This window comes from Rhea pennata, chromosome 17 (genome assembly GCF_028389875.1).
Source record: "Rhea pennata isolate bPtePen1 chromosome 17, bPtePen1.pri, whole genome shotgun sequence".
Classification (NCBI taxonomy): Eukaryota; Metazoa; Chordata; class Aves; order Rheiformes; family Rheidae; genus Rhea; species Rhea pennata.
In genome coordinates, this window is record NC_084679.1 from 14,839,653 (window position 1) to 14,952,710 (window position 113,058).

The 113,058-nt window shown below is 62.9% G+C and overlaps 5 protein-coding genes across 6 annotated transcripts; 2 read left to right on the forward strand and 3 right to left on the reverse strand.

Annotated features, from left to right (window-relative positions):
• Positions 1-7,956: 7,956 nt before the first annotated feature.
• KSR2 (kinase suppressor of ras 2) lies at positions 7,957-73,780 on the reverse strand. The gene is made up of 19 exons (XM_062589824.1): positions 73,604-73,780; positions 68,614-68,754; positions 68,170-68,320; positions 64,068-64,572; positions 52,380-52,561; positions 44,028-44,097; positions 43,602-43,685; positions 43,076-43,143; positions 41,830-41,948; positions 39,327-39,495; positions 35,167-35,208; positions 34,690-34,756; positions 32,712-32,760; positions 31,374-31,741; positions 19,586-19,682; positions 15,932-16,065; positions 10,724-10,855; positions 8,496-8,625; positions 7,957-8,094 (listed from the first exon to the last, which is right to left on the reverse strand). The coding sequence occupies exons 1-19, from the start codon at positions 73,778-73,780 to the stop codon at positions 7,957-7,959; spliced, it is 2,823 nt and encodes a 940-aa protein (XP_062445808.1).
• A 5,779-nt stretch (positions 73,781-79,559) lies between these two features.
• RFC5 (replication factor C subunit 5) lies at positions 79,560-83,053 on the forward strand. The gene is made up of 11 exons (XM_062589825.1): positions 79,560-79,640; positions 79,714-79,778; positions 79,872-80,008; positions 80,133-80,212; positions 80,544-80,617; positions 80,812-80,971; positions 81,528-81,609; positions 81,778-81,907; positions 82,248-82,325; positions 82,606-82,660; positions 82,780-83,053. Exons 1-11 carry the CDS (start codon positions 79,594-79,596, stop codon positions 82,874-82,876), a joined length of 1,005 nt encoding a protein of 334 aa, XP_062445809.1. The 5' UTR covers positions 79,560-79,593; the 3' UTR covers positions 82,877-83,053.
• A 1,079-nt stretch (positions 83,054-84,132) lies between these two features.
• On the reverse strand, positions 84,133-88,675 carry WSB2 (WD repeat and SOCS box containing 2). Of its 2 annotated transcripts, none has more exons than XM_062589977.1 (9): positions 88,597-88,675; positions 87,821-87,992; positions 87,432-87,664; positions 87,036-87,167; positions 86,578-86,678; positions 85,847-86,019; positions 85,541-85,654; positions 85,057-85,164; positions 84,133-84,871 (listed from the first exon to the last, which is right to left on the reverse strand). In XM_062589977.1, the coding sequence occupies exons 1-9, from the start codon at positions 88,610-88,612 to the stop codon at positions 84,709-84,711; spliced, it is 1,212 nt and encodes a 403-aa protein (XP_062445961.1). In that variant the 5' UTR covers positions 88,613-88,675; the 3' UTR covers positions 84,133-84,708. The 2 variants fall into 2 exon arrangements, with proteins under 2 accessions (XP_062445961.1, XP_062445960.1); XM_062589976.1 differs by having other exon boundaries at positions 87,432-87,667.
• A 2,622-nt stretch (positions 88,676-91,297) lies between these two features.
• Positions 91,298-100,484, forward strand: RASAL1 (RAS protein activator like 1). Its single transcript, XM_062590389.1, has 21 exons — positions 91,298-91,362; positions 92,192-92,248; positions 92,773-92,886; positions 93,300-93,361; positions 93,461-93,590; positions 94,619-94,700; positions 94,813-94,950; positions 95,337-95,425; positions 95,628-95,745; positions 95,843-95,996; positions 96,117-96,181; positions 96,454-96,566; positions 96,716-96,908; positions 97,031-97,168; positions 97,681-97,825; positions 97,920-98,095; positions 98,190-98,327; positions 98,985-99,120; positions 99,218-99,338; positions 99,414-99,472; positions 100,378-100,484. The coding sequence occupies exons 1-21, from the start codon at positions 91,298-91,300 to the stop codon at positions 100,482-100,484; spliced, it is 2,400 nt and encodes a 799-aa protein (XP_062446373.1).
• A 603-nt stretch (positions 100,485-101,087) lies between these two features.
• On the reverse strand, positions 101,088-108,025 carry DTX1 (deltex E3 ubiquitin ligase 1). The gene is made up of 9 exons (XM_062590110.1): positions 107,898-108,025; positions 104,554-105,166; positions 103,326-103,387; positions 103,067-103,228; positions 102,765-102,826; positions 102,493-102,651; positions 101,572-101,733; positions 101,400-101,489; positions 101,088-101,312 (listed from the first exon to the last, which is right to left on the reverse strand). Exons 1-9 carry the CDS (start codon positions 107,920-107,922, stop codon positions 101,088-101,090), a joined length of 1,560 nt encoding a protein of 519 aa, XP_062446094.1. The 5' UTR covers positions 107,923-108,025.
• Between the last annotated feature and the right edge of the window lie 5,033 nt (positions 108,026-113,058).

Below are 113,058 nucleotides of genomic sequence, written 5' to 3' on the forward strand. Positions count from 1 at the left end.
CGTCCTGAACAGACCGCAGCACTCCCATCGGCAGGCCTGGAAACCTCCCAGCTAGGTCAGGGCTGAAGACACTTGCTCCACCCTCGCCACGTAGAGAGGACAGGGAGCCCGAGAGCCTCCCACCGGCATGGCGAACCCTTTCCAGCCCGGTGGCCGGCGCACGTGGCCGAGAGCGCCCTGCCGCCGCGGCGTGCCCCGAGCGGCCACGCGCCGACTTCCCGCGAGCCGGCAGCGTCGCCTCCCCCGGCCCGGCGCCCCCCGGCCTTACTTGTGTCCCCGCGTCCGGAGAGGGGAGGGTTCCCCAGGGCGACGCCGCGGGACCACGCCGCGGGCGCCGGCACGGACGGCCGCCCGCTCGGCCCCGCGCCGCGGCCGGCGCTCACTCGCTCGCTCGCTCGCTTGGCGAAGGGCGCCGCGGGCACCGCTCCTCCCTCCCTCCCCCCCCCCCCCCGGGGCCGCGGGATTTCAGCCCGGACGGGAACAGCAGAGCAAAGCCACGGACGGACGCCGTCAGTCTGCGGGGGCAGCGGGGCTCTCCGGAGCGGAGAGGTAAACGGCGGATCTTCACGGCTGAGCTTGTCCTTAAAAAACCTGGGGGTGGTGGTGGAGGGGGGCGGTGAGCTCTGGGGAGGTTCCCCACGAGCTGACAGGTGCTGGCAGCAGTCGCCCCCCCCCCCAACCCCGGTCCCCTCATGCCCCCCGGCTGGCGTCCCGCACTCAAGATTTGCAAAAAAAAAAAAAAAAAAAAAAAAAAAAAAATTCCAGGCTGCAGCTTGTCCCCTGCCTGCTCCCCGGGGCGGGGGGGGGGGGGGGTTCAGATCCCACAGGGGTCCCTTCAGCACCCTCCCGCCCTTCCCGGGCTGCCGGGGCCTGCGGGAAAGTTCGGGATGGCCACATGGCTCCTGCCAAGGTCACCTGCCACCGGCGGCTGGGAAGCAGCGGAGGAAAAAAGTAAAAATTTTTTTTAAAAAATCCAATTTATCACTTGAGCAGTAGTCAAAGGACCGCAGCCGGGCGCCCGGCCGGCGCGACAGCCGGCGATGCTGCGGGCGCCAGGATGCAACCACCTCCCCAGCGCGGGCGCCGGGCGAGCGCGGCGGAGCAAGCGGCAGCGCCGGAGGGGACGCCGGAGGGGCTCGCTGCACGGGCTGCGCCCGGGGGGCTGCGGCTCGCCGGACCCCCCCCTCCCTGCTCCCCGCTGCCCCTGCGTGTTTCCTCAGGCTGGTTGGGGACTTGGGGACTCACTCTCTGCACAGCCACCGGCAGGACACGGCCTTCACAGCCGCGAAGCCAAGGAGTGCTCCATCGAGGCTGGAGTTTTGTGACTTTTGGCCTTAAAATAAAGGAATCCTGTCTGCTAGAAGGCAGTTTTGTTTTCTTTAATTAATCCTAGTCCAGAGAGCTACCCGCTGAAGCGCACCCAAGGAGCTCTCGCGTCCTTCACGCGGCGGTGGGGCTTCATTGGACCTTTATCTCCCCGGCTCCATCAGGAGATAACGGCCTCTCCGGGCATCTCCAAGTGCTTTGCATTGATTTTTCTCACCTACGAGGCGAGGGAGAACAGAAGGGAGCGGGCGGTTTCCTCGCCACGGCCTCCGCGCCCGCCTGCCCAGCGGTTAAGCAGCGTTCAGGCTGGAGCCTCGCAAGCGAAACCACCCCCACCGCCCCGAGCGGCCGAGGAAGGACGCGTTGCTGCTAGCACGAGGCGGCCTGCAAACCCGGCCGCAAAATGTTATTACCCTGCGGATTTGCAGCCCTGAAAATAGAAGCCGGCAAGTGAAACGCAACCCGCCGCCACCACGGCCCCGCTCTAATCCCGCGGTCGTGCCGGGAGCATGCAGGGCCGGGCGGCACAGGGCGTGCTGGCACGGCACGGCCCGGCACGGCTCGGCACGGCACAGCCCGCGGCAGCCTGGCGGGGCGCGGGCGAGCGGAGGCTGCGGGGGCGCGCGGGGCTCCTCCCGGCCGTGGAGCGGGCACCCCAGGGTGCCGCCGCCCGCGGCGCCGTGAAAATAGAAGCGAGGGGAAAGCGAGCAAGGGGAGCGCCGAGCGCCCGCGCCGGGCTGCGGAGGAAGCCCGGCACTTCAGCTCGTGCTGCGCTCCGCGCGGTTCTTCTTCGCCGGCGCCCGGCCCCGAGCTCGGCGGGTGCCGGGAGCTGCTGCTACGGCTTCGATTAGTGCCTCCGTCCCTGGCGCGCCAGGGCCGTTGCTGCCCAGTTACACACCAGTGCCGACCAGCAGCAAATCCAGGCTGCTCCTGGTTTACACTCGTGGCACCATTTATTGCAAAGGCACAAGATACGGTGACACCTCGGTGCAGCAGGCAGGACCGTGGTGCCACCAGAGCCACGCAGCGAAGCCGCCGGGAGCCGGGCAGGGTGTCAGCGCCGGGCGGGCTGCCGCTGGCCGGCGGCTGCAGCCCGCTCCTTGCTCCCAAACCCTCTGTTTTGGGGACAGGCTTGGTTGCTTCTCCCATGCAAACAGCCTGGAGAGAGGAAAAAGAGGGGTGGGAAGGGGCTGGGCAGCCAGAGCTGCGAAGGAGTGCAGCCCCCCCCCCCCATTTTGAGATGCTCGGGTGGCCCGAAAAAAAGTAGCCGGTCCCCCCTGCCCGTCCCCGGCGTCTCGCAGCGCCGGTTCGGCCAAGCTCCGTCTTCCTCCTTGCAGAACCCGGAGCGGCGTCCCGAGGGAAAAGAGCCCGAGGCTGGTCCCAGCCCCCCCCCGGGAGAGGCAGAGCAGCACGAGCCCCGGTGCAATCGTTTGCAAAGTTTTTATTGGCATAAATAATTCATACACCGTCACCTCACCAAACACTGCACACGAAAAGAAAGAGAAAGAGAAAGAAAAAGGAAGGAAGGAAGGAAGAGAGAAAAAAAGAAAAACCACGGGAACACATGGCTAACCGTTTTGGCAGGTCACAGCGCTTCGCACTCAGTCAGACAGCGGAAATTATAAATACTTTCTTAAAGTGTAGAAAACGTTATAAATGTTACTGTACAAATTTACATCGGGGAGATCCATCATGCCTTTCTCAGGGTTTTTTTTTGTTGTTTTTTTTTGTTTGTGTGTGTGTGTGTGTGTGTGGTTCTTTCTTTTTTTGCACCAGAATCAACCGTTCTTTTCCAGTGACAAGAATTTTGCAACAACCACAACAAAAAAAAATATATATATATATTTATGTATATATTTATAAAAAGAAAACAGAAAGAGGAAAACAGAAATTAAAAGCAGCTCATTCTGCAGCGGTCAGAACTAACACGGAGAAAACAAAGCAGGCCATCGAGTTTAGTTTGAAACTGTACAGGATTTAGAGCTCGTTATATATGTATATATCTATATACATACATATAGAGATATGTATATATATTTATATATACCTTATGTACAAGAAAATGTAACAGCATACTTTACAGGGACTGGAAACTCAAAAGGCTTTTGCAGCGCACAAAGCTTCCCAAGAATCACCATTGGCAAATAAAGAAATAAATAAATAGAAATAAATAAGAATAAATAACCAGCGAGGAGGAGGAGGAGGAGGAGGAGGAGGAGGAGGAGGAGGAGGCCGCGGCTCGGACGGCGGCTGGGCGCCGACGCGCTCCCCCGGCAGTGCCGGCCCCGGCGCAGCGGCTGCCGAGGCGCTGCGCGGCTCCTCTGAAGCGCGGACACCGCTTCCCGGGTGCCGTACGTCTCAAATCCAGTGTGTAGCTACTTTGCTTCATCGGGGCTCCTGCTGCGGTCGAGGGAGCGTTGGATGGAAACAGCTGGGGCCGGACGTAGCCCGCGACGCCCCGTTAAATTCTGTGGTTGCCCCAGGCTTAGCTAGAACTGGGGAAGGGAGATTCACGCGGGATCGCGGCCCCGTGCAGCCGAAACCGCTCGGAAGGTGCTCAGAAGAGCAGGGGAAAGGTGGGTACGGAAAGAAACGGGATTGCAAGATAGGAGCGAGCAGCCAAAGGGGGCTACAGTGCTTTGGGGCCACAAAACACACTTCTCCTCACCGGAGAGAGGTGATGACCCCTCCGCGCTGGAATCTGTTGCTCGGTCCCTGCCGCGGGGTTACTAGTGAGCAAGGAGACCTCGGAAAACCTCCAGCGGCAGCAAGGGCGGGATGGGGAGACCTCGGGGAAGAGCCTCAGCGGGCAACCATAGCAACCGAGCAGCCACCAGCTCGAGGACGGGACCAGGAGAGCATCGCTGGCGCCGTGCTAGAGGCCTCCAGGTCCTGCTGACTCTCAAAATCCCTCTCTGAAGAGTGTCCTGGTCTTATAAGCATCCTCTGCTCGGAAACACCGGCGCCCTACAAAAGCTCGTCGCAGCGTGGGACCACCGCCCCGCATCTCCACTCCAATAACGTTCAGAGTTCCCATGCAATATCCACGGGCCCCAGGTCAAGGCGGACTAAGCTCTCAACCCCGCTAGCGGCCAGGAGAACGGCTAGGGCGGATCCACCTCTAAACCAGCGACGGCCCCTGCGAGGGCAATTTGGGCCCGTCCCCTGCGAAAGAAGCTGCGGCTTGAAACACCTCTGCTCGGAGACGGCCTCCGCTCGCGCAATAACCCACGTCTCTCCTGCAGCTCACGCAGCTGAACGGAGCAACCGGCTGAACCTTCCTGCTCCGCCGGATCTCCGGTTAGAGCGCATTGCGGAGAGCGGTTTTTTCCCCGCGTTCTCTCCGGGCTGGAGGACCGGATATTTTTAAACCGGGAAAAGAGCATGCACAAAGCTGGAGTTAGAAAAACAAAGAATGAAAAAAAAAAGACTTTTTTTTTTTTTTAAAAAAATAATTAAGACTTTCAAAAATAAGAAAGTTTGATGCGAATAGCACGGCTGCGCGGTCGCTGCTGCGCTGAACGGAAGGGAAGGAGCCGCTCTTCGAGCTACTAACCGGGCATCAGCACAGGGCAGCTATTTTCCCAGCCGCGCCGTCGGGCCACGGCTTCCTCCGCTCGCGGTCCGGGCGGGACGCTGCCGCGGCCGTTCGCAAGGGCGGGCCGAGGCGAGGGGATAAAGCCCGGCGCCCGCTGAGCCGCGGCACGGAGAAATTTGCCGCGAAGCGCTGCTTAATTCCCAGCTCCGGGCAGGACCCGTGGCAGCTTCCGGAGCCGCCAGGGGAAAAGCGGCCCAGGGCGGCGGGGACCCGCCAGCCCCGGCAGCGGCTGGGACCGGCGCGGCGACGGCGGCCGGCTCCTGCCTATCGCCGCCTGGGGCATCTCGCGCCTGCGGATACGGGCTCGAGCCCTGCGCCGTGGAGCCGGCACAGACGGAGAGGAGGAGGGGGGGGGGAAAGAGAGAGAAAGGGCATCCCACCGCTTCCCCGCGCGCCCTCGCGATTAAAGCGACGTCCCTTCCGAAACGCGGCGCGGAGCCGAGCTTTCGGCCCCCGGCGCGCTCAGGCTAAAGCAGCCGCAGCGTCCGCGGACGCGCGAAGTTGCAACCCCGTGGCAAGCGAAGCGGGAGCGGCTCGCCCGCAGAGCCGCGACGCCTCCGAAGGAAAGGCAAGGTCACGCTGCGGCGGCGCCGGCCGCGCGCCCGCAGCCCGGGCTCCCTCTCCGCGGAGAGGGGCGAAGGAAAGAGCGGAGCGGGGAAGGGCGGCGGGCGGCTCCGCCGACGAGCCGGGGCCCGCGGCTGGGAGGGAGAGGCCGCGGGGCCGAGCGCACACGGGCGCGGAGCGAGGCTTGCGGAAGCTCGCGGCTGCCCGTTGCCCTCCCCCCCTCTTTTTTTTCCCCCCCTTAACAGTAACAAAAAAGCAATTAAATAAAAGAAAAAAAAAAACGCCGAGGAAGAAGCGAGTCCCCCCCGGTGAGCAGCATTAGCCGGGACCACGCGGACGGGCAGCGGAGAAGCCCCGGGGTCGAACCGAAGCCGTTCGCCCGGCCGCCCCCCTCGCCCCCCGGCTTCGCTCCGCGGGGGACCGGCGGGCACGTAGCGCCGGAGCGGCCCCCGTCCCCGCGGCCCCGGGCTCCGCAGGACGGGGCGACGAAGGGAAGAGGAGGCCTCCGTGTCACGCCGGCGGTCCGCGGCGCCCTCGGCTCTTCGGGAGGAAGAGGAGAGCTGACGGGGCGCGGGGAGGAAGGCACCGTCCCTTACGTCCTTCTGTCACAGCCTGGAGGCAAAACACAACGCGGAGCGCAGTCAGCGCGGCCGGAGGGGCCGGTCGGGCGCCTCGGCCCGCGGCGCTGCCGACGGGCACCGGCAGCCCCACGGGCGCCTCGGCCCGCGGGCGAGCGCCGAGCCGAAACGCCTCCTCGGCCGGAGCAAGCAAGCGGAGGAGGAGGGGGGGGCCGGTAATTAAGGAGAAGCGAAAGCCCACGGCAGCCGCATCGCGGCTCCGGGGTTGCAGGAGCCTTGGCGAGCGCGACCAAGCGATGACACAGGCTGCGGCGCCGGGGGGCAGCCAGCCCCCGCTCCCCGCGACCCGCTGCCGGCGCCGCTCGGCGGCCTCCCCCGAGCACGCGCTGGCAATCCGCTTCCCTCCTGTTTCACGGCTCGCGTCCCGGCCGAGCGCCGGCCTTGCGTCGTTCCCGGGCGTGCTGGAGCCCGGCCCGAGCACGGATGCTCCCGGGGATGGGATGGAGAGGAGGCCGCTCCGAAAGGGAGGGCAAGGGTGGCCTGGGCGGACCGCGTCCAGCCCTCGCTGCACCCGCAACCCTGGGGCTCCAGGAGAGGCGCGGGACGCCCGCCGCAGACCGCCGGGCAGAGCTAGCCGAGCGAGAAGGGTTGATCAGCAGATGCAGGAGGAGACACCCGCATCTCAAAGCCCTCGGGCAGCCCCAAGAAGGATGCGTGCATCAGTCTGGAGCACCCTCAGGAAAGCTGCCTCTGGTTCAGCTTTGCGCCCGACCATCTCTCCCTTAGCTTTCAGAGGTTGTTTCCTCTCTTCCAGGGTGTGGGAATGCCCCCCGGCACAAAGGGAAACCAGGAACGTAGGGAAGGGTGGGAAACCTCTGCGTGGGGCCTCACTAGGCTTTTGGTTGCTGCCTTGATAAACACGGGAGTCTAAGGCAAACGTTTCCACTCACAGCAGCTTACAAAGAAAATGAGTTTCTAAGTGATTCCTCTGCATTTTTCCTTCCCTTACCAAGAGGCCAGATCCTGAAAGCCTTACTCAGGACCTGTCCACACTGCAGGCCGAAAACCTGCCTTCGCAACCCGCGAAACTGGGGGGCAACCCCACCATGCAAGGGCAGGCACCCTGACTGCCCTGACTCGGCACCAACCCCAAAACATCTCTCCAAGACATCTCCAGGTCAAGGCCCACCTCTGACTCTGTGACTGCCTACATGGACCCATGAACACCAGGAAGTGGCAGAAGAAGCCCCTCTAGCAGATGTAGCCTCATAACCTTCATCCTCTGCTGGATCAAACATCGGGTCCCACCAATCTAATGACATTTGTAGCAATGCAGGGACACCGAGAAGTGACAACTGCATGCTCTAGCAATGAGCATGCTGCAGTGGGGATGCCTTCTTCAGGGTCATCCTCTTCCTCCTGTCTGCTTCACTCTAGCTCCTTCCCTCCCACCCTCATCACCCCTTAATTTCTCCCCAAAGATCCCGGTTCTAGTTTGCCCTTGCACATTTTCTGCATGTTCCTGCACGTGCCTCATTCTTTTCAGCACTGGATCCTCCAGGGTAAGCAAATCACCAGGCTCCTTCTGATCGTCTCCAATTTTCACAAGCTCTTTTACCCAGAAGATAGCACGCAACAAGGACAGCCAGCATTGCAATGACAATTTGCATGAGCTGCAAATGTCACTCTGTGACCACTCTTCCCAACCCAACCTCACCTACTCCTTGAGGCAGCACGAACACGTGGTGCTGAATATATCCACAGCTCATCCGCATGTTCATCCAGCCCCTTTACCCGGCACCAGCCCCAACCCCTCAGCAGCATGAGCAGGATCTCAGGGGTTGCAGAATGAGCTCCTGGCTGGTTCAGGAGGAAGGTGAAGACAGAGACTTACTCTGCTGACTTCCAGAAGTGCCCGGGGTGGGAAAGGCGACGGTTCCGCTTTGGCAGTTTCTCCAGCATGTCCATGAGCTTGGTGAAGGTGGGTCTCTCCTCTTGCTCGTAGGCCCAGCAGAAGAGGAGGATGTCCTGTAGCCACACAGGGTCAGGGCATGAGAAACGATGGCTCTCTAGCCACGGCCCACAAACCGAGCATGTGCCCCACACCCTAGCCCTGCAGCCCAGCGTCCCCCCTCAGCTCCTGCAGGGAAATCTGTTGCTTTCCCCAGCTCCATCACCACCTCTTTGAGAAGAGCTGGGGTGAGCAGGGGATGTACAAGCCTTACTAATATTTGGGTAACAGCAGCAGGAGCTGGGTCCTTGCCTTGCAGGCTGGGGAAGAAGGCCTTGCTCTTCTGCTGGCAGACCACTGTCACGGCAGAGCATTGGCTGAAGTGAAGAACATTTGCTAGCGCTGTGTCCATGCACGGTCCCCCTCCATGCATGCACCCACGCACGCGTGGCTCCACCATCTACCCCACGCCACCTACCGAGATCTCCTTGCCCATTCCGATCTGGCTGAGGTTGGGCTTCATCCCTCTTCCCACCTGCCATATTATTGCCTCTGCCGGCTGCGTCTTGAAGGGCCATTCCCGTGCGTGCAGCTCATACCAGATAGTGCTGTAGGAGAGAGCGTCACTGCAAATTAGGGGAGGTAAAGAGCTCAAAGGCCTCTCAAGGGGGTTGCAATATTGCACTTGCCTCCACACTCTCTTTCTGCTTAAATATCATCAAAAAAAATGCCGCCTAGTACCCATCTCCAGAAGAGGTTTCTCAGAAAGCTCTTCACAAAGATGTTACTGCTCCTATCTAACAGATGCAGAAACTGAAGCTGCTGACTTGGCTGTGAGCAAGCCACCGGGTCGCTGGCACCCTCAAAACAGCCTCACCTCTCCCCTAGCAGGATCCAAAACACAAAGACACCTCGAGCTAGATGGTAAAGCCCCACGCCACGACCGCTACACGCAGCTGCTCAGCACCGCGCCGCGGCGAGGGCAACGCCGCAGCGGCGAAGCTGCCCGGCGGGCGGAGGACGGGCTCGGTGGGCAGACACGGGAGTAAACCTGTTACATCAAGTGGGAATCTCCCGCCGCGCTGCAATAGCGCTTCGACCCGCTGCATGTGGAGCAGCTTAATAGATAATGCAGGGGGTAAAGACGCCTCGCAGCTGCCGGGCTACCTTCCACATCCCACCACCTGCTCCAGCTGCAAGGGAGGGAGCGTAGTGCCCCGAAGAGCCTGAGAATTTGCTCTTGCTCATTTTTGCCCCCGCTTTGAGAAGAGCACTGTCAAAGCCCTGGCGCGCGCTGCCCCGGCCGCTGCCGGCTCCCAGCGGGGCTTCACGCTGCGCCGCGGGACCAGCCTTCGCTGAGTGCCTCGGTCCCGATTTCCGCGTCAGTCCGCAGCTCTTTCGTTCCCGAATTCAGCCAAAATGAAGAATTCAGCCGGGCAAGTTACCTCTGGCTGCAAATCCCGCTTCCAAGCCTACAAAACACCAGCGGGCCGGTGATGCGGGGACACGGCAGCAGGGACGCGCGCCGCTTCCCGGCGAGGGTCACGGCCGTCGCCTCCCGCGCAGGGAGGACGCGGCTTCCCGGAGATTTTAGAAGTCTGTCGTCTAAGGAGTCTTTAAAAGAGCTTTTCCCTTTGTAGTCGCTGAGCCCCAAATCAACCCCGGGGGAAACTACGCGCAAAGTAGTCGCTCCGCTGCCGCACCGGCAACGGCCCTGGGAATCAGCCGTCACCTTCCCGGGCTTAGTGAACGCCGGGAGGAGGAAAGAGCAAAAACGGGGGGAAACTGTCTAAAGAAATTGCCTGCAACTTTGCCTAAGTGCAGAACTCTCAAAAAACAAAAAAACCCCCTCAACTTCAAGTCTAAATAACTGACTTTCACTTAGTTTGATAAGATCCCTTAATTACTTCTCTCTCTCTTTTTTTTTCTTTTTTTTTTGTGCTAAAGTTATACCTCGGGGAAGAAAAAACTCCAAACTCTTACAGCTTTAATTACTGCATTTTTGATGGAAATATCACATCAGATAACAGCTCCCCATAAACTAATCACTGCAGCCTGCAGTCTTTATGGTGTCCATCGGCACAGCGCGCGAGAAAATTAATCCACCGGAGAAAACCTATAGCCCCGCGTCCGCCCCGAGAAAGATTTTATCGGCGGAATGATTGGGCTCCTGTCATAAAGGATGTTTTCTTTTCGATAAATAGCGCGAATGATTAACTGGCTCGCTGAGCGCTCTCACCGAAGGAGATTCATCAATTATCGTACTGGCGGGCGGCTGGCGTCTCCTCCCCCTGCGCGCCTCGGTTTTACAGCAGCGCTCCAGCTCTGCTTGGCCCATTTGCAGGCAGCCAGCAGGGAGAAGGGCTGGGGGGTGGCAGGGAGGATTTGAGCATTGCTGCGCCCTCGTCCCGCTTGCAAACTGATTTCTTGGCACTATTCGTGCTAGGGATGTTAAAGGACGGCACAGCGAGCACAAATCCCCAGGAAGGGCTGGCTCTCGTTTCCCGAAGTCTAGAGCTGAAACGTGGGGAGTTGGTGATTCGGGGGGTCTTAACTGGAGTTTTCCCAAAGCTGAAGATGCTCCGACCCCAGCAACGGGAGCTACCGCTCTGCTTCCCGTGCCCGTCCCGCTGCTCGGAGCAGGTCGCACCCGACACGAGCACGCCGGCCCTCTGCCCCACGCGTGGGCCCGCCGCGGGCACTCACCCGAGCGCAAAGACATCCGAGTGCTTGGAGAAGGGCAGCTTGTCCTCCTCGGTGTCGGGCGAGAGCTGGCGGATGATCTCCGGGGCGAGGTGGCACAGCCAGCCGTTCTGGATCCGCAGCTTGTTCTCCCGCCTGAGGAAAGACAGAGCCGGGAGCTGGGGGCGCCGCGGCGTGCCCGTCCCGCCGCGCTGCCGGCACACCGCCCCACGGCACCCTCGTGAGCCCTAGGTCTGAACCGCGCTGCGATAAACGGAGAGCAGAAACGGTGGCGGCGCTTCCGCCTCGATGAGGCACGGGGCCGGCGCGGGACCATGCTGAGGAGCAGCAATGCGGAGGGCTGCTACCGCCGGGGGCCGCGTCCTCGCGCCGCTGCGGAGTCCTCGCTGCCACAATTGCAGTAACAGTCCTTAAAAGAGCACGGGCAAAATGTGACCTGGGGTTAACACCATCGGTATTAACAGCTGGTTCAGTTTTTCTCACAGCAGTTGGGCAAAGCCAGGGATGAGCAGGAGTTAGCAGGCAAGGCCAGACCTGCTCTAGTGAGCCCGAAGGATTTCCTCCCTCTTTGCACCTAAATGACACCGAACATTGCCCAGAAAACGTGAGAAACACCTGGGGAAAAAGGGCACGCTGGCACCACAGGCACCATAGGGCTCCACTAGCACGTGGAGGGGACGAGGCAGGGACAAGTGGGAGAGAAAGGCTGATAAATGACATCTCTACTTGACCCTGAGCCACCTGGCAAAGAAGGATGTCGAGCACACAACCCTATCAAAAAAAAAGAAAAAAACAACACCCCCCCCCCCCAGAAAACTCTTCCATGTTATTTGCTGTATGACACTATTATATGCAGGATTCTCCCTGCCTTCCCGCTGCCACCCAGGATGCTGAGAAGCTGTTTGGTCTCCTAGACCGAAAGACAGTCCATGTTCCTGATGGAGCAACAGCACATTCCTTGGGATGTTGTGGTGAGCCAGGGCTCCTTGGCGTAGATCTAGCTTTTACCTCTGAGCAGAAAACATGAAGCCTGGACGAATGAAAACGGATCAGCGAAACCCTGTGAACAGTGAAGGCTTTATTTCTTGATAGCAGCACTCTGATGACCCTCGGCTCAGTCCCTTCCCTCCTGTTCCTGGCGTACCAACGGACGCAAGGCAAAGTGCAGCAAAACAGCAGAAACAGTAATTCCCTCCTCCATTCACTCCCGTCCTCTGCAGAAGGAGCATGAGCTGTCAGAACAAGTTCATGTTTCTGCTTGAGTCACTGCTTTGCTAGAGAGTCCAGCAAAGGCCACCGGGATGATTGGGGTCAGAACATGGGACATACAAGGACAGGCTGAGAGAACTGAGGTTGTTCAGTCTAAAGAATAGACAGCAAAGGGGAGACCCTCCTGCTTTCCAACTACCTAATGGGACATGGTAGAGAAGATGAAGTCAGATCTTCTCAGGGATGACCAAGGACAGCAAAAGAGGTAATGGTACAACTTGAAGAGGGGAAAAAAAAGTTTCACTCAGGGAAAACCCACTGACCTGACAAGGCTCTGAGCAACCTGATCTAAGCTGGCCCTACTTTGAGCAGAAGGTTGGACTGGGGACTTCCAGAGGTCCCTGCTGACCTAAATTATCCTATGATAATGGTCTGGAAGACTGTCTTTTCCCCTCAGATCAACCGTTTAAGCCACTTTCCACCTGGCTTAGTCATCTTTCTAGTGTTGTTCTAATCCATTACCCCCAAACAGTCTGTCCAGCAGGTTGCCCAAGACCCCATCCAGATGGCTTTTGAATAGCTCCAAGGATAGAGACTCCACAGCCTCTCTGGACAGAGTGCTCTGTTACTCTCAGGTAGGTTGCTTCCTCGCCCCTTCACCTTCCAGCAGCCACTTACGATGTACCACTGGCATAAAAGAAAAGTCCTCCAGGCAACTTGTATGGCACTCTCCTTGCCCTGCTCCACAAGGAGCTGTTCTACAAAATCAATGCTCTTCCCTCACTAGCAGAAAGTAGGTGTCCCCTGGAGGGACAAGCCACACTGGATGAGACTGTGGGACACAGATGGTCCCACATTCCATTGGGCCCCACATTCCTTTGTGTTTATAGTGAGCCAAGAGCAGGTAAACGGTCAGGTACCACAGTGCAGCTATAGATGGTGACTTGTTAAGTAGCTCGACTATGTGTCCGAGCCAGATTTGGCAGGGTAAATTCATAGAAGATAACAGAATCTGCACGATGTTGTCTCAGGGCAGAAAGTGAAGAGCCTGCCTTTTCACAGTGATGATTTTTGCCTGTTGCATGCCTTGATTCCCTCCATAGGATACCAATCCCCACAAGATGAAGGACAGGCTTTGGAGTCACCTGTCTTTCTGAACTTCAGTCTGGGACCAAAATCTCAGAGCCTGGGTCTGCCTCGCTCTGCACAGCAGCCCTTGCTCTGGGGGCCAGAGGGACACCTCTGTCATCCTGCAGCTCTGATCCCACCTGCATCAAGAGGTGAATCCCTCTTCCCTAGTGTGCTCCTGGTCCTGCTTTCCTCAAGCTTTCTCAGGCAGACCACGAGCAAGCCACGTTGCTCATTAGAAACACGGCCACCATGGTGTTGCATGAAGGGACAGCGCTGGAGGCTCAGGACAGCATGAGGAACTGGCTCAGCTCATTATGTCTCCGTCATCACTCCAGGAATTTGACAGCTCCTCTTCATCTTGACCGCGTAGGAGGGCGTCTCGGCAATCAAGAGCATCGGTGATGCTCAGGCGCCTCTGTTCTCCAGGAGGCAGAGGCAAGAGCACTCCAGCACAGGAGGGAAGCTTTCAGCTCCCACTGGCGAGCTCCAATTTCCACCCTTGATCCATGCACAGTGCTCTTAATTACAAGCTGCCGTTAAGCACTGGGGTCAATTAAGGAAGGCACAAAGGTACTTTCTCTCCCTTCCCCACCAGCGCTCTTGACGTCTATGCTCATGACTCTTCTCTGTGGGTGGGCAAGGTGGAGAGAGACAACAAGGTAGGTCCAGATGTGCTCCACGGTCCTCAGCTAGGCCAGGCTTTGGGTTTGTGACCTTTTTTTTTTTGCAGTCCCCCCTCTGCTCTTTCCCAGCCTGTGGCAGGTCTGAGATGATTTGAGGTAGCCCCTTGCCAAGGTCCTTGCATGCTCAGGCCATCCAATCCAGCAGCACCCCAGGACTGGGATCCCCCTCTCACTCCAGGAGCCTCTGGCAGTGGGATCAATCTCTGAGCTCCAGTGTGAGTCCACCCCAGCTCTCTCCAGTGCTCACAGACACCCAAGTATGCAGTCTGAGGGCTGCCGAGCTTCCAGCAACAAGGGCTGAGCTGTAACAAAACCCCAGATCTGGTTAAATTAAGACAATTGGGGGTTTCATAATAAAAGTTGGGCTGATTTCATACACGGCATGGGCACTTTGACTAATAGAAAGGAACAGAATCAAGTGAGTGCCTTGCAAAGCCCAGCGAACGAAAAGCAAGTTTGCAGTTAAAAGCGAGAGCAGAAGAGCTCTTCAGACCACTCAAAATCCACCTCATGCTCTTCTTAATTACGGAACAGCCCTATCAAGTCCAATAATGTTTTATATAAAGGAAAGATAAATACGATTTTATCAGGGTAAGATGCTTGCTTATGAAGTCTGTTGAATGCTGTTATGATAGCCTGCCTTATTTTTAAGGAGAGCAACTGCATTATTGCACAGATTGCAAAAAACAGCTCGAGGCAAGTCTTCGCTGGGGGAAGAGGAGGGTTTTCAAATCGTGGCAGGCAGCACGCTTCAGTCACCACAATGCAAGCCCTGGTGAGGACAGCCCGGTGCGTGGGTCTCATCCCCGTCCGCAAGCTGAGGCAGGAGCACAGCCCTTCCCGTGACCTGCAACAAGCTCCCTTCTCCACGCTGCTGCTCGCCCAAAGGCCACGCAGGCCTCAAAGGTCCCCAAACTGGACCGTCCTTGCAATTGTAGGAGAAACCGTAACAAGCAAAGGAAAGTCCTGCAGGAAAGCAGAAAACCCTATTTGACTCAGAGAGGACAACCGACGCAGCGACGAAAGGGAAATCAGATCACCAGACACTTTCTGCTTCAAGAACTGTAGCAGTTGGTAAGTGCGGACCCCCAGAACTGGAAACCTTCCCCCAGATCTCTGGCAGCAGATTCATACCGAAATCCATGTGTTTTAGAGGAGCGAGCAGTTAGCATAAGCCACACCGAAAGCTCCTTTTCTGCAGCGTTTCTCCGCTGCAGGCCTGCCAGGGAAAGCAGCAGGCCTGCTGTATTTCTTGGGCTCTCAAAGCTTCTAGCTAAGTTTGTGCAAAAAAAAATAAATAAATAGAAATAGAAAGGAAGACGATAATTATACAAGCAGTAAGAAAAGGCCGGCAGCGCAGTGAACCGCTTCGTGCAACAGCCAGCCGCCAGCAAGAGGCGCGGGGAGAGAAAGATGTGACTCCTCGAATCCTTTCGCCTTGCCACACCGTAACTACAAAACCACCTAAATCCAAACACACCCTTTATCTCACGAGCATCTTTGCGCTCCGAGAGGGAACAGCCCAGGGCTGCCGGTGCAGATAACACCGCGTTTGCTTGTATAACTTTTAGCACAAAGTTTTCGCTGAAAAACCTCTCTCATGCTGGGAAATATCAGCAACATCACCAAGGGGTTTTTTTTTTTGGTTTGTTTTAGCAAAACTGAACCAGAATCTCCACTTGTTTTTCTCTCCTCCTTTTCCTTCCTCCCCACCCTGCTTATGCTTTCCTTCCCTTCCCTTCCAAGGCTGTTCAAATCCTGTGCTCTTTGCCCTGTCATTTCTACAGTTTGAAAATTTCCCAAACTGCTGGAAAAGCAGGGAATAACAGGAAACATTTACCAGATGTGGTTCATTTCAAACCCAAAGAGACCAAACTGCGTTTCAGCCCTGCAGATGCCTGTCTGAGCCTGGCATCAGGCTGCTCCCGCAGCGGCTCGTCTCGGACCCCGCGAGCAGGCGCTTGCAGCAGCGAAACGTCCCCGGAGCGGCTGCGGCACTCGGCAGCCAGCGGGCACGAGATCAAACCGATGCCAGGGGATTAGAGAGGCTGCGCCGGGGAAAGGGCAGAGTACGAGCTGGCTTTCCCGATCCCGGTGAAACGGATCCCGCGCAACGCCGCGCGGGGGGGGGGGGGGGGGTCCGGGCACGGAAGCGGGTCCGCTGCTTCGGCCCGCGGAGGCGTCCTACCTGCCCGCCTGCAGCACTCCCGAGATGCTGAAGAGGCCGAAGTCCGTGATCACCACCTTGCCGTTATCGTAGAAAACGTTTTTCGACTTGAGGTCTTTGTGAAGGATCCCCTTGGCGTGCAGGTAGCCCATTCCCTAGGGGCGAAAAAGAAGCGGGGGGATTGGGGGGAAGAGAGCTGAAAGAGGCAGGAACGCCCCCGAGGCGCGCTAAGGAGCGAGGGCGACCGGCGGGCCGCCGGGCTGGTGCTCCGGGGGCTCGGAGAGGAGCCCGAGCCGCGGCGCTCTCGGCCGCGCCGGTCCCTGCGCGTCTTCCCGAGCCGCTTCCCGCTCGCCAAAAGCGACGGCCTGCGACGTCGCGCGGCCGCTCTCCCGAAAGCCCCCGCCGGGAAGCTGATGGAGCCGATTCGGCCCTCCTCCTCTTTTGGGTTCGGGAGCTGAGGGGCGATAAGTCAGAGCCCTCCATCACCACTGCTGCACGCCCGGCCCGAGTCGTTAACGCCTCCCAGCTGCGCACCGACACCGTTAGCCTGGAAACAAGAGCCTCGGAGGAGTCCCGGCTTAATGCTTTCTCCCTAGGAAAAGCTACTCGGCGGTTAATTAAAATTATTGCTAATGATGCAAAAAAAAGGCCGTGGGTGGGAAATCCAAACTCGCCGGCACAGGGCTTGTTTAGCCGGCTGCAGAGAGCCCCACGCGGCGTGGCGGGCGCTTGGCTCCGTAGGATGAGCAGCCTCGTGCGCGGGGAGGGCGGCACACGCCGTTTACCCCCGCTTTAGCAAGGCTCCGGGGCCACTCGCGTGACGTGCTCACAAACAGCGCCACGGACTTGTTCCAGATGAAACCACCTCCAGAAAAATGCAAAACTGGACCAAAACCCATTAATCGGGAGCAATTATCAATTGTTCATCAGCAGCGCGGAAGGATTTATGGAGTGGATTTCCACAGGGGCCCATCGTCCTGCTGGTATTTTCATTAACCACGCAGGCAGCGGAACAGGAGCATGGTTTTAAATCTGCAGATGACACGGAGACGGGGGGGGGGCACAGTCTGCGCGAGGACACAAACTACAACGCAAAACGATCCTGACAAACTGGAAAAGCAATCCGGGGAAAAAAAAAAAAAAAAAAATGAGCAAACACAGCTGGGACACAGCAAAGTCCCAAACGGATCAAGGAAGAACCAGCAGCACCAGCGGGGAGGGAACAGCCCCAGAGCTGCCATGCGCCCGGGACGCCGGGACGCCACCAGCCGCGTATCTCCCATCCCGTGCCTGCTTCAAGCCCCCTGTGGATGGGGAGCAACCAGTGGGCATCAACCAGGAACTGGAGGTGGCTTTGCCAAACCAGGCGCTACATGCAGCCTCCATAGCGGCTACGAGGTGCATTTGCCCATGGGGATTTCTTTACTTTGGCAAGCGGGGCAGGCGCAGCCCCGGGCTGCGTTTGGGGAAACGGAGCCGAGCCTTCGCTGGAGGCGTTTCCCGAGGCGCTCTCGGCCTGGCAGTCGGCCCCGCCGACAGCCCCCCGGCTCCGCGCCCGGCTCCGCGGGGCACGGCGCGGACCCCGCCGCAAGCTCCGCGCCCATCGGTTTCGCCGCGCGGATGGGCTGCGAGGAAACAGCCCGCGCGCAGTAACAACGCCTTCGTCGGCGCAGACGCCCTGCGCGCGCGAAAAGCCAGCTCCCTCTGCCGGCTTAGCTCCCCGCACGAATTAACCCCCGCCTCCGGAGCAGCCCCGCGTAACGAGAACCCTTGCACCCAGCGATCCAATGAGCTTGGAAGATCGACTCGCTCGGACAGAGCCTCAAAGGATGAAATCACGCGACTGCCGTGACGGTGGTGGCACCACCCAGACATCCTCCATGCTCTTACGTCCACCTCCTCTGGGGACGCTGCCCAAGCCCTTCCCTAAGGCAGGCCAGCAGGAGGTCTTTTAACAAGGTGCCAAAGACGCAGATGGACGTCACGGAAAGAAACAGCAGGCAGGAACGACTGGGTGATGCAACGGATGACTCCCACGGGGAATGAGCCCTTGCTTGCGCAGAAACACATCCTCTTCGCAAAGCACCAGACCGTAACCCATGGCTCTGTCAGGAAGCACCTCGGCAAACTCGGTGGTGGCTCCACAAGTGTCCAGTGAAGAGTTAGGGAGATGGAGAGAAAGAGCAAGCACATGGCTGTGCCACCCCTCTTCCCACTGGCACTCAGTTATGGATGGAGCTACCACAGACAAGGATGTTCCCATCTTTTGAGGTCTTTGGTTGAGGCTGAAATCAAGATGTCTGGGTTCCTCTTTGCTTGGCACCACCAGCCACCTCCAGGTCCACCAGAACATCTGCTGCTACACAACACTGAGATGCAGGACAGCAAAGAAACTCCAAGAAGCCCTCCTGCCACGCAGGCGGTGCAGGCGCCCGCACCGGGTCTGCCCGGCAGGCAAGCACGGAGGCTGCTGCGATAGAGGTGCAAAGCGCCTCTCCCGCAAGCGGAAATTGCTCTCTTTAAACTCCTGCCATGCATGTGGCGTGCCAGACCTCGGCACCCAGCACCGGCTTTGCCCCCCTGCGACGACGGCGACAGCCAGGTCACACCCAAAGGCCTCTTGGTCCCAAAGTGGGTTGCGGTGGGAGCAGCCCCCCGATACCCCAGAAGAGGAAAGGAAGCAGGAAAACAGGTGTGCTGGTGCTGGGGAGAGAAGCAGGTCTGAACACATTAAAGGCAGTAAGAAAGATTGCTTTCATGCTCCAGTGCCTCTCATGGGTAATACTTTTTCCCCGTGGCTCTTCCTTCGCGTAGACCCAGCACCAGCGACTTCCCTAATGCCGGCAATTCCTTGCAGCACCACCGAGAGATTTCACCTGCATCTCAAATAGGTGCTTCAGTCCCCGGTTTGGACAGCTTTCAGACCCGTTCTTAACGCAACGGCAGCTGCAGGAGCACAGCAGACTGCTAGGCTAGTCCTCAGGACTGTTGCCTCCCGGCCGTAACGTGGCTCTTGCCCACGTCTCCTGCAACACGGGCAACGGGGTTACTGCGGGCCCCCAAATTCAGCAGTGCACTCGAGTCGGCAAAGCAGTTAAGCTTATGCTTCACCGTCAGCTCCCGCTTAGAGCCTAGTGACTTCCGTGGAAATGAAGGCAGGGCTTGAAAAACCGTATGCGCTTGGGAGCTTTGCTAATGCTGGGTCTAAACAAATGCAAAACAGGCAATTGGAGAAGAAGAGATGGTCCGAGGGCAGCCAGCTAGGGCAAGGGCACCGTTCAGGATACACTGAAAACATATATATATCTCTGCTAGAAAAACAATCTTTTTTAATGGCTACATGTTAAATAGGAACCTACCCCCAGACGATTCGGTCTTGCTGGGTGCCGACCGACCTAGAGCTGGGTGCAAGGGTAGCGTCGGGGCTGCTGCGGCAGGACGCGTGCCAAATGCTTTTGGTACTGTTTGGTAGTAAAGACGGTTGGAAAGACAGAGGGACGCCGCGTCGGTACCAATGGACGCACTCGATCGGGAGGATGCCCCACGGCGCCGAGCCCCGGCACCACCCTCGCCGGCCCTTTGCTGCGGGGACGCTTCTTTACAGGCGCCACGGCCAACGTCGACTCGCGGCGGGCTTCTCCCCCCGCCGGCGCCGGCCCTGCTCCATACCGTTACCTTCACGATTTCTTGAGCTATCTGCCTCGTCTTGTTGACGTCCAGGACGATTTTGGCGTCTCTCACCACCGAGTAGAGAGTCCGTCCTTTACACAGGCTGGAAGAACGAGAGAAACGCAGAGGAGAAGAAGGCGGTTTAGAAAGCCCAGCTGAGAAACATCACCGATTTATAAAGACAGAAACCGCGACAGGGAACTAAGCACAGCCGCGGGGCGTTTGGCAGCGTCTCGAGGCGGCGGGGGGGTCCGGCAGCGAAACTCGGGTGGGTCTCTCCCGCCTCGGCGCCCCGGCGGGGGGCTCGCTCTGCTCCCCGGCGCCTCCTGCCACCGCGTCCCGCAGCCCCCGAGCCCGGCCTCGCGTCTGGGCCTTTTCCCCGCTCCCCCGCCACGGAGCGACCGCCTGGCCTGCTCGCTTCGGGCTCGGGCGCAAAAACCGTCCGCGTCTCTCCGCCTCTTCCCCTCTGGGCTGCAATACCCGCAGATGTAACGCGAGCCGAAAGAGCAAAGGGAGGAGGAAAAAAAAATAGAAAAAGCCCAATGCACTGTACAATGTCCTCCAATTTTCCTTCTCATACCAATTACAGTAAAATCTATTTACAGAGCCTTAATTACCAAAGGCAGCTGTAGGGGGAGGGGGGCATATAAACCAATTAAAAATATATTGGCATTTGACTATCATAATGGAGGACGTGGGTGGATGCTGCCTCGACGGTCGCCCACGAACGAGGGCTTTTTTGCTTTTCTGTATCCACCTACGCTCGTCACAGGCAACTCTACAAAGATGCGACCGGATACCCGGGCCCGGCAAATAAACCGTCAGGTGCGCGCACGTCTCGATACGCAGGGATCGCGGCCGCTGATTTGATCTCCTCCTCGTTAACGGAGGAAAAGTTACAGGTTTTAATTACTGGGTCTGCCCCGGGGCGCCGCAGCCTCCTTTGCTCTCCGTCGTCTCCCCGTCTCGCTCCTCCGGCCTTGCCGGCAAAAACCGCGGCGCCTCTGCGCGCAGAAGCGCCCGCGAGCCACCAAGGTTTTGCGATCGGGATGAAAACGGGGAAACCGGGGGAGCATTAAGATTGCTGGTTGGTAAATTAAAAAAATCAGAAAGAAAGAAAGAAAGAAGGATTTTATCGTCACGGCACGGGGAACGTGCACCGAAACCTGGAGTAAGCGTCCGGATGCGAGAGCCTGCCCCTGTTCCTAGGCAGAAAGCTTCGACATCCCTCCCGTGCCGGAGAACGCGATTTTCGGGGCGAACAGGACCGATGTAATATCGCGCGAGTTTTGGAGCGAAGCGGGCCAGTAATAACAGCAGCTTAGACATTGCTGCAAAAATTATTTCACTGCTCCCGAGGGAAAAAAAAAAAAAAAAAAAAAAAGTTCTCTGAATGCTTTTCTGTGCTGAAAACTGTTCCTGAACGATGCTGACATACTGCAAGTGGCAAAAAAACTCTGCTTTGAATGTGGTCAAATTACTAGGAAGGTTGCTTAAACTGGCTTCACTTTTCCTCGTAGGAAGAGCAGTAATTCATACTGCTGCAGGGCATCTTTACATCCCGGCAACTGCCTCCTCGCAAGTGCTTTTCCATGTTCGGATGTCTTGGAAACAGCAGGAGAGCACACTGGAAACCACCCTAGCTTTACTGGTAAATGGAGGCTTGCACGATCACAAAAAGGATCTTCTCCTAACTAAACCAAGCACTAATCTTCTGAAACAGCCTGGCTGCAGTGAGCAGGGGGTCTGCAGAAGATTAGAGTCCAAACAATCGAAATATTACTTGCAAATAAATGCTAAGGGAGAACCGAGCCCTCGGTTTTCTGCAACGGAAAGGGTGCAAAACAACACCACACCTGAATTCCCTTCCCACTACCCTTCGACCAGGAAACCTTTTGCATTAATTTCTTAAATAAATTTGCAAAGCTTAAGGTCTGTGGCGCAACAGCCTTCCTGCCCCCTTCCTTTACCTGAAGGCAAATAAAATAAGCTAGGGCAGCTTTCCCCTCTCCGACCCCTCCCGAGCCAAGATTTCTCCCCCCCCCCCCCAAAGAAAAGCCCTGTAGAAAGTTGCCTGTGCACTGAGCTAGGCAGGGACCATCCCTACAGAGGAAACAAGACTAAGCAGCGCTGCCAGGGGGCTCGATTTCAAGCCCTAAAGTCAATCAGGCTCAGCTGTTTTCCTGCAAGAGGGCTGCAAATCCCGATTTTCTGCCTTTCCGGAGCTGCAGAGATAACCCGGGGCACCACGCTGCCGCCCCGGCGCGGCCGCCCCCCTCCCCGGCGCGGGGTGGATCGCGGGCTCCGAGGGGACCAGCAGGTGAAGGTGAAACGACCAGAAGGACGCGTGAAACGGGGCAGCGCGGGCGCTTTCGGCCGCCAGCCCCGGTGACTCATCCCTCCGCCGCTGAATAGCTCCTGCGAGCGAATTCAGCTGGCAAACGCGGCGGCGGCGTTCGCTGGAGCTGTCGAGCTGGATGCGGAGCTGTCAACGGCGGCACAAAGCCCCGCTCGTACCTATTATGCAGCACCTGAGCCTATTCAGCAGCCACCTGCGCGGCCTTTTCGCGGCGGCCCTCCGCGATCCGGGCTCCCCCCGTCCCTCGGCGCTCGAGCGGCGGCCCCGGCGAAGCGCGGCGCCCGCCCCGGGGTGGTGGCGGGGCGCCGCGGGCGCTGCCGATCCGCCGCCGCAGGCAGCTGCCGGCCCATTCACTGCTCGAGCACCTTTTCGCAAGCGAAGACTCGTCTGCTCGGCGTAAAACGCCCTCGTTTTACGAGGCACGGCCCCGCCGCGGCACCTCACCGCGCCGGATAAGGGCACCGCGCGGCCGCCCGCTCCCTGCCCCTCGCCCAGGCGCCGGGGAGGCGCCCGGCGCCTCGGCCCCGTCCCGCCGTGCACGCGCTCTCTATTCAAAATGAGTTTCTGAAGTGCTCAGCCAAGCAAGCCAAATCCCAAATTGCTTTATAAACACTCTGCATTTCGCCAGCGTGGGCTGAAGACATCAGCAACGGGAGAAAAGCCAAAGTGACTTGCGGAGGAACGATTTGGAGTAGAGGAGTTAGGACTAGCTGGAGCGCTGCCTCTCAATATTTTTTCCATTTGAGGTGAAAGCAGGCTCGTTTATCCCTCACCTTTGCAATATTGATGGGCTTCATCTCTACAGCACTTAGGATCTTTGCCTGACTCCTGCTCGCTCACGCTGGAGCAAATTCAGAGTCAAGGCACTTTCAGAGGGGGGGGCTGCTGTAAGACAGGGGCGCCGGCTGTGCCCGGTGGGCACCTAGGAGCTGGGTGACTTCTCAGCCAACGCAGCTCTGCCCCCGCTGCCATCAGCATGGGTGGAAAGTCTCTTGGCACAGCCGGACAAACCAGATCTTTTCAGGTGGACGGTTGCTTGCATCAGGTTGCAATTTTGTTGCTTCGCAGTATTCTGTATCTTGCCCAAGCATCCACCCATCCCGACATGGTGGTCCAAAGCCACGGCTAGCGGCAGGGTTCCCTCCGGATTTCAAATCCTGGGTTGGGATTATGCAGGTTGTGACTATCTCTGAGCACACAGAGACAGCTGAACAACAAGTTGAAGACCAGCATAATCACAGAGTGGGTGAGGTTGGAAGGGACCTCTGGAGATCATCCAGTCCAACCTCCCTGCTCAGCAGGGTCACCTAGAGCACGTTAGAAGGGTTGCATCCAGGCAGGCCTTGAAGATCTCCAGAGAAGGAGACTCCACAACCTCTCTGGGCAACCTGATAACCAAAGATTATTTTCCCAAGGCCGAATACGGGCACACGGAGATTGCTCTGACCACTACGGTGGGGTGAGATCTCCTGCAGGACCTCACCGCAGGGCCTCGCACATCCTCGCCGCGCTCTCTGCCCCCGATGCCGGACCCAGCGCCCTCCTCCTTGCCCGCGCGCGGCAGAGCCGTGCCTCTTCGAAACGGCCGTCCACCGAAGGATGCTACTGCTCCCCCCATCCCAACCGCTCCAAAGCAACGCGGCGAAACAACGAGCCGGATAAAAAGCAGGGAAAAAAAATCCATCATTTTGATGCCCCAAACTGATAAATGCCAAACCCCAAGAAGCTCACGCTGTATTGATTTATGGGGAAACCGCTCGGATGCCATGGTGATAGACGGCAGGGGAGAGACAGGAGGAGAGAGTGGGAATTAATAATATGTATTTTGATATAAAAATACCTCTGCTAGCGGGGTGCATCTGCGCTGGAGGAGAGGAAGCCGCAGAGCAAGGGGCAGGTTTGCAGAGGGGGCTTCTGCGCTCGCTGTCGCTTATGGATTTTTAGTATCGCGCAGAAAAAGAGCGGTAAGATTCGCCCCCACGCACCAGAGCCGCGGCGGCGGGGGGGCTTGTCAAGCGATTTCAGCCGAACGGCGCTTGCAGCGACGGGGAAAAGGTGCAAAAGCCCCGTGAGTTACTCTGAGAGTTTTCAAGCAAATATAGACGATCCGGCAACGCGGCCTCGCAGCACCCCGATTTTTCTCTTTTACCGATGTTTGGCCACGATGCCGTTGGATGGTGCCATATCAGAAAGACAGCAAGGAAGGTTTTCCCTAAAATGGGAATTTATGGAGCTGGAAGACCAGCAGAGGCAATGGGACAGGTCCAGGTGAATTTGTGTTCCTAGCATCTGTTTTACCCCAAAGCAATAGGAAAAAAAAATCATGGCCCGACGCTCGCTTGCCTGGGGATGGCGGCCTGGCCGCTCCGGACCCCCAGGCCCGGGACCGTCTGGGAAATAGGGTCTGGAGCGTGCAGGCTGCCCGCAGAGCACCGGCACTTGGCGCTTTGCCCCTATTTTCACGGCGAACTGCGGCTCCCGAGCGACCCCGCCGGTCGGGGCAGCTCAGCAGCCTCCCTGTCCTCCGGGAGCCCGCGGCTTCATCGGCCGGGAAACGCTCGCTGCCCCGCCGAATCCGAGCAGCTCCCGGAGCCCGGGGAGTCGACTGACCGCCAAGAGCAACGGGAGCAGCTGCAGCGAGGGCAACCCCGCGCGGCCCCGGGGCAGGGGCCAGCTCAGCCGCCCCCGAAAAATCGCTGCAATCCCATCACGGCTTTACAAGAAACGAGTTGTTTGGGAGGGGCGGGGGGGGAAGAGCAATCCCAACGCATTTTCATTGCGCGGAGCCGTTCCTGGCCGGAGATACCGTCGGGGCAGACGAGCCAGTCTGCAGCTACCGGGAAAACAGCCGCGATAGAGGCGAGCGCAAAGCAGCGCCGGCCCCGGACGGCTTATCTAAATGCCGGGCTGCAAACAACTCAAGCGAGAACGCGCGCCGCTCCGGGTTGCGCTCGCCGCCTGCTGAAACGAGGGGCTCCCGACGGGCTCGGAGAGGCCTGGGGGGCGCGGGAAGGTGATCTGACCCCTCCTCGCCTTTGAAGGAGCCTAACGCGTTCCCTGCTCCGGGCTCCTCTTGCTATTTTAAACTGCGGGAAGAAGAAGAAGAAGAAGAAGAAGAAGAAGAAGAAGAGGAAGAAGAAGAAGAAGAAGAGGAGGAAGAAGAAGAGGAGGAGGAAGAAAGCTTTCTTTTGAAGAGAAAGAAGCAGCAAATCCTTTGACTGAAAGTGCACCAAAACTCACCACCGCCTTGGAGCAGTAATAATTAGTAGCAGTATTCCTGTTATTAAAATAGTGGAAGAAGTTGCAGCCAAAATGCAACTATCCCTCGGCGGGAAGATAAATGCCCCTGTAATGTGTATATTAATACCCATATTGACTTCCCTGGTGTCAGTCGTTATCAAGATTTATCCAGCCTGATGGCCTCCTATCGATCGAGGAGAAGTGTATTCCCACGGGTCAATCCATTCTGATCCAGCCCGTGGCAAGAAGTCAATATCTATTTATTATATGATGTACGAGCTTCATTATTTTAAATGTTGTGAAAGGGGAGACACAGCAGAAAGGAAGAGGAGAAAAACAGCCGCGAGGCAGGGAAGGCGGCGATCCTTGGACTCCTGAGAAGGGTTTCGGAGGTCTCTGCGCACGCCTCGCCGCTCCTGCTCCCCGCCGCCAAAAATACATCGACGGGCTTCACCTGTCCCCACCTGCCCACAAAAACCGAGGGTGGGGGAGGCTTCGTGCCTCAGTTTCCCTGCCCGTCAACTCAACTTTTCAGCAGCAAAAGAGGATGGTAGGAGGTATGTGAGCTCGCTGGGTGGCAGCGAGGAGGAGAAGCCAAAAGGAGGTGCCACGCTGGCCCGGCAGAGTAGGCAAGGAGTGCCACGTGGCCTGAATCCTAGGACTCGGCAGCGAAAAGCCCCAAACTGGAAGGACCGAGGCCAATCACCCGGGTAAAAAGCTCCACCACGGCAAAGACTGTAGCAACGGCAATCCAGCGTGGGGTATCGCCAAAGGATAGCATAGAAATAAATAACGTAGACCTCACTGACATTGGCCCAAGCGGTGCAAGAAAGCTACCTGAGACGCTATGGACGTATCTTACGGGACGTTCTTTCCATCGCTTGTTCCCCCACCTTGCATTTATTAGTGATAAATCATGTTTTGCCTGTTATTAAAACATGTTTGCTTTGCCACGAAGGAGGAAAGAACAGACTCTCTTTTCATCTTTGGTGCCGTATTTGAGCGGGCGGCCCGGGTGTGCCGGCGCGCTTGCGAGACGCCCCGAGGTAATTGGGACGCGGGTACGACCGACGCAAGCCAGACTTCTAATCACGAGCGGCTCCTCGGAGCTGGCTGCCGTCGCGCTACAAAGAGAGCCCACGCTGCCGGCCGCAAAGCACCCAAAGCCCGTGGGAACGTGAAGCAGCCTCTTTGCCCTGCCCCGGTTTAACGAGCTGGAGGAAAACACTTGTGTTTAATATTGCATCAAAACGTGCAACGTGGAAGCGCTCCGCTCGCCTTGGCGGCGAGTCAATCAGCCTTCCTCCAGGGACGGGAGCAGCGCGTGTTTACGGGCTCCTGGGTGAGCTCCCCAGCCCGTGCCGGGCCTTGGCGTGCAGGTTTCGATCTAGATACCTAATTTGGTTGCCTTTGAAACCTCAGGTCTGAGAAGGAGGGTGCCTTAGCGAGCTGGGAACCTTCTCCCTGCTTCGCGGCCGCCCTCGGCGCTCGGCTCTAACGTGGCGCAACAGCAGCTCTAGGCCGGGCGGTTACTCCTGGTTCCTCTGCTGAAAGGCACCTTTGACAAATTAATTCCTTGTACGGCGTTCTGGTGTTTTCGAGCTTGATTTCTAACGTTCTTCAGAGTTCTCCTTGGTCTCCCCAACGTATTATGCCAGGGATATAAATCAGAGCGTGCTCCCTTCAGCTCCTTCGGCGCTGCGGCCCTTGGGAGAAGCCCTGGGAGCTCACCCTCGTCCTCGTTACATCCCGTAAATCTGGCGTCGCGCTGGCGTGACATCGCTGCGGATCGGTGTAAAGCCCTTGGGTACAAACCCCAGGGGCTTGCCTTGGGCTCCTAAAGCCACATTTTCACTTTTAACTATAAAAACCCCCCTGGATCTTCCTCTCAGAAATGCTGCACCCACATCTCCTATGCGAGCCAGCGGGAGCTCAGAGCTCGGGCAAACTCTGGCTCAGATCTCAGCTTCTTGGCATGCAAGATCTGCTAAGCTCGTTCCCTCTTCAAAATAACTTTTCACCTAACAGTCTCCGGTGCCCTCGGAAAGCTTCCGCGCACCGAACATTTCAATTCCCTCCTGTGCTTTCATTTAGTGCTCGATGAGATCTAGGAGCCTTCAAAAGGATCAAGAAGCGTGAAAAATCCCTTCCCGCTCGTGGAGGAGCACGCAAAGCCCCGCGGCTGCCTGCCCCTCGCGAGCGGGCCAAACCCTCCCGTCGCCCCCAGGCCGAGGGCTTTACCGCGGCTTCTCTCCGGCGGGCTCGTGCTCTCCGGCACGCAGCCCCGGAGGCGCTGAGGCTCGAGACTAATTAAGATGAATGTTAACTGTCCTCGCTGCTCATTACCCCCGAGAAAGCGCATTAGCAGCTCTGACGGAAGCTCTCTTTGGAGCTGCCCCCACGCATCCTCAAACCCAACTGCCCCCCCGCCACGTTTCCCCAAAGACGCCCCGCGTCTCCCTTCGCTTCGTCACCCGTGCCGAACGGCGGCACCTCGAGCAGCGCCCGCCCGGGACGGGCGCCGGCGGGCGGGCAGCAAACCGGAGCGGTTGGCAAACCCGACACGTCTCCGGCGAGCGGCTGCGCCGGCGCTTGCAGCGTCCCGAGATTTTCCGACTGGGAAGGGAGGCAGCCCGCGGGCTGGGGCGGGGGGGGGGGCTCGGAGAGGGACAGGAGGTTTCTTCCTGCTACCGAGCCCCGACCATCAGGAGCGGGCAGGAAGGAAAACGCAGAGGCACGAGAAAGTAAAAATAAAACCGTCTAAAAATAGCCCCCTCCGAGCAGCCCGGGGCCGCACCGTGCGGCAAAGCCCCTTCCAGGGAAAAGACAGCTGGCAGGAGAAGGGCGATCTCCTCCGCGGCTCCCAGAAACGTTCCTCTCCTCGCTGAGAAACTCGGCCGCCTCCGCAGCCCCGGGGCAGAAAGGGGCATTTCCACCCGGCGGGGAGGGAGGGGGGGCAGCCGGAGCGGGGGCAACCGCTGGCCCGGCCGGAGGCACCGCCGGCGCGGGGACGTCCCGGCGGCCGCCGCCGCGACGCTCGCCAGGGGCGTTCAGATACGGTGGGTTGTCCTCTTTAATTAACCCCACCAGGGAGCCGGCGGCGATTTCCGGGGCGAAGCTGCCGCCTGCCGTCCCGGCTATGGCAAGCGGTGCCCTTGCGAGCCGAGCACCGATTTCCCATCACGGTTAGACACCTATCGAGCGAGGCTGATCCAGCCTCCGAAGAACACGGACGAAGGTTGCTTCCCAGTCGCAGCAGGCTGGGAGCAGGCAGCACTCGGAGACCGTGTGGGCACAGGTTACATCTAGGGCAATCCAATAAAGCTGTACTCTGACCTTAAAAAGACTGGGTGCAGCTGGGGAAAGGGACAAACTAGCGCCGAACACCACGCTTTGCAGACCTAATAGTAATGCATCAAGCTGCGGCAGCGCACGTATTTATTTTGTCAAACTGTCAAAAAGTGGCACCTGAGTGGTTTTATATAAAGAAGCATTAGAATCAAAAGCGCTTTGTAGCTAAAAAAAAATATATATATATTTATATATATTACCCAAAGCTCTGATATTGAATAGGATTCAAAGGCTGTGCAAATATGCACTGCAAAGGTTTCTCCACACCAAGCTTGCTTCCTAGGAGCAGGATGGAAAAGCTCCATTTTCCACTAAGTAGAAAAACGCATACTCCACGATGCAACACATTGACATGGCTTCTGATGCTACCTGCATAGAGCAATGGGGGTGGCGGCATAGTTTTCAAAATATGTAAATGTCTTCTGGCCTGAAACCAGCTAATAGGTAGAGAGCTAAAAGCCTACTTCACAGCAGGGCCAAATTTCCCAGATGCCTATTGTGTATTTAAAAAGAAAAGATTAATTTTTCGAATCCCACAGAAAACTTTTGCAGAAGAAATCATGCCCCCCCGATCCCCTCCCTTGCCACTGAGGAAAGGCAATGACCTCAAGTGATCTAAAAGGGACACTTGAAGCCTGGCCAGATCCTATTCTGGAGGAGCAAAACAGCACAGAATCGTCGTAAAGGCCCTGGGAGCCCGCACAGCCGCGAAGCCCCAGCTGGGGAGACCTTGCCCCAGTTTGGCACCTCTGAGGTCTTCGAAAAACGCAATTCCCGAGTGAAGAGCAGCACGCAAACCCGACAGAGCTGACAGCAACAAGACAGCACGAGCAAGGATATATTCGGGGTGCAGCCCTCTGCTCCCGCAGCCGAGCGCCTCGGGCAAGCCTGCAAACCCACCCGCCTGGTGTCCTCAGAGCTGAGACCAGCTGCGTGGGGAGTTATTTTTCTGAAGGGGAGAGTGCAAAAGGATGACCTAATATTTCACCATTAATGGCTTTATGAAGCTTTTCCATTCCAGCCCGTAACTAGTCTTTTTGAAAACCTGCCAAGAGGAGGCTGGAAATTTGACCTCACCTTGCAGAAACTTCTCAAAGAGAATTAACCCCTGGCGAGAGATGAAGGGGCCCCGCAGAGCGCTAGCGCTGAGCCCTGTAACTGTATACAGATAGTCTGGAGGAGAGGGAAATACATGAATACAAAAATACTCAGAAAAAAAAAAGAGTATTTTACATGAAAACAGATCACAAGGAAACGTCTTCTCCGCGCTACGTGTCAGAGAGGTGGCTGGCTACGGCCTCACCTTCTGCTAAGCCAGAGAAGCAAAGCTGGGCTGTCGTTAAGCTGCAGGGCAGCAATAATTTTGTGATTGCCCACCCATGCAACGATTAGCCCCAAAGCTTTCCGCCGGTTGAGAAGGGCCGCTGGGGAGTTATTTGTTCTGGGCTGCATTTCCCACCAGGAGAGCCAGCGCAGCGCGGTGGGTGACGGCAGGTACAGAGCGCTCATTAGCTTCATTGTAATTACCCGAGACCACGGCAGGGTTTGAAGCCATTTGATCCGGTTCAGTGGCCCCAGCTGTTAAAATCTCAGCCTGTTCCCCGCCTGACTGCGAAAAGCTCCCTCTAGCAATGTCTCCTGCAGACCCCTGCTGGCCCACAAGCTCCACCAGCAGCCTTGGCCCAGCGAGCAGCTCCATCCTCCCTGGGCCAGCCTGGCCAGGCTCAGATTCAAGCATCCACCCTAGTCTTCCAGCCTCGTCCCAGACTCACTGTTATAAGCCCCACAGCGGACTTCTGCGGGTAGAACGGAGAATCCTGTGGGGCAAAGCCTTCAGGAAAGGGAAGCAATGCACCTTACTCATTTTGCAAGGAGGTCTCCTACCCCCTCAGGAGCAAGGGTAACCCGTGGGCAAACTCTTAGGATACCCACGAAGAACAGATGCCAATGCTTGGAGCCCTCCATACAAGCGCCTGGCTTTCCTTACCCCAGCTGACTTCCTTGCCATTTCACAGACGATTTGACATAACACTTGCATCTAAGCCTTCAGATGCTCGAGCATTTTTCACAGCACCAGCTAAACACCACACTATTTGTGAAACCTGTAGGCAGTCTGGTGGCCTTCCACGGGAGCAAACGGCCTCGTATCCCGCTGGCGTACGTCATCGGACATGTTTGCAGGACTGTGGCACCACTCGTGTGGGCTCCAGGCCCTATCATACACCAGACCACGGGACCAGGCAGCAACGCCATCAGTTATACCTTTGCCATGCAGGACCAGGGCAGAACCTGCTGATCCCACCCCAGAGATAACCGGGAAGGATGTAGTATGGTGTTTATTAAAAGCAGCGATCAGCGTTTCAGTGTCAAGCTCAGACACTTTTCCAAGAGGCGTTCTCCCAACTTCACACCAGTGAAGGAGAATACTCATTTGTCAGGGCAGCAAGGAAGGCATGGCTAGCAATACCTTCTAGCACCTTGGCAAGAGGTAGCAACTGACTGCAGAAACACACTTTGGAATGAGAAGAAGGAAATCACTCAGAATAATGCTGTTCCTAGCTCTGTGGTAGAAAGGACAGAGAACTATATGCACCAGCAGACATGCAGAGCTGTAGAGCCCGTAATGATTTCTGATCCTAGCATAATACCAGTCAACTGCCACCTACTCAGTGGGCTGAAGGACCTTTCCCCACTGCCTTGCTCAGAAGAAAGCCTTGCACTGCAGGGAGCAGCAGTGCACAGCAGCCAGCAAAGTGGGCACTCACACTGGGTCCTGCAAGTCCCACACGCTGAACCCGGCACGGCTCACAGCTCGGCGGCACGTGAGGAGGCGCTAGGGCTTACCTGGTGATGATGGCAAGGTGGGGAGGGCTCATGCAGGCTCCCATGAAGAGCACCACGTTCTCGTGGCGGGTCTGCCGGTAAGCCATTACCTCCCGCTTGAAGGCCTTCAGTTGGTCCTCGTTGTCCCGCTCGATGTCGATGAGGCGGATGGCCACCTCGCCATGCCAGCGCCCGTGAAACACCTGGCCAAAGCGCCCCTTGCCAATGAGCTCCCCGATCTCCAGCTGTTCGAAGGGGATGTCCCACTCCTGGAGGAAGATGCTGGTTTGGCTGGCCTTGCGGGGGAAGTTGCGAGCTGAGAGGAGGGAGAGGTTCATCTCTTCAAAGTCATCCTCCGACTCCTGAGCCTCCTCGTTCCCCTCCTCATTCTGCGGGGAGACAGACAGAGCTGAGCGCTTGCTCAGAGAAAGCAGGTAGGTATCTCCCAGAAGCAACTGAGAGGAGGTGACCGACTGGTTCCAAATATGTTTTGGGCAAAGCCACAGGAAGACAGCTGCTAACATATCTAGATTTTGCAGGGAGATGCCATGGGAGCTTGCAAATCCAGGGTTAAATACAGGGGAGTGACACACCAGAGCATTTTATTAATTCACCTGAAAGCAGTATCTCATCCCACCCCTTCCTAGCAGTGCTCCACTAACACCAACAGCTCCCACCGCAGTGGCTCCAGGTCTGCAGCCTCGAGAACCCGGGATAAGGCTGAGCTTGCCTTTCCTGAGCTGTGCATTTCTTATAAGACCTACAGCGTGCATAAAAAGCTGCATCGCCCGTCCTGGCCTTCCAAGCCTTCCTCCACACTGCATTTTTAACGAATCTCATAAAATCTCACTGAACTATAAACTTGAGGAGAGGTGCGAAGCCCACAAGGGACCTTGCTGCCGCCGTCTGCTCCGGTGGCACGGCGAGTCGGACGTGTGGGTGTCACGTGGGCACAGGACTCAACCGAAGGCTGCAAATCCCCTCCGAGGAAAGGCTTCGCGATCCCCACTAACGCGTTTTCGGGAGCCTCAGGCAAGCGGATAAACGCGGCTCGCGCAGACGGCCGCTCCCTGGCCGGGTCCGGCTGTTAATTCAATTGCCAGCAACTTCGCTGCGCAGATGCAAGCTTTACGCCCGTTTCTGCGGAAAGTGCCCTGCGGTGTATATAACGTAAAGGCCCACCGAGCACCGTACGGAGCCCGTCGGCTCGGCATAATTGTATCCGCGCCGATGTATCGAGCACAAAGGCGGAAAACGTCCCAGCACCAACCCCTGGTCCCGCAAACTTCGCCTTCCTGAGTTTTCCTTTTGTTCTAGAAATAAAATAAAGAGCTTGAGCTGCTGCTGGTGGCATCTTACCTCCGACGTTGGCTCCACTTCAATTTGAAGTAATGGATTTCCTTCCAGGCTGTTAAAAAAATTACCACAGTGTGAAAACAGAGCGGCCCGGGGAGCGCGTGACAGAGCGCGGAGTGGCACCGTGACGCGGGTGTCAAGTCCTGCTTCCCTCGGCATCAGTCTCCATCAGGACACAAGGCAACGGCGATGGGGAAGGGCAGGCTCGCGCGGCGGGCTGGGGGCACGCTCGCTCGGGAGCGCGGCCCGGGAGGAACGTCCGCAGGGGCGGATTTACACCCGGGCGTAACGTCCGCAGGGGCGGATTTACGCCCTCGCGGCTCCGGGTTGAAGCACCCAAGCAAGGCTGGGGCACACGCTTGTGGCGCTTTCGGCTGGTTTCCAGGTTTGCTTTCTCAACGAATGCCAGCCGAAGCCACACGCGGGTCCGACTAGTTGCCAGAAGAGAAAAAAAAAAATCAGATTTTGCAATAATTTTCAAAAAGCGGAGATTACGAAGACCCGCTGCACAGCAACAGCTCCAGAACGTGCCCCAGCAGCAGGAGTGGTTTACCCTGCCGACTCCTTGGGTCAAAGAGCTTTCTTGCTCCCTGCTTATGCAGCGCCTGCCAGCACCGGCTCCGCGACCAGGTCCCGAGGCGCTCGCGCGCGGCGCCTAGCAGGGAGCGCACACAGCGGAGGGGTTCGGGGGACGAGCAGCGGGAGCATCTCGGGAGGTTCGGAGTTACAACAGAGCGCCCTCCCCGCGGGAGCGGGGGCTACCGGGGAGAGCCAGGGCTCGTCCGGCACCGCCTGCACCCTCGAAGGCGCTCGGCGCCGAGGTCCTGCGTCTGCTCTTCCGCCGAATTCCCACTCAAGCGCTACGGGCGGCAGGATGGTTTCTTTCCGCCAACCCTCCCGGGCACGTGCAGGTTGCCGGAAAAGCGGGCTCTTTCGGCTGATCTTTAACACAGACGCTAATACCTGTCTCCAGAGTATCTCAGGGGATAAAGCAGAACCTGCTTTTCAGTCCAGCCACGTCTGGAGTAAGGTCAGTAATTTCAGAGGGTTACTTTCAGCAGGGTAAGCTGCTGAGAATCACAGATTTTGCATATTCAGAACCTTATTTTCCCCACAAATCTGTCCAGCCCTAGTTCTGACACTGTATTTTAAATATTAGGATCTGGCAGAGTTAACTCAAATCTCCTCTCACAGGCAGGACTACCTATGCCAGAGGAGAGCCAGGAGAAGTGCAGTGTACAAAATCTCCCCTTACGATTGCATTTGGTTCCTGTGTGCATTTTGGTCTCTTCTTTGGCTTAGGAAAAAAAAAAAAGGCTTTAACTTAACCACTTTGCCATTAATTTCCATGCTGCCAGCACCCAATGGGCAGAGCCGCTCTGTCTCCAGCCGCCTCTCCTAGACAGAGATGAGATTCTTCAGACCCCCCTGACAGGTTGCCAATTCAGTGAGAGGCGTGTGGGCGATCTGGAGAGAAACTACGTCTCTGTCTGGCCCCAGATCTTATCTGTTAAATTTCCAGCTTATATAATCCTTCAAAAGTGGCATTCATAAAAAGGAACAGCAACCATCCCTGAAATGCAACATCGCTGCTGGATGCTGCCGGAACGACACGGATGACAGTGGTCATGGAGAACCTTAGCAAACACTGGGTGAAACAGAGAAGCTCTGGCTCAAACTGCTGGGAGAGCTATTCCTAGGTGCCAATCATATACTGAATTGTCAAGCTAACCCCAATGCTAAGTGCAAAGCTTATAACTTGAAAATGCTACAGCTGGGCTGGGAGAACTAACTTTACTGAGATTATATGAAATGTCCCACTCCAAGACCTTGTTTTTCTGCTTCTAATAAAAGATCAATCACTTGAGCTTTGGCTGGCACAACACCTCCGTTAATGCTTCCCCAAGGAGCTCAGGCTCCCATCAGAGGCTGTAGCACGAGGGGCAAACGGAGAGAGATGAGAGGAGGGGGAGCCACTTACATCGGGTTGGAGTTGACTGGATGGAGGACCACCTGCGGGGCTCGAGTTGGCGTCTCGGGCACTACATCTGAAAACCAGAGAGCTCAGTGAGAGCAGGGCAAGACATGCTGCGAGGAGCCTTTTCAGGTCAGTGGCCAGAGAGTTGGCCAAGGGTGTCCAGGGAAATGCACCCAACATTTCCAGCCAGGCTGAAAACCTAGGTTCACACCCAGGTAAAACTCAGTAACGCATGGGTGTAGCTTAGGGTCACCCAGTCTTGGTCTGCAGCGTGTTAGACACCGTCCTGCAGCAATACAGTGTTCAAATGGCCATCCTGTGGTCACGCTGGGGGAGAAAACCCCGTTATGCACCCATTACCCTCCACGAAGCAGGGGTTAAGAGAGCCCACCCATATCCCCCGCCAGGCAGCGCCAGCTCCCCGGGGCGCATCTCAGCGCACCACTTCACTGGCCTGTCGAGCCGTTCGGAGACACTTACCAGGGAAAATGAACTGCTGCTTGTACTTGTAGTAATGGGAAGCTAGAAAACAGAAAGGGGAGGTTAAAAAAAGAAGAAAAGTTTCAGAGCCCAGTGCTGAAGAGGATCTAACCCAAGGGACCTCAAGCCCAGCACCACGAAGTGCGTGACCAGAATCTGGTCCCTCCTGCCTCCATCCCCCAGGCACAGCCTCTCCTCACCTACATCTCTCAGAAAATACCTTTATTATTCCACCAAAAGCCAAGCACATTTGGTGGCCAGCCCCCCCCCAAAAAAAAAAAAAGACTCTCAACCCTCCAATAATGAGGACGTATCGTAACGCAAGGAGCCAGCAGTGCAACGCAGTCCCTCACGCAGGCACTCACTGCCTCTCCAACCATACTCAACGCGTGCAGAGGTTTATTTTCCCTCCTGTGTTTCGTCTTTACGCTGTTCTTTGCACTGTAAGCTCTTCAGGGTCGGGAGCAAGAGGCTTGTGCCTACGCGGACGCCGAGCTGCCAGCAGCACTCGAGCGACGAGAGCCGCTCCGCACCGGTGAGCTGCCCAGCCCGCTGCTGCTCTAAGTGCTGGAGACTGCTGCGGAGAACGCTTGTTGTCTATTAAAACTTACCTCTTCTTTTTGCCAGCCTCAGCTACTACTTTATACTCGTGATTTACATTTGGAGAGCGCTGACGCGGTCTGCAAAGCCACCCAAGGGGTTTGGCCGCTCGATGCTTATCGAAAGCCCGTGGGGTTTCAGCTCCTGATTGCCCCTAGAGAAACACGGCTTGTGTCTGCGGTGTCGGAAAAACGCCACGCGATGCGCTCGCAGATGGTGCACGCTGTGGTTCAGCCGGTGGCAAGCCCACCCTGAGGGCAGCAGGAACCCCAGGCAGATAGGCAGCACCCTCCCTCCCCTAAATAATGCCCTGAGCTGCAGGGCCCCTCGGCGCCTCCCCATGTCTGCTCCAAGAGTCACCGTCCACACCGCAGGACTGACAGACGTGTATCCCTTTCCTGTGCAGAGGGACACGGCGCATCTGCAGCGCTGGATCACATCTGTCTGAGCCAGGAGGGTCCCCATAGGTAGCTGCTGTCGGAGTGGAGGAGAAGTGCCGGGGTCTTGGTGGACCTCTTCCCAGGAGAGAGAGGATGCAAGGTGTTAACAGCTCCCAAATCTGCACCTCGAGGGCTGATTTGCCTTGCGTGGGCAGGCAGGTAGTGGGCATGGATCAGCACAGAGCTGCTGCGGCCAGTGCGGCTCTGCAGATTGGCACTGGTGGAGAAGGCACTATCCCCTCGCAAGCTCTGAGGGCCCAGAAGACTGCCCATCAGCTTTACAGCACTATCTGTGCTTCTCTGAGCTGAGATCAAAGGAGATTCAAAGGTAATTCCAGGGGAAAAAGTCACTGTACCAGTTTCCAAGCTCAAATCCTAATCCCCAAGATGATCATCTTGATGAGGCTGCTCTGAAACACCAAGGTCCTCCCGCGCATGAAGATGAAAGCTGGCCAAGTCCTGCTCTGGATCAAACTGGCTCCCACCACAGGTTTCATGTCCAGCAGAAGAATATTAGGCTAGGTTCCAAATGTTTCTTTTTTACATTTATTTTCTGCATTTCATTTGCTTGCCTGAGTGCACATATTCCAGGGAAACAGCTCTCCACACCCTTGCAGAGCTCCTCAGACATCCACTATCTACCATCAGCGACCGAACTCGGCATTAGGTTGACTGTGGTTTGACCAATACCAATGTTCTGATATAGGCATAGAAACACATTTCGTGCTTTTGTTTCTGCAGTTTGCAGATTCTACTCCGAGGTCTTGGAGCCCACTAGTGGTTTGCGGACCGTGGCTCGGGAGATCCTGCTCTGCTGGACCGACCCTGGGAGCAGGAGCAGCTCTGCTGCCGCGACTGCCCTGGTCGGCTGGGGTGACGAGGGAAGCACACTGCCTAGGCCAGCAGCTGGGAGATTTGCTAGTTAAGTGCTACATATATGCAAAGGCTTTCTAAAAAACATGGAACTACCATTCCACATCAGGCAGGGGGAAAAGCCCAGTGGGATCTGCAGACTGTGCAGAAGCTCAGGTTTATTCGTTGCAGAGCGGGCAAGCTCGTTGTTGATGCTGCATATTTACTTCTCAGCGGACAGCCCACACTGCCCATTGGTGTACCAAACTCTTCCTCACTGTGCCTCCATCGTCTTCCTCTCTCCCCTTCATCATGCTGTCTGAATCCCCAGCGTACTCCAGTGAGCAGGAATTTTCTGAAAGGCCACAGACAGCTTGAGGTACTGGGCACAAGCCTGGAGACCCAAAGAGCTGCACTGATTTTTCCCAGCTTTAGGAAATGTTTGTTACCATGGCGACAGATCCCGCCAGTCAAATCCCCCCTCTTCGGCCTCCCTCCTCCTCCTCCGTGTCTAAAGGCTTGTCAAGATGGAAGAGGAGGAATCAAGAGGAGCACAGCAGAATTAACAGAGCACAAAGGCACCGTCTGGCTCCCTCGGAGAAGTGATCCGGCCCTCCTCCATCCCAGACTTGTTATCGCATCAATCCCAGGTTTTGTAGCCGGGAAAGAAAGCAGAGGGATCCCAACCTTGTGGCTGCTGTCCCATCAGAGAGAGGCAGCACCAAGGCTCAGAAACCACGGTCACCCTGAGGATTACCGGGTCCAGCCAGCGCCGCAGTGCCGGTCCTTGGAGCTGTGGGGAACCAGCGTGCTGGGCACAAGCCGTGCAAGCAGGAACGTAAGCCCTTCTGGGGGTGCAGCCGCAGGGAACTGCTGCCTTCCAGTGTCGGAGGCACAACCCAGAGAAGCAATTGCCCCAAATCTCAGCTTCTTCGCTCCAGCCTAGAGAGACCTCATCATGCGTGGGATGTTTCAGCATCTCAGACACAGGTCGGGGCCACAGCTTCTCCTCTTGCTCCTGCCCCCAGTCCATTTCTGGAGGGACGCTGACATGTTCAGGGAGAGAGGGTGATAGCTGAGGAAGCCTGAAGCCCTTCCGAACCCCCTCAGTGCTTCCAGGAGCCAAGTTTGGCCATCACCTCCAGGCAAGTGACCTTTCCTGGAACAGCAACACTGCCCCAGGGACATTCTCAAACGGCAGCAGCACTGGGGCAGTGGATCGATAGATTTGTATGCCAGAAGGGGCTCTTCTGGCCATGTAACATAACTCCTACATATCTGCTGCCTCACCTGGCCAGTCCTGCCCTCAGCCCCTTATCTGGGAGCGATTTACAGGGCTTCTTTCACAGAGGCACCACCATGCTGACACCAAGACTGCAAAGTACAAAGAACATGCCACCTCCCTCGACAACATCTTCCCACAACTAATGACCTTCCATGAAATTCTTCCGCCGCCTCTTAGCCTGAAGTCATCTGGCTGCAGCTGCCAGCCACTGGCCCTCACCATCCTCTAGCACTAGAGTCCTCACTTCACCAGGAACCAGCAAGCTGCAAACAAATTACCTCTTCCATTTTCTCTGAAAAAACTGAGGTCTAGAAGCCTCTCCTTGGCAAATGGGTCTCTCCAGACCTTGGGACACGGGTAGACAGAGAAGATTCACTGGGACAAGCTAGATCAGAAACTCTCCAGTATCAGCTTCTCCCATCTATCACTCCATGTGCATTGTGACCCTGTGCTGAAAACAAGCTTTTTGGAGGTACATTACCCCAAAGATGCTGTGAAGGCATCTCAGGTTACCCTTGAAGAGCGGTAAGAACTTGCTTCCCATTTGCCATTGAGGCAACAATACACCAAGGCACATGTCATGGACAATTCATGTCCAGAAACTCTTCGGTAGCCACAAGCGGGACAGGTTGTCCACAGAGGTTGTGCAGGCTTTGACCCTGGAGTCTTTCAAGCTCTGCTTGCATAAAGCCCTGAGCAACCTGCTCTGGCCTGACAGCTGACCCTGCTCTGAGCAAGAGGCTAGACCAGAGACTCCTGGAGGTCCGTTCCAACCCTAGTTATGCTATAGTCCCGAGTTTGGTTCTGCTGCTCTTTTTTGTCTCCAGTTTTCCCTATCCTAGCAGAAGTACAGCAGGCAAACGGATCTAGTGGATCCTCACAGTGAGGACACCTGGCAGGCACAAGCCCAAGTCTCCCTCCCCAGCGCAGCTCACACGGTGCACCTCTCATCACGGCCGGACATACACCAGCTCGCACGTTACCTGGCAAGTTGAACTGCTTCTGCTGCCGCGTGCACTGTGGTGAGGGGTGGAGGGGGGATGGTGGAGTCGCACTGGGTGGCAGCGGTGGGGCAGGCGAGGAAGGCGTGGAAGAGGTTGTGGAGGAGGGGTTGCTGCTGGAATCTGGCTGGTAGGGCACCGGGATGTGGTCCTGCAGGAAGACGGCAAGCACAGGGAAGGAAACAGAAAAGAGAAGAGCGGGTGAGAACGACACCTGCCAGTTCGTCCCATCACTAGTCTCTCCAGGCTCCTAGGTTGGCAAGCAATGCTCCTGCAAGAGCTACATCTCCGTCCAAGTTGGGAGCTGCACCTCCCGTGGCTTGGTCACTGCCTGGCGTAGGACGGAGGTGCGCAGGAGGTACAGTAGAAGGTCCCTACCGAAAGGCTGCAATGAGGAGAGCGAGCCAGCGTTGTCTCCATTGCTCTGAGCCCCTCTTAGCCCACCAACCATGACACGTTGGCTGGGCACATCCCGTGAAGAGCTGGCATTTCACACTTCACGGAGAACGATCAGAGCCCAGCACTAGCATTTTCTAAAGCCATTTGCGTTCACCAGTTTGCAGCAAGGCCATTCCGCACCAGAAAAGGGGCTTCGTTGTCAGCCCCTCTGTGCTGCACACCCACAGCTGAGGGCCTCCCAAAGCCTGCTTATGTCACCAAGTCATGGCTGCGGAGACTGATGGGAGGGCTCCACGTCCCTGGGGCTTCATCCTTAGAGACACTAGGGCCCTGGCAGCTTCTGCTGACCTCAGATCAAGCCAGAAACCCAGCACCTTGCTTGGAGGAGGGCTGGGGGCTCAGTTCGGACAGATTTGAAAGGATCACCAATGTCCTCAGAGCATTGCTGGATCATCCAGCGACCTCGCTCATGGTCTTGCTGCCCTGCTCGGAGACAGAGCAGGGTCTGGTTTTGTAAGTGTTGAGCCCTTCACTCTCCAAAGATAGGCACTGCCACCACGAGAGCCCAAGAAAGTGAGAAAATCTGTACGCCCCTCCCCCAGCAGGTAATCAAGTTGGCCAAAATTAGTTTTTAAATGAGCTGGGCTTTCGGAAAAACCCATGTACATTTTGCACATTCCATCCCGACGCGCACAACAACGTTGGCCAGGTAAATTATTTTTTGAATCGACATCAGAGGCCACTAGGAGTAAAAGTTCAATGCTATTTACAGAGCACCGGATACAGGATATGTCCGAAGAAATGCTTTCAGAAAGAGCAAAGTAAGAAGGAGCCTCTGTTTCACAAAGCACATTTATACAGGAAACATTAGCCAGAATGGGAGTGCTCTGGTCGAAGCCTGGGCAGAGGCAAGAGGACTATTTCTAAGCTGTTGCCAGTGCAGCTGCTATTACTGATCCTCCTGAGAAATAGCCTGTTGCATCCTACAATCTCGTACCCAGCTGCATACAGCGCCTCAGATTTGCAAGTACAGTCACATATATACTCACACACACATAGGTACATACAGACACATATGTGTGTATTAACACATATCTATATATACTGGGTCATACATGAGTTTCCTCTGCAGCCTTCAAAGTGTAATTATATATATGCATATAGCTATTTATCTCTCTCTGTATATACACATATATAATTAGCATCGTTACGCTACGGTTAGGGAAAGGTTAAGGCAGATCCAGTGACTGATGTCTTTCGAGCCCAACGCCTTCAGCAGCGGACTCGATAAATTCCCCAGCGGCCTCTAATAAAAATACCTGCGTGAAACAACTCCCCGAGAGGAACCCCGCTAGAATAAATCAAAAACCCACGTGTTTCCCCCCCAGGAGCTGGAGCACCTCAACCCTCCTGCCAAACTCCGCCTCGCATTGACGGGAGCCCGCCGGTTTGACGACCTGCTCCCCCAGTCCCCCCTCGTCTCCTCTGGCACCGAGGATTTGGCCGTCGGAAATGCTCTCTGCGGAAGGCAAGGCTATAAAACCGCATCTAAAATAAATCCGCGGACTGCAGTTGCAGCGCGGAAGAGCGAGCTCGCCAGGCGCGCTGCGGGGCCCGGCTTGATCGGCTTTGCCAGGGACGCGACCAGATCCCGCGCCGCTGTACGTTTGCTTTGCAACCTTCCTTTTTTCTTCTTTTTTTTTAATCAAGTCTCAGGTGGTAGCAGAGAGCACAAAACCCCCCAGGGATCCCGGGTGGATCTGTCGCCTCCCGAGGCTCGGCAGCGGGAAGGGAGCCGCGCTGAAGCTAGCGCGAAAGCCCCGATCCCGCGTTATTTCCAAGTCGGTGAAGGCAACGACCTCGGCGGATGCCAAACCCCGCGGGAGCGTCAGCCGGCGGCGTTACTGCGTTTGCCGTGCGCCAGCACGCGGCCGGATTTTGGATTTCGGGCGGTTTCCTCCCCAGGGCGAAGGGCCGGGAGGCCGCGCGCGGAGTCGAGCCGAGCCGAGCCGAGCCGAGCCGAGCCGCCGGGGGCTTCGCCGAGCTGCACCGCGGGCCCGAGGGTCTACGGGGGACGGCGTCTCACCTTGTTGATTTTGTTGGTTTTGGGGAGCGTCTGGCTCACGTGCAGGTCCGAATACCGGGGCGGCTTCCGTAGGGGGTTGTTGATGTCGCAGGGCACGGATTCGGTCCGGACTAACCTCGCTGCGTTAAGACGGGAGAGGGGGAAAAGGGGTTGAGAGAGGGAAAGAGAGAGAGAAAGAGAGAGATCAAGGCCGCAGAAGAGCGCTCGGCATCGGAGCGCGGCTCCCCCCGCGCGCGAGCCCGGCGCTCGGAAGCCGGCCTGGCGTCGCTGAGCGTTTTCCGAGCAGTGCCCCGCTCCGGAAGGTCTTCGCTGCGCGGCCGCGCGCCGGGCCGCCGGCTCCGCGCGTGCAAAACGCCGGCTGGAGCTCGGCGCCGCCCGCGCTTGCTCCCGCGCGCCGGCTGCGGCCCCCGCCGCCCTGGCCGCCCCCGAGCGCGGGCCGCGAGAGCCCCCGCGGCCCGGCCGCCCCCGGAGCCGGGCGACGGCCCCGCGCCGCGGCCGCCGCTCGGCGGGACGGGCTGCCGCCGGGAAGCAGCCGGCCCCCCCCGCGCCAGCTAATCCTCGCCAAGGGGGACGGCCGCGATGTATCTTCCCGTGATATATTAACACGAGGAATGCGCCGTTAGCCAGCGAGCGCTATTTAACCTACAGGATCGAAAGCAAAGGCGCGGGGTTTTTTTTTTTCTTTTTTTTTTTTTTGCCCCCCGCCGAGGCAACGGGGGCGGCGCTCGCCCTCCTGCGCCGGCAGCGCCCGGCCACGCTCTGCAAGGAAAGAGGTGGGGAAGCGACGGCCCGTCCTCCTGGCGCGGCGTCTCCGTCCTGGGTCGCGGGCTCCGGCGCCGGGGAAGCGTGCGAACGGCAACAAGACGGGACCCGCATGCATCGCCGGAGGCAGGGCCGCTCGCGGCGGGGGCCACGCTTCCGCCCAGGCCGGCTCTCACCGTTAGCGAAAGGCGAAAACCTGTTGCACTTACCGCGTGCTGTGGGGAATCTGAAAAGGAAAGGTGGCAGGGGGAGGGTGGGTGGAAGTGGTTTGGGATGCAAATCTGCCTCGCACCGTACGGCTCGTCTCCCTACAAGCGGAAAAGACGGTGGGTAACAAATTTCCACAAAGCGCCCAAGCGGTTCGGGAGCCTAAGTCCCGTTGGCTGCCAACAGGCTTTGGGCTCCCGAGTCCCTCGGGTGCTTTCGCAGAAGGTTCCCTGGCAAAAAGCTCCTGCAAGGCAGAACCGGAGGAAAAGGTCCTTACCTCCGCGGTGGATGATGAGCAGGTGACACGGCGGGGCCTCTTTGGTGCATTTGTTGTGGCACTTGAGCCTGGCAAGGGGGAAAACGGGGGGGAAAAAAAGAAAAGAGAAGCAAGCAGTGAGAAAAGGGAGGGGAGGCGAGCGGCAGCGCGGCAGCAGGCTGCAGCCGCCGGCGCCTCTCGCGAGCGGGGCGCCGGCTCCATCTCACACGGCTCTTCTGCAAAGCCCCGGCTTGGACCCGTCGCATTTTGGGCGCTTCCACGGGGAAAAAAAAAAAAAAAAAAAAAAAAAAAAAAAAAGGCGCGCTTCCCGCCAGGGAGGCCGCGGCTCGAGGCGAGACCCGGCCCCGGCCGCGAGCGCGGACCTCGGAGGTGGCCGTCGCCCGCGGCGGGTCCCGCCTGCCTCCCCTTCGGCAGGGCACCGCGCCGTATTCGGCCTCGGCCTCGCGCCAGCCGTTTAAACCCGCCCTCCGCGGCGTTTCCCACCGCGCCGGGGCGGCCCCCCTCCCCGCGGCGCGCGCCGACGTACTTGCAGTTTTTGCACTTCAGGCCGAAGAGCATTCCCTTCCCGCAGACGGTGCAGGTCTGGGACATCCAGTACTTGGTGGAAAACCTGCGGGGAGAAACGGCGGCGGAGCGGGGGGGGGAGCGCTAAGGGCGTTCCCGCGCCCTGCCCCGGCTCCCGCGGCCGCTTCCCGCGCTCTTCCTCGGCGCCGAGGACGGGGAAGGGTTGGGAGCTCGGGAGAGGAACCCGCTGAAGGTCGGCGGGGCCGCCGACATCGCGGCTCGCTATCGATGGCGCCTCGAGGCTTGTCTAAAGCGCGGCCGAGCGGAGATGGAATTTAAACGGGCTTCGAGGCCGGGGAGGAGAGGGAGCCGCGGCGAGGCCGGGACGGACGCCGGGGCGGGGGCACGGGGCGCCGGGAGCCCCGGCGCTGCCGCGGGGGCGCCGTACCTGTGTTTTATGGAGTTCCCGAGGTCGCGGCGGGGGATCTGCGGGGACCAGCGAGGCACTGACAGCGTATCTGCGGGGAGACGGCGGCGGGGGAGAGCGAGGCGGGGACTCGCCCTCCCCGGCGCGAGCGAAGGGCGCGCGAGGAGAGGCTTCGGCAAGCGCTTTCCCGCGGGGCGAAGCCCGCGCCGGCGTCGGGAGGCACCGCGCTCCCACGTCCCCGACACCCGGCTCGGCCCCGGGCTCCCTGCTGCCCCGAGGGGGCCGCGTGCACGCACACGCGCACGTGCCTGCACACCCGGGCACGTGCACGCACACGCACACCCATGCATGTGTGCACATGTGCATGCACACCCGTGCACACGCATGCACACCTATGCACACACGTGGGGGTCTCCAGCCAGCGGCAAGTGCAAATCTCTCCGAGCCCCTCAACGGCTTCCAAAGAGGAAGGGGCAGCGAAGCCCGAACGGGTCGGGCGGCCGCGCTTGCGGCAGAGCCAAGCGCCCCGCGCCGGCCTCCGGGAGCCGGTGTAACTCCCGCTCCCGGCCCCGGGCGTGGGTCCGAAGCGGGCCGCGCCGTCCGCTCGCGCGGCTGCCCTCGCCAAGTTTGCTCTGGCGATTAGCCCCGCGCGCGGGGAGCCACGCTGTTTGCTTTAATATCCAAGGCAATATCGGGGCCGCAGCACGCTTTCGTTGCCCTCTCTTTCTGAAGGTCACATTTGCATGGCGCCGGCGCCCTTGGCGCGCTCGCGCCCGCGCCCTCTCCGCCGTGCCGCGCCGGGGCCGCCAGCGAACGCGCCCCGGAGGCATCGCCGCAGCTCCGGCTCCTGCTGCTCGCCCGTACGGGACGGGCTTGGGGCTGGAGAGGAGCCTCCCCGCGGGGCAGCGGGGCTGGGAGGAGGCGCGGGGCGAAGCCCCCGGGGCTCCGGCGCCCGCCGGCGCTCGCCCGGCGCCCCCGAGCCGGGCTGCGGGCCCCGCTCCTCCGCCAACCCCCGCAGCCCTTCGGAGGCGCGCTGAGTGGTACCCGCCGTGGCTGCGTCCCGGCACGCCGTCTGCCCGCCCTCGCTCCGCTGGCACCTTGCTGGGTGCCCAGGGAAGTTGGAGGAATTAGCTATCGGTCACGGTGACGGCCAGATGAACAAGCCCTCCTCGTCCTCCTCGTCCTCCTCCTCCGATAAACAACGCCAGCCTGTTTTAGCATTCCGAACGGGAAGGAAACTCGGAAAGTCCCCCCGGCGTGACTCACGCGAAGCCAAGGAGCGGCGGCGGGGCTCCGCGCTTCGGCAGCGCCCTGCGAGCGTGCGAGGCTGCTCCCGCGAGGGGCTCTTCGTTCAGGACCGCTCGGCAGCCAACCAGCCTGGCAGCACGCTCGGCTCCGGGCTGGCGGTCGCTGTCCTCGCTCGCCCGTGGCCAGACCGTGTCACCCCTGGGCTCATGCACTTGCCAGCAAAACCCCAAACTGCCTCTAAGTAGTGCAGCCCACACGCCAGCCAGCTCGTCTCCGTGACAGCTCTTCATCCACGGCCCAGCTGCTTCGGGGGCCAGCTGCCAACCACTGGCTCTGGGCTGTGCTGCAGGTCTCGACCGTGACCACCAAGGGCAGTCCTCCTGGAGACTGCCTTCTTGACCTCCCCGCAAATACAGAGCTCTGCCCAGCCCAGGGAGGAAGGACCATCCCCAAGGAAAGCTCTGCAGGACAGAGGAAAGGCCACCACTTAGAGTTCTGCCACATCATCCCAGCAACCTCCATCCTCAGAAATGCAGCCTGCACAGACATTGGCCCTCAGGAGCTGACACACTTAGTGCCACGGGCAGCTCATCACCTCGTTGCCCATCGCTGGGCCTCAGTGGCCCTGCCTGGCCAAGGAGGCTCCTCCACATCCAGCCCCCACAACACAGCCCATAGGCAGGGACCCGCAGGGAGGATAACGGGAGAGCCAGCTCCGTCCCCCCCAGGAAGACATTTCTACCTTGGCTCAGGGTCCCCACCTAGTGCTGGCATAAGTGAGGCCAGATCCTGCTCTGCAGGGAGTAAAATCCTGGCTCTGAGCACTCTGCTAGCAACAGATGTGCGATCCGCGAGCTGGGACAGGACTGCTCCTGTGATTTTTGTTACTACTGAAATAACCTTTTGCTCTCCTGGTGGGAGGGATGGAGGTTTCCTTCTCCTCCACAGCAGTGAACCCACCTGCGGCCACCAGGCCGTGACACCAGACTGACGTGTTATAAACCAGATGCCACGTTCGACTCCCTGAACAAAAACTGCGCTAGAGCAAGAAAATGTTGGTAAGTAGAACCAAGGCACTAGCCATACCTCGAACTGTACCAGCACCAGCACCCACGGTCCAGAGCCACACCACGTGTGGTGAGGAAACCACATGCCCAAGACAGGATCCTTCTCTCTGCAGCAGTGGTCATCAGAGATGCTGACAGACCTTCATGCCCAGGGAGGCACCCGAGGGCGCAGGCGCCTTCCGCGAGACGTTTCGGTCCACGCTCCGGCCAAGGAGCGCGGCCCGCGTTCGGGAAGCGCCGGGCCTCGGGCCAAAAGCAGCCACGGCCTGGACGTTTCCAAACAACAGGAAGAGAAGCAGCTACAGTCCCGCTTAGAGCAGCAGCGCTGGCTTTCGTCTCGTCCGCGGCAGGGGCAGGGGGAAGCCTGCCGGCGCGGCGGGCTGCAACGAAGGCGCAGCCTTTGCCTGTCGTCCCACGAGGAGCGACCGAGGCAGAGCTGTTCTCTCGCCAAATCTCTCCTCAGCGAGAAAACAGAAGTCGCTTGATAATAAGGGCAGTTCATCTTCGCAGCGTGACAGTCCTATTTATATAGCTGGAACGTCACGGTCAGTCACTTCGCCGGCTTAAATGCTCGCATTGTGGTTTTTTTCCCCCCCTGTTTGGAGCCTCGCAGGGTCAATTAGGCTTAAGCAGACAGAGCCGTACTCTTCCTGCTCGGCACATCGCCGGAACAGGCTCCTCCAAGTCCTCCAGGCTTGGGAGACGGCGTGGCAGCGTCCTTCCGCTGCAACAGCGGGCCCGTCACTGCAGGTACCGAACGGCTGCGAACCCACGCGGGCCCGGGGCTGCGGCTTGCCCCGGGGCGGCCCGCCGCCTCCGCCGCGCTCGGCCGGGGACGCCAAATCGAAGCCGGCAGCGGAGGAGGTCCGAGCGCGACTCGCCGTCGGGCGCGAAGCCGGCTGCGCAGGCGCTTGCGCGGGGTGTCCCGGGCGCCCTTCCTCGGCGCAAGGGGGAACGGGACAGGCTCAGGGGCAGGAAAGCCGCAGATGGTCGCCAGATACAAAACAACTACACCTGCCTTGGCGAGCCCCCCGCCGCCAGCCGCTCGGGCTGGGGCGGCGTTAGAGGGAAGGCTCACGCAGGTTTGGCCCGTCCCCGCTCTTCCCCAGGGCGCTTCCCCTGAGACGCTTTACTCGCCTCCCGTGCTCCTCGCGCCAGCATCGGCTCTTGCACTACACAGAGGAGCAACAGATACCAGAGATGTTTACCGGATACGGAATCAGAGCCCTGAACTGCAGATGCTGCTTGGTCACTAAGCCAGTAGGTAGAGCCAGAAACAGGATCCAAGAGAAGTGGTCCAGCCACCAGTTGGGTTGTGTTATGACTGCTCTTTTCCTTCTGCAGCGTCAGACATTGGCTACAGTGGGAGGAAGGGCATGTGGTGGGAGCTGAGATTCATGGTGACCACCATGCTGGGGTGGGGAGGGAGCCTTCTCCCAGGGCATGAGCTGAGACCCCTTCCAGCTCTGTCTCTACTCCTGCAGCAAGGGCATCACCAGCAAGGGGCCACCATCCAATCAGTTCTCTGCTCTGTGGGGTCTCAGACCTGTCACGGCCCACTCTCCTCTGCTCTACCTTCAGGACCACATCAGCATTTCCTACTGACCCTGGAAATATTAAGACTAATCGGATCTGCAAATGACATTCACAAGTAGAAGCCTGCGGAGAAACCAGCTCCCTGAAAACTGTCTCCAGAGTCACGAGGGCTAAAGCTGGGCCAGGCACAGAAGGCACAAGGAGACAGCCAACTTTCGACTCCTGGGAGGCAGGCCTCCAGGAAGGTCTCCACACTGCAGACCCAAGGGTGAAACAACTCAGTCAACTAGAGAAACAGTTCCTTTTTCTGTCCTAGCACAGCAAAGGGACATGCAACATTTTTTGCTCCCCTCCTCTGCCTCCATTTTTGTTTTTTAAATGGTTTTGGAAAGAAACTACGATGTTGGCCCATCCTGGAGAATGTCAGGCAAACAGCCTGATCCACCACAGTGAAAGGGCTCTGGCTGGGCTCACAGCAGGGAAGAGGACAGGCAAAAGGTGCAGGCATGGGAGCAATGCCAACCAGCTCCAGGTCATCCAGATAAAGAGATGTGAAGCAGCACAGGACATCCTGGACATAGATTATTACAACAAAAAGTAGAAGATCTGACCTGGTTTCTGGGTACTTCTAGCAAAGTCATGGACTGTTGACTCCTAAATGCTATCTCTAAATAACAGTGACATACAGTTCTGCCTGTTGCTTGGTCACAGGGAGTGACAAGATACACCAAGAGGTGGTCCTTGGATCCAGCCAGGACAAACTGCCTTCTCTCCTGCATCTTCACGAGCCGGGTCCTCCTACCTAGCGAACAGGGATGCTAGGATCCATAAGCTATGTTACAAGCAGCATGACTTGCAAATATAAACTGTATCAGCGGTGGGAAAGTTCCTCAGGATCACCAGATGCCACCACCTGTTTCTGGGACCAAATCCTGTGAGGCAACCGCAGAGCCGGTCAAAGGAAACGGAAGAGACCCCACAGCCGATGGGGAGGGGGGAAAGAGAGGAAAAAGATTCAGCTCTACCATGGCCTGATGGAGAAAGAGCTTCGGGGAGAATATGTCCTGAAGGGAGAGGGAGCTTCTGGCTCCTCAACAGAAATACAATTGCCCCAGAAAAGACAGCACTTGCACCCCCTGGCTCCGCAAAAGCAAACCCCTGAAAAGCCACAGGACTGGGCTATTTCAGGGCTAAGTTACAACCCCAAAGGCATTACTTATCAGCCCTCGAAAGGAAAGCAGAAAGGGGAAAAGTACAAAAATCAAGTCAAATTCAAAGGGGTGCCGTTGCAAGCCAGAGCTCCCGGGACTCCTGGCCCTGCGGCAGGATCCGGGCTGCCTGGGAAAGAAGGAGCCTTTCTGCAGCCCTCTGCCCGGTGCTCGCCTCTCTGGAAACGCATCCTGCCCAGGGCAAATCTGCCGTTAAAAATAAAACGGAGCATCCGTGACCACATCACGGAGATCTGATAAGGACCAGAGACAATTCAGATGGGAGCACGCTCCTGCCACAAGCCGTGAGACAAGCCAGGCGTTGAAAAGAAATCATCGAGAGACAGTATCCTTCAGCCTGAGAGATAGGGGTCTCGGAGAGGGCTCGCGAGGCTGTTTGCCCGCATCTTAATACGACAGGAACAGGATTTTTTGTTTCGCCAACTTAGACAAGTAATTCCACGTCAGCTCAGGCGGAACAAGTGCCAATGGGCTGATCCTACAATGCGATGAGAAAAAGGGACGAGGACTTTTCCAGCTGGATTTTTAAAGGCAAGGGCTTGGGGTGCAAGTGCCCGAGGGAAAGCAAAAGGCGGTGTGCCGGAGAGGGGGGACAGCACAACGGGGGCGGTGGGGTGAAGCCACCTAATTCCCATTTTGGCAACACAATCTAGCAAAGCCTCCGTAGCCTGCCACGCGCTGCAGAGATGTTCGCTCCTCCCCACAAATAAATTTGCTCCGGCACCGCTTGGCATAACTCATCTTCTCCCTGCAATGTAATGAACCCTGGCTTCAAGCTCCATTAAGCCCATCGCATAACCACCTCTCCCCGGCGCGCCTCGGGAGCCATCCTTGCCCACACCTCCGCTGTCCGCTGGCGTCAGAGGACAGCGGACTGGCAGCCGGCTGCGGGACGTGCCTGTTTTTCCTATAGGGTCACAACCCTCCAGGGAGGCAGGCAGGGCTGCGTCAGGCCCAGGGGCTCAGCCGTGGCATGAAGCGCTTCCCCTCGCTGCGGAGGATGGCCCGGCACGACCTGCTCCAAGGTTTTGTCTACCGAGCTACCCGTGTGCCTGTTGCTAAAACCCATCGACGGGGACCCACTGACCGGTGCGACCAATCTGCTCTCCTGATGGCTCCCGTCTATCTCCGAATACGAACGTTTTCAGCAGCCATCAGAGCTAGAGGACGCAGAGGAGAGCAGTGGAAAAAGCCACCTCTCCAGCAGCGTTAGTCACTCGATAGTCCATCACTTCTCATCGTAGCACGCTCCTGTTATGCCACATTGCATCAGGTTATCACACCACGGGATGTAATCCAGTGCTGATGCATGAGGAAACCTAATGCAACACGACACATCGACGGTGTGCTGAGAACGGGCTTTACTCCTTGGTTTCTGGTCCACTACTTCCCCCTCGTTGCAGGCAGCAAGTTAGACTCATCTGACACTGCAGGGGGAAGAGCAATACATAAAAATACCCTCACTCCAGGCAAATCTGCTGGCTGTGCCAGTAAGAGTCAGGTAGTTGGACATCTCTCTATAAATAACATCGCCTGCCCGCAGAGCTCCTGCCAGGTCCCATTGCCCCCAAAGCCGCAGAAATGGGAGTAAAAGGATGCCAGAGATTCCTCGAGGACCCTTCAGTGATTCTGAGCAGCAGCTGATTGGGGTAAAAATAAATAAATAAAGAAAGAAGTCGCAAGGCCTTTGCCCTGCGGAGGCCTGGGGGTGGCAGGGCTGCGAGGAGGCGTTCCCACGGGCAAGCCGAGCGCCGGGTGAAGGAGCCGCCCCGTCGCGCCAGCACCCCGCGTGCGTAGACCCGGCGCCGGGGCGGCTGGCACAGTTCACCCCGCAGCTGTAGCACTGAGAAACTCAGCTCTTCTGAGCGTTTCCCACCAATGCCCCAGGACCACCAGGCGCTGGAGCTCTAGGGGAGACAAGGTGGTGCTGCTTCTAATCATCCGGACCCTCGGAGAGGGGTTTTAAGCCACAGCGCTCGGCACTTTTGGAAACCATCGCCCTGAGTATTGCTTTACTTGCCCCACAGTAAATGTTTCCCAAGCACGCGCAGAAGGTAATGGGAGCGAGAGACCGGGCAGGAGAAGGCAACGAGGAGTAAGCGGCTGCAGACAGGAACGTTGCACCGACTCACTGCAGGCAGCACGCTTGGAACGAGGGCAAAGGACCACATTTTGGGCAAGCCAACGCACAGGAGGGAGAAGAAAGAAGAAAGCAAAGCGAAAGAAGAGTCTGATGAGAGAGAAACAAAAGGAGAAGGAAACCCACAGGGGCCAGGATGAGAAAAGCGAGTCGGGAGAGCGAAAGGGAGCTGAAAGCGTGCGCGAGGACGCAGCTGAAGGGAGTCTGCTCTGCAGAGCTTGCCCTCCCCGCAGCAGCTTTGCGGGGCCGCTGTTCCTGGCCTACGAGTAAATCCCAGCTTCCATGTGTTTTCTGGGAGGGTTTTCCATCTGAGAGTCATGCCTGGCTTCTAAAAGCTTCACTTCCTACGGAATTAATGCCTGAGACTGGAAAACGAGGGTCAGGCTGCGATGGCCTTCTCCTGGCTGGCCTCTCCACGCCTACTTGCATCAGGGCCGGCTTCGCCGGAGCCTCAGCCCCACCTGGAAACCCTCCACAGGCAGAGGGGGCCTGAAGAGCCCCTCTGCACGAAGGCCACGCTCGCTGCTGCATTTAGGAAGGAGCACTGGAAAAACCACCCTCGTGCGCTGAGCGCCTCCAAATCAAGCCAGCCGCCTTCCCCCACCCGCGGGGACGTACAACGCTACCGGGAGACTAGACCACATCAGTCTGCAGCTGTATCCATGCGGCTTCAGACACCGGAGGGGCCCAAGGCGCCTGCGGAAGGCGTTCGCTCCCTTTCAGCCACCCCTACGACGCGGCGAGAGGAGGGTGGGCTCGGCTCACCCGAGATCTGAGGGGCCTCCAGAGCTCCCCGCCATGCCTGGAGGCAGCCCCAAGGCGTCCCGGCGCAGAGAGCACCGTGGGGACAGAGCCTTGGCCAACTCACCAGATGTGGCACCACGTGCCACGTCACCCCGTTTGCACGTTGTTTTTAAATCAGCGCATTTCAGCCCAAACCAGAGGCAACGGCGTCTTTGGGGAACCGTGCAATAGTCAGCCGACGTCCCCAGGTCCATTTACGCGTGGGCGGCTCCAAAGGCAGGCCCCCCCAGAGACCCCCCCACCCCGTGCTCATATCCTGCGCGTGGCCTTGAGCCGAGCACATTAACCACCCTGCCCCAGGGAGGAAAAGGAAAGGGGAGACCTCCCAGCCCGGGCCGGCTGCGCTTACTTGCTGAGAAGGCGGCTTCAGCGTGGACAGGAGGCGTGGAGGGCAGGAACGGCGGGTATCCCACGAAGAAGGACCGCAGGGAGCGCTCCGGGAGCAGCGGGGAGCGCTGCGAGGGGATGTTCTCGCAGCTTCCCACGCTGTTGTGGATCTTGAGGTTCAAGGGCTTGTTCTTTTTCTTTGCTCTGGAAGGGAGAGGAAGGAGAAGGGGAGAAAAGCGAAGCGCGAGGAAACCGGGGGGTATTTTCTCAGGCGTTTAGACATCCGGAGAGCTAAGCAACACCCCAGGGGAACAGCAGCACCCACAGAACAGCCCGTGCACCCAAGGTGCCGCCCGCCCCCAATCAACCACAGACTTGCTATTAACCATTTTTATTAACCTTTTGCTTGCCAGTGACATCGATGTAGTCTCACTCATCCACAATCTGTTGATTTTCATACAGCCTTTGAGAACACGCTGCATTTGACGGCTCTGCCTCCTGCCGCGCTTGGCTGAAACCAGCCGCGAGCGGGACCGGGGCCAGACCGGCCCCCGGGCAGCTGGAAACGCGCATGGACACGGTGACTGCTGGCGGTCCCGGCGATGGGTCTAAAAAGCCACCCCGCTCCCTTCTGCCCTCGCCTTGCTTGCCACAGCCACGTCCCCAGAATCGCCATCCCCAGCCCTGCGCAGGAGGGCACCAAACCTCGTTGCTCGGCAGGAGCAAGCGCAGGGGATGCTCAACGCAAACCTGCCCGCGCCGACCTAGCTTCGCTTCGTGCCGTGCTCCGGGGCGGCGGGTTTGCAGCCGGCGTCTTCACCCCCGGGCATCTCCCCAGGAGGCCGCAGGCGGGCGCCCCGTCCTCCTCGGGGGCGCAAGGGCTGCCCCCGCCGCCGCCGTCAGCGAGCTCCTCTCCGCGCCCGTCCCGAAACCGCCGCCGCCGCGCAGGGACCGCAGAGCCCGTTCGGACCGCGTGCGCCCGAGCTCGGGAGAGGCTGCTGCCCACGCGCCTTAACCTGCGGCAGAGCCTCCCCGGCGCCGGGCCGGGCACAGGCTCCTCCGCGCCGCGGCGATGCCCGGGGCACCTGGCCGCCCCACCTCGTTAGCCTGCCAAGGCGGGCGCGCCCGCTAACGGGCTAATCGCTTCCTCGCGCCGGAAAACGAGCCGCTCCTGGCTTCGACGCCTGCGCAGGGGCTCGCGCGCGGTGCGGCCGCCCGGGCCGCCGAGACCGCGGCGGGCGCTTGGCCCAAAGAGCTTCCTGCCACGCGGCGATTAGCCGCTCTAATCTTATTTTTTTTCCACCCATAAATCAGCTGCAGAGCAAATATTTACCGAGAGCATCATTTCCTCGCCAAGCAGGGCTGGTGACAGCTCTCATTATGAGGAAGGATGAGTGATTTTGGGCAGGGATCTATTTTTCTTTCCTCATTTTTCTGGAGAAAGGAAAAAAAAAAAAAGGAAAACGCAATGCACGCAGACCCACCGACACCGCGCTCCGAGCGGGTGGCGGATGCATGGACGGGGCGGACGGCAGCCGCCTGTCCTGCTGCCCGAGCGGGTCCCTGAGGCCGGCTGCTTTCCGAAACCTCGCCGGAGCCGCCCCGTTCCCCAGGCGGCTGCGCGCCCACCTCCCGCTCCGGGTCGAATCGGTGCGGCGGACACGGTCACCCCCTCCGACCGATGCGGCTCCAGCGTTTCGGGGCATCTCCCCCTGCAGTGCCTGCAAAGCCCCCGCCCCCCCCAAATGCCCCTTTCCCCCCGTCGTACGGGCTCGAGCCTCCCTGTTCAATAAAAGACGGAGAGAGAGGAGCGAAATCCATCCGCTCGGCCGGCGCTCGCGACCGCTGTGATTAACAGTATCAAAATCCAAGGCGGCGATTTAGCAGGGAGGGGAGGTTTGGCCTCCGCGGGCTGCGCTTCGTTCGCCGCGTCGCTCGGCTCTAACGCGCCGCGATTGCGACGCAAGAATTTCTGCTAAAGAACGGGAGAAAAAAAAAAAAAAAAGAGGGGCGGCGGGAGGGGGCAGAAAAATCCCGCCTCGGCTTTTCCGTTAGCTTTCTGCAGGGGATTAAAGATCGCTGCCGCTCGGCCTTTGGCGCGCGGCCCCGAAGATTTATGGCCTTTTGCCTGGCTTAATCGCACGGTACTCGGTATTAAATCCGAGCGAGGCGAAGCCGCAGCGCTTGCTCCGCAGCGCTCTGCCCGCCGGCGCCGGCCCCCGGAGCGCCGCGCTGGGACGGTTGGGCTGTCCGGAGCAAGCAGAATTCATGGGCAGTACCAAAAGCGGGGGGAAAAAAAAGAAAAGAAATAAAATAAAGAAAAAAACCCACCCCACCCTTTGCTCCTGTGCCGCCGCGTCGGCGCCCCGAGGGCTCAGGCGAGCGCACGGGGAAATCCAGGAGATTAGTTTAACCTGCCCGAGCTGCTTGCATGGAAGGAATCTCCCTGTCGTAAGCCCCGAGTTGAACAAGCTCCACGCGATATTAGCTTGATATTATAGAAAAGAGAGCGTCTCTACCAGCTGTCACATTTATCCTCCTCATTGCTGTAGGAGGCAACAACCCCCCTCTTCCCCGGGCCAGAGGGCGAGCGGGTCCCTCATATCAAAGCCGCGACAGTCAAACATTTATTCAAGCGGCCGTCGCTGCTTGCTCAGGACGCTGCGTTTCCAGGTGCGAGCCGTACCGATCTGTTATTTCGTAACGCAGAGCGCAACATTCTCACCACGGCTGCGAATTAGAAAGCTCGGAAAGGCTTCGAAGGGGAGCGTGCCCCAGACCGGAGCTTCTGCTCCGCGAGGCTCGGGCCCCGCGCCGCGCCGGCGGCGGCTGGGAGGAGGCGCGGGCGGCCCTGGTGGGCTGCCCGCGGGGCGGAAGGAGCGCGGAGAGCTAATTGCCAGGATCCTGAAGTCGGTCCTGTTTTTCATTAAGTCCGTCTGTTCTCTTTGTTACATTTCTTTGAGGGATATGAAAAGACCGGGGCAGATAAACACGGCTTTGTGCCGAGCAGTCACCAGCTGCGGCCAAACGAACGTCACAGAAACGATGCTACGGTTGAGTCTCCTCTTGCTGGAGCCGCTTTCCCAGCGGTTGAGCTCCGGGGCATTTGCACCACGAGGAGCAGGTTTCCCCATCACTAAACACAGCACCAACCTACCAGAGCAGCTCTAGGAAGATGTTTTCCCCCACCATGGGATGAAGACCATACAGCTCTCCCGCTATAGCAGATCCCACTTCCATGCTTGCAACACCCAACCAAAAAAAAAAAAAAAGCATGCAACCAAATCAGGCAAACGCCTGCCTGTGGTGGTCTCAAACACACGTAGGATTAACAGGAGCAGAGCAACGTGCTCATCGGCTCGGGCATCCGTATGCCCGTCTAGGCTTGCTGGGAGGCAAGTCGTAGACAAACTGCAGTACCCAAGGGAAGACCCTGGGCCGCCCATGGCCAGGAAGCCCTGGGGCTTCGCTTCGCTAATCAGAGCATCTCAAGAGACCGCCAGAGCTGGGCCTTCCCGTTCCCCTTCTTCCCAGGGGGATGCTGGGGACACAGTCCACAGCCCAACAGCACGAGGGCAACGACAGCGCTCTGCTACCTGCCGCTGCAGTGATGCTAATTCTTATCTAAATTCATAAGCACGCTCCCGGCTTTTAAAGTGGCTAGAGGATGCACAACTTCTCATTAAAGGACACAGCGAAAAGTTTTGCTTCTAAGCATGTTAGAGTTCCTGCTCCTCTTGATGCAATACCGCAGGAGTAATTAACATTAATGACACACCTAAGGAGAAGCGCGTCCCCGAGCAGCGGGATAATTGCAGCAGAGAGCCAGTTTGTTACGGAGGCTACACATCACTGTCAGGGCGCTGTGTGCAAACCGTACTTGGAGAAAGCTGGAGACAGTCCAGAACGGGCGCAAAACGCCGCCGCCCTGACTCACCACCAAAGGCACAACCATTGATCAGAAAGATTATCTGAAAACAGAGATGGATGCTGCTTGGTGCTTTTCTCCCAAGTCTCCCCCCACCCCTTTTTAATCCTCTCTGCTGCAGAAGTGCCGAGCAGTTCTGTGCATTTGCAGACTGCATATGGGACAAACGATACAACACTTAAAAAACTGCATACGGATTATCTGCACGTTTTAGTAGTGTCCTGCTGCATACACCTGCCCCGCAAACATGAATCTGTTGCCGATCCACCATGCCAAGAGCCCCTCTGCGTTTCCAACACCAGCTATGTTCAAAGAGACAGCAGACACTAGAGTGAGCTTGTGAATCTAACCCACACAGAATAAGAAGTAATTGATCTACTATGTCGGAATGTTGACTGGAATTGATACTGGGGAAAATATTGTTATTACAAAGGTTGCAGAGCATTAGAATAAATGACCTATCACTGAGTAATGTTTATGAAGAGAGATCTGGACAGGCTGGAGAGTTGGGCAGAGAGGAACCTCATGAGGTTCAGCAAGGGCAAGAGCAGAGTCCTGCACCTAGGAAGAAATAACCCTAGGCACCAGGACAAGCTGGGGGCTGACCTGCTGGAGAGCAGCTCTGCAGAGAAGGACCTGGGAGTGCTGGGGGATGACAAGTTGACCACGAGGCAGCAATGTGCCCCTGTGGCCAGGGAGGCCAATGGTCTCCTGGGGTGCATTAGGAAGCGTGTTGGCAGCAGGTGGAGGGAGGTGATCCTGCCCCTCTACTCAGCCCTGGGGAGGCCTCATCTCGAGTACTGTGTCCAGTTCTGGGCTCCCCAGGACAAGAGAGACATGGAGCTACTGGAGAGAGTCCAGCATAGGGCTACGAGGATGATCAGAGGGCTGGAGCACCTGCCCTGTGAGGAACGGCTGCGAGAGCTGGGCCTGTTCAGCCTGGGGAAGAGCAGACCGAGGGGGGATCTGATCAATGTGTGTAAGTCCCTGAAGGGAGGGTGTCAAGGAGCCGGGGCCAGACTCTTTCCAGTGGTGCCAAGCAACAGAGCTAGAAGCAACAGGCACAAACTGAAACACAGGAAGGTCTATCTGAACGTGAGGGGGAATTTCTTCACTGTGAGAGTGACGGAGCACTGGAACAGGTTGCCCAGAGAGGTTGTGGAGTCTCCTTCTCTGGAGATATTCAAGGCCCGCCTGGATGCAATCCTGTCTAATGTGCTCCAGGTGACTCTGCTTGAGCAGGGAGGTTGGACTAGAAGATCTCCAGAGGTCCCTTCCAGCCTTACCCATTCTGTGATTCTGTTAAGAAAAGCTCAGATGATAACTCCGAGGGACAGGCTAACCACAGACTGCTCAGCATGGAAGGGACGGTGGAGACCACCTCTGGTCCTATCTTTCTGCGAGTCAGATTCACTCATTCTTTCACCTCTCCGCCTATCACTCAGGGCACCCTAGAGGGATGCATTTCATCCTGTCCTTTCCACCAGCTTCATAAATCCGGTTAGACGGGCTGGACTCAGGCACCAGTTACAGGTAGGTCTCCTGCTACCACACTATGTACGGCCAGCGCTGCCTCAACTATGATGGTCCCGCTGGACTGAGCTGGGTTTGTAGACAAAAGCCCCTGTCTAGCACTCAACCCAAGCCTGGCTGTGATGTTGAACAGGAAATGCCTTCAGAAAAGGTTGCTCAGAGTACAGCTTTCTTCGGCTGAAAATACTTAAATCTACGGCTGGCAGTTTGGTCCCCGAGTGAGGGCTCCTTGCAGATGTCAGGAACAAGCAGCACCACCGCCGGTGGTCGCTCCCACTGCTGGCTGCTAGAAGAGCCCATCCCTTCTGATCAGCCAGTTCTTTGCTGCTCGGATGGACCCTGTCTACAACAGATTGAAGGCTGTGGAAATCTTAAGTGGAACTGAAGGCTTAGTGCTGGAGAGTACTGGCATACTGTAGAAATGAACTCAGGGCAGTGACCAACTTAGAGTTGGAAAGAACACAAGGAAAAAGGAAAACTAAAAAGGGGTATGTGCTCTATCGCTCTTTCAGATGTGTATCTTCAGCCATCCAGGATATCCTTATCCTAGTTTTGAAAAAAAACGGCATCAAGAAAGAACCTGAACGTCAACAAGCCTAAGGGCAGCGAAGGTGATCTTTGCGAGGCTTTGGATAAGCATCTTTTCCATCAGAATGCCCGACCCTATCCAAATTCACATCTTGAACGCAATTGCAGAGATACAGGACAAGGAAATCTCCTTGAACACATACGCAAGCTACTCGTGGGTTACGTGGAATGGTTCACGATTAACACGAAAAAATACAAAGAGCCGCTGCAACTACAGAGGCAGCTCCACAGCCAAGGTGCGGTACCGTCCGACCTCGCGTGCCTCAGGGGAGGGGGCTGCCAAAGAAACCCGTGCACTTACGCCACCACGCAGGTCACCTCAGCCACCCCAACCCTTCCGCAGCGTGACATGCCCATGGCCGCAGCATGCACGGCAGCACAGATAGGTCAGTGGGATGGGGGCAGATACCCCTGAGCAAACTGCCTTGCACGAGAGCAGCTCCCCCCCTCGCGCAAACCTGGCCACAGGGCTAACCTAACACACCGTATACGCAGCAGCTGCTTGTTTCAGCTCCATCAAGAGAGCTCTGCCTCTCCTATCCTGCTCAGCTGTGTTAAATTAAAGCCCTGTGACCTGTCATTGATACAACATGATCATCCCCTCAGTGACTGCGTGCTGGAGGCTATCTGAAGGCCATGGAGTTCATTAATTTCGCTAGATACCAGCATGGGAAAGGCACCATGACCAGGAAGCACCGACGCTTTGGGCTCATCTCCCCTTTGCGTGGGACCTGGCAGGTTTGAGGATCACGGCACCAGCTGGACCAGCCACCTCACCATAGCTCTGGATACCAAAACACGGAGATCAGCTTGAGTCAATTATTTTGCACATACCCATTCGAGGGTTAACATATGCACTCCTGAGCTTGCTCAGGACTTGACTTTTGCTCTTGAAGTCATGTATTTTTAAGATCTTCCATTCAGAGTTTGTTATTTTGACTTCTTGCTGATGAATAATCATTAACTATCCATGAAAGATTTAAATGGCCCACAGAATTCATGAGGTATTAAATGAGCATTATATTATCAGCCACTCTAAATGTTTTGTTTCCATTTCAAGACCATTCATAAGATGTTTATGGGTTGTGGATTTATGGAAGCCAGGGGATCTTTTTAGGAGTAATGTTCCATACCCCAGAGTTACGGTCAACAGCTTGAGGCTCCGTGCAGGAAAATCTGAGGCTTTAAGCTCAAAAAATTTAACTCTTGCTTCAGAAGATTTAGGTATATGGAAACACAAGTGCAGGCAAAACTGAATTACAGTGTAGACATATTCTCCTAAAGACAGGATGCAAAAAACCATATGCTATCATCAAGAGTAAAGCAGTACATGGTGGCATCCTCTGGAGAGGACACAGCTGCTGCTGCTGCTCTCTCAAAAACCCTGTGTTGTTTTACCTCTGTCCCTGAAGCAAGATAACGAACCCGTTACTGCAGTCCCATAACACAGCAACAGCTTGCCTCCCCGAGCTGCAGGATATAAGGAATATTCATCTCCTAGCCTCAGACCTCCCTTCATGAGCTAGGTCCTTCTCTTTGCTCTCTACCCGCTCTTGCTGACCACTACAGGCAGCTCCTTGGAAACGTTTCTAGCTGCTGAACCTGGATAGATGCACTTTGCTATGGAGAAGAGAAATCCCTTCCGAAAACAAACTTGTAGCCAAAGCAGGGTCTTCTGAGCAAGGAGATACAGCTCCTACCAGAAGGGATCACTTGGGTGGCTTTAGTTGGAGCAGGATTCAACTAAAGTCATTAAGTGTTTGCTCAAGATGATCCTCCAACTCCCCTTTACAGGTGGGAGCATCTCTGGCTCCTCTGAGCACAGTTCATCCCCTCCTGAGATAAGATGGTAAGGTGATGAGATAAATTACACCAAGAGACACCAATCTCATTCTTGGGACCATGGCCCACCCCAGGATTTGAGGCCCTACCAGCAAGCAGACAGCAAAGGGGTAGGATGGGGGGGAATCTAAACTAATAAATAAATTCAACCTAATTCAACTGAATGCAGTTTGCCTTGGGTTTGTTCATGGGCAAGTTTTTGTTAGGATGTGCATTCCGACTGCAAAGGCTGCGTCGCTCCAACTCTTTGCGTGGACGTGTTCAGCACAGGCATGAGGTGCACTTGCATGGGACAGCTGCCAAGACTAGGACCTCCAGGTCCCCCTGCCACGCAGGGGGCATTGCCATCGCCCCAAGTGATCCCAGGGCACATGCACTCACCAAGGGGACTGTTCCCCCAGCAGCAGCACCCTCAGCCTCACCAGTCCTCCCCTGGGAATCAGGCTGCAGTAGCAGCTTAGGCTCTCCTAACACGTCCGCCCAGTTACACACAGCTTAAACTCCAGGAATTAACTCGGATCTCCTGAGTCCCCCTGTTTGTAGGCAACCTACTGTCCAGATATGCAACAATTTTCCCTCTCAAGAAGAGGGAGAACAACACGGTTCACCTACACAGGAGATTGCTTTATACCAGGATAATGATCACACACTGATGCAACTCCCGCTTGCGGACATCTACCTGGGAAGAGGAGCAGCTTCGCTCAGCTTAAATTGCTTCCAAAGAGACTCTAAGAGAGAGAAAGCCATTCCCAGTTCAGCCTACAGATGAGTACAGCACAGAAATCAGACATCACAGAAGTGATGAAATTAAATAATAATAATAATAATAATAAAAAAAAAACTAGATTACATGTACATTACATGGACAGCACCATAAAATGAGGATTAGCTGCACAGCAGCCTAACTGGAGAGCAAGAGGAGAGACCTGCATTCACTACATCACCCTGGCAGTCTCAGTAAGGCTGCTCTTAAGAAAGCCTTTACTCCAGAAGTTTTACTAAGACGGACATGGCCACGGGATGTGCTATGCTTAGAGTAACAGGAGCTGGGCTACAGTGAATTCAGAAGCCACGTTTTCTCCAAATCCAGGCAAAGCACTAGCCACCGAACCCACCACTACGCCTGCAGCAGGCTGCTGCTCCAGAGCAGAGAGGGGAAAGAGAGACGAAAAAGCTGCCTCTTTAATGCACTAATTACTACCCTGAAACACTAATGGGATTAGAAGGTAGGATTTAGTAGTTGCCTCCTGAAAAATCATTAAGCATCATTAGAGTAAATTAACCTCCACACTTCTGCGAGCAGCTTTGGGGAGCCCGGGTCCTTCCGAGTCCCCATCTCTCTGCATCGACGCCATGAAGCCCCAGTAGGACTCCAGTGCAACAGCGTGCTATCAATGTTTGTTGTCTCTTTCCTCTATTAATTTTGTTTAATAAACTCCCTGGGCTGTGGGGATTTGCCTCGAGCCAGTGACTGCTGAAGCAGGCTGGTGGCATGCTAATTGTAAATTAAAGTTGCATGATCCAAGGTGGCACAGCACCAGCGGGAAGCAAAAACCAGAGCGGCAAGGCAAAGGGGCCAAGGCTCTTCTGCAGCTAGGACAAGAAAAGGAAAGGCAGATGGAAAAAGCAGTGCTGTCCTGGCTTCCCAACATGTCCATGAAACCAAGCTCATGATAAACTTGCCGGAAAAGCCAGCTGTGACTTCAGGAATGATTCTCAAAGTGCAAGAACACACACTCTTTGCCCGCTCATTTCTCTTGTCTCATACCAAAAAAGTCAAGATACCCTGCCCCACCGTCCAGGTCTCACCGCTTGGCCAGGGGCAGTTGGAGACCAGAGGCTAAAGGGTTTTCTGGAGTACGGTCCAGACACAAGCTCCAGCCTCGTGTCACTCTGACCCGGAGGGTGCAAGGACGACGGGGCTGGGGCATCAACGGACCTGGGGCAACCAAAGAGGGGATACGGGCCACCTTGCTCCCAACATTTGCTGTTGGTTATGTATGATATCCTGACAGGCAACATCATCTCGGAATAGACCTTGGATCAGATGCCGAAATCGGAATAAAATCATTACGGAACACATGCTGTTCTCTAAAGCTTCACTCCTGAAAACACTGTGATCCTTACTGGGGACAAATCAAAGCAAATACGATTTTAGGTGCCTGAACACGAAGGGGGAAGGATCACCCTACACCAGAGGCACAGCTAAACCGGCATCAAACTGTTCCCAAAAGTCAAAAGCTCTTACAGGCAAAAATCTATCACTCTTCCAGCTAGGGGAGAAAAGCGATCACCCTGGTTTTCCTGCCGTAACTGCTGCCGCCCGACCGCCGCGACGGGGCAGCAGTGAGGGGCTACGAGGGCGAGACGAGTGACCCCGCAGACGCAAAGTAAACCTGCTGCCTCCGAGTCCCTCTAATCTCCCCGCGCCAGAGCAAGAGCAAACACGGAGCCGGCAGGCAGCAGCGCCGTTTCCAGGCTTGCAGCAAAGAGAAGCGGCAAGGAGGGATCCCAGGCGGCCGGGGGCTTCGGGCACTGGGCGATGGAGAGGGAGCGCTGGCCACGGACGGGGTAGAGCCTGCGCCGGGAGCCAGCTCGCGGCCAAAGGGCTCCCTCCAAGGCCGCTGCTGCAGCGCCGGGGCCCAGCCCGCAGCTCCCTCGCCGGAGAAGGGCTGGATTAACCCTTCCCGCGCTCCGGCCAGGCTGAGCCGCGGAGAGCGGCAGCCTTTCGCTGCGCAGCAGCAGCCTCTGCCGGCGCGGCAGCCGCAGAGCCGGCCCAGCGCCGCGGCAAGGCGGAAGCCGCCGGCGCGCAGAGGCGTCCGTCCTCTGCGACGAGCCTGCTGCTGGATTCGGTCGCCCTGGTGCGGGGCAGCCTGGCTGATGCAGCCCCAAGCAGCCGGCGCTGCACCGCTCCGATGCACAGGCTCTCGTGCAGCGCCTTGCACTGGTGGCTGCTGCACCGCTCCGATGCACAGGCTCTCGTGCAGCGCTTTGCACCGATGGCTGCTTGGCTTTCATCGCTCCCTGCCTCTGAAGCAGTCCCAGCATCAGAGTTAGCAGGGAAGGAGGCCAAAGAGCCTTCTGCGAACAGCATCGGGCAGGAGGAGATGCTCGGGGAGGTCCTTAGGAAGGGTCTGTAGAACACTCGGCACTCGCGTTTTGGCTGAAAGATGGCACTTCCCATCTTCTGCTCGCGCACACTCACGCCAACATCCAGCCCTTACGGCAGGGCCGGGCACCATCGTCCCCACGCTGCAGCTGCAAAATGAGCTGCCTCCAGTGTCTCAGCACCCCGGGTGCCCCCAGGGATGCCGCGGGGGGGGGGGGGCTTTGCAGAGCTGCGATCCTGGGCTCGCTGCTGTTGCCTACCAGCTCTCCCGCACCAAGACGCAGAGCCTCTCCGGGCTCAGCCCGCGGCACCGTAACCAGCCTGGCATCTCCCTGCTCCCAGAGAGGGAGCTCGAGCGCTAACGCGGCTCCCTGCAGAACTGATGCCCGGACCGGATACTGCCTGCACCATTCCCGCTCTGCGGAGTCCTGTCGGCTCGAACCTCAGACCTGCCTTTTTGAGGGCATCTAAATCAGACCACCGACACTTTGCATGTCATTCAGGCTGCAAAGGGGCTGGAGGAGACACAGAGAGCCCAAAGTACCCCGAGAGGGACCTTCCGGACGTCTCCACCCAGGGACCTCCTCGGACTCATTCCCTGCAACCCCAGTATTTTAGGAGCCAAGGCACCTCTGCAAAGGATCTCCCAGCCCCGCGATGGTGCTCAGCGCCGAGCGGCTCGCCCTGCCCCGCTGGCGGCACCCGCTTACTTGGGGGTGTGCGCCTCGTCCACGCGGTGGCCCAGCTGGAACTCGTGCGACTTGCTGCGGTGCAGCGCCGTGAAGCCGGGCAGGAGGTGGATGAGCTTGCGAGACGACGGCGGCGGCGTTCCCGGCGGCTTCAGCTTGTTGCGCCGCCTCACCGGCGGCGTGCCCGGCGGCGTCATGGTGGTGACGATGTTGGGCGTCCGCGGCGGGGTGTGAAGCGCGTGCCGCTGCCGCGGGGACGGCGGCAGGGAGCGGTGGCCGGACTCCACCGGCGGGCACAGCCCCGGGTGGCCCTCCACGGTGAGCCGGTCCACGTGGGTGTAGACGGGGCCGTGGGCCGAGCCCGCGTGGCAGTAGTGCTGCCCGCACTTGGCCGGCACCTTGGGGCTTGGTGCGAGGTGCGTCCTGAGCCACGGCACGGGCTCCGGCTGGCACACGGGGTTGTTTTCCTTCCCCGTTTCCGGCGTCGGCCACTGGATGGTCCAGTCCTGCTTGGAGAGGCTGCCTCCTGCAATGAGACACACGGACACGGCCATGCAGCAAGGTGCGAGGCCGCGGCACCCACCGCCACCCCGGGCTGCACCCCAGCTCATCGGGGCTCCAAACGCGCCGGTGCCACAGAGCCCCCGACCAGGACAGCTCTGTTCCTGCCCCAGCCCCAAGCCGAGCTGAAGGCAGGGCTCTGAGCAGGAGACACCCAGCACGCGCTGCAGCCAGCACCTGAAGCCTCTGCATGTCTGAGGACATGGGAGCAGAGGGAGGAGTCACTCCAACAACCCAGCTGAGCCGCATTGCCTCCAACCCAACCACTCAGTGAGACCTATCACCTCCAACACGCCAGCACCCAACTGCCCAGGCAAGACTTATCTCCAATGGCCTGCACCCATCACCCCAGTGAGACCTACCACCTTCAACCCAACCATCCCAGTGAGACCTGTCACCTCTACTGGGCCAGCACCCAACTGCCCAGGTAAGACCTAACTACCTGTGATGGGCTTGCACCCAACCACCCAGGTGAGACCCAACCACCTCCGAGCACCTGCCCCAGTCTCCCCTTCCCCTCCTTCTGCAGGGTGCAGAAATAGAGAAAGCAAAGGACAAGAGGAGCCGCAGTTAATTATCAGTCCCCACCAGCACGCAGACGAGTAAAGGCCTGTCTGGGCTGACTTCAGAGTGCCGGGATGATGGACGGGACTCGAGATCTTGTCACCTGCTTCTTTTGATCGTCTCCTCTAACGAAACTTGCATAAAAATATAATAAAATATAATCTCTTTGTTTTAAAAAGGCTCCTTCTGCCCAGCTCCGCTCGATTATTAATTGCCTGTCCTGTTATCTATTCACCCTTTTCAAGGGAAACGTTTTACTTCAAACTCTCTCTCGTGGAAAAAAGAAATATATATATATATAGGGATTTTGAAATGAGATGTTTCTGATTTGATTAAAAAAATTCTGGGGGGAAAAGGGGAAGAAATATTTTCTGGAGTGGTTCTCCAAAAGCAGAAGGAAATAAAGCCCTACCAAAGAGGGAGGGGGCCGTGGGAGGGCCGCGCTGGCCGAGGGGCGCGGGCGGGACTCGGGGCAGCTCGGCGGCAGCGGCCGATCCGCAGGCGCCCGCCGCCGGGCGCAGGGAGCTGTCTCGGTCGCTCCTCCAGCCGCCGGCGCGAGCGGCGAGCGAAGCAGGGCGACGGTTTAGGGAAGAGGTAAGGGAGCCGACACAGCTTGGATCAAAAACGCTGCGGAGAAATATATATTTTTTTTTCTGCCTGATTTGGCTTCCCAAAACGACCCTCGCCGCTTTGCGCGGGCAGCCTGCACCGCCGCCAGACAGACGCGTCCTCCTGCGGCGATCGCCCGCCGCCGCCGCTGCCGCGCGCCCGGCGAGCTGCGCGAATCGGCGCGCGCGGCGTGCGGATCAGCGAGCCCCCATTGGCCGGCCCTCGCGCATAGATTTGCATAACTTAAAACTGCCCGGATGCTGCAGCGGCTCTGCGCCGCCCCGCCGGCGGGAATCGTTCCCGGAGCCGCCCGGAGGCCCTTTCGGCCCGGCGGCACCTTCCCGACCGGCGCGAGCGAGCGAAGATAAGCCCGTTATTCGGGTGGCGGGCGCGTCGGGGCTGAAAACGCCGCGGGGCGGCTCGGGAAGCCCATTTTCAACCCGGTCGCTTATCCACACGTAACGCGCCGCAGGTACCAGCCCCTCCAGAGATACGGTTAAATGCATTTTTTCAAGCAAAATAATAATAATAATAATAATCATCCCCGAGCCCTAATTTCTGCTAATTGCTTCTGGGTCGGTTTCCTCGCCTCAAGCCTCGCCTGCCCGCTTTTCCTCAGCCTCTCGAAGCCGCGGCAGTCCCGCCGGCGAGCCGGGGACGGCGGGGGAGCACCGAGGCTCGCGGTCCCGCGCAGCCTCCTCTCGCCCTGCCCGACCCCGGCACCCGCTCGCCGTCGCCCGCGGCCCCTCCGGGGGCTCATAAATATGCAGCGACGGATCATTTTTCTCCCCTTAGACAGTTAATAACCTCCGTGCGTAACTCGCTAGTCACACGCCATCAACTCCTCAATCCACAGTGGCACTAGGCGGCTCTTACTTAATATTAAATTAAACCTGTTTGGAGTTCAAAACCGAAGCCTCGGCTGCTAATAAAATACTGCCTCCGAGTATAAGGTTTCACAGCTGCCGCGGAGGAAAATCCAATACAGACCCGTTAACGCAATAAAGCGGCGTTTTAATACGGGGTTTGCAGTGTATTTGATAAAGCGACGTGCTTTCGGTTTGGGAGCTTTCCGGGCCGAGAGCAGCTTCTTCCGCGGTCTCGCCTGTCTTAGACCCCAAGGACGCAGCCTGCATCTCCCCTTCGCTCCCGGATTAAGATAAACCACTATTTTTTTTAAAGGGGGAGGAAAGGCATCGCCGTCCCGAGCGTTGCTCCTTTGGAGCCGCCCGCCGTGATCCCGGCCCGACTCCCCCAAAGGCGGCCTCGTCCCCCCCTTATCGCAGCCCCTGCCGGTAAAAACCGTTGTGCTTTCGGCAAAAAGCAGCAAGCCGCTTTCGTCCTCCCTCCGCCAGCCCCGGAGGGCTGCGCTGGGGAACTGGGTGCCTCTAACTAATGACTCAAATGGAGTTAAGGCCGTACCTCATTCCAGCTTTATTAATACCGATTTTGGCTTCTAGAAATCGGCCGCTATTGCATAAAGCGCGTGAGGTTTTGAAGAGGCAGCAACTTGTTCACTGAGGGTATTTAAAGACTAGGAATATCTCTGTTAAAGGGGAAAAAAAAAAGCGGCAGCGAGCCCAGGCGATGCCGGAGCCGCGGCGCGGCCGAGCGCCGGCGGCTGCCCCGGGAAGCACCCGCACGCCGGCGCCGCCGCCAAGCACACCTCGGAGGAGCGGCAAGGCGGCCGCGTTTGGCACGGGGACAGCCTGCGGAAGGGATCGGCGCGCGCAGGAGGCTCCCCGGGAGCGTCCGGAGATAACGGGATAAACCCAGCTCCTGGAGAAGGCCTGCGAGAGCCGGGGCCCCGCTAACGCTCCCCGGGACGGAGCGGCCCGCGCGCTCGAGCGCCGACGTCCCCTCCCGCTCGCTTCCCGGCGGCGGCACCGGCGGCGGGCCGGGGCGCCGCGAGGCCCGGGGTGCACCCGGCCGCGCTCCGCTCCCGCTCCCGCTCCGGCTCCCGCTCGGCCCCGGGAGGAGCGGAGCGCGCCGGGCGCCGCCGCGGAGCTCTGCTGCCACCGCTCGGGTGCCGGCGGCCGAGCCGCGCGCCCGCCTCCGCGCGCGCTCTCCCGCCGCGGGGCCGGTCGGTCGCGTGGGCCGGCGGCTCCTCCTGCGGCGGCCCCGCGGCCGCCCCGAGCCCCCGGCCGGGCCGAAGCCGGCGGTTCCCCCCGGCCCGAACCCAGCAAGGCGAAAGCTGTTCGCCAAGCAGCGCGATCGCGGAACGACTCCGCTTCCTTAGGAAAGCAGCCCGAAATCATCCCCCCCCCCAAAAATATATATATATAAATTAATAAATAAATAAAGAGAAAGTAGCCCCGGGGAAGCGGGCGAGGGGAAGGGGCCGGCGGCTGCGCGGGCCCCCGCCCCGGCGCCGCCCGCCCTGCCTCACCCGACTTGTGCACGCTGCGGAGGCAGGAGAGCGACGCGTTGAGCCGCGCGCACTCCTCGCTGTTGGCCCCGAACTTCTCCACGGTCTCGCAGACCTGCTCGTCCGTCATTTCGAGCAGCTCCTCCAGGCTCAGCTGCCCCGGGGTGATTTCCTAAGGGAGAGCAACAGGAGAAGGGGAGAGAAAGGAGGGGGGAAATTCCCACTCACCCCCCCAACCAAAAAAAAACCCCACCCCCCCCATCGCGGAGCATCCGCCTCTAAGCCGGCCTCTCGGGGCCCGCAGGCGCGAGGAAACACTCCCTCGCACCACCCCCCGCCGTGTCGCCCCCGAGCAGGGCCCTCGTCTTCCTCCTCGGCGCCGGCAGGCTCGCGGGGGCCGCAGCGGCCCCGGGGGCGCGGCGCGGACACGGGCGCCGCTCCGCCGGCGGGCGCGGGCCGCCTCACCTCCATCACCTCCTTGCGGATGTCGACGATGCGGAACCAGTGCAGGAGCTGGGGGAAGCCCTCCAGCTTGGCGTTGCGCTCCTGCAACGCCACCTTCCTCTTGCACGAGAGCTGCCGGCTGAAGTACTTGACCAGCTTGCTCTGCAAGAGAAGGCGAGACGCCCATGGGAGCCCCCGGCGAGACGCCCGTGGGAGCCCCCAGGCGAGACGCCCATGGGAGCCCCTGGCGAGACGCCCGTGGGAGCCCCCGGCAAGACGCCCGTGGGAGCCCCCGGTGAGACGCCCATGGGAGCCCCCCGGCGAGACACCCATGGGAGCCCCCGGCGAGACGCCCATGGGAGCCCCCCGGCGAGACGCCCGTGGGAGCCCCTGGTGAGACACCCGTGGGAGCCCCCGGTGAGACGCCCGTGGGAGCCCCTGGTGAGACACCCGTGGGAGCCCCCGGTGAGACGCCCGTGGGAGCCCCTGGTGAGACACCCGTGGGAGCCCCTGGTGAGACGCCCATAGGAGCCCCCCGGCGAGACGCCCATGGGAGCCCCTGGCGAGATGCCCGTGGGAGCCCCCCGGCGAGACGCCCGTGGGAGCCCCTGGCGCGGGCGCGCGGTCCCGCTGTGCATCTGGCCCGCGCCTCGGGACGGGCGACGCAGGGGCGACGGGATCCTCTCCCGCTTTTCTCCCTCCCAGGTGCTGATCTCCCCTCTAACGTACCCCAGATTGGGACATGGGGATCCCCCCCCCCGCCTTCCCGAGCATCCCGTGTTCGGAGCAGCGGCCGCACCTGGGACCGGGACGTTTGCTGCTCCGGTCCAGCCCCGACACCCACCCGGCCCCCGCAACCCGCCAAAAAGTAGAGGAGCCCAGAGCGAAACACGAGATAGCCGGGAGGAGCGGGAACGCCAGGCCCGGACCGGGCGACCGAGCGGATCCCGCCGAGCGCCGCTAACCGGCCCCCCGAAACAGGGCCGCCGACAACCCGTCGGGTGGTGCGGGGAAAACCGCAGCCAAATCCTCCAGCCTTTCCCTGCAGCACAGGCTGTCCCGGCCCAGCAATACAAAAATCCTTGGAAACCTCGAGTTGCCAAGTTCGGGGGGTGGGGGGGGGGTTAAGGAAACCCCTCTCCTAAGGGGGGACCGAAGGGTTTTGGACCCAAGAGCCACAACCAGACACAGCAGGAGCATTTTTTGCCCACAAGGTTGGCAGCCACAGAGGAATCACGAGCCGGCGGCGGCTCTGCAAATCCCCCTGCGTCCCCAACGGGCCTCGCAGCGGCTCCTGCGAGAGTTTAAGGGGAAAAAAAAGCCCATAAAACTTTCCGCAGAGATACTTTGGGTGCCCCAAAAGCACTTCTGGTTTTGCTGAAAGCTACCTTAAATCAGAAAAAGGGGGAAAAAAATGACTCAGATGGTACGGGGCTATCCACCAGCCGGGAAAATCCCTTCCCGCCCACCCGGGATGCGGCTCTCCCCGCCGGGGAGGAAGGCTTTGCCGAAGCGCCCTTGAAAGCCGGCCGGCCCGCGGGCGAGATGCGGACGGCAGCGCCGGCCGGACGCGCGCCGGGAGGCAGCAGCCCGCTCCGAGCCAGGGCGCCCACCCAAGCCCCTTCCTCCCCACCAGCACCCATCCCCAGGGCTTTAGCTCCTGCTTATTTATAGGTACCTCACCGGCGCAGCCAAGCAAACGCCGACCGAGCGCCCGGGCGGCTCCACCCGCCGCTGGCACGGGTTAGCAGAGATCGCTCGGCAAACGGGCTCTGGCAAGCCCCACGTTTGCGCAAGTGCCTCGCGCTCCCCGGCCGCCCGGGGGGATATTTGGGGCTCTGGCCCGGGCAAAAGCGCTGAGGGCAGAACGAGCGGCAGGCCAGGACGCCCGGGTCCTGCTCCTCCCGCAAGGCGCAGGCACTCCGCCAAGTCCCTGCGAGCCGAGACGCTCGGTGGCGTTCGCTTCCATCCTAAAAATCCGGTGAACCATCCTAAAAGCGAGCCCCCAAAGTACCTACCAAAGCTTGTAAGCACGCAGGGCTTTCCCGATCCCGCTCTTCAGCCTCCCCCCCATCTCGGTTTGCCCGTCTAGGGAAGGGCAGCGAGGTGATCTGCCCCCGGTGCGGAAACGCCGGCGAAGCGTGGGGAGATGCGCGGGGCGGGCGGACGAGCCGCGAAGCGGGCGAGTCCCCGGGGGGAGCTCACCGCCCGGCGTTTGGGGGAGTTTTCACTTACAGCAGCGGAAAACCCGTATATAAGCATGTGTGTGCGCGTGCGTATAGGCAGCTATATATCAAACATGTCTATAAAAATACATTTACGGTACAGCGGGAGCAAGCAGAGAGCGAGTGAGGGCTCAGCCAGCCCAGGGAAGGACCCCAGGGCAATCCCAGCGGATCCCAGGCGAGCGAATGCGAGGCGAACCCGTGCCCGGGGGCAGCGGCTCGGCCCCGGGGAGCCCCCGCCCCCGAGCAGCCGCGGCGGGGAGGGCCGCGGGGATTTCCAGCCTCGCGCCGTCGCCCCGGTCGGGGTTTCCGCCGTTTCGCGGCGGCGACGGGCCGAGCCGGGCAAACTCGGTCGCGCGTGGGTGCGAAACGGTCGGCCGAGTAGGAGCCCGGACGGGCGCCGAGCCGCGGGGGCGAGCAGCGCGCTCGCCCCGTTATATTAGACGCCGGAGAATCCACGCGCCCCAGCGCTTTGCTCCCGTCCTTCGGGAGACAACCCGGCCCCGGTCCAGACGGACGGCACGTCCCTGCCCGGTGGCGGCAGCCGGGGTCGCGGCCGTAGCCGCTGCCCTGGGACCCGTCCCGGGTCCGAAAGGCTCCTTTCCCCGCGGCCGGACACCAACGCGGGCCCGGCGCGCTAACGCCCGGCCCGCAGGCAGCTTGGGCTCGCGAAGTTGTTAACAACTCCGTGCACAACCGCAGCCCGCGGAAAACGGGCGCTTGCCAACACCCTGAGATGGTTTAAAAATAAATAAATAAATAAATAAATAGGTGAATCGAGCAGCTCTATTAATTCTGCAAAATCAGGCTTTAGCACATCAGGATTAACCGAAAACAAGCAAAAAAAAAAATGCAACCGTGGATCCCCCCTGCTTGGTTCCAGATCCATACGGATGCGATACCCGTGGGATGCCGGGGCAGTCCCGGGTGACACGAAGCCGTGGGCCCTGCCCCCACGATCCATCCCTGGGAAGAGCCGGGGCGGGGGCAGCAGGGCAGGAGCCACCTCGGGACCTCGACGGCCGCGTGGGAAGCCGGGAAACGCGGAGCCGGCGGGGAGGCAACGCGGCTCCTGCTCGCGCCGGCGGGAAGCCCGAACGGCGCTCCGGCGGAGCGGGGCCGGCTCAGCACGGGCCAGCAGAGCGGCCCTGGAGCCAGGGCTCACGGGCCGGGAGCCGGCGGGCAGCGCCCGAAGCCCCCGGCGCAGCCAGCTGCACGTGGGCGCACCGCCGTGCTCGTGCGGCGCCCGCCGCGCGCGGGATAAGCTGCTCCCCGCGGAGCCGGGGGGTCTGCGCTGCCTGGCACCGGCCTGTTTCCGCCCACCCTGCCCGGGCCCGCGGGCACCTCGGCATATCCGCGTTGGGCATATTCAGCAGCACCGCGCCGCCTCCGAACCCCGCTTTGCTCTCGCCGCGGCTCCCACGCCCCCCCCCCCCAAAAAACCGCTCCCGCGCCGCTCTCAGCCCCCTTGCCCCGCGTCAGCCCCGCCGGCCCGGCCGCCCCCGAGACGTGGCACGGGACGGGCCCGCTCGGCGCCGCCCGCCTGCTCCGGGCCTCTCCACGGCGGCGGGAGCAGGACGGGTGCCCGCGGCCCGGCTGCCCTGCTCGCACCCCGCAGGCCCCGGCGGGGCTGCAGGCGCCAGCCCGGAGCAGCTTGACGGAGCAGCTTGACCAGCTGCCAACCTGGAGGGCTTCAGGCCTCCGAAACCCTCTTAGAATCCCCATTCCCGCCTTCTCCGGCATTAAAAGGAGCCGCATGTGATTTTTTTCCCCACCACGGCAGCCAGCAGCAGCCCTGAGGCCCGGCTGATGGCCGCGGCCTGGCGAAGGCCCCCCCTTCCTGCGGGGGCTCTGCCCTGCTGCTGCCGCTGTGGGGGAGCCGGGGGCGACGATGCCGGCCTGCCGCCAGCGAGGGGCCGGAGCCGGCCACCGGGATGGAGCCTGGTGGAGAGGCTGGAGGCTGGTGCAAGGGAGGCAGCCCAGGTGAGAGGCGGCAGCTCGGCGCAGGGATGGAGCTCAGCAGAAGGGAAGGAGCCTGGCTGAGGGGATGCAGCCTGCTGGAGGGGCTGGAGCCAGGCCCCAGGGATGAAGCCTGGCTAGAGGGATGCAGCCCGGCCATGGGGATGCTCCCAGCTGGGAGGGTGCTCCCAGCTGAGGGGATGCAGTCTACTGGGGAGGCTGGAGCTTGGCCGCAGGGATGCTCCTGACCGCAGGGATGCTCCTGGCCCAGGGGATGCTGCCTGGCCTAGAGGATGTCTCCTGGCCCAGGGGATGCTCCCTTCCCAGGGGATGCCACCTAGCAGTGGGGATGCTGCCCGGCTGCCAGGATGCAGCCTGGCCACAGGGGTGCTCCCAGCCGAGGGGATGCAGCCTGCTGGAGAGGCTGGATCCTGGCCGTGGGGATGCTCCTGGGTGCAGGGATGCTCCCGGCTGAGGGGATGGTCTCGGCCGAGGGGATGTTCCCAGCACAAGGGATGCTCCCGGCCGTGGGGATGCTCCCGGCTGAGGGGATGGTCTCGGCCGAGGGGATGCTCCCAGCCCAGGGGGTGCTCCCGGCCGCGGGGATGCTCCCAGCCCAGGGGATGCTCCCGGCCGCGGGGCTGCAGCCCGCCGGCGAGGCCAGAGCGCGGCGGCGGGGACGCCGGCGGCCCTGCCTGCAGGCAGCTCCATGCAGCCTGTGCCAGAGCCACCTCGGGGCCACCTGCAGAGCGCGCAGGCTCACTGGGGCGCACCGCAGCGCCCCGGCGGGCCCGGGGCGCGGGGGCCGCCGCCGCCGGGGCCCCTACCTCCAGGGTGCGGATCTCCTTCTGCGTGAGGTCGTTGGAGGCGGCGCACTTGGTGCGGAGCCCCTCCAGGTTGGAGATGCTGATGTCGATCATGTTCTGCACGAGCTCGCACTGCTGCAGGGCTTTCTGCAAACTCAGCTGCTGCTCCTCGCTTTTCGTCATGTTTTCCTCATCCATCGCTCGCCGCGCCGCCCCCCGCCGCCGCCCGGATGCGGGCTGCGCGCCCCCGCGCCGCCTCAGCCCCGCGCCGCCGCCCGCAGCATCCCCGCCGGGCGCCGCTCGCCGCGGCCCGGCCCGGCCCGGCCCGGCCCGGCCCGCCGCGGTGCCCACCGAGCCGTCAGCGCGGCGCCGCGGCCGCCTCCCCCCGGGCGCGGCGGGGCGGGGGCGGGGGCGGCGCGCTCAGGCACCGCCGGGGCCGCGCTCGCTGCGCGCCCCCCCCCCCCCCCCCCCGCCCGCCCGCCCCCAGCGCGGCTCCGCGCACCGGCATCCCGGTCCCACCCCCCGCCCCGGCGCCGCTGGCGGCGGCCCCAGGGATGCCCAGGCCGGGGGAGGCGGGGGAGGGTCGCTACGAGGCGGCAGCAGCTGGGGGGCACCGGGGGCGAGGGGGGGCGGGGGGCCTGCAGAGGGGCCCCGATGCAACAGAGGATCCACTGCAATTGGGGGACTGTGCTGCAGCTGGGAGCCCTGCTGCAATGGGGGCCCACTGCAATGGGGGGGGCTGCTGTGACAGGGGGCCTCATTGCCATGGGGGGCCCTGCTGTGACAGGGGGCCCACTGCCATGGGGGGCCCTGCTGTGACAGGGGGCCTCACTGCCATGGGGGCCCCGTTGTGACAGGGGGACCCACTGCCATGGGGGGCCCTGCTGTGACAGGGGGGCCCACTGCCATGGGGGGTCCTGCTGTGACAGGGGGCCCCACTGCCAAGGGGGGCCCTGCTGTGACAGGGGGCCCCACTGCCATAGGGGGCCCTGCTGTGACGGAGGCCCCACTGCCATGGGGGGCCCTGCTGTGACAGGGGGCCCCACTGCCATGGGGGTCCTGTTGTGAAAGGGGGCCCCACTGCCATGGGGGGCCCCGCTGTGACAGGGGGCCCCACTGCCATAGGGGGCCCTGCTGTGACGGAGGCCCCACTGCCATGGGGGGCCCTGCTGTGACAGGGGGCCCCACTGCCATGGGGGTCCTGTTGTGAAAGGGGGCCCCACTGCCATGGGGGGCCCTGCTGTGACAGGGGGCCCCACTGCCATGGGGGTCCTGTTGTGAAAGGGGGCCCAACTGCAATGGGAGCCCCACTGCCATGGGGGGCCCTGCTGTGTCAGGGGGGCCCACTGCAGTGGGGGTCCTGCTGTGACAGGGGGCCTCACTGCCATGGGGGGCCCTGCTGTGACAGGGGGACCCACTGCAATGGGGGGTCCTGCTGTGACAGGGGGCCCCACTGCCATGGGGGGGCCTGCTGTGACAGGGGGCCCCACTGCCATGGGGGGCCCTGCTGTGTCAGGGGGCCCCACTGCAGTGGGGGTCCTGCTGTGACAGGGGGCCCCACTGCAGTGGGGGCCCTGCTGTGACAGGGGGCCCCACTGCCATAGGGGGTCCTGCTGTGACAGGGGGCCCCACTGCCATGGGGGCCTTGCTGTGACAGGGGGCCCCACTGCCATGGGGGGCCCTGCTGTGACAGGGGGTCCCACTGCCATGGGGGGTCCTGCTGTGACAGGGGGACCCACTACCATGGGGGGCCCTGCTGTGACAGGGGGTCCCACTGCCATAGGGGGCCCTGCTGTGACGGGGGGCCCACTGCCATGGGGGGCCCACTGCCATGGGCGCCCTGCTGTGGCAGGGGGCCCTGTGGCAGCCCCCAGTGCAGACGCAGCCAGGCCAGGCTGGGCGCCCATCCCCGCAGGGCAGGGGCAGCTTTGCGGGGGGGGGGGGGGAGCACAGGGGAGAGGCACCCCCGAAGGCCCGGGGAGGGGGGCCGCGGAGGGCCTGCTGCCGAGGGAGCTGGCCCGGGCTGCGGGCGCTTTGCCACCCGACGAGCGGTCCTCAGCCCCCTTGGAAGGCGGCGCCGCTAAGGCACGGGCCAAATCCTGCCGTGCTTTCCCGACTCCAAGGGTAGCACCAAGCAGGGGAGGCAGGAAAAGCTGCGACGGGGACGGAGAAGCCGAGGAGAGACACCGCGCTCTGTGCCGTAGCGACGCCGGATTTGGCCTGAAATGGAGCAAAAAAAAAAAAGAAATAAATGAATAGAAACAAAAACGCCGAGCGGCTTCCTCGAGGCTTGCTGCGGCGTGCCTCCCCCACGCTCCGCGCCTGCTCCCCGACCTTTCCCGCCGGCTCCCGTCCCGGCAGCGCCGGAGCGCCGAGGCTGCGCCCGCCCCGCCATCCCGGGCCGGGCAGCGGGGCAGGGGGCTTCGGGCTGCACCCGCGGGAGCTTTGGGGCTCAGCGCAGCGCCGGGGGCGGCCGCGAGCCCCCACGCGCGGGGCAGCCGCCGCGCTCCTCCCGCCCGCTACCGAGCCGTTCGCTTGCGCTCTTTAAGCACGTGTGCATGTCGAGGGGGGGGATTAAAGGGATTTTAGGGAAATTACTGGAATTTTAGCTTCCCAGCCAGGCGTGTGCTGTCCTGCCGGGAGGGGACCCAGCAACACCCCTCTGGAAGCACCAGTATCTTGCCGATTTGCCCACCACCGCTCATTTTCGGTGCTGCCCGGGACCGAATTTTTCAGAAGCGGCTCAAAGCCGGCCGGCCGGGCGCGGGCGAGGCCGATTTCGCTGCGCGCGGCTGGAGATCGGGCTTAGGATCACGGCAGGATCTGCCCAGCAGCCCCCCGCGAGGCGCTGCCGCTGCCTCCCCGCAGCGCGCACCGACAGCCGGCGCTGCCGGACGAGCCGTCGGGGCCTTCCGCCGTTTGGAGGCGAAGAATAAACACGGGCTTGCTCCAGGCAGGGCAGTTCCTCGGTGCAAACGTATACGGATGCGCATGTACGTCTATAGGTACGTGTACGTACGTCTATAGGTACGTGTACGCACGCCTGCCCTCCGGAGAGGCCGGCGGAGAGCGACGGGCAGGTGTTTCAGCATCACCCACGTTCGAAATGCAGTGCAATTTCTGCCACTAACCGGAGCACGGGGCCGGGGCGGGGGGGGGGGGGACACGAAGCACACTGGAAATTTTCCCTCTTGATGGCTTCTGTGGTTAATCAAGTCTTTCAATAACCAAAGCAGAGATAACAGCACAAGGCACTCTTTGTACTCGGTGCGTTTGCGACAGCAGGTATTTTTTTTCGCCTAAAACATCTCGGCTAGCAGCACAGTAATTTCTACATTCACGGTTCCCGGAACGGCTGACGCGGGAGGGAAGGACAGGACGGTCCCGCGCTCCCCGTGGTCGGCATCGCCTGCAGGAGGGACGAGCGGGGAGCCCCAGGCCGAAGCCCAGGCATTGGGGAGGACGCAACCCCCCCCCTCCCCGGCAGCCTCCCGCCTCAGGCAGCAGGTCTACCCGCGGTGCAAAGCCCCCCACAACCCCCAGCAAAAATAAATAAATAAACAAACCCCATGGAAAGTAAAATGCCTGCTGGGAATTTTTGCTTTCCCAAGAAAATAAATAAATAAATACAAGTCGGCTGCTTCGTCCCTTCGCCACAAGCTCTTGGCAGCGCGAGTGGCTTGTCCCAGGCTCTCCCCGCGCGGCAGCTCCTGGGACGGGTCCGGCGAGGAGGATGCTCTGCCAATGTGCTCCCGGGCTCGGCTCATCACCCACCGGGCATCCGCCGGGATAGGACGTAATGTCAAAGGAAAAGGAGGTTTACCGGGCTCGCCGGAGCGAGGCGGCTCCACACATCCAGCTATTTCCATCGTGCCTCCGACGGAAGCAGCGTTTCAGGCTTCAGCCGGGCGAAGCACCGTGAACGCTTCCCTTTCCCTCCCCAAAAACGAGGCTCCCCGGGATTTAAATTAATATTCTCCAGCAAAAAAGTGCCGCGGCTCCTTTTTGGCCCCGCCGCCTGTGGGCCCGCGCTCCCCGCGGGACGAACCTCGCTGCGGCCCCGCGCAGTTCATGGCCCCCAGCTCCCCGCACTTCCCTCGGCCTCTTCCCGCGGGATGCGCCCGGCACCTGGGCACCCTCAACAGCCCCGTACCGACGGGGCCGTAAATCCACATCGCCCTCCGCAAAGCGCGATGCCAACTGCTGGTCCTCGTCCCACGGGGCGCAAGCAGTAAATAAGCCAAGATTAGACCCGGCTTAGTAATTCAGCGAGGGGAGGAGGAGAGCGGCCGTGGCGGCGCGGCGCTCCGCGCAGGGCTGACGGGTGCCCGGCGCCGCGGTGCTCCGCGGAGGAGCCGCGCGCCTCGTCGCCCCGCTCGCCGCAGGGCCATCTGGCGCGGCCGTCACGTGCCCGGAGGAGCAGATGAAGCTCGCCGAGCTCAGCTTCGATCTGTTCCTTTCCCTTACGCACTTGCAAAAAATAAATAAAATCAAAAAAATAAATGAAAGAGCGAGCTCGCGAGGCGCGCCGGCTCCCGCCCTCGCTCCGGCGCAGCCCGGTCGCGCCGCGAGCAGGCGCCTGGCACAAACGAGCCGCAAGGGTGGGTGAGTTTGCTGCGGATTATTTAGCAGCTGGGCGCTCGGTGTGGATCGGAAAATAGGATTTCTCGATAGCCATCAACGGCCAACCCAAGAGATGGGCGACGCGGCCGCAAGGCTCAGCTCAGGGACGCAGGCTCCACGTGCCGCCAGCTCATCCCCAGCTCCCGGAGGAAGGCGCTGGGTTACTGTCCCCAGCCGGCTCCGGAAGCACCCGCTGATCCTACTCCCTGCTCCGTCGTATTTCTTTAACCATTTTTTCCCAGCGCTTGCAGCTAGACAGATCGACAGACCTGCAGGGTTGTTTGCATTTCGTTACGGGCCGCAGCAATCGTGCTTTCTCCAGCCACGAGGCAGCGCGCCGCGGACACCCGCTGCCTTGGTCCGTCGCCGGAGCCCGCTCGCGCGCCGGCCCCGCCGCGCTCTGCCCGAAGGGATGCTCCCCTTCGCCGCTCCCCCAGCTCGCCCTGGAGGGGTTATTTCCCTCTGCACGTCCGCAAAGCGGCGGGCGCGAGTCCGCGCATCCTCTGCCTTCGGCCGCCGCCGGCGTTCACCATCGCCGCCGCGCGGCGCGCCGTCCCCGAAGCGCCCGCCCTGCAGCCCCCGGCGACTCGCCGGCTCTGCCGTCGCCTCTGCTCGTCCCGCCGGCTTCGGGCGAAGGCCCTGTCGCCCCAAGGTGCCCCCAAGAGCACGCGCACGACGTGGCTTTGGTGGGCACCACCACCCCGCTTCCCCCGATAGCACGGGCACAAATTCGTTTTGGCAGCGGCCAGCGCTGGGCTTTGCTTCGGGAGTCCCGGTGCTGCGTCGTGCCCAAAGTCCGGCACCGGCCTGCTCCGGGGGGCCCCCGCGCCGCCCCCCAACAGGCACCGCTCCACTTTGTGGGCCCCGCTCTGCTTTGGGGGCTATGCACTGCCCCCCGACGGGCACAGCTCCGCTTCAGGGGTCCCTGTGCTGCCCCCCAACGGGCACTGCCCCGCTCGGGGGGGGCCCCGCACTGCCCCCCGATGGGCACAACTCTGCCTCGTGGGCCTCGTGCCGCCTCCTGACGAGCACCACTCCGCTTCGGGGGCCCCACGCTGCCCCCCGACAGGCACCGCTCCACTTCGTGGGCCTCGCTCTGCTTTGGGGGCTATGCACTGCCCCCCGACGGGCACCGCTCCGCTTCAGGGGTCCCTGTGCTGCCCCCCGCCGGGCCCCGCCCCGCTCCGCGGGCCCCGCGCTGCCCCCCGCCGGGCCCCGCGCCCCGCCGGGCCACGCCCCGCCCCTCGACGGCCCCCGCCCCGCCCCGCCCCGCCTCCCGCCGCCGGCGGCAGCGCCCGCCCCGGCCGCGGCGCCCCGCGCGCTCTCGCGAGGCCGCCGAGGCGCCTCCCCCGGGCTCCGGCGGCGGCGGCGGCGGCTCCGGCGGGCGCATGGAGGGGGCGGGCGCGGAGCGGCGGGGCGCCCGCAACCTGCCCTGGTACGGCGGGGCCGGGGCCGGGCCCCCTGCGCGCCCCGCCGCCGCCGCCCCTCACCGTCCTCTCCGTCCCCAGGGTGGAGAAGTACCGCCCGCAGGCCCTGGCCGACCTGGTGTCCCACGGCGACGTCCTCAGCACCAGTAAGTAGCGGCCGGCCCGGGGCGGGACGGGACGGGGGGGGGCGGGCGGCCCGACGGAGCCCCCCCCCCCCGCTCCCGCTGCCCCTTCCGCAGTCCAGAAGTTCCTCAGCGAGGACCGCCTGCCGCACCTCCTCCTCTACGGGCCGCCGGGCACCGGCAAGACCTCCGCCATCCTCGCCTGCGCCCGCCAGCTCTACCGGGAGCGGGAGTTCGGCTCCATGGTCTTGGAGGCAAGTGGGAGGCGGCCGGCGGGCCGAGGAGCGGGCTCGGCCCCCGCGGGCCGGGGAGGGGGCGGCCCGGGCAGGGGGCAGCCGCGGCCGCTCATCCCCCCCCCCCCCCGCCGTCCCTCTCTAGCTGAACGCCTCCGACGACCGAGGCATCGACATAGTCAGAGGCCCCATCCTGAGCTTCGCCAGCACCAGGACCATCTTTAAGTAAGCGGCCGGGCTGGAGTTCGCGGCCGTTCCCCTCGACAGCTCCGCGCCCCTTCGTTCCGCCCTCTGCCCGCAGCGCGGCCGGGCCGCGGGGCTCGGCGGGGCGGGTTTGGGGAGGGCCGCTGGCCCCGGGGGGCCTCGGCGGTGCTGCTGGGGAAGGGATGGGTGCTGGGACAGGAGCGCCAGCCTTCAGCGGCGGGGTGCAGCCGGGGCCGGGCCGGCGATAGGCGCCCTCAGCTCCCTTCGGCTCCCAGCTCGGCTCAGCTCCAGCAGCTTCTAAAAGCCGGGGCGGGGGGGGACACCGAAGGCAGCCCCTTCCTCTCCATTTCAGGAAAGGCTTCAAGCTGGTGATCCTGGACGAAGCGGATGCCATGACGCAGGACGCCCAGAACGCCCTACGGCGAGGTGAGCGGCGCGGGCGGCTCGGTCGGGCCGGCGGTGCCCCCCTCCCCGCGCCGCCGGCGCCCCTCGGGCCTTTTCCAGCGAGGAAGAGGACGTGGCTGGCAGCCGCCTCCGCCGAGGGACGCGCTCCCGGCGCTCCGCGGCACGCGGCTGCGGCCCTCGGCTGACGGAGCGCCGCTCGCGCCTTCTCCTCGCAGTGATCGAGAAGTTCACCGAGAACACCCGCTTTTGCCTCATCTGCAACTACCTCTCCAAGATCATCCCCGCCCTGCAGTCGCGCTGCACGCGCTTCCGCTTCGGCCCCCTCAGCCCCGAACTCATGGTGCCCCGCCTGCGGCACGTCGTGGAGGAGGAGAGGTGAGCCGAGGGCCGGCGCGCGCCCGGGCGTCCCCGCCTGGGAAGGAGCAGCAGCTCCCGTGGCTGCTTTTCAATTCTTGCTTTAGGACAAAAACGAGCAAAAAAAAAGCCTTCGGGGTCGCAGCGATCTTGTATTTACCCTCTGCTCAGGCTTCAGCTGCATTTGAAGTCAAGTGCTGCTGGGTAATTTGTTGTAGTGTTGCGAAAAAGGAAAAGGGTTGAACGTGGCAGCAAGTTGTAAGGTTGGTTTTGGCGTTTCTGAAGCAGGGCGTCCACTTCCAGCCCTCGCCCGCCCAGATGTGCGCGGGACATAACTGCGGAGGCGGCTGCAGACTTACCCGCCAGCTTCACGCCGCGCCGGGGCTGGGCTCCGACCTCGCGCCCTCGGCCCCCGGGCTCCGCGGGAGCCTCACGGGGCCGGGGCCGTGCCGCAAAGCTGCGGTGGCACCGTGATGGGTGTTCCTGGGGCCGGGGTGGTTGTTGGGACCCGGAGAGCCGGCCGGCCGTCGGCTCTCCCCTGCCCTGTGCAGCAGCTGCGGTTCTCCTCGTCTTCCAGGGTGGACGTGACGGAAGATGGGATGAAGGCTTTGGTGACCCTTTCGAGCGGTGACATGCGCAGAGCCCTGAATATCTTGCAGGTAGGGACCGTGGCTGCAGCCACCGCTGTCCAAAGCGGACGCAAACGTTGGTTACCTTGTGTGAGCCGGGAGCAGTTGTCCCCGCTCCGTGGAGGGAGGCGCAGAGGAAGGGCTGGCCCCCAGGGAGCCCCTTGCCTCCTCGTCCCTCCTCCTCCTCCTCCTCCCCAGAGCACCGCCATGGCCTTCGGGAAGGTGACGGAGGAGAACGTTTACACCTGCACCGGGCACCCCCTCAACTCTGACATTGCCAACATCCTCGACTGGATGCTGAACCAGGATTTTTCCACTGCCTATCGGAGTATCCTTTTCTCAGAGCCTTGCACAGCCCTCATCCGAGCAGCGCTGCCTCGAAGGCCAAGCGAGGGCTGCGATGACGTTTGCTCAAACCCAAGTCTTCGATCCTGCTAATCTCCCTCCACCTTGAGTTTAATCCCCGTTGCTGTAAACCCTCCTCTTTTCCAGGGCTTCCCGGCCCGCTGCCCTCCGCTCGGCGTGGGGCAGGGCTGGGCTGTTGGTGCCGTGCCGCTCGCTGGGGCGGGCTCGCTCCCCGCCGGGGCTGTCCCCGGGGGTGGCTCGGATCTCAGCCGGTCACGGCGAAACCCGTGGCAAGGAAAGGCCTTCACTCTTGCTCGCCTCAGAAATCACGGAGCTGAAGACGCTGAAGGGCTTGGCCCTGCAGGACATCCTCACGGAGGTCCACCTGTTTGTGCACAGAGGTGAGGCCCCCCCGGCGAGCCCCCCCGGGCCCTCGGCGGTCCCTCAGCCCCGCGGCGGCGCTGGGACGTTGCGTTTAGCGGCACTGTCCTGGCTGGCCCAGGCTGCCTCCTCCCCGGAGCCCCGACCGGCACCGGGGAGGGAACCTGCCCTCGCTCCCGGCCTCACGCAGACGGCGGCAGGACTGCGCTCTCGGCACCGGCCGGGGCCCGCGCCGCGTCCGGGGGCGGTCGGGCGTCGCTCCGCGCCGCGCTCACCCGCGCCCTCTCCTCCGCTCCGCAGTCGATTTCCCGCCCTCCATCCGCATCCAGCTGCTGATCAAGATGGCAGACATCGAGTAAGCACCCGGCGCCCACCCATGCCGCCGCTCCCCGCTCCTGTCCCAGCCAGAGCTGTCGCTTCGGTAGGACGTCGATGCTGCCGCTAACGCGGACCGGCCTTTCCCTCCTGCTCCAGGTACCGACTGGCCGCTGGGACAAGCGAGAAGATTCAGCTGAGCTCCCTCATCGCGGCTTTCCAGGTCACCAGAGACCTGATCGTGGCCGAAGCCTAAGCCGAGCGGCCGTCGGGCCCGTGCCCTGAGCTGCCGCCAGAGAACGTGGCTTTCTGTTTCTTCTCTTTATTTTTTTTTTTTCCTTTTTGCAAGTCTTCTGCCCGCGGCTGGGGTGTGAGAGCCGGGCAGCGACGTCTGTGAGCTTCCCCGGGAAATGCAGACACCCCGAAAGCCAAACGGGTTGCGTCCGTCTTTTTTTTTTCTGCCGTACGGGAACGAGGGCTGAAGGGAGGCAGCCGGGCTTCACGCCGTGCCCGCCCTTCGCGAACGTCCCGGCCCGTCGCGGAGGCGCCGGCGGCGGCGGGCGCGGGCCCGCGGAGCCCAAAGCCGCCGACCTCGCGGAGCTCAGCAGAGCGTCGCTGCGCCGCGAGGCCGCTGCCGCCGCTCTCCGCCCCGGCACCGGTGCCTCGGCGTTGCCGAGGCCGAAGCGCAGCGGCTGCCACGCGCGGGCTGCCGCGGCCTCTCGCGTGCCGAGCGAGGCAGCCGGCCTCGGTGGAGGCTTTGCCCAGCCCGAGCCCGCCAGCACCCAGGGGGACTCAAAGCGCGCGTGGTCCCTTTGGACACGGGCTGAGCTGGACCGAGACAGGCACACCCGACCGCGTCACGCGCGACGTGTTAGGACACGAGGTGCCGCCGCCGGAGACCTGCTTGAACGCGGAGCTCCAGGGGCAGCTGCGGGTGGGGGAGAGAGCAGCAGAGCAGAGCAGGGGGGGGTTGCACGGCGCGCCGCATCCTGCCTTCCCCTTTCACGGCCACGTGCAAGGACCGAATCTCCCCGGTGGCCACCGTGAACGTTTACCGGTCTGTTACCCATCGCTCGGCACCCGCGGCGCAGAGCCGCAGCTGCGCTGGCACCTCTGCGCCGCTCTCCTCCCCGGCAGCTCGGCCGCAGGGCGCACGAGGCCGCCGCAGCTCTCGCCGCCTGGCAAACCACCCGCGGCGCGCCGGGCGGGAGCGGGCGGCGGGGCGCCCAACGCAGGCGGGGGCTGAGCGCCGCGCGCCGTGCCCTGCTCTCTCCGAGCTGGCGCCCTCCCCGCCGGACGAGGCAGCGAAGGCTTCGTGCTTGCGCACCGAGCGATTTCCCCGAGCAATTCCTCAGGGCTCGTTATTTCAAGCAAGCCTCTCTCTACTATTACCAGACCGGCCCCTCGCAGGTGCCGTGGAGGTCCTGGGCCCAGCCCACCGGCGCCTGCCCTGCCACGTATCCCCGCTGCCTGCAAGCTGCACCCTGAGCGCCTTCACGAGCGAAGAGGAAGGAAGGGAGGAACAATCTTTTATTGTCATCGCTGCCCTCTACTCTGCAGACACCTGCTCAGGTTTGGCCAGACCTTGAGAAGGACAGAGCGTGCCCCACTCCGGGAGCGAAGGCACCCGCGGGTCCTCGCGACGGTCGGCTTTGGGGAGGGCAGTTGCAGCCCTCTATCCCTGCTAACACCAAATGCTCTGCTCGGACCACGCCTGATAATCTTCAACCCACCACATTGCACTGGAAGCAAAAGCACCAACCCCCAAACTTGCAGGCAGTGGTGGAGGGTGGGGGGGGGGAGACCCAAGTCCCCTGGGTGCGCCTGCAGGGCCACCAGAGCTGTCCCCGGGCTGCTCTCCACCCTTTGCCCTCTGCATGCATTTTTGTTGGGTTCTAGTATTATTACAGCAAAAGTAACCTCCACGTTCACAGACACAGCCCCCTAACAAGGGCAACAACAGTCCTTCTGGTGCCGTGGCTCACAGATCTGCCAGGCGTCGTTGCTGCGGTGCCTCCTCCGAGCCAGGCCCAGCTCTTCCAAGAGACAGAGGCCTCTCGCCTCTGTGTCTCTGGTTTCTACGCTGCCTTAAAAGGTCCTGTAGGTGAGGAACTCCTTCAGCTTCCTAGGGATGGGGAGCGCCAGGACCTGGTACGTTGTTAGGAAGGTGCGCAGAGCTTTGCGACACAAGTGCTTTAGTGATGAGAGGACCCTTGGAGTGGTCCAGAACTGGACGTGGCCATCTCTGGTCCTGCAACAAGAGATCAGAACAGGCTATGAGAGGAAAGTCCCTTCTCAGTCGCGCCAGGGGACCCAGAATTTGCTGAGCAGAGCCAGAACAGCAGAAAGAGGGAGCAGCCACTTGTTTCTCTGCTCTTTCCCCCCTTCCAAGTGCAGTTCAACATGCCCAGTGCTCCCTCCAGCAGACATACGCACCCCGTGGCAATGAAACCGCCATGTGGAAAGTACATGCAACACAAGCCGTTGGTCATGGGAGCAAACGCAACTGGAGATCTCAGCTCCAAAGCCCAGATCCTCAGGAGCCTATGGAGAAAGGAAGGGGACACAACACTAGGACTGAATCCACGGGGTGCCCAAAGCTAAAACAAGGCCTTTGGGTTCACTTGAACACATACAATTCTGGAGTAGGTTTTTACCCATGGACCTTCAAGCACCACAGGCGTCTCCCAACACCATAGCAAAGCACGCCATGCCCCCACCAACACGTTGCGAGCCCTGACCTTGCTACTCCTTGCCAGTCAAGCAGCAGTGCCCCAAGCAGCCTGTCCTTTCCGCTTGTGCCACCAGGGCTTGCAACGCGTTGGTGGGGACATGCCACGTATGATCTGCTCCCCCAATGGCATGTACTGAGCTGCATCCTCTTGGGATCCTCTGAAGACCCCCAAGGGGGTTAACTTACCTGTCGTCTGCCACCGTGGCCAGGTACAAGCCCTCAGGGGAGAAGCACACCGACCGCAGGGAGCTGGTGTGGACGTCGCTGCTGTAGTCCGGCACTGAGTGCAAGGGGACGTGGCTGAGGAGAAAACAGGCTCATCGAGTCAGCCCCAGGCTGCCCCAGGCCCCCCCTGCGCTGGGGTGGCAGAGGCACCCTTCGGACAGGGCGGAGGTGCAGGCCTTGCCCAGCTAGAAGGGATGGCAACGCTCGGCCCCAGCAAATCCCCACCCACAGCACAGGTCAGTCGCCCGCAGCCCCCCGGCTCCCTACCGCAGCGTCCTCAGCTGCTCCCCCGTGTAGGGGTCCCACATGATGACACAGGCATCATAGGAAGCGGTGACAAGGAGAGCCGAGTCCGGCGAGAAGTCACACGACACCACGCTGCTCTGGTGCCCCTCCAGCCTCCGGATGAGCGTGTACGACCGCATGCTCCACAGCAGTGCCTGCGGGACACGGCAGCGAGGACCGAGATAAGTCCTGCACACTCAGGAGCATGTCGGCCCTGCTCCCACCAGCTCTGGTCCAAGCTCCCAGCTCAGTCATGAGGACCCAGCACAGCCTGACAGAGGAAACTAAGCCAGCACGTCTCCTCCCTGCCACATCCCAGCTGCTGAGCAGGAAAGGGCTCCTCTCAGCATCCCTGTGCCCAGCCCAGTGTCCTCCCCTAGGACCCGGGCAGAGTCCACCTGGAGCACGGGAGGATGGTGGAGCAGTGCTGGCAGCCCCAGGAGCCGAGAAGCAAAGGTGGCTTTCGCCTTCCCCCTCCAACCACTGTGCCTTGCAAAAGCCCACCTCACCCTGCGGAAGGGGGACATCAGGGCCCAGATTCAGGCCCGAGCACCATTTGTGCCCCAGGTGCCCTGCTGCAAGCTGGGGTCTGCCTGGGGCGGAGGGTAGCCCCGAGGACGCGATGGCCGGGGAGCAAATGTGGGACACAGAGGGCTGAAGGGAGCAGTGGATGCGGTGGGATGCGGGAGCTGCTCCCGTCCTCCGGGACTCACCGACTTCTCTCCGGCAGCAGAGCAGAGCATGCTGCAGTCTGGAGAGATGGAGCAGCAATAGACCCACTGCACGTGGCCCGCCAGCACCTGTACCTGCCGCCCTGGGGACAGCAGACACGCGAGTCACCAGAGGGGAGCACGAGAGACGGAGCTGAGCCCAGCGCCACGGGCTCTCCCCACCCCTCTCCCAGGGGAAACATGTGTTGGGCTGGATACTTCCCTGTGCTGATCCCAAATCCTCTTGTTTATTTGCAGCCCCCTTCTCCACCTCGGGTCCCATTTGGGAGAGGGTGGCTCTGCTCTGTGTTGCAGGTCTCTCCCCTTCTGCCTCAGTGTCTCAGAAGACCTTTCCCTGCTTTTTCTCCTCCAGAGGCAGGTTTCTCCCCTCTCCTTCACAGCAGAGCCCAACATCAAAAGCAGGTGCCCTTGTACTGGGGGATGCCCCAGCCGGCTCCTACCATCTCTGTTCAGATCCCAGACACGCAACGTCTTGTCCCGCGAGGCAGAAACCAGGATGAGGCTTCCATTGGGAGCAAAGCTCAAGTCTCTGACAACGTCCTGGTGCCCCAAGAGACTGAAGAGCAGGTGTCCTGCAGAGAGGGGCCTCGGTCAGCACCGCCTTGCCACAGGGAACGAGGCCGGGCCCCGCACGCAGAGGCTGTGCCCCCGGGGACAGGGCAGTGGCTCCCGCTCACCCCCGGGAAATATTCTGGGGAAGGGAAGGATGGAGACAGCATCTCCTTCCAAGAGGGAGCAAGGGCAGGTATCAGCAGGACAGAGAGCCGGTCTGAACTCATCACGGGCTGCAGGTCCCAACGCTGCGCCCGCTCCCAGAGTCAGAATGGGCCGCTCACCTGTTTGCACCTCCCAGACTTTGATCTGCCCATCGTTGAGCCCCGTGGCCAGGATCAGCCAGGACAGCCCCACGGCGCAGGTGCCATCCAGGTCCCCGGCGTCAGCTGCAGGCCAGGAGCTGAAGGCCAGGCCCCACACGATCTGGCCGCACTCCAGCGTCTTCTCCTTGGCACCCCCTCGGCTCCTCGCCTCCGCTTTGCTGCCGTGGCTCTTGCGGTCCAAGGTTTTGCAGCTACTGCGAGAAGGGAGGATCGCAAACCGAGCCGCGGGCAGCGCAGGCAGCCCCCTCCGCTCCTCCCGCCCCGCCAGGAGGCATCGCTCCGGCGCGCGGTGCAGAGCTCTCCCCGGGCGCGAGGGCTCGCGCAGCCCCGGCCGCCCCGGTGCTTACAGCTCGGCCTCCTCCAGGGGCCAGGGGATGAGCTTGACGATGCAGTGACCCTGCGACCAGGCAAACCAGGTGCCGTCGGGGGAGAAGGCGACGCTCCACGTCTCGCAGCTCGACTTCCAGTCGTACTGCTGCGGCCGGCCCGGCTTCAGCTCCGCCAGCAGGACGGGCTCCTCTGGGCGGCGAGACAGCACGGCTACGGCCGGGCCGCGCCGGGCCAGGCCAGCCCGCGCTGCCGCCCCCCCGGCCCGCACTGCCGCCCCCCCGGCCCCGCACTGCCGCCCCCTCGGCCCGCACTGCCGACCCCCCGGCCCCGCACTGCCGCCCCCCCGGCCCGCACTGCCGGCCCCTCGGCCCGCACTGCCGCCCCCCCGGCCCCGCACTGCCGGCCCCTCGGGGCGCACTGCCGCCCCCCCGGCCCGCACTGCCGCCCCCCCGGCCCGCACTGCCGACCCCCCGGCCCCGCACTGCCGGCCCCTCGGGGCGCACTGCCGCCCCCCCGGCCCCGCACTGCCGCCCCCTCGGCCCGCACTGCCGACCCCCCTCGGCCCGCACTGCCGCCCCCCGGCCCGCACTGCCGCCCCCTCGGCCCGCACTGCCGGCCCCTCGGGGCGCACTGCCGCCCCCCCGGCCCGCACTGCCGCCCCCTCGGCCCGCACTGCCGGCCCCCGGCCCGCACTGCCGCCCCCCGGCCCGCACTGCCGCCCCCTCGGGCCGCACTGCCGCCCCCCGCCCCCCGGCAGAGCAAGGCCCGGGCCGCGCCGGGCTCCCCGCCTCACCTGCGCTCGGCTTCATGGCTCCGCGCCGCCGCCCGGCCCGGCCCGGCCCGGCCCGGCCCGGCCTCCTCCGCGCGGCCTCCTCGGCCCGGCGCGGCCCGGCCCGGCGCGGCCTCCTGGGCGCGGCGCGGCCTCCGCGCCGGCAGCTGCGGCGGGCGCGGGCCGCGGCGCTCGGCGGCCGCGCAGGCCGCAGCCGCGGCGCAGCCCGGCCCCGGGCGCGGCCGCCTGCGCGGCGCCGCCCCCCGCCCGCGGCGCCCGGGCCGCGGCCGCCGCTCTGCCTCGGAGCGTCCGCAGCCGCGGGCCTGGGGCAAGCCCCGGGTGCCCAGACCCAAGGCGGGGTGCTCCGACCCGCGGCAGGGTGCTCAGACCCCTGGCGGGGTGCCCAGCCCCACAGCGGGGTGCCCAGCCCCACGGCAGGGTGCTCAGACCCCTGGCGGTGTGCCCAGCCCCACAGCAGGGTGCCCAGCCCCACGGCAGGGTGCTCAAACCCATGACAGGGTGCTCAGACCCACAGCAGGGTGCCCAGCCCCACGGTGGGGTGCTCAGACCCATGGCAGGGTACTCAGACCCATAGAAGAGTGCCCAGCCACCCGGCGGGGTGCCCAGCCCCACAGCAAGGTGCCTAGTTCCATAGCAGGGTGTCTAAACCCATAACAGGGTGCCCAGCCCCACAGTGGGGTGCCCAGACCCATATCGGGGTGTCTAGTCCCACAGCAGGGTGACCAGACCCACGGCAGGGTGCCCAGTCACACTGCAGGGTGCACAGCCCCACAGCAGGGTGCTCAGACCCGCGGCAGGGTGCTCAGACCCCTAGCGGGGTGCCCAGCCCCACAGCAAGGTGCCCAGCCCCACAGAAGGGTGCCAAGCCCCGCGGCAAGGTGCTCAGACCCGCGGCAGGGTGCTCAGACCCCTGCTGGGCTGCCCAGCCCCACAGCAAGGTGCCCAGCCCCACAGCAGAGTGCCCAGCCCCACGGCAGGATGCTCAGACTCCTAGTGGGGTGCCCAGCCCCACGGTGGGGTGCTCAGACCCACAGCAGGGTGCTTAGACCTGCGGCAGGGTGTCCAGCCCCACAGCAGGGTGCCTTGTTCCATAGCAGGGTGTCTAGACCCGTAACAGGGTGCCCAGACCCATATCGGGGTGTCTAGTCCCACAGCAGGGTGCCCAGCCCCACAGCAGGGTGCTCAGCCCCACAGCAAGGTGCCCAGCCCCACAGCAGAGTGCTTAGATCCCTAGTGGGGTGCCCAGCCCCACGGTGGGGTGCTCAGACCCACAGCAGGGTGCTCAGACCTGCAGCAGAGTGCCCAGCCCCACGGCAGGGTGCTCACGCCCATAGCAGGGTGCTCAGGCCCCTGACGGGGTGCCCAGCCCCACAGCAAGGTGCTCAGCCCCACAGCAGGGTGCCCAGCCCCACAGCAAGGTGCCCAGCCCCACAGCAGGGTGCTCAGACCTGTGGCAGGGTGCTCAGACCCCTAGCAGGGTGCCCAGACCCATGGTGGGGTGCTCAGACCCGCAGCAGGGTGTTCAGACCTGTGGCAGGGTGCTCAGACCTGCAGCAGGGTGCCCAGCCCCACGGTGGGGTGCTCAGACCCACGGCAGGGTGCCCAGCCCCACAGCAGGGTGCCCAGCCCCATAGCAGGGTGCTCAGTGCCACAGAAGGGTGACCAGACCCACGGCAGGGTACCTAGTCCCATAGCGATGTTCCCAGCCCCATAGTGGGGTGCCCAAACCCACAGCAGGGTGCCCCGTCCTATAGCAGGGTGCCCAGCCCCACGGCGGGGTGCTCAGACCTGCGGCAGGATGCTCAGACCCCTAGCAGGGTGCCCAGCTCCACAGCAAGGTGCCCAGCGCCATGGCGGGGTGCTCAAAACCCTGGTGGGGTACCCAGCCCCACAGCAAGGTGCCTAGTTCCATAGCAGGGTGTTTAGACCCATAGTAGGGTTTCCAGTCCCATATCGGGGTGTCCAGTCCCACAGCAGGGTGACCAGACCCACGGCAGGGTGCCCAGTCCCACGGCAGGGTGCCTAGTCGCATGGCAGGGTGCCTAGTCCCATGGCAGGGTGACCAGCCCCATAGCAGGGTGCTCAGTCCCATAGCAGGGTGCTCAGTCCCACGGCGGGGTGCCTAGTCCCATAGCGATGTGCCCAGCCCCATAGTGGGGCACCCAAACCCACAGCAGGGTGCCCCGTCCTATAGCAGAGTGCCCAGTCCTACGGTGGGGTGCCCAGCCCCACAGCAGGGTGCCTAGTTCCATATCAGGGTGCCCAGCCCCATAGCAGGGTGCTCAGTGCCACAGCAGGGTGCCCAGACCCATGGCGGGGTGCCTAGTCTGATAGCGATGTGCCCAGTCCTATAGCAGGGTGCCCAGCCCCATGGCGGGGTGCCCAGTGCAATAGGTGAGTACGCAGCCCCACAGCGGGATGCCGAGCCCCACAGCGGGGTGCCCAGCCCCACAGCGGGGTGCCCAGCCCCACGGCGGGGTGCCCAGGGCGGCCGTGCGAGGCGGGTGCTGCCTCCGGACCAGGCTGCTCTGCCGCCCGCCCCCCAGCTGGTGCCGCGAGCGGGGGGGGGCCAGCGCTGGGCGCTGGGTGCTGGGCGCTGGGTGCTGGGCACGGCGCCAGCCCGCCCGAGCGGCTCGCCCGGGCCCGGCGCGGGTGGCAGCGCCGCGGGCGAGGGGGCTCCGCTCGGCGAGCGCCCGCCGCCGGCATGGCTCAAACCGCCTCCCTGCGCTGCCGGGTGGTGGAGGCCAAGGAGCTGCCGGCCAAGGACGTGTGAGTGGCGCTGGGGCCGCGCTCTGCCCCCCGCTTTGCCCAGATTCCCCCCCCCCCCCGACCCACCCCAGCTCCGGGACGTTGCATGGCGGGGGGGGGGAGGGTGCCCGGCTTTGCCCCCTGCTCGTGGGGGCTCCCCGGTGGCGCCCACGCCGTGCCAGCAGCCCGCGGGTGCCCCTGCGGGTCCGGGGGGGCGGCTCTGTGCCCGTGCCCCACGGTGGCGGGGGGTGTGCCGGGCCCCCCTCCCCCCCGAGCACCCCTGTTGCGGGGTCCCCGGGGGCTTGCTGAGCCCCGGGCACAGCAGTGCCCCCAAAGCCAGTGCATTGGCACCGGACCCCCCCCCCCCCACGCCGTGCCCTGACGTACCTGCCGGGCATCGGCGCCCCGGCACCGGGGGGGGGGGGGGGGGCACACAAGGGGCCGGATCCGGCTTGGCCGGCGGCTCCGCTTCCTCCTAGCCCGGCGATACGGTTCGGCGGCACTGGCAGCGCTGGATGCGCCAGGCTGGCATCGCGGGGCGGCTGCCAGGCCCCATGGGGGGGCAGCGCCGCCTGCCTCAGTTTCCCCGTGGGGACCCCGCGGTGGGAGTCTCGGGGGGGGCGGGGAAGAGCCCCGGATGCAGCCCTCGTCCTTTCCGCTGCCCCGCCGAGCCGGCCCCGGTCCCCCTCTCCGGCGGCTCCGTCCCGGCTCGGCGGAAGGGGTTAAGCTCCGGGAGGGCACCGGGCCAGGCGCGGAGCCTCCCTGGTGGCAGGGTGACACGGTGGCAGGGTGGCAGCCGGGAAGGGGGTTGCTACAGACACCCACGGGCACCTCTGCTCCCCGCGGCCAGCTCCGGCTCCAGCGATCCCTACTGCCTGCTCAAGGTGGACAACGAGGTGGTGGCCAGGTACGCGGGGGCCGCCGGGGCGCTGCGGGCGGCAGGGGAGCGAACTGCGGCTTGGGGGGATGCAAAAAGCCCCCGGGGCGGCCTCCAGGCGCGGAGCTGCCGCCGCGTGCCTCAGTTTCCCCACGCGCCAGTGACCTCGTCGGGCCCACTGCTGGGCGCCGGCAGCACCGAGGCCTCGCGAGCACCCAAAGCCCGGCTCTCCTTAAATATTGCCCTAGGAGCCGTCCCCGGGGAGCGGCACCCGGAGCTGGGCCCCGTCCGCTCCCACGGGTGCAGCAGGCGCCGCGGGCGGGCGCTGGCACGGTGCCCCGCGCTCCGCGCCAGCCTCTCCTGCTCAGCGGGGGGGGCGACGCACCGGTGGCGGCAGGCTGCTGGTGTTGGGGTGGCGTTGGGGGGGACACCCTGCCCCACGCCGCCCCGGTGCAGCCGGCTGGAAGCTGTCGGCGGGCGCCCTGGGCACCCCCACGGCGCGGCGTGGCGCGGAGGCGCCCGGGCTGCGCCGACCTCCGCGACGCTGCCGGCAGGACGGCCACGGTGTGGAGGAGCCTGAACCCCTTCTGGGGCGAGGAGTACACGCTGCGGCTGCCCCCCGGCTTCCAGCGCCTCGCCGTCTACGTGCTAGATGAGGACGCCGTCGGGTAAGGGGGCGCGGGCGTGCCTGCCGGTCGGCCCCGGTGCTCGGGCCGTGGCATGCCCGCCGGTCGGCCCCGGTGCCCGGGCCGCGGCGTGCCCGCCGGTCAGTCCCGGTGCCCGGGCCGCGGCGTGCCCGCCGGTCAGCCCCGGTTCCCGGGCCGCGGCGTGCCTGCCTGTTGGCCTTGGTGCCCGGGCCGCGGCGTGCCCACCGGTCAGCCTCGGTGCCCGGGCCGCGGCATGCCCACCGGTCAGCCTCGGTGCCCGGGCCGCGGCGTGCCCGCCGGTCGGCCTTGGTGCTCGGGCCGCGGCATGCCCGCCAGTCGGCCCAGAGCGGTGGCGTCCCCATGCCCGGGCAGGCGGGCACCGGTGCGGCGGGCACCGGCGGCTCACGGCCCCGTCGCCTCTCTCCCCACCGCAGGCAGGACGACGTGATCGGCAAAATCTCGCTCAGCCGGGAGCAGATCCTGGCCGAGGCGCGGGGTGAGCGGGGCGGCGGTGCCGGGGGGGGGCTCGGGCCGCCCCCCCCCGTCCCCCTCCCGCACCACCGGGCACTGGCTCACACGCCCGCGCCCTCGGCAGGCGTCGACGGCTGGCTCCGCCTGGCGCCCGTCGACCCGGACGAGGAGGTGCAGGGCGAGATCCACGTGGAGCTGCGGGTGTCGTGGCGCGGGGGCCCCTGGGTGCTGCAGTGCCACCTCATCGAGGCCAGGTACGGGCGGGCGGCAGCGGGAGGAGGGGGGTGGCTGGGACGGCGGCGCCGCCCACCCCGTCCTGCCCGGCAAAGGCGTCTCGGCTTCGGACACGCGTGTCGCGGTGCCGGCGGTCTCGGCCCTGGAGCGGCGAGCGGCCAGCGGCCTGTGCCAGCCCGTGCCCAGGGTCAGGGCCTGGGGCGGAGGGAAGGTGGCAGCTCAGGGACAGGGGACACGCGGCAGAGCTGGGGGCATCAAAACGCCTTCTCGGGGGGAAACTGAGGCACGGGGCCGGGCAGGGCTGGGGCAGGGCGCGAGCGCGCGTTGGCCCGCACAGCCCTGCCGGCCGCGAGGACCGCGGGAGAGGAGCAGGCGGCAGAGGCAGCATCCTGCTGCCGTGGCGGCCGGAGCGGGTACCAAGGCGACGGGACAGTCTTGGGGACAGCGAGGGAGGGGGTACTGGGTACCCTGCCGGGGGGCCGCAGGCAGGGCTGGGAGCAGGACCCCAGGGAACGGGGACCCGTGGTCACCATGAGAGCAGCTGGGGGCCTGAGGAGGAGGGAGGGAGGGAGCGAGGGAGGGAGGGCATCGGGGCTGGGGCACGGGGCAGGGGACGAGGGACACGAATCATGTGATACGAGACATGGGACACGGAACATGGGGCATGGGACACGAGACAGGACATGGGGCATGGGACACAGGACATGGGGCTTGGGAGACTGGACACGAGATACAGGACATGGGACACAGGACATGGGGCGTGGGAGACTGGACATGGGACACAGGACATGGGGCATGGGACACAGGACATGGGGCGTGAGAGACTGGACACAAGATACAGGACATGGGACACAGGACATGGGGCATGGGACACTGGACGTGGGACATGGGGCTCGAGCCCAGCTGCTGGGGCCTGGCGCCCCCAAACCATAGGCAGCACCCATGGGTACGCCGGTGCATCTGGATGGTGCCGTGCACCTCCAAGCCATGGGGACGTCCACGAGTCCCGGGGCTCGGCTCAGCTGTGACCTCCCACGTCTCCCCACAGGGACCTGGCCCCACGGGACCTCTCGGGCACCTCGGACCCCTTTGCGCGGGTGTCGTGCTGCGGGCGCACCTTGGAGACCACCGTGAGTCGGGGCGCCGGCGGCCCCCGGGGCTGCGCTGCCCTGGGCCAAGAGCCCGGTGGGGTCCCGCGGGCACCTCGTCCCTCGCTAGCCGCCACCTCTGTTCTCGTGGCAGGTCATTAAGAAAACTCGTTTCCCGCACTGGGACGAGGTGCTGGAGTTCGAGCTGCCAGCTGGGGAGCTGGGGGAGGCCGTGCTGAGCGTGGAGGTGTGGGACTGGGACATCGTGGGCAAGAACGACTTCCTGGGACAGGTGAGGATCCCCGGGCCGCCGGGCACGGCACGGGCATGGGGGACGGCGCAGGACGCCCAGCTGAGGCTGCCGTGCACGTCCCCGTGCGTGCGCGTGTCCCTGTGCATGCCCATCTCTGCACGTCCCACGGGTATCCCCCTGCGTGAGTCCTCCTGCGTGTCCTCGTGTCCCTCTCCCTGGTGCCCAAGGTCCAGGATGGTGGGACGTGCTCCGGGGCTGGGCAGTGCCATGGGTGGGCGCCCATGGTCCTTTGCATGTCCTGGGTACACCCCCAAAGGAGAGGTCCCCATTGGCCTGGGTGCCCTGGGGTGCCCAGTGGCACCAAGCCCACGGCATGCCGTGCTATGGTCGCTCCCCACCGACGTTCCTGACCTCTGGCCCCACAGGTCGAGTTCCCCCTGGATGCCATCTGCAAGGCCCCCACCAAGGGCTGGTTCCCGCTCCTGCCCTTCCCCAGCACCGCTGAGGATGCCGGGTGAGCCAGAGCAGCACATACGGTCCCGGGAACACCAGCAGGAGCAGCTCCAGGGGGGCAGCAAGGGGAGTGGGGCTGGGGGCTCTGCCATCGCTGGTGGGGAAGAGGGTTGGGGGGATGGAGGTGATGGGGTCTGGAGGTGCAGGGCACCAACGGGGCAGGAGTTTCAGCTGAGCTTCCCCATCTCCTGCTCTCTTTGCAGGGCCCGGCTGGGATCTCTGCGGCTCAAAGTACAGCTGGTGGAGGACAGGGTCCTGCCCGCCACCTACTACCAGCCCCTCATCGAGCTCCTCGTGGAGTCCGTCCTCCACCCGGGCGAGGTGAATGACAGCCCTGCTGGGTACGGGTGCTGTGCGGGACATTAATGTCCCCCGTGGCTCGCAGCAGCTCTGAGCCCGTCTTGGTGTGCCCACCTAGCCTGAAGATGTCACACCACTGGCCATCCTGGAGGAGATCAGCTCAGTGGAGAGCCAGCAGGATGTGGCCACTCAGCTGGTGAAGATTTTCCTGGGGCAGGGGCTGGCTGTGCCATTTCTGGACTACCTCATCGTCCGTGAGCTGGCCAGGACCAGTAAGTACCAGTCCCGGAGGCACCACTGGTGCAAGACTGGCTGAAGGCATCACTGTGGGCATGGGGTGGTGGCATGACCTCAAGGGACCTAGTAGCTGCACAGCTTCTGCTCTCTTCCAGCGGACCCCAACACCCTCTTCCGCTCCAACTCACTGGCCTCCAAGTCCATGGAGCAGTTCATGAAGGTGAGGGTGAGAGAAGGACATGGCCCTATCAGCAGGGAGGGACTGGGAAGGCTTTGTCTGTTGCCACCATGGCTCCATCCCTGCCACCTCAGGCATGGGGGAAATCTCCATCTCAGATGCTGCTGGTCCTGCTATACCACCAGGCACAAACTGACATCTTCAGGCCATGGAAAGGCTGGTGACATCTCTAGGAGCCCTGAAGAGCCTTTCCCAGCTCTCAGAGCCACACAGCACCAGTCCTCCCCACGCACCCATTGGACTGTCTCTCACAGGTAGTGGGGATGCCCTATCTCCATGAGGTCCTAAAGCCCATCGTGAACCGCATCTTTGAGGAGAAGAAGTATGTGGAGCTGGATCCCTGTAAGATGGAGCTGAGCAGCAGTAGGTGAGTGCAAGGCGTTGCAGAGACATGGGCTGCCAGTAAGTGGCTGGCCTTGAGGGTTCAGGGCCTCCTCAGTGGCTTTGGGCCACCCGGAGAACCCATGGTGGCCCATTCCTGGGTGCGGGGGCTCTCACACACTCACATCTCCATAGGAGGATCTCATTCAAGGGGTCCCTGTCAGAGGCCCAGGTGCGGGAGAGCAGCTTGGAGCTCCTGAAGGGCTACCTGGGGGACATCATCGAGGCCATCGTGGGCTCCGTGGACAAGTGCCCCCCCATCATGCGAGTGGCCTTCAAGCAGCTCCGCAGACGAGTGGAAGAGCGCTTCCCCTCAGTGGAGCACGAGGTAGGCACGGAGCTGAGGGCTGGCAAGCCCGGGGGGCTTGGGACATCCCCAAACCTCTGAAGTCCCCAACCAGCATGGGGCTGTCACCATGGGCAGGGCTCTGAGCTCCCTTCCCCTCCCAGGAGGTGAGGTACGTCTCCATCAGCGGGTTCCTCTTCCTCCGCTTCTTCGCCCCCGCCATCCTCACCCCGAAGCTCTTCAACCTCCGCGAGCAGCACGCCGACCCGCGCACCAGCCGCACGCTGCTCCTGCTCGCCAAGGCATGGGGCCTGGGGAGGGACGGGGACCCCGCGGAGCGACAGGGACCTTGGGAAGGCAAGGGGACCCCGCAGAGGGATGGGACCTTGGGGAAGGATGGGGACCCCAGAGAGGGGTGAGGACCCTGTGGAGGGACAGGGACCCTGAGCAGGAGAGGAAACCTCTGGGAGGAACGGGGATGCTGGAAAGTGATGGGGACACCTGAGGGGGGAACGGGGACAGCAGGGACAGCAGGGACAGGCAACAACCCCCGGGAGGGATGAGGATGCTGGGGATGGACAAGGATCCCCGGGAGGGTCGGGACCCCTGGGGCGGGATGCCAGAAGGAGACAGGCACCCTGGGAAGGGAGGGGGACGAGGGGAGGGACAGGGACGCCGCGGAGGGACGGAGACAGCCCCGACGGCAGAGCCCCCGCTGCGCCTGGAGCCGCCCGCGGCAGCCGGCTCGCCCCCGGCCTGGCGCTCGCGCCGGGGCCGGCGGGACGCTGAGGCACGCCGTCGCCCGCGCCGGCAGGCCGTGCAGAGCGTCGCCAACGGCGGGCGGCAGCCGGCGCAGGGCAAGGAGCGGTGGATGGCCCCGCTGCTCTCCCTCCTCGCGCCCCGCGCCGCCCGCCTCCAGACCTTCCTGGACGCCCTCGCGGCGGTGGAGAGCCAGCCGGGTGAGTGCCGCGGCGTGCCCCCCCCCCCCCCCCCGCCGCCCTCGCCGGGCAGCGCCGGGGCCGGCAGGCGGTGACGCTGGCGTCGCCCCCGCAGCGGGCGAGGGGCCGCCGGAGCGGGCGCCCCGGCCGCCCTCGGCCACCATCCGGGAGGGCTACGTGCGCGCGGCCGAGGCGCCGGGGCTCTGCCCGCCGCCCCGCTCTGCCTTCAAGAAGCGCTACTTCTGGCTCAGCGCCGAAGCCCTCTCCTCCTCCGCGTCGCCCGAGCGGCAGGTAGGCACGGCCCCGGCCCCGTACCGGGCTGCCGGCGCCCCCGGGGGCGCCGCGGCGAGTGAGGCCCGTGGGACGGGCTGTTCGGGGCCCGCAGGCGCGCTGCTCCATCGCGGTGCGGCGGATCCGGGCGGCGGAGCGCGTGGACGAGAGCGCCTTCGGGCGCCCGCACACCATGCAGGTGGTGGCGCAGGACGGCGGCGGGCAGCTCCGCACCACCTACATCCAGTGCAAGGTGGGCGCCCGCCGCGACCCCCCCCCTCCTCCCCGCCCCACAGCGGCCCTGGGCTCCGGGTGGGGGGCAGAGCCCGGCCTCGAGCCCGGGGATCCCCGGCCTTGGTTGTGCTGGGGTCACTGGGGGGCTTCGCTGGGGTGCTCAGCCTTGGTCGTTCTGGGGTCGGTGGAGATATCTGGGCCCTGGCTGCACTGGGGTGACTGGGCTACCCAGCCTTGGCCATATTGGGAACACTGGGCTGCCCACCCTTGGCTGTACTGGAGTCACTGGGGTGCCCTGCACTGGCTGTACTGGGAACACTGGGCTGCCATGCCCTTGCTGTGCTGGGAACACTAGGAGTGCCCAAGCCTGGCTGTACTGGGGTCATCTGGGATATCTGGGCCCTGGCTGTACTGGGACCGCTGGGGTAGCCAGCCTTGGTTGTACTGGGAGCACTGGGCTGCCCTGCCCTGCCGGAACTGGGAGCACTGGGGTACCCAGGCTCTGGCCCCGCAGTGCCACCCCCTGCCAGACTCCACCTCGCCAAGCTGTGACACCCCCCCATCCCTCCGTGGCCCCCGGCGCTGGTGTCACCACGGTGCCCAGCGCTGGGGTCCGCCCTCACCCTCCTCTCCCTCGGCTGGGGGCCGCCGCCCCCGGGCCCGCCGCTCGCCGCAGGACGGCCACGAGCTGCAGCAGTGGCTGGGGGCCATCCGCTCGGCCAGCGTCGCCAACGAGCACATGCTGCCCACGTGCCACCCCGGCGCCTTCCGCGGCGCCCGCTGGACCTGCTGCCAGCAGCCCGCGCGCTCCGGTAACGCCGCCGCAGGGCCAGGGGCGCCCGTGGGCAGGGGAGATGGGGGGGCCGCCGGCGCCGTCCCGCGAGCCCCCCGTCACTCTGTCGTTGCCAGCGCCCGGGTGCAGCCGGACCCACTCGGTGGTGGCGCTGGGCGCCTGGAGCGACCCACTGGACCCGGCAGCGGCGGCGCAGCGGCTCTTTGAGCACCTGCAGCGCGCGGCAGCGGCGCTGCGGTGAGGCCGGTGGTGGTGATGGCGGGGGGGGGTCCCGGCCCCGGCTGGGGCCCCCACTCAGCCCCTCTCCCACAGGCAGCCGGTGGCGGCGGCGGTGGAGGGGCCCAAGGGCGGTGCGGTGCTGGAGCCCCCAGGTAGGTGCAGCGTGTGTGTGTGTGCACACGCACTCCAGTGTGCGTGCACACACACGCGCATGCACTCAGATGTGCACGCACACAGACACGCACTCCAGTGTGCATGTACACACACACGCACACACTCAGATGTGCATGCACACGTGCACACGCACTGCAGTGTGCTTGCACACACATGCACGCGCACACAGGCATGTGTGCACACGCACGCGCACATGCACTCCGGTGTGGATGCACACACATGCACACCCACGCCTGCACGCACACGCGCACACGCACTCCGGTGTGCGTGCACGGGCACGCACAGAGCAGGGCCTGTGTCCTCCGGCAGGGGCCAGCAGACACACACGCACCCGCGCGCGGAGGCACACGCGGCACCGCCGCCTTCCTCCGCCAGGGGACAGCAGGCGCCCGCGCACGAGCACACGCGCGCCCGCGCAGAGCCGGATGCAGACAGGGCCACGCGCACACCCCAGCGCCACGTGCACGCGCGGCCGCCCCCACCCCGGCGCTGGGGGCGGGCCGAGCCGGGCCGCGGGGGCGCGCGGCAGGGCCGGCGGAGGGGAGCCGGGAAGGGAGGGGGCGGGGCTAGGGGCGGGGCGCTGGGGCGTGGTGCAGTGGGAACGGCAGGGGCAGGGGGCGGGGCGTGCCGCGGGTGGGGGCGTGGCAGGGGGCGTGGCAGGGCAGCATGTCGCCGGATGGGGGCGGGGCGGGATGGCAGGGGGCGGGGCAGGAGCGCTGGGTGGGGCGCGGCAGGGGTGGTGGGCGGGGCGGGACAAGGGGGCCGGGCGGGTGGAAGGAGGCGGGGCGCGGCAGGACGGGGGCGGGGCGCGGTGGGTTGGGCCTGGCAAGGGGGCGGGGCAAGGGGCCGGCGCGCCCCTGAGCCCCGCCCCGCGGTGCCGCAGCGGCGGGGCGCGCCGGGCGCCTGCTGGCCGTCGTCCGGGACCTGGAGCTCGCCCACGAGGCCTTCGCCCGCCGCGAGGCCGCCGCGGGCCCGCCCCCGCCGCGCTAGCCCCGCCCCGCGCCCACGTAAACCCGCGGCAGCCCGCCCCGCCTCCGTGGGGCGGCAGCGGGGACGCGTCGGAGCGGGACTACAACTCCCAGCATGCCCGGCGCCGCGGCAGGCGGGCGGCGCGCGCAGAGCGTGCTGGGAGTTGTAGTCCGCACCCCGCCGCTTCGCTTCCCTGGGGGACACCACCCCACCCGCAACGGCCCCGCACACGCGTGTGCCAACCCACGCACACCTCCCTCCACGTCATCACAGGAGGCGCCCAGCCGCGCAGAGCTGGGGCTCGGCTGGCTTTCTGCTCTCTAGATATACGTATATATATACATATATATATATATATATAATCTACTGTACATAGCGTCCAGGGGGGAGCTACGGGCGGGCGGTGCGGGTGGGCGCACGGCTGCTCACACACATAAGACGGAGGGGAAGGTCCCATCCCAGAGCCCACGGGTGGAAACCGCCCCCCCAGCACGGCTCGGGCGGCCGGGACGGGTGCCCGCGGTGGGAGCGGGGGACGCGGGGGGAGGGGGGGTCCGGCGCGAGCCCGCCCGGCCCGGCGGCGAAGCGGCGGGGGGGACGGGCCCGGGCAGCCCCGGCGGGCGGTCAGTCCTTGAGGTTGGCCTCGGAGACACCCTGGGCCAGCAGCTCGGCCAGGACGTTGTCCAGGTAGTTGGGGTCGGGGTAGCCGTGCCCGGTGAGGTTGGAGCCGAACTCCGTCTTGTGGTGGATCTCGTTCCACACCACCGTGTCCGACTCGCCCGTGGTGCTGGAGGTGCCGACGGTGAAGACGAGGCGCCGCTCCCAGGCCACGATCAGCAGCTTCAGCACCTGCGGCGGGGCGGGAGGGGGGACCCGGCCGTCGGGCCACCGCGGGGCTCGCGCCGCCCGCCCACCCGCCGCCGAGCGCCCGCTCACCTTCCTGCCCTTCTCGGTGTCGGGCAGGTAGCAGTGCCGCGGGAAGCCTCGCGCCGTGAACTTCTTCCCGGGGTTGGGGTGCTCGGGGCCCTGGGCGGCGGGGCGGAGGAGTGAGCGGGGCGGCGCGGCGCCCGCCGCCGGGTGACCTGGACGCGGGCACTGGGCTCCTCACCTGGATCCCCGCGGGGATGTCGTAGACGATGCGGATGGTTTTGGAGTCGCCGTAGCCCGGCAGGGAGTGGGGGATGAGGTGGAACTCCATCTTCCCCGGCGGCTGCGTGCCCGTCTTCTCCCCGTAGATGGCCTTGCAGGTGGGGCACTGCAAGCTGCCATCCTGGGCGGGCACCACGCTTCAGGGGACCTGTGCCACCATCCCCGGAGCGCAGCGCCTGCCCCCGTGGTCCCCAGCCCTGCGCGATGCCCCGGCAGCACCCGCATCCCCATCCCTGCAGCACTGTCCCCGTGGTCCCCAGCCCCGCGTGATGCCCTGGCAGCACCCGCATCCCCGTCCCTGCGGCGCCGTCCCCATGGTCCCCAGCCCCACACAATGCCCCAGCAGCACTCGCATCCCCATCCCTGTGGCGCCGTCCCCACCCCACATGATGCCCCGGCAGCACCCGCATCCCCGTCCCTGTGGCGCCGTCCCCATGGTCCCCAGCCCCGCACGATGCACCAGCAGCACCCGCATCCCCGTCCCTGCAGCACCCACCCCCGTGGTCCCCAGCCCTGCACGATGCCCTGGCAGGGACCCATGTCCCTGTCCCCACGGCGCCGCCCCCATGGTCCCCAGCCCTGCGTGATGCCCCGGCAGCACCCACATCCCCATCCCTGCAGCGCCTGCCCCTGTGGTCCCCAGCCCCACACGATGCTCCGGCAGGGACCCACGTCCCTGTCCCTGCAGTGCCCACCCCCATGGTCCCCAGCCCCACGCGATACCTCGGCAGGGACCCGCATCCCCGTCCCTGCAGTGCCGCCCCTGTGGTCCCCAGCGCCGGTCGATGCCCCGGCAGGGACCCGCATCCCCGTCCCTGCAGTGCCGCCCCTGTGGTCCCCAGCCCCGGGCGCTGCCCCGGCCACCGGGTGCCAGGCTCACCCTGTTGCCGTTGTTGTACATGGCCACGAGGCAGAGCAGGTGGTACACGTGGCCGCACTTGCCCAGCTTGCCCACCAGCTCCGGCTTGGCGCCGCGGCGGCCAAGGACGCCCTCGTAGCCCGAGCAGGCGCCCAGCCGCTCCATGCAGATGGTGCAATCCTGGCAGATGCAAGCGAGCGGCCTCAGCACCGCGGCTGGCCCTGGCCGAGCTCCAGGGGTGGCGATGCAAAGCTGGGGAGGGAGGTGTGCACCCGGGAGTGCCCGGCGCTCACCTCGTCCGGGGGGTTCTTCACCTTCTGGATGTACCGACGCACCACGTCCTCGGGGTTCTTGCCTGCCCGGGGACAAGGGGGGGGGGAAGGCCGGATCCTGCCTGCGGTGCCCAGCGGAGGGGGGCGGCAGGTCCCATGCCCCCCTGCCACACCCTCCTCCCCACCAGGATGGGGACAGCAATGCGGGGAGGGGGCCAGAGGTGCCAGCTGCCCCTGACTGCGGCCCCAAAACCCCCCAGCAGCAGCGCCCGTGCCTCAGTTTCCCCTCCGGGCAGGGGGGCCAGGGGCTGGCACCTCCTTACTCTTTTTGAGGTGCTTCTTCTTGGTCTTCCTGCAGATGCCATTGACACCGGGCACGGGCTTGATGTCACTCTTGGTGACGGGCGGCGGGTGCAGGACGGGCTTGGGGGCGCGGGTCAGGCAGACGGGCAGCCCCGCCGCGCACATCAGGATGCCCGTCATCCCTGCGCCAGCGGGGAGATGCGCCGTCACCCCCCGGCCGGCCCTCCCTCCAGACCCGCCGGTGTCTGGCGCCCGGCACACGGCGCCCAGCACCCTCACCTGCCAGGGCAGGATGCAGCGGGCCAGTGCCATTCAGGTTCTTCACCGGGAGGGCAGGCACCCTGCGCGGGGACAGGAGGGCAGAGCGGGCTGAGCCGCGGCTGGCCCCGAGGGCGTCTCAGCCCTGGGCCGGGCAGTCGGGCACCAGCTCCATGCTGGGACGGTGTGCCAGCACCCAGCCGGAGCGGTGACCGGGTGCTCTCGCCTGGGTGCAGCAGCCTCGGTGGCATCAGTGGCCTTGGGGACAGGCCCTGCACCCAGGGCATTCCCGGTGCTGGGAGGCAGGAGAAGGCCAGCCGGAGCGGTGACCGGGTGCTCTCGCCTGGGTGCAGCAGCCTCGGTGGCATCAGTGGCCTTGGGGACAGGGCCTGCACCCAGGGCATTCCCGGTGCTGGGAGGCCGGAGAAGGCCAGCGCTCCTCCTCCCTCTGCACAGGACGGCAGCACCAGGGATGCCCTGGAGAGGAGAGCGCATCTACATGTGCGTGGCCAGGCACACGGCTGGGTGCATGGCTCTGGGTGTGACTAGGTGCATGCATCTACATGTGCGTGGCCAGACACGCGGCTAGGTGCATGGCTCTGGGTGTGACTGGGTGCATGCATCTACATGTGCATGGCCAGGCACGTGACTGGGTGCATGGCTCGGGAAGTGACTAGGTGCATGCATCTGCGTGTGCATGGCCAGGCACGTGACTGTGTGCATGGCTCGGGGAGTGACTGGGTGCATGCATCTGCATGTGCATGGCCAGGCACGCGACTGGGTGCATGGCCCTGGGTGCGACTGGGTGCATGCATCTGCATGTGCATGGCCCTGCATGCAACTGGGGGCATGGCTCTGGGTGCGACTGGGTGCATGCATCTGCATGTGCATGGCCCTGCATGCAACTGGGGGCATGGCTCTGGGTGCAACTGGGTGTATGCGTCTGCATGTGCATGGCCCTGCATGCAACTGGGGACATGGCTCTGGGTGCGACTGGGTGCATGCATCTGCGTGTCCATGGCCAGGCATGCAGCTGTGTGTGCATGGCCATGTATGCAGCTGCGTGCACGCAGCTGTGTGACCGTGTGCGTGCAGCCATGCATCAGGCGTACCCCCGGCGGGCTCATGTGTGCAGCGGCGCCGGCGGGCGCCACGCAGCTGCCCACACGCTGCTGCTTTGCTGCCAGCGCCTGGCACCCACATCGCACCTCCCCTCCACCTCTCCCGGCCCCCTGCGCCTCCCGCTTACCCGGGCGGCACGGCGGCGCGGGCGCCGAGGACGGCGGCCCGCTGCGTGCCGGGCCGGTTGAGGTTGTTGAGCCCGGGCAGCTGGGCGCCGGGCGCGCTGTGGCTGCGGGCGGGCGCCCGGCCCGGCTCGCCCTTGCCCGTCGGCGGCACGCCGAAAGCGCCGCCGGGCCGCGGGGCCGCCGGCGCGGCGCCGTGCAGCTTGCGGCGCTGCGAGGCCAGGATGGCGTTGGAGGCCGCCCGGGTGCTGGTGACCAGCAAGCACTGCTGGCAGGAGCAGGGCTGCCCGCCGCCGGCGCCCAGCGGCCACGACTGCGACTTGGGGATGGCGCCGGCGGTGAGCGGGTAGGCGAGGTCCATGCGGCGCCGCAGCCGGCGCCGGCGCTGCGTCTGCCGGTTGGTCTGCGCCATGCTGCTGAAGGAGATCACGTAGCAGAAGCCCAGCGAGGAGAGGTCGAGCCAGGGGTGCTGCTTCTCGTAGGCGTTCTGGATGCTGATGCAGATGTCCATGTCGTAGGGCGTCCAGGAGCTGCTGTCGTTCTCCCACTCCCACACGATGCCCTTGCCCGGCGCCGAGGACGGGTCGTAGAAGTTCCTGCGCACCGGGCGCACGGTGCCTGCGGAGCGCAGCGGGCTCAGGGGCTGCGCCGCCGGCACCCGCAGCGGCACCCCGGCACAGAATGGCACCTGCCACAGCACCCCTGCAACACACCGCAGTGCACCCACCACGGCACCCCGGCACAGCACCCTGCATGGCACAGCACCCGCCACAGCGCCCCTGCACCGCACCGCACCGCACCTGCCGCAGCACCCCAGCACCCCTGCACAGCACGGCACCCACCACAGCACCCCCACACCACACCCACGGCGGCACCATGGCATGGCACCCTGCACGGCACCCTGTGTGGCAACCCAGCACCCCTGCACTGCACCTTGCATGGCACCCAGACACCCCAGCACAGAACCCTGGCACAGCACCCTGCACAGTGCCCCGCATGGTAGCCTGACTCCCCGGCACAGCACCTTGCACAGCACCCTACCCAGCACCCCAGTGCCGTACCTCAGGACCCTGCATGGCACCCTGCATGGCACTTCAGCACCCCAGCACAGCCCCCCGCACGGCACCCTGGCACCCCGCACGGCACCCTGGCTCAGCCCCCGCACGGCCTGCGCCTGCAGCGTCACACCAGCCCTGCCTCCATCCCGGGGGCTCATGCAGCGCCCAGTGCCCCGTGCGACACCCGCACCCTGCTCCCGAGGAGGAGGAGGGGCAGGGGCGCCCTTCGGGCGGGCGCCGTGCCAGGGAGGGGGGCGCGTTTCGCGGAGCCACTGGGCGCCAAGCCCTGAGAAGGGGGACGGCACGCTGCCCCCAGCGCCGTTTTCCAGTGTGTGAGGCCGGGCTTGTCTCCAGGATCCTGCCGGGATTCGCCCCGCGGGGCCGGGGAAGCGTTTCCCGGCCGCGCGGCGCGTGGGGCCGCGGGGTGATCTCCGGCCGGGGCTCGGGGTTGTGGGACCACGGTGCTGGCCCCCGGCGTGGCCGCACCGCGGCGGCCGCTGCCGGCCTCCCCACACAAAGCCGCATCCGCTTTCCTCGCTGCTCGCAGCCGGGACGGATTTGGCCGCCGGTGCGACGTTCCTGGGGCCCGGCGGTCACCGCGGCTCGCACCCGAGCCATCGCTGCCGTCGCCAGAAGGACGGCTCCAGCCCGGCACGCGGCGCACTTCAAACAGCCCGCTGGGCTTTTTCTGTTCCCCTTCTCCAGCATCGTTTACCCAGCCCTATTAACGACTCTAATAACGGTCATTAATCATCTGCCATTGCAGGCAGCAGAGCCTGGCCCCAGTGCCGGCTTGCGCTGAGACAGCGCCGCTCGCTCCCGGCGACGGGAACCCACGGGAACCCGGCCGCTCACATCCGTGTCCCACATCCCGCATCCCGCATCCCGCGCACATCTGTGTCCCGAATCCTGCATCCCGCTTGCATCTGCATCCCGTTGCCCACTTGCATGTGCATCCCACATCTTGCTTGCGTCTCGCTCACATCCTGCATCCCACTCCCCGCTCACATCCGTGTCCTGCATCTTGCTGCCTAATCACGTTGGCATCCGAAATCCCGTGCTCTGCTCATGCCCGTGCCCCACATCCTGCATCCATGTCCTGCATCTTGCTGACCGTTTGCATCTGCATCCCACTGCCACTCATATCCACATCCCACATCCTGCTCACATCTGCATCCCACATCCTGCTTGCATGTGTCCCGTACCCCACTGCCCACTCGCATCCGCATCTCACATCCCACTTGCATCCACGTCCCACATCCTGCTTGCATCTGCATCCCGCATCCTGCCCACATCCACATCCGGCATCTCGCTGCCCACTTGCATCCGCTCGCATCCACATCCCGCTGCCTGCTCGCATCTGCAGCCCGCAGCCCACTGCCCGCTCACACCTGCATCCTCCCCGCACGCGCATCCCGCATCCTGCTGCCGCTCGCATCCACATCCCAACCCCGCTCACATCCACATGCTGCTGCCCGATTGCATCTGCATCCCGCATCCCACTGCCACTCGCATGCACATCCCACATCCCGCTCACATCCACATCCCGCTCACGTCCACGTCCCGCATCCCGCATCCCGCTCACGTCCGTGTCCCAGGACGGCCCCAGCCCCATCCAGCCTGAGGAGCCCGCGCAGCCCTCGCACCCGCAGGGTCCCCGGGGCCCCCAGCACCTGCCCCGTCCCCACTGAGCCGGGGGCCACCAGGAGCCGTGCCGGGGCCACGGCAGCGCCGCGCTGTGCCACCGGGCAGCGGAGCCACGTTCCCGCAGCTGGGAACGGGGTCACCTCGTTCCGCGCCGTCGGTCCTTGCCGCAGGCATGGCGCGGGACGAGCCCTCGCCGCGGCAGCCGGAGTGTGGTGCCCCACGCCCCGTGCCCCACTCTTAGGGCCCCCCAGCACAAGACCCACGCATCCCCGGGCCCCCGGGGGGACACTAGGGGCAAGCGTTGCCCGTTGCGGCCTCCAGACCGGGCAGCGCGCCCAGGCTAAACCCGCGGCCGGAGAGGACCGACGGGGCCAGCCGCAGCGCCGGGGGGCAGGCGCCGACGCCGGGGACGGCCTGTGGGGAAGGAGCCGAGGGGCCCTCCGGCTTCGCGGGTCCCCGGCGCAGGAAGAAAGCGGGGAAGGAGAGAGGAGAGGAGGAGGGAGGCTGAGTCACCCGAGGTTCCCGGGGCGCAGGGAAGGAACGATGGACGGCCTCCCGGGCCGACGCACACGTGGACGGAGACGTCGGGAGCGATGCAACGAGAGAGAGACACGGAGGGGGGCCGGCCGGCCGGAGCCCCTTACCCGTGTCCTGCCGGAGCTGGTGCATGGAGTGCAGGTCGATGACGTAGGGCGCCAGCTGCGCGTCGGCCTGGCCCAGCGGCACGCTGCCCCGCGCGTCCTCCTTCAGCACGCTCTCGATGTGGTGGCACACGGCCGCCGAGTAGGGCCTCCAGCGCCCGTGCTCGCCGAGCCACTCCCAGACCACGACACGCGCCCCACTCACCGGCGCGACGCCCGGCGCCAGCGGCACCCCCGGGCCCCACCGGGCCATGGCGGGACGCCCGCCGGCGCCGGCTTCTTTTTCTTCCCTTCTCTTTTCGCTGCTCCCGGCGTGGACGGCAGCGCTGGAATCACTGCGGGGCTCTGCAGAGGCCGGAGCTGCCAGCCGGATCCCGGCGGCTCCCGAGCCGCCCGGCGCCGCTCCCGCGGGGCCGCCGCTCCGGCGAGCGATCCATCACCCGGCCGGGCGCCCGCCGCTTCCTCCGGCCCGTTCCTCCGGGACGGGGCTCAGGGCACGGGGCCTCGCGGCGGCATCCGGCTCCGGGCAATGCTGCGGAGAGAGGGCGCGCGCTGCGGGGCGCCGCCGGCCCCGCTGCCCCCCTCCTGCTCCGCACGTCCCGCCGGTCGGCCGCGCCGGCCCCGGAGCACGTCGCGGGTGGCAGGGGACGGCGGCGGGGGGGGGGGGGACACGCACGCAAACGTAACGTCGCCTGCAAAGCAGGGGCGCAGCGCCTGGCCCCCGGGCCCGGCCAGCCCCAAACGGGTCGCGCGTCCCACCGGGACGGCAGAGCTGGGCAGGGGGGGAGCAGGGGACAAGCGAGGCGGTCGCAAACCGGGGTGCTGCAAGCCCCGGGGTCTCCCGCGGCCCCGCTCCGGCCGCTGCTGATTTATGAGCTGCGCTGCGGGCACCGGGCTGGGGGTTATGCCGGGCCGCTGGCTCCCCCAGCCCCACGGAGCCGGCACGCGACGGCGGTGGTGGTGGTGGTGGGGTGAGCAGGGAGGCGTTTTGCTGCACACCCGCCGGACACAAGCGCGCACACGCACACGCCGAGCCAGCCAGGGCCGCCCGGCCGCCGAGCTGCGTGCAGCCCCCTGCGCGTCGCCCGGCCCCGGGGCACCCCCGCGGTTGGGCACACACACGCGTGCACACACACATGCACACACACGCACATGCACACGCACACAGGCGGCAGGGGACACACGCGCTCGCCCCGTCACGCGCCGGTGCGCGCCCACGCGGTGCTCGCCGGGGCACCGGGCACCCGGGGGTGTGTGTGGGGGGGTCTCACCCCCAAAGAGCCGGGAGAGGAGGGGGGCGCGGGGAGGGGGGGGGAGCAGCCGGGCCCAGCCCCCGGTGCGCGGCATCCCCAGGGCGCGACGCCCCCCGCGATGCACGGTGCCCCCCCCGGGCCCGCTGCGCGGCATGCCCGGCGCACGGTGCCCCCTCCCGGTCGGTGCCCGGCCCCGCCGCCCCCCGGTGCACGGCGCGCCCCGGCCCCGCCGCCGCCGCCCCCCGGGGCCCGGCGGCCCCCGCGCCGCCGCCCGCCCCCGCCCGCGCCGCTACCTGCGGCGGCCGCAGCCGCAGCGGGACCCGCAGCCGCCCCGCGAGCGGCGGCGGCGGCGGCAGCGCAGGGCCGGGGCGGCGGCGGCGGCGGCGCTCCGCCAGCGCCAGGCGGCCGCGGGCACCGGCGGCGGCGGCGCGCGCGGCCGCGCGCGGGCACCCGCACCGGGCACCCGCGCCGGCCCCCGGCGCTCCGGGTTCCCGCGTGTGCGCGCACACGCCGCGCGGTGGCACACGCGTGTGCGCCTGGGCAGCGCGCCAGCCCCTCGGCTCGGCGCGTAGCTGCGCACACGCGTGTGCCCGGCCCCTCCCCCCCGCCTTGCCCCTGCTCTGCCTCGCCCGCGCGCGAGCACTGGGCGAGGCAGGTCTTGCACACACACGCACGCTTGCACACGTCTGCCCGTCCTTCTGTGCACACACCCGCCCGCCTTTGCACACACTTGCACTCCCAGCACACACGTGGGCGCATGCGCATATCAGATCTCACATGCACGTGCATGCTCATCCTTGCACGCACGCTCTCAACACACGCATTTGCACACACACCTGCCCTCATGTGTGCATGCGTGCTCACACACACATGCATTCAACATGTACATCTGCACACATGCATGCACACGCGTACCACCCTCTCGTGCACACGTGCTCTCACACATATGCACTAGCGCACATCCGCAGGTGTGCACACACATGCACGCACATGCACAGACTGTGCACACAAGGAAGCGCACAGGCACATGCCCACACACGTGCACACACACACGGGGGCTGTGTCCATGGAGGGGGTAGATCCGGGAGCAAAAAAGGGCAGATTTGGGGATGGGGGGGGGGCTACTGCGGCTGTGCCTGCAAAAGGGCAGATTTGGGGACACATCTGGGGACAGAGGGGTTTCTGCTCCGGCCGTGCCTGCAGAGGGGCATGTTTGGGGACGCAGCTGAGGCCAGAGCACATGTTGCTCTCGGGTTCCCGGCCACGTGTCCCATTCCCACCCTGCCGACCACGAGGACCACGGCAAACTCACCGGACACGGTGACCCAGGGCCTCCCAGGGAGCGGCGCCTGCTGCACCCCCACAGGCATTCAGGCAGGCTGGGCTGGTGGTTGTGGGCCACGGTGGCAGGGCTGGGCAGGGACAGGCCACCATGGCCTCGCTGTGCCACTTGGTGGGCTCGGCCACGTCACGTGGCACCCCGATGTGGCGCCCCGGCACAGGCCTGCGGTGACCTGCTGGGAGCACTGTGCCCAGCACGGCACACGTGTAACGAGCTGACGGGTCAAACCCTGGGCAGAGGGGTTGTGGGGTCCCAGGTGCCCCATCGTGCCCCCAGGACCGGGACTCACCGTGCAGTGGCCGCAGGGTGTCCTAGGGCCCTTGGAGGGGACGCAGAGCCAGGGACCTAGAGGCTGATCAGCCATGGTGGGGACACTAGTGAGGTCCTGAAGGTGCTAATGGGAGCTGATTGCACCGAGCAGCCCCAGCTGGGACCCCCCGTGGCCCTGGAGCTCCGTTTTGGCTCAGCCTAGACCCCTGGTCCCTGCCCGAGCTCCAGTGTGGGGTGCCCATCTCCAGCCCTGGCCTGCCTTCAGCTTTCCCAGCTCTCCTGACTCCTGACCTTGCTTTACTTGATGACCTTGGGGCAGTTGATGGGACTTGTTGCTGCCACCACCCTGCTTGGGTGCTACAGGAGTGTGTCCCATGGGTGAGCCACCACCAGCTCTCAAGGACAGCCCAAGCTGCCCTGTGATGTGGAGCTCGACCACCCCACGCTCCAGAGCCCCAGTGATGCTCTTGGCTCTGGAGTGGGTCTGGGGGACCACCATGGTGCAGCGGAGGCCAACGGGGAGTCAGTCGGCCACTGGCTACGTGATCCAGCCTATGAAACCAGCCACAGAAGCTGGGTGGCAGGAACAAACCCATGTGGCCGCTCTAGCTTAGGCCCTCGAAGATGACATGGCCAGAGTTGACGTAGGCACGAGACTCCACCTCGCCGTGCCACCAACCATCACCCTGTTGGGTGGATGCACTGGCCAAGCACTGCTCTGCCAGTCTCAGGGACCTCCCATGGTTTTGTGTCCTCTTGAGTTTGTCCAGAGCACCAGGATCCTGACTCAATCCCACCAACCCCAACTGCAGTCCTCACTGTGGATGGGAGATGCACACAAGAAGGCTGAGCACCCATCTCAGGGAAACTCTGGCACCTGGATGCTGAGATTTTGTCCTTCCCCACTCTGCCTGTGCCCGTCTCTGCAGTCACTAGTGAGCTGTCTGGATCAGTGAAGAGCACCCCTGTCCCAGGCATAGGGCAGGAGGTGCCTCGGGGCATGTTGGTGCCCTGTTGCACCCCAACAGCAAGGCTTGAGGTGCATGTCGAAGATGGCTGGGCGCGCAGTCATCTACCCCACCTGTGGCCCTGTGGGCCACCTCTGCTGACAGCTGACAGGGCACTGATGGCCTCAGTAGCCCTGCCTGGCACCCCCAGTCATCCCTGGGGTCCTTGCTGGTCCTCGCTGCTCCCTGACCTGGGGATCCAGGGCTGGGACAGAGAAACAGCATGGGGACATGGAGCCAGGGCAGGGATTTGGTGCTGGGAGAGGGATATGGCATGGGACGTGGAGCCAGGGCAGGCACACAGCATGGGGACATGGAGCCAGGACATGGAGCCAGGGCAGGGATATAGCATGGGGACCTGGAGCTGGGGCAGGGAAGTGGAACCAGGACAGGGACATGGAGGTGGGACAGGGACACAGCATGAGGACGCAGAGCTGGACTCAGCCCCCTGCTGTGGAGCCCTGGAGGGGTTTAAGCCCCCGAGCAGGTGGTAGGTGCTGGGGTGGGACAGGGGACCAGGACAGGGTCCCTCAGGGAGTGCTGGTGGGCTCCCAGTGCTGGCGGGCTCCTCTTCCTCCCACCGCCGGGCGCCCCAGCTCCCAGCACCCTCCATGCTGGGACAGAGCCTGGCAGCCCCCGGGGCACGCGGCCTCGGGGCAGGGGGGAGCACGCCCCCCCCTCCCGCCTTGTTTAGTCTGAGGAGGAGCCAGGGTGACCTTCAGCTCCTCCAAGGGCTGCCGCGTCCCGGCAGGAGCCAGCCCACGGAGACGCCGGCGTCTCCTCCCGCCGCCTTTGGAGCGAGGTGTGCCCGAGAGCCGGCGACGGCGGGGCACGGCGGAGGCGGCGGCACGCCGATGTCACCGCGTGTGGCGCTTCCCAGGCCGGCCCTGGCAGGGGGACTCGGTCCCGGGGTGCTGGTGCCACGCCAGGGTGGGGGCACCTCCGATGGGGGCTCTGCCCTTCCCCACGCGGCGAGGAGCCCGGCACGTCCTGGCGCCTTGGCCCCGGCCCAAGCGGCCTTGGCAGCGCTCGGCTCCCTGGCACGCTGCCGGCTGCCGGTCGTCCCTGCCGTCCCCGTGCCCCTGGCCCGGCGCCACGCCGCCCCGGGAGGTGGGCGCGCGGCAGTGGGGGGCCCGCGGGCAGAGCACCCACGCCGGGGCACCCGTGCACGGGGCCATCTGCTGGATCGCCATCACCTGGAGAGGGGGGAGGGGGGACGGGGATGCAGCCGCCGCGGTGACACCCCAGCTGCGCCGGCAGAGAGGGGGGGCGCCGAGGGGTGCCCCCCCCAC

Excerpts from the sequence above, each read along its gene's own strand:
- KSR2 (XM_062589824.1), bottom strand. The coding sequence starts at position 73,780 with ATGGATGAGGAAAACATGACGAAAAGCGAGGAGCAGCAGCTGAGTTTG. Across the intron at positions 68,755-73,603 it reads AGGAGATCCGCACCCTGGAG|AGCAAGCTGGTCAAGTACTT; the intron begins GTAGGGGCCCCG and ends CTTCTCTTGCAG. Across the intron at positions 31,742-32,711 it reads AAGTGGAGCCAACGTCGGAG|AATGAGGAGGGGAACGAGGA; the intron begins GTAAGATGCCAC and ends GTCTCCCCGCAG.
- RFC5 (XM_062589825.1), top strand. The coding sequence starts at position 79,594 with ATGGAGGGGGCGGGCGCGGAGCGGCGGGGCGCCCGCAACCTGCCCTG. Across the intron at positions 80,618-80,811 it reads CCAGAACGCCCTACGGCGAG|TGATCGAGAAGTTCACCGAG; the intron begins GTGAGCGGCGCG and ends TTCTCCTCGCAG. Across the intron at positions 81,610-81,777 it reads GAGCCCTGAATATCTTGCAG|AGCACCGCCATGGCCTTCGG; the intron begins GTAGGGACCGTG and ends CCTCCTCCCCAG.
- RASAL1 (XM_062590389.1), top strand. The coding sequence starts at position 91,298 with ATGGCTCAAACCGCCTCCCTGCGCTGCCGGGTGGTGGAGGCCAAGGAG. Across the intron at positions 95,426-95,627 it reads AGCACCGCTGAGGATGCCGG|GGCCCGGCTGGGATCTCTGC; the intron begins GTGAGCCAGAGC and ends CTCTCTTTGCAG. Across the intron at positions 95,997-96,116 it reads CCGTGAGCTGGCCAGGACCA|CGGACCCCAACACCCTCTTC; the intron begins GTAAGTACCAGT and ends GCTCTCTTCCAG.
- DTX1 (XM_062590110.1), bottom strand. The coding sequence starts at position 107,922 with ATGCACCAGCTCCGGCAGGACACGG. Across the intron at positions 103,229-103,325 it reads GCTGCATCCTGCCCTGGCAG|GGATGACGGGCATCCTGATG; the intron begins GTGAGGGTGCTG and ends CCGCTGGCGCAG. Across the intron at positions 102,827-103,066 it reads GAAGAAGCACCTCAAAAAGA|GCAAGAACCCCGAGGACGTG; the intron begins GTAAGGAGGTGC and ends GTCCCCGGGCAG.
- WSB2 (XM_062589976.1), bottom strand. Across the intron at positions 85,655-85,846 it reads GAGCAGCTGAGGACGCTGCG|CCACGTCCCCTTGCACTCAG; the intron begins GTAGGGAGCCGG and ends TTTTCTCCTCAG. Across the intron at positions 84,872-85,056 it reads GGCGGTTTCATTGCCACGGG|GACCAGAGATGGCCACGTCC; the intron begins GTGCGTATGTCT and ends CTCTTGTTGCAG.